At 39.2% G+C, this 144179-nt stretch overlaps 1 protein-coding gene and 1 pseudogene across 2 annotated transcripts; one reads left to right on the forward strand and one right to left on the reverse strand.

Moving 5' to 3' along the window:
• Positions 1 to 5136: 5136 nt before the first annotated feature.
• On the reverse strand, positions 5137 to 114009 carry Slc12a2 (solute carrier family 12 member 2). 2 transcript variants are annotated; one of them, XM_045133571.1, is made up of 27 exons: positions 113233 to 114009; positions 89376 to 89495; positions 88606 to 88681; positions 88222 to 88317; positions 78708 to 78847; positions 72166 to 72276; positions 70737 to 70845; positions 65048 to 65175; positions 64856 to 64940; positions 60273 to 60424; positions 44446 to 44553; positions 42823 to 42946; positions 41700 to 41801; positions 39821 to 39976; positions 37884 to 37983; positions 30583 to 30694; positions 29862 to 30002; positions 21619 to 21725; positions 18870 to 18949; positions 18127 to 18252; positions 15788 to 15835; positions 14303 to 14425; positions 12442 to 12553; positions 11744 to 11830; positions 10776 to 10911; positions 10342 to 10409; positions 5137 to 7959 (listed from the first exon to the last, which is right to left on the reverse strand). In XM_045133571.1, the coding sequence occupies exons 1-27, from the start codon at positions 114007 to 114009 to the stop codon at positions 7824 to 7826; spliced, it is 3660 nt and encodes a 1219-aa protein (XP_044989506.1). In that variant the 3' UTR covers positions 5137 to 7823. The 2 variants fall into 2 exon arrangements, with proteins under 2 accessions (XP_044989506.1, XP_044989507.1); XM_045133572.1 differs by lacking the exon at positions 15788 to 15835.
• LOC105944971 lies at positions 74531 to 75536 on the forward strand (annotated as a pseudogene).
• Positions 114010 to 144179: the final 30170 nt, after the last annotated feature.

Here is a 144179-nt window from a genome sequence, read left to right on the forward strand (position 1 = left end):
GAGAGATGGCTTAGCGGTTAAGTGCTTGCCTGTGAAGCCTAAGGACCCCAGTTCGAGGCTCGGTTCCCCAGGTCCCACGTTAGCCAGATGCACAAGGGGGCGCACGCGTCTGGAGTTCGTTTGCAGAGGCTGGAAGCCCTGGCGCGCCCGTTCTCTCTCTCTCCCTCTATCTGTCTTTCTCTCTGTGTCTGTCGCTCTCAAATAAATAAATAATAATTAAAAAATTTAAAAAATATATCTTTAAAAAAAAACAAAACGAGTGTGAGCCGGGCATGGTGGCGCACACCTTTAATCCCAGGGAGACAGAGGTAGGAGGATCACTGTGAGTTTGAGGCCACCTTGAGATTCCATAGTGAATTGCAGGTCAGTTTGGGCTAGAGTGAGACCCTAAGTCTGAAATAAAACAAAACAACAACAAAAAACACAATAGTGAGTATATCTGGAAAAGTGTGCTTAATTCAAATAGTATCTACACGTGCTTACGTTTACAGTAACTATTAACTCTAGATAAGAGGGAGGCAGAAAAAGGACACGTTTTCAGCGTCAGCCAGTACAAATGCAGACAGCTGCAAGCAGTAGGGACCAGCACCTATGCTGCCGTTTAGCTTTTGTATTAGTGGACAGAAGCAGGGTGCTAGAAACCTTCCTGCCCCCCAGAGCGTGGAGTAGAGCAGATGCGGCTGCTGAGGGCTCTTCCATTCGCTGAGGGCAGTCATGGGTGAGGCTGAACTGGCCTAATTTATTAGTTGCTGCTTAAAACTGTACAATTAGTGAAGGATCGGGCTTATGGTGGAGTATATGGATCGTTAGAAATTATTCTCACAGATATGAACATGTTCAAGTCCAGCTATAAGCCAGGTATGGTGGCACATACCTGTAATCCCAGCACTGAGGAGGCTGAGGCAAGAGTGAATTCCAGGTTAGCTTGGGGATGTAGTGAGACCCCTTCCCAGCAACATACACAAGACCATGCTGTGTTGATAAGCCCAGAATCTCCAAGGTGGGTAGGTCAACTGCTCGAAGAGCTGCAGCATTTGCATGCCACGTTATGACCAACTGATGAGCAATGTTGTACCTTCTCCTTCACCTAAAGGTAAAGTGTGCAGGCAGGAAGCAGAATGAGCACAGTAATAAGGGATATAGCTAATGAATCAGTTAATACCTGGGTCAGAGCACACGGATTACAGAAAACCATGTATGACAAGGTGCTACTGGCACAATTACTTTCGAAAGCTAATCTAACGTAAAACAAAGAGTTAGGGGGCTGGAGGGATGGCACAGTGGTTAAGGAATTATCTTGCAAAGCCTAAGTAGTACCCAGGTTCAATTCCCCAGGACCCACATTAGCCAAATGCACAAGACATGCACTTGGAGTTCCTTTGCAGTGGCTGGAGGCCCTGGTGCGCCCACTCTCTCTCTCTCTGTTTTTCTCTATTAAAAAAAAAATATTCTTTTTATTAAAAAAAGAGAATTTGATGGTTATTCACTGTCAGAAATAATTGTTTCATGGCCTGAATAACTTGTAGGCTGGAATTAAGTTAAAGATAAAAGCGTTATATGGAAGGTTTTATTTAATGACAGTAACCAGTATGTTTATAAGTTACTAATGGTTATGATGGGCATTGTTAGAATAAATGACATGACAGAAGAAAATACATGTATTATTTATTTGAAGTTGCATCAAAGTTTTGATTCCTATGACCAGTGGATTGTTTTTATCCTTTAAAAGAAAAAAAAAAGCCCCCCCCCCCACAGTAGTTGGCAATATACTCTCAGTAAATAATTTAAACTACACTTACACTATATGGGTCATGAAATAACATTTGGATTGACGTGAGGGCAGATGTATGTTTCATGTATAGGACAGATCAATATTGTTATGTAAAATTTCCTCAGTTGTGTTTGAATTAGTATATGAAATGAATAGGTCTATAATAAGTATGTTAAATCCTAGTAGGATAATGGTAGCATTTGGACCAGGGATTAAACTTCCAAAGTTCCAAAGTTAGCATCTGGCTTACGTGGGTCTTGGGCAATCAAACCTGGATCCTTTGGCTTTGCAGGCAAATGCCTTAACTGCTAAGCCGTCCCCTAAGGTCCCAACTTTTTTTTTTTTTTTCTGTTTTATTTATTTATTTGAGAGGGACAGACAGAGAATGAGGCTGATAGAGAGAGAGACTGAGAATGGGCACACCAGGGCCTCCAGCCACTGCAAACGAACTCCAGAGACGTGCACCCCCTTGTGCATCTGGCTAACGTGGGTCCTGGGGAGTTGAGCCTTGAACCAGGGTCCTTAGGCTTCACAGGTAAGCGCTTAACCGCTAAGCCATCTCTCCAGCCCCGGTCCTAACTCTTTTAAGTTAGATTTGTTTTCGAAAGTAATTGTGCCAGTAGCACCTTGTCATACATGGTTTTCTGTAATCCGTGTGCTCTGACCCAGGTATTAACTGATTCATTAGCTATATCCCTTATTACTGTGCTCATTCTGCTTCCTGCCTGCACACTTTACCTTTGGTGAAGGAGAAGGTACAACATTGCTTCATCAGTTGGTCATAACGTGGCATGCAAATGCTGCAGCTCTTCCAGCAGTTGACCTACCCACCTTGGAGATACTGGGCTTATCAACACAGCATGGTCTTGTGTATGTTGCTGGGAGGGGGGTCTCACTACACCCCCAACTTTGGAGTTCCAAAGCTGGATTCGTCCTACACTATCCCAAGTCATGGGGGGCCTAGTAGAGGATATTGCTTACCAGACAAAACCAGCCACAGCGCAAGATTCTGGGATGTCCTTAGAGCAGTCCTTAGACAGGGAGCCCTCCCAGGAGCATCCAGTATGAATGCCTGGAGGGAGACTCCTTTCTTCACACAGCCATGGGAGACAATGGAGAGTGGCAGAATCCTTCCAGTAACAACCACAGTGAGATCCATGTCAACAATAGTAAATACCCAGGCATATGTAAAGTAAACAAAGGATTATCTTTACTGCTAGAAAAACCAGAGACATAGACTTACTTCCAGCTCTGAGACTGGAACCATCATAGTTAACAGAAGATACTGAGACAACAGATTTCTTAAAATTCTGGGAAAATGACTCCCATCCTTCACAACTGACTGTATTCCAAAAGGAAATGCGATTGTGAGATTTTTTTTTTTAATGATAAACAGGCAACTCTTTCATAACCCATGAAGCTTTAAGTATAACTTTCAATGCCACAGCCACTCATTCCCTTCCCCACTGTTTTTTTTTCAGCTTGAGGATGGCTTAATGAGTAGCATGTCTCGAGTCTAAGCAGAACTGCTGTAGACTTAATCTGTGGCCTTCCAGTTATTCAGAGAAGCCTTTATTGATTGTTCCTTTTCGAACTGACTACCGCCCTTAAAATGGGCTTACTCAGTAAAACGTATAGCTGTTTTATGTGGCTCTATAAATCCTAAATATAAATACTGCCATCTTGTTTTAAAATTTTATTTATTTGAGAGAGAGAGAGGGAGGGAGAGAAAGAGCAGAGAGCAAAAAGAGAATGTGTCTGCCTGGGCCTTCAGCCAGTGCAAATGAACTACAGATGCAAGTGCCACCTTGTGCATCTGGCTTACATGGAATCTGTTGAATCAAACCTGGGTTCTTTGGCTTTGTGCTTAACTGCTACACCATCCCTCCAGCCCTAAATGTGTCATTTTGATGTATTTGGATATATCTGCTTTAGTGAAACAAACTTATCCTATAGACTGCCTCTCTTCTTGAGACTGTCTTCATGGCAAATCCTTTCCAACTCTCTATACCAAGCTTCAGGAGTATTCCAATGCAATTCTGCTGGGAATTGAATCAGGTTTTTGATCCATGGATATTGGATCAGTCTCTCATTTAATGGATCAAAAAAGTAAGTTTATTTTAATTTTAGTTGCAGCTAGAAAATACTGGAAGGTTTTAATCATATACATTGGGACAGAGAATGTGTGTTGATTTAACAGTACCATTTTCAAATGCATTTTCCCTAAAATAATGGCTCTAATTCTTACTTTGACCAGCACAAGAGCCAATGTTATGACATGGTGCAGGAAGGGGCAAAAGTTCTAACACCTCCACCTAAGGGTCTCTCTGAGATACCTGTCACACACATGAAGCATCAACTGTTACTGCCACATCTATAAAAATGAGAGGCAGCTACCTGAATACTCTTCCTCTCAAACACATTGGTTAACTTTGGTTAATCCGCCGACACACTCTGAGTTTTTATCTGAACTAAATGAAATTACTTTCTACCAATAGCATTCTAGGGAATGGAGCATCTTTATACCCAAACAGTTAAACATTACCATCTGTTTCCTCTAACCTTAACACTACCTATTGGTACACATAGCCAGAGACATATCAAATGCATTTATTTTTTTTCCTTCTTGCTGAATGAATAGCACCACCTATTACATGTGTGTTTAAATTGGGAAACTTTATTTTATGTCACCTATGAATTCTCTATTAAATCACCAAAGAAGTGAGCAAAGTGGTGTGAATAGTAGCTTGAAAATAAAGACCAAGATCATACATTTCTGATCCACAGAGGCCTGTATGGATTTGCAGCTGTACTTTGGGTTACCTGAGCACACACCTACTGGCAAAAAGCAAGCAAGTGTGCAAGAGCTGCACTATCAGAACCCTCTTCTCTTGCTTACAGGTCCAGCCAGGAGCAGGCACAGAGGAGAACTCCTGGGCTTGAGGCTAGAAAACCCCCTCCCCCACCACCAGAAGCACTCTAATTTGTTTTTTTTTTTTTTTTCATGTAACTGCCCTGAATGTGTAACACACCTACTGAAGAGAGTCCAAATGGGAAAGAAAAATGCTCTGCCAAACTGTAAATCAGCTTAAGAAAAAAAATACTAGAAAGGAAAGTAACAGATTAAATTCAGGAATATGATTTTCTTCTGAGCTTCCTCCTAAGAAGTTTGGGCCCCAAATTGAGAATTAGAAAAGCTTAGTTTTATAAAAACAAATAAACATACTGATCTGTACTTTGCATGGTTTAGTCAGTTAGCATCAGCTGGATTACCCCAAAGGCTACGGTTGGGAACTATTCAAACAACTTTACAAGGCCTTTGAACACTTCAGACAGAACTATTACTTCAATGAGATACAATCACATCAAATTAACAGTAGATTTTAATAGTTTTCATGAATCCACTTCCTTTATTGCAGTAACCTCTGTACAAAGCAGCAACTGCAATCCTCAGTGTTAAAACATTAGAAAAGCATTTGTGTGACAGTTATAGTACAATATTATCAAAATAGTACATTTTCAAACTTTGTAGATGACCATCCACCAGAGCTCAAATCTTTAAATTATTTCCAAAGTCTTAAAAAACATGTAATGTTGGAAAGAAGTATAAAAAGAATGTAAAAGGAAACCTAAATTACAAAGCTAACTATGCAACAAATAAATATTTGATTTAATTAACTATTAATAATCAACTGAACACCAACATTCTCTTTGAACTCACCAAATTCTTTATCTATAAAACAATGAACTCAAATACCATTGCAGAATTATTTCCATGTTATCACAATGATTAGGACTAAAATAACTTGGCATTGAAATCATCAAAATTCAGCAAAAATGAAGTAAAAATAGCTTTAATACTAATTAGCATCTCTAAGAATTGCTGAGTTTGTGTTTTAGAATATTACAACCTTGAAAAAAATTTTAGCCTTGTGTCTAGTGTTAAGTAATGGATTTTTGAAACTGAAAAGCTTCTTACAATTATTTCAGACAAATTACCCTCCTCATTATGCATATTTAAATATATTTTATATACACATATTTGATGTATGACATTTGGTTCCTGTAGTACAACCCACAATGTTTTCTTGAATGAGGAAAAACTAAAAACCTTGAAGAAAAAAAAAAACAAGAAGCAAGTGTACCTGTGCACATCTCAAGGTAGCAGCACTCAATCCATACCCCATTATCCACTTAGAAAGTTCACACACTCTATTGTTTCCTGAACATGACATTTCTGTCTCCCAACCTTAAATGCTATGAAGCCTGCAATAAATGGAACGATGCTATATGTAGGAAAATCTTTTAGAAAATCAGTTACTCCATTTTCTTAAAATTCTGAATTAAAATGATCTCCAACCTCAATGAATTTAGTACATAGGTATGCAGTAAACAATACTGCATCACTGAAAATAACTGTATGCATTTTGGTTAAGATGTATGAACACCTGTATACATTCTCCACAACTGAAACTGAGTCTATTGTACTGTATTTTACATGAAGTACTCTAATTTTCTAACTGGATAACTTATGAAGTTATACTATGCCTCTCAATTCATCCTTGTCACCCATGAAAACTATAATCTATTGATCTAATTTGGAATATTTTACTACAACAAAATATTTAATCTAATGAATCCTAATCACTTTAAAATGCAGAATGCCAGCAACATAAATTGCATTACATATGCACCTGTGTATGAACATACATACACACATAGAGACATGTAGACATAAATCCCTTGAAATGTTTTTAGGAAATCCTTCCTTGAGAACTTCACATTAGTTGTTTATAAAGCTTTCAGGAACAGTCCTTATATACTGGTAGCATTTACACACTGTCAGGACTGCATAGTAGACCATGATGTCAAAACAGACTTTTCAAACATACAAACTGGCAGTTTTTCTTAACACAAAAGTTTTAAGGTATTAAGAATGGATTAAATTTCAATGCTCAGAATAATCTGTTCAAACCTGAGTGCATTAAGACTAAGTGTACTTGATCATTGAGTGAATTAATCCTAAAAACATTTCACTAAGAAACCAGTGGTCCACTTAACCATTTGGTGAAACGTTTCAATGATTTATAAAGGATGGGGGGTAGTATAGTGAAATCCCATGTAGTGTTTATTGAAATAGTCTATCAAACAACATTGCTTTGTCTAAATTTCTTCCAAAAAATACGGTAATATTTCTTAAAAGTCCCTCAAATTTGAGGGAAATCCTAAATTAGGACAAAAATCTCTTTAAATAAATGCAGATGATTTTGAGAATTTTTTTCAAAATATGACTGATTTTCACTATGGCATACAGAAGTACTGAGTACATCTTCACCCTTCCCTAATATTTCAAAGAATAAAGAAAGAACAGCCAACTAGAAATTTAAAAGGTATTTTGGGCCTCTTTTTCCTAGCTCTATATTAAGATAAACTCCTGTAAACTTAACCTTCAAGTTCACTTTTTGTTATTTCTTTCCACCATTTTTACTAGCTTGTCCTAATTCTCATCTTTAATCTCTAACAGGTACTTTTATTTTGTTTACAAAAGTAATAGAAAACATACAGTATTTCAACACTAACTGGTCAATGGAAGATGAAAAGCAGTGTCCATTTTGTTTTAAGGTAGAAGAGATTAGAAACAAAAATAATATCTGAAGGCAAAGTTTGACATTCTATAAATTTATAAAAGAGGATATGGATGAAATTTGGTTAATTTCAGAAGGCACCTCTAGGCTAAAGGCTTTTTGTACTCCTTTTATCAGTCAAAAATAACACACTTATTGCTATTCAAGTAGCAAAGGAAAACTTTACTCTCATGAACTTCAGTCCAACAATAAAAAGCACTGTTCACTAGGATTGAGATATGGAACTAAAGCTGAGGTCTCCATCACATCTATCAATGCAGCAACTTTCCCGTGTGCTTTCAAATTAATGAAATAGTGAAAGAAAAGTCACAGTTTGCCATTGTGATGCTAAGGTGTCACTGACGATTTCAGTCACTTCACTAGGCACTGAAGTACCATTCTGGAGGGTAGTCCACTGTGTGCAACAATTAAGAATAGAACGTAAGCACACTCTGGTGATTTCCACGAACTAGGAGAATTGGCGGCAGATCCTTAGATAGAACTTCTAACCACGCCATGTACAGAGCGCTAGACACAGCACCTTTTCGTGCAACTGGGAGACTCCTGGAATCAGACAGGGAAAGACAGTGAGTAGTGCCTTTGAGAAGGAACTAAGAAAAATTATCAATTAAGTCATACAACTAGTATGTACAGATAACTATGAGTAAAATACTGATGAATGCAGGCCAACTTCTGCATATACAATGGTAACTACTATTATCTCATAACAGTACTCTTCTATTTTCAGGTTCAACAAGTGTTACTAATTTTTTTTTTTTTTCTTTTTGATAGTGGGTGTCACGTAGCCCGGGCTGAGCTCTAACTCTCTATGTAGTTGAAGGTAACTGTAAACTTCTGGATTCTCCTGCTTCTATCTTACAAGTGCTGGGATTACAGGCCTGTGTCCCCACTCATGTTTTTAAGCAGTACTAGTGACTGAACTCAAAGCATGTTAGGAAGCAATCTAACCTACTGAGCTACATTCCAGCTCAACATTAGATTTTCAAACATGTGTTTGTAAGGACAGCAATAAAATCCTGGTGTGGTGGTACACACCTTTAGTCCAACACTTGGGAGGCAGAGGTAGGAGAACTGCTGAGTTCAAGGGTAGCCTGGACTAGAGTGAGATCCTCCTTAAAAAAAAAAAAAAAACCAAACAACCAAACAACAACAACAAAAAAACAGCATCCAGGGGCTGGAGAAATGGCTTAGCAGTTAGGACGCTTGCTGCAAGGCAAAAGGACCCAGGTTTGATTCTCCACGTAACCAGATGCACATGGTGGCGCATACGTCTGAAGTTTGTTTGCAGTGGCCAGAGGACCTGGCACAACCATTCTCTGTCTCTAACAAATAAAATAAAACTTAAAAAATATTCTGTAGGGCCGAAGAGATGGCTTAGCAGTTAAGCGCTTGCCTGTGAAGCCTAAGGGCCTTGGTTCGAGGCTCGATTCCCCAGTACCCACGTTAGCCAGATGCACAAGGGGGCACATGCTTTTGGAGTTCATTTACAGTGGATGGAGGTCGTGGTGCGCCCATTCTCTCTCTCTGTCTGCCTCTTTCTTTCACTGTCCCTCTCAAATAAATAAATAAACAAAAAGAAAAATATTGTATTAAAAAAACAGCAACCAATGTTTCTATAAAGTGTAGTTCTTACTTAGCACTGTGTCATTTCCTCTTCAATAAGGATACAATTCTTTAGGAGAATTTCTTTCTGTCAGATCTCAAGACAACAGAAGCTATGGGTGGGTAAATGAAACCCAAACAATTAATTCTACGTATTAATTTTGCCTCCTGTTTTAGTTTCTACTTATAGATCATGGTAAGAGTGACCTTTTCAAGTATAAGGATTCCTTCTCTAGATATTTTAATATCTTTCATTTTAAGAATATGGTCATTAGCAACTGAAAATGTTGTGTGCGTTGTTATCAAACTATCCGTTGATGTTACTTCATTTCATCATGTGTCACGTCATGACTTCTGGACGCTTGCACTCTTCCTATCTGTTTAAGATTACAGGATTCAGGACTGAAAATGTTTGGGTTCAAGTAATATCTAACTAACATAGTTCAGTAGAGGAAAAGCTAAAGTAGACATCTAACACAAAGACTGTGGGAAATATGGGGGTGAGGATTTAGATAGGAAATACTATTTTAATTTAAGCCTCTAAATGTTTTAAGGTTATTTTATGAAGAAATTGTCTAGGATTCAAATTTGACTGTGGGATCCACCTATACCACATGTCTAATGGCCAAGGAATTCTGAAAAGGTGAGAAGGCAGATAAGGAAAAAATAGATCAGAGTTATTTACAGTAAGAAATAGACTTATACAAACTAAATATTTAGTTTGCCTTTTCTTCAAATATAAATAATATTGACATATACTTAAGGCAAGGGTTATTAAAAATTGTTTGCTTTTTCTTCTTTTTTTTTTTTTTTGAGGTAGGATTTCACTCTAACCCAGGCTGACCTACAATTCACTATTTAGTCTCAGGGCGGCCTTGAACTCACAGCGATCCTCCTACCTCTGCCTCCTGAGTGCTGGGATGAAAGGCGTGTGCCACCATACCTGGCTTGGTTTTCCTTTTTTATAGATAAGTACTTAAGAGTAATAATTAATTAAAGCATATTACCAACCAACCAGATCTGGCAGTGCAGGCCTGAAACACAGTACTTGGATGTAAAGGCAGAAAAATCACTGCAAACTCAAGGCCAGCCTACACTACATAATGCAACCCTGTGAGAAAACAACAAAATGGTATGTCCTCAAGTAGGTGTAATGGTGCATGCCTATACTCCCAGTCCTCAGAAGACTAAGTGGGGAAGATAGCAAGGTACAGGGCTGCCCATGTTACCAGAATCCTATCTCAAAGCATCAAAAAAAAAAAAAAAAAAAAAAAGGAAATGTCATAAAATGGGCAAAGAAATTTTAACACAAACAGTACTTACATGACAATAATATTGGCTGTGTTTGAATGCTCCTTTAATAATTCATTTAGCCTGATCTGCCGGTATGTCTGAAATGAAACCAGACAATATCATTCCTAGACCATGTGAAAATTAGAAGCTGACAGTTTAGGGATAAGGCTATATTCAGAGTGTACTTAGCCCTCATGAGGCCAGGGGCTAAATCCACAGCGGGCACAAAAAGTACAAATAAAGAATTTAGTATACTTCATTAGACAGTAAGACAAAAACAAATATAACATTATTAAGAAAAAAGACCGATGCAGCTCACTGTTCATAAATGTTAAGGTTTAATTCACACAACTAGTTTCTCCCTTATCAAATTCCAGCACTTGCTGTTTATATCATCAGTATTAAAACACACACACACACACACAAGATGAAGACTGATGAAAAGGAAACAAAACTAAGAATACCTTAGTTTTATACAGCTCAAGCTCATTATCTGTTATTCGCCACGGTTCATCTTCTTTCATTTTATCTGCAATATCTTGTTCCTTATCATCTTCATGAAGTCTGTATGGCTCAATCATTTCGTCAAAAGCTACAATACTTAAAAGAACAGAATAGTGGAAACCTTACTTTAAATTATAAAACAGAAAGATATTAAGCAGTACATTAAAATTTGTTACAAACTAATAAAGTTATGCTGCCTTTCATACAACTATAATAATTATCTTAATAAATTAGAAAATAGTAATTTCTATTATCCCAAACTGGTAAGAATTTTGGGATTACATAATTACTAATAATTGGAGCTAATGATGACCTGTGTCTGTATGTAAACATCCTTTAACCTAAAAAAATTCCATCACATTAACCAAAATGATTCCTTTAAGTGATAAGTTAAATATTTAGAACTTTACTCAGAATATCACAGGCCTTTCTAAGTCAACTTTAAAATTAAATAACAATACCAAGTCCATTATATATTCAACATTTATGTAAGAATAACTGTAAATTTATTTGGTAAAATAAATGCAAACATAAGTAAAACAATCTGTCTATGCCATTTTCTGTAGACCATCCCAAGAGTAGAAATTCTCTGAATAAGGAGAACCTTTAATGAAACTATTGTTGGCAAATTCTTAAGATTCTCTTACCTTCACATACAAAAAAAAAAAAGAAAGTAGAAAATTGTTAATGATGAAATGTTGGGAGTGAATAGTTACATAGTGTGGACAGGATTATAACTGGAATTAAAGAATCAGCTGAAATTTCTGTGGTCTAACAAGTTTCTGAACATGTGTAAAAGAATACTGAACATCTCTTTAAGATTTACCTCACCATCTACTGCAAACAGGTCAAAAGCAGGTAATTATTTTAAGTAAAGTATTCATAAAAAGATTAGAGGTTTACACAGAGAACTTATCCTGTAACTTACTTTTCTTTCTTTGGTTTGGTATTGATATCTCCTAGGACCATGATGTCAGAGAAGTCTATTCGGAACTTGCTAAGTAAAGCAGCCATCCTACAATAAAAATAAATAGCATTCAGACATGTGAAGGATGTTACAAATTATTTTTCTTCAGGTACTAAAAGTGTATCTGAATTGTAATCTAAATCACCTGAGACTACTGTTACATTCTTTTCCCTTCTCTCCTTAGCACTTATCGTGGTCAATCACAAGTCACACTGTAAACCTGACTGGATCTGGAGAAGCACATGTAGTACCCCAGAGTCAAGGACTAGAACATGCAAGACAGACGGTGGAGCCAGGGATGGGCTTGAGCCACTACCCTCAGTGCTGCTGACTCTATGCCCACGTGCCTCCACATGGAAAATACACAATTGCAGGGCACTTTTACTCAAGACAAAAGAGCCGTTTTATATCTTGATGCTGTCAGTATTTTAAGGTCTTTGAAAAATGACAATCTGTCACAAACATCAAATAAAATTACGTATGCATAGCCTAGCTATGGAGGCCAACTTGAAGAAGATGGTTTTATTTAATTAGGTTTATGAGCTTCAGTATATGACAGAACAACATGGGTGATATTTTCTGGTTTATGTGGATTTTATCTATCAAATACTTATGGTATTTCAATTTGATCAATATTCTCCAGTAGAAGTCAAACTTACGCTCTCCGGTCATGGTCTATTCTGTTTATTTTTCCACCAATGAACACTCTAATCTTACAATCTTTCCATTTTTTCTTGGTAGTCAGAAGATAAGGTATCAACAAGGTCAAACCTGAGTTTTTAAAAAAGTAACAGAATCATTTATTAAATGCTATTATTTCAAAAACAAGAACTTTTCTTTTCAGCTTAGTGTCTAACAGCATATACAATATACTTTAATGGAAAGCAATTTTTTCTCTTTCCTTCTCTGATAATTCAGTCAAAATGCCAATATAGAGGCCTGAGTACAGAAGGAGGTCCACTGTCAGTGCTCTCCAAAAGGCAAGCAAATGGAACAATAACCTGATAAAAAATTAGTCACACATGGAAGGATAAACAGTGAACACATTCACTGACCCTTCTGGGAGTCAAATTTCACAATGAGAAATATGAAAAGTGAGAAGCTAGATGGAGTTAGCTTTCAATTCTGCATCTACAGGTCCCTCGACACACATACATGTAAACGCTGAAGTGTGTTCCTCAGCTCTGACCAAAGAGAAGGTCTGGCAGCAGTAACATTAAGGACAAAGTGGGCTGCAGAGATGGTTTAGCAGTTAAGGCACTTGCCTGTGAAACCTAAGGACCCAGCCTCAATTCCCCAGTACCAACATAAGCCAGATGCACAAGGTGGTACAAGTATCTGGAGTTCATTTGAGGTGGCTGGAGACCCTGGCATGCCCATTCTGTCTTTCTCTCTTAAAGTAAATAATCAAATATTAAAAAGAAGCAGCAGCAGCAGCAGCCACAAGCACACCTAATGGTCTGGTTTCTGTTTCCAAGTAACATTTTCCACTAAAAGGAAGTAGGATTCCTTGATAAAAGGTTCCTTCTATGCCTGGTGTAGGGAAAAAGTTCAAAACTGCAAACTAAGAGTAGAATAACATTTCAAACAGCAGCTCCAAGAGAGAGTGGAGAATGACAAATGAACACAGAAGTCAGCTAAGGAAGACCTTTTCTGGCTAAATGTTGACAATCTGACCATCAAAACACATGATGGGAGGAATGAATTCTATCCCACCAAATGAAACAGGAATCAACAAGTCAACATAACAAAAATGAAAAGAGAAAAGCTTTTCATTCCAGTAAAATGGCACCTAATCAATGAGGAAGATGTGATGGGAATGGAAAAACCATCACTTGACCACCACAACACATCAGGGGATGCTGAAGACAGTGCTAAGGACTGTGGGAAGCATGCTGTATTTACAAAGCAGTCCTTCCCTTCCCACCCCAAGGCCACATCTATGGTATAACAACAAGGGAGCGGTAGGAACGAGGCGGTGGCACAGTGGTGAAGAGCAGTGCTTGCAGGGAAAGCATGAGGGCCTGAAGCTGCCCAAGCTTGACTTCCCAGCAGAGACTTGAGAATTGCTGAGGCTTGTTGACTTTAAAAATGGCAAAGATTGGGTTGGAAGGATGGCTTAGCGGTTAAGGCGCTTGTCTGCAAAGGATCCCGGTTCGATTCTCCAGGACCCACGTAAGTCAGATGCACACGGGAGCGCATGCATCTGGAGTTCGTTTGCAGTGGCTGAGGCCCTGGCGTGCCCATTCTCTCCCTACCTTTCTCCGTCAAATAAATAAATTAAATTTTAAAAAACAGCATTACAAACTGAGTGAAACTATGAAATGGCCTATACTGAACCACAGAATGGCATAGGCATGAAGTTCCAGAGATACTAAACCATTTCCTCATGAGGGATACTGAAAGTCATGACCACTATGCCCTGCCAACCCTGAATGGGCTGTATAGTGAAAAAGTATGCCATTTCTTATACCACTATTAAACTTCAAATTATTTTAAAAAGTACATTAATGACCTTACCTCCATCATCAAAAAGCCACCAGACATCAATAGTATTTTTTCCTTGTTTTTTCTGAAACTGTGTACTAGCTTCTAGAAGCTTTTGGTCAGCTACATTTAAAGGTGCAATAGGGCCTTTGGATTCTAAAGGATTAAGCAAAAATAACATGTAAGAGAAATAAATGTTCAAGTACCTCAAGTTTCTACCATGTCCTAGCTTTTGAAAACTGACATACACTTATAATGCAGGTAGCCATTAATGACACAAGTCATAAGTCTGCAGTAGTTTTAAAATTAAAAAGTGATTACAGAAAAACTCTTTCTTATAATAGCTACCCTCATCTAAAATCATCTTATATGAGTTCTGCTGGCATTACTAAACATGCTGATGAATTAAGGGACTGCTAAGTACCAATCAAAGAATGCAGACCTGGCTGCTAAATTTTGCTGATTCTAAAAAGCTGATTTAGGCTAACTAGGCAGATAAAATTTACACCTGTCCTATTCAATAAGTTAATGCTCAGTTTTCCTTAACATTAAAACATTTCTATCTGTGATGTAAAGGACAAAACGGTGTTGAAGACAAACCAACACAACCTTCCAATTATCAGTGAAACCTTCCTGTGAGGGAGGAACCCCCCTTCATCTTTATCTGTCTTTTGTTCTCTCAATATATGATGCCCAATTGTTAAGCCATATAATCACATCTTTTTCTGAACCACAGAAAGACAGTGGGGACTCCTTGCTGCAGGTCTGAAAGGAGTTCCCATCGACATATGCAAGAATTGAAAGAAAAAAAAAAAGTCAGCACTGACTCTATGAACAAGCACATGACTATCATGAAACTCTTAATACTAAAAATTAAAGTGCAGACATCCTCAGGAAAATTAGATTACTTTTTCAGAATGTCTACAATTCACTTTCATGCTGCCATGATGTACATAAACATGACAAATGATTTTGCATGATGGAATAATATGGCTACCAAACCACACTGCTCCGTAACTCTCACCTCTATCTCCTTCTCATAAAATTCATGTACGTTGACATGAGTGTGTATCTCCCAAACGCAGCACAACTGTGAGAAATATTGTAATTTTTGAAATGAAAAATATATTAGTATCAAAATTGTGGAATTGCCTGGGTACAACTGATGGTAAAGAATCCAAGCGACACTGTAAATAAACCTTGTTCAGTGTCTCTACTCATCATCTAAACCATGCAGTTTAAATTAAGAAAGAAAAAACAAAAAACAAAAGACACCGACTTTCTGGATCTGAATATTCCAGAAATGCTATGATGATTTAAAAGGCCTTGTGATATGACATCTTGTCCTGGTAAGGTTTAATTCTTTAGTTGAATAATAATTTTGCTAATCTGCATTTAATAGATAACTGTAACATCACCTCACCATGGAAATAAAAACTAAAATTAAAACAAAAAAAAAACAAGGTTGGAGTTAATAGTATGAAAAGAGATTAAAATAAAATGATGAAAAATGCCTGCCTTTTTTCAACAGTGGTTGAGTTGGAGTCTTGCCATCCTCTTCCTCATCTAGATTATGTTTAAAAAACACAAAATATTCGGTTAATTGCCTTTATAGTCATAAAGTAGTGAAAATGCAAATAGAGAACATTTATAAACAAAACAGTATGAAGCAAAAGTCGATGAAAGATGACTAAAACTGAAAAATAGTATTTTCTATACTGAAATGAAGATTTTTAAAAAACAAATATATCTTAGTCCCTAGTGTTACTGATTTAACACTCATCCTAAACTTTTATTTCTGCAAAATTATCCAAAAAGAGCCAGCAAATGTTGTAAACTTTTAAGCTTTTTACCCTTGGAAACAATTGAGAAGATGTCAAGCTACAGCTTATGGAGTCGAAATATGACACTAAAATTATCTTCTTGGATAATACGTAAGCTCTAAACATACCACTGCAACATGGTAAATGACTGAAGAGCAATGGCAGGGATGATGAAGATCTGCTATTTGTAAAGCCAATCAGCACTTGAAATATATCAAGGAATTTGATCACAGAAGTCTCCTATTTTATACAAATGTCAAGTTATAGAGGAATGATTTTCTTCAAATAAAATTTATATGTGTATCCATATGCATAAATTCACCCATTTGAAAATTTACCTTTTTCTAGGGTTAAGTTTTTCTGATGTAGATTTCCTTATTTGTTTAAGACAAACAAAACCTCACATTTAGACAAGTAAGAGCATTATGCAGTAGGCTCTTGAGTTAGTCTCCCACAATTCCTGCTGTTCACTAACTCCTCACTGTCTCAACTATAGAAAGTTAGTACACCTACCTGCCATACTGCAGGCATCATATACCCAAGTAACCAGGGCACACAACCCAAATATTGTGAGACTATGTAATTACCCTAGAATGTTCCTACTTCGGAAGACTTTTCACAAAGTATAAACTTCTCTGCAAATCTATGCTGATTTTGAGAAATCACCAAATAGAAAACAAGCATAAATTTAACCTATACTCTAGAATGCTACTTTTTATGCATGTTGTGAAAAAGGAACCAAATATTACACTAAATTTTAAACATTACCGTTCTTATAAAGCAAAGGTTTATTAGTATCTGTCTTTGTTAATTAAAAAATATAAATGTAGGCATTCTGTGTTCATTTAAGGGCTCAGAAATGTCAATTATTTCCTTGACATTTCAAAATGATTTAAATTAAGGCTAGAAGGCATCTAGAGTTTTACAAGGCAAAAATAAGCACAGAAGAACTGACCTAGTTTTCTATTCCTTCAAAATGATAAATTCATGAAATTGTGACACATTAGTAAGTTAATGCACGTGTAACATCTACTAAAAGTGTGGTTATACAGAGCAGCTGTTTTAGTTCTCTAAATATAATTTCATGCATTAATTTACTAACCGAATATACAGAAAGGGTCTATTTCAGGAAATAAAAATTGGAAGGAATAGGAAAAAAGAACATATATTGAAATTAAAATGAATGTAAAATCATATCAACAATGGTCAGGATCAGCTTATGTCATTTTAAGAGAAAAGAGAAAAGAATTATAATCAAGGCAGCCAAGAACTGAGCAGAGAAATGTGTCAACTACAGCCTTTGCTATTCTAAGCAAACAAGGTGCATAAGAATGGAAAGAATAAAAAAAAAAAAAAACATTAATGCTCTCAATTAAAATAAAAGTACACCGCAGAGACATGATTTGTCCAGAGTTCTAAATCTCAGAAGGGGGATAGCTATCTTAGAGAAAACAAAAGTATGCTATGGTTTGATGATTTACAGTGCAGATTTCTTTTGTGTTACCTATTAGTTGGGAACAGGACAGATGGAGATACAAGTCTGAGCAGAGGTAGGAGTGAGGGTGGAGAGTAAGATTTGGAAGTCATCCCTTTTCTCACAAGCATGACACACAGTCTTGTGGATGAAGTTATCTGAAAGCTTCATGAACAAAAATTACATGTTCTTTCCAAGTTGACAGTATTGCATTTAAGGCAAACATAAAGAAAAACCACAAGACCATGTTAGTAAGTAATTGGCATGGCTTCTGTTTTGTGGTCTGCTTTTAACATCTTAAAACAGTTATCATTTTGAATTCATTTTGACAGTCATACATTTTCTACGACCAACTAAAAATGAACAGCATCTAATCTGAGAACAGTGACTTATAATGTACATTATAAAAGTCATTTCTTCCCAAAACAAAACATGACCATTTACAAAATCTCATTTGATGAGTTCAAGGCCACCCTGAGACTATATAATGAATTCTAGGTCAGCCTAAGCTACAGCAAGATCCTACTTTTAAAAAAAACACTCATTTGAATGAAAATTACCTTTATGTGGAACAGATCTTTCACCAGATGGCTTGGAAGTATCTGGATCTGATTTCTTACTGTAATCCACATTTACTACCACATCCTTGGAACCAGGTGATTTTTCTTGTGATGACAGTAACTCTTCTGTAGACATAGAGTATTTAAAATAATGTCTAAAATCATATTTTAGCTCTTCAAGAAGGTATATTTAATAATTATAAGATAATCAACACTTGTTCTGAAATACTTTGTGATGATTTTGTTATTGAAACAATGTTTGAAACTACAACCCACTTAAATATGTCATAGCTAAGCAGCTGTGATACTCAAGTGATAGGGAATAATAATTGAAATTCAGATAAGGTAGGATTTGATAGTAAAGAGGATGATACACACTACACAAATCAACTCTTAGTGACAATTAAAACATGTAAACAAATTCTAATGTGTTAATGGACAAATATTCACATGCATACAAGGGGACAATACCACTAGAAGTTTATCCTTAACTAGAAAGCCAAGACCAGGAGAATCTTCCTGAATTCATATTTAAAATACTCTTCATTTTAAAGCGATTTGGTTTTCAAGGAATTAGTGAATATTTAGCTTCTACGCTAAAACTGATCATACAGGCTTAGATGATATGAACTGGCAACATGGCCATAATCTCCATCACTTATCTTTGTAAACTGAGAGAAATGAGAGAGGCTATGGAAGCCAGGCACCAGCATGTAACACTGCGAAACAGAAACAATACTTACCTTGTCCTTGAAGGTGAGATATGTCCAGCCCTTCTTTTAGGCGGATGACCACTACTCCATATTGTATGTCAAAGGCATCACTATAATGGGGGCACAGAAAAAGCAGGAGATTTCTGTTACAAGATGAAAGCAATCACAGATGAACTCAAAAATTACTTTCAATTTAAAATGTCCACTTTAATATGCTTTAAATATTAGTTGGTTAAAGATGAGACTGTAAGACTCAGATCCCACACCTTTGCTGTCCTTTCTTCTAGAGGCCCCTGAAAATATAAGTGCATACTTCTGAGTGGTCATGCACAGCAGACCACCTCTGTGACCACATAAGCCATTAATCTTAGTCTGCAACAGAATCCCTAAAAACCCATTTCACTCCATGTGGGCCCATCATTCGGCAGTATACAACTGTGCTGGCAGTAGCTTTATCAGCACTAACAAGGTTCATCTGACGGAATATTATAGAAAACAACTTTAATAGTCCTACCACATATATTTAGGCTTATATCCTTAAACCTAAGAAAAAAATATATATCTAATACTTGAATAAAAAAGATTATCCTAAGAATGAGAACACTGTCATTTCTAAAAGTATTTTCAAATGTTTTATTTGTACAAAAATTTATTTGTTCAAAAATAAAATCCCACCATGCATGGTGGTGCATGCCTTTTAATCCCAGTACTCAGGAGGCAGAGGCAGGAGGATTGCTGTGAGTTCGAGACCACCCTGAGATTACACAGTGAATTCCAGGTCAGCCTGGGCTAGAGTGAGACCCTACCTTTAAAAAAACCAAAATAAATAAAATAAAATAAAATCCCAACATTTCAAATCAAATCATTTCAAATCAAAATCTTAACAACAGCTCAAAAACCCCTCAAATTCTGAAAACATCTTTGGACCATTTTGACTCAAGTTTTCTTTCAGATGTATTGAAAGAAATTCAGATTTCAAACTTCTGTCAGGAGACTTAAGCAAGAGAATCATGAGTTCAATACCAGCCTAGGCTAAAATCTCAGACCAATCTCAAAAGACTCAGAAGTTTACATTGTTCTCAAAGATAAGAAATGGACTTAACTTTTGTCTTTGACTGAAAAAAATAAACTCAATATCAATTTTTTTTAGAGAAAAGGCAGGAAACATAATTCTTATAATAAGTGTGGAATATAACATCTCGGTATTTTGCTACAAGTGGTAGAAATTGATTTGTTGTTGCAGACAAACCTATAAACTGCAAAGATAAACAACAAAATAAAAAGAATCCAAAGCCGGGTGTGGTGGTGCACACCTTTAATCCCAGTACTCAGGAGGCAAAGGTAGGAAGATCACCGTGTGTTTGAGACTACATAGTGAATCCTACGTCAGCCTGGGCTAGAGTGAGACCCTACCTTGAGAAACCCAAAAAAAAAAAGGAATCTACTACACAATCCATGACATGGAAAATAAAGTCATAAAAAGCCAAAGTATACTGCATGATAAACACAGCTGCAACTACTATGCAAACAAGCATTGTGTAACTCAGAACTTAACACCTCCAGCAGGGAGAAAAAGCAAGTAAGTGCATTAAAAAACAAACAAACAAACAAAAAACATATGTACCAAAGGAAAATGAAACTAAACCCCTGAGGCTCTTTGGTGTGAGACATAATGATTACCTCAGAAAGGGATGGGTCTGACCGTCATTTGCAAGCTCTCATCAGTAGGGATAGGAAAAAGTGTACTAACTTGAAGAGGAAGCCAGAGACAGCATGTTTCATGAGACAAAAATCAAAATATTAGTATATAAGAGCTGGAGAGATGGTACAGCAGTTATGGACACTTCCAAGGCCAGATGTCTCAGGCTCGATTTCCTAGTATGCACATCAAGCCAGATGCACAGACTGGTGCATGCATCTGGGGTTCATTTGCAGTGGTCTGAGGACCTGGTGCACCCATTTCTCACTCTTTCTGCTTGCAAATAAATAATGAATAGAAACATTTTTAAAAATAAATTAAAATTTTAAAAAAATGTATTTCTACAAGCTTCTTTGTATGCCTTTGTGGTGGTTGGATTCAGGTGTCTCCTATAAACTTAGGTGTTCTGAATGCTAGATTCCCAGCTGATAGAAATTTGGGAATTAATGCATCCTGGAGGCAGTGTATTGTTGGGGGTGGGCTTATGGGTGTTTTAGCCAGTTTCCCCTTGCCAGTGTTTGGCACAATCTGATGTTGGCCAGGGTGTGATGTCCACCCTCTGCTCATGCCATCATTTTCCCTGCCATCATGGAGCTTCCCCCTCGAGTCTATAAGCCAAAATATACCTCTTTTTCCCCACAAGCTGCACCTGATTAAGTGATTTCTATCAGCAATGTGAACCTGACTGCAACAGCCCACATACATAATTTCTATGTACATGTATAATTGTGTATGTTTTGTGTAAAAAGAGATAGATAAATTGAACTGTGATTGATAGACCACCAAATTAAAATCCAGACATTGGCCAGGCATGGTGGTGCATGCTTTTAATCTCAGCACCCAGGAGGTAATGGTCGGAGGATCGCCATGAGTTCAAGGCTAGCCCAAGACTATATGGTGAATTCCAGGTCAGTCAGAGCTGTAGTGAGATCCTACCTCAAAAAACAAAGAAACAAAAAATCTAGGCATTGAGGAATTTTTTTTATTCTTATGCTATTAAAAGAGAATATGTGAGAAACAGAATTTAAAATCTACAACAAAGCTTTTAAAATTAAAATGCTAAATTAAAAAGATACTTACTGAAATAAGTTTATATATATATCGACATCCCTCATGTCTGCTTGTAACCAGTCTTTCTTAAATCCAAGGACAAGTGTGTTTGGTTTCATACGACCAAGACCAGCCGCCTAAAATAAATAATAAATATAACTTCAAAACTATCTTATTGAAGGTACTGGTTTTTAAAGAGATAAAACACTTCCAACTGGCAGTAAAATTTCATTAGCATCCAATATATAGATATTCTTAATTCATATACTAAATTGATCACATATTATTGATAGTTAAGCATTAAAAAACAGAAGTTACAATGGAATACTTGTGAAGGTCAAAAATATGTATTTTTGACTGGAGAGATGGCTTAGCACTTAAGGCACTTGCCTGTAAAGTCCAATGACCCAGATTTGATTCACCGGTACCCACGTAAAGCCAGATGCACAAAGTACACATGCATCTGGAGTTCATTTGCAGTGGCAGGCAGCCCTGGTGCACCCTCTCTCACAAATAAAAATAAAAATAAAAAATGCCATTTTTAAGGTTATAGCCAAGTTTTCATACTTTTACAAACAGATATCACACAATATACTTCAATTGCATTCACCATCATATATTTGGTAATGCCATTAAGGCAGAGAAGCAAAAGTCAAAATGGCTGCAATTCTCAATCATGTCAATGTAAACTTTGAATTATCAACTATGATGAACCTGTTCCTAAAAATCTGCTGACTTTCATTTCTCAACTTTATAATCTCAGCAGGAGTTGCAATTCAGGGTAAGCATGGATACACAATTCCACAATTCTTTTTTTGGTTTTTTTGAGGTAGGGTCTCACTCTAGCCCAGACTGACCTGGAATTCACTATGTAGTTTCAGGGTGGCCTCAAACTCACAGCGATCCTCCTACCTCTGCCTCCGAGTGCTGGGATTAAAGGCGTGCGCCGCCACGCCCGGCAATTCCACAATTCTGTCACCCCAGCATCTCAGGAGGCTGAAGCAGGAAGACTGCCATGAGCTCTAAGCCAGCCTGGTCTATAGTTAGCGCCATGTACTAGTAGGCAAGCCAGAGCTATTATGGAAAGACCCTATCTAAAAACAAAACAAAAATTTAAAAAATGAAAGTTATGATTCAAGTATGTCCCAAAGTCTAATAAAATCTGCTGTAAGATTTTCTTAAAGCGCAATGGGAAACTGTATTTCTTAGACTACACAAACTTAGATTTACGAGGCTTTAAAAAAATGGGGTTAAAAAAATTGGCAAATTTTTGTTATATTTAGTGATACAGATGAAATTCACAAAGTTTTATACAATATGACTATCTTATTTTCAAAAATTTCAATCACCCTGATTAGAAATTCTGCAACCACTAATATCTATCCATTCTCTTCAACCTTTTACTAACAGATGACACAATATGCATAACATTTTTTAAAACTCATATTACAATTATACCACATAGCCCTCGTTATATCCAATGTAGTTCTGTTTCTATTAAATTCACCTATTCTAGTTATTTCAGATGAGTGACATTACAGAACTAGTCCTTTGGTTTCTAGCTCACTTCACTTAGTTGACTGTCTTTCAGGTTAATATAAGATGTAACTAACTCCATCTCTTTCTGTAGCTGAATGTTTCACACTATAAACACACACATACAGGGGGAGAGAGAGAGAGAGAGGGCACAACAGCACTTATTCATTTATCTGTTGGGTTCCTGGGTTCCACATTTTGGCTACTGTGCATAATGCGACAGAGAACATTGGCATAACAAATAGACAACTTTCGATTTTGGGGGTACATATCAATCAGTATAATAGGTCATCTTAAGTTTAGCTTTGTAATGAACCACAGAAATATTTTTCGAACATTTATATAATTCTACATTCACAACCAGCAATGCCCAGGTCCTCATTTCTCTACACTCTCAACACTTATTGTCCATTAAAAAAAAAAAAAGTTTGTTTATTTGAGAGAGAAAGAGGCAGAGAGAGAGAGAGACAGAGAGAGAGACAGAGAGAGAAAGAGGGGGGGGGGAGAGAGGGAGGGAGAGAGAAAGGGCCCGCCAGGCCTCCAGCCACTGCAAATGAATTCCAGATGCGTACGCCCCTTTGTGCATCTGGCTAACTGGGTCCTGGGGAATCGAGTCTCGAAACCGGGGTCCTTAGGCTTCACAGGCAAGCGCTTAACTGCTAAACCATCTCCCTTATTGTCCATTTTTTAAGGTATAGCTCTTAATGGACTGAAGCTTTCTCTGGTTCTGATCTGCACTTTCAGGATGATAAATGGTGCTAAGAACGTTCCAATGGCTATGTACTTAGGGTGTGTATCTAGAAATGAAAAACTCTACTCACCCTTTTGATTACTTTTATGTAAGGTTTCTCTTTATTGTTTTTTAGAAGTTTTATATATCAAACCCTTATCAGATTAATGCTTCAAATATTCCCTAAGTTGTCATTTCATTTTCTTTGTAATGTCCTGTGCACATTTTTTAAAAAATTTCCAAAGATATCTAATTTATTTTTCTTTTAACACTAATGCTTTTGTTGTTGTATGCATAGAAGTAGGTCTTGAATTTAACCATTGTATTTAAGTCCTATGGTTTTAGTTCTCATATTTATATTGCTCATTCTGAGTTGTACTATTCTGAGTTACATCCTTAAGTCATTTTTGTAAAACATTAAATTTATTCAAGTATTTAGCAAAAGCCTGACCAAGTTATTAAGGGGTACAGCTTACATTCACCTTGAAAATGTTGTCATGCACCCAATTTCTTTCAAGAGAAAAGGTGTTTTTTTTTTTTGTTTGTTTGTTTGTTTTTCCCCCCAGTCTTACTCAGTATATAAAACAACTTCTTGGGCTGGAAAGATGACTCAGCGTTTGCTTGTAAAGCCTGACTGCCCAGGGTCGATTCCCTAGTACCAGGTAAAGCCAGATAAACAAAAGTAGTGCATGTGTATGTATTACATTTGTAGTGGCAGAAGGCCCTGGTGTGCCCATTCTCTTTCTCAAATTATTTATATACATACATACATACATACATACATACATACATACATACATATATATATATATATATATATATATATATATATATATATAATCTGCCTGCCTTCAAAGGGAAAAGATAGAAATATTTCTTAGAAAAAAAACAAAAACATCCCAGATGCATATGCCACCTTATGCATCTGGCTTATGCTGGTCTCCTGGGGAACTGAACCTGGATCCTTTGGCTTTGCAGACAAGTATCTTAACTGCTAAGACATTTCTCTAGCCCTCCATTTCTTTTAAATTAAGACTATATTTTAGGTAGCCTAACGACGTGTTTTGACAATTTGTAGGGGAGAGCTAGGGGTGTAAAAGTACAAGTATTATTTTTAGGTAGGATAGTTCTTGAAAGAGCCAAGTTAGGCACATTTCATGATGGTACAAAATATTGTGAAAGTCATGGTCCTTCTCATTAAATATTTGCCATAATCCTACCCTAACTATATTTACTTTTGTGCTGGGGAATGAACTCAGGGTCTTTGAACATGTCAGTCATACATTTTACCATTTAGCCCCCAAAGGCTTTACTTTTATAAAATTAATAACAACATCTTATTGTATATTTGCATGTATGCTTTCAAACTTCATTATTCCAAAAACTTCCCTAGATTTACTTATTTTTTTTTAATTTCACATGTATCTTGCTCATTTTTATTTATAAATCTTACTTAGAGTAGCTATTAAGGTATAAGGAAACATTTTTAATTTCTATAAAATATTATGTATTTAAGAAAATAGCTTACTATTGGAAATTCATCTTTTCCATAACCCGTTTTCTTAGTGTTTGACAGAAAATTAGTTCTTCATAGGTTCCATACTGAAGCTAATGTATCAAAACTGCAGTAATCTGATATCTATTACAAGACAGCACTAGCTTCTAAATATTCATACCCACAAAGTTATTTCTTCAAACTTGTAGCAATATTCTCAATGCATCTTGCATTAGAATTCACTGACAAAAATGCTTTAGTTTGTCATAATTTTCCATGTGTCATTGCAAACATTTTTACCACATCAAGATTTGTTTCCTCAATGCTATATATAGTTTTCATTTTTGTTTTTCGCTATTCATAAAAATTACTTCCAAATATGATGGTTAACTACTTAAATTTAGTGGTCTATTTGAGATCATTGAGAATAGAAGCACAGATGGTTAGTTTTGAAAAATTTAGCTAATGGTGATAACCTTCACATTATCATTAGGTAATACATCATGATACAATCAATACTTAAACCTCAATTGCAGAATTTGGAAACAAATACATTTCAGATAATTCCAGACACTGTGGTTCATACCTGTTCACCCAAGGCTAGCCTGGTCTTCACAGTGAGTTCCAAGTCAGCCAGGGCTACAGTGAGACCTTATCTCAAAAATAACAACTAAAGGGCTGGAGAAATGGCTTAGCAGTTAAGGCATTTGCCTGGAAAGCCGAAGGACCAAGGTTCAATTCCCAAGACCCACAAAGACAGAGGCACAAGATGGCACATGTGTCTGGAGTTTGTATGCAGCGATTAGGGGCCTGGCATGCCTGTTCTCTCTCTCTCTCTCAAATATATAATTTTTTTAAAAAAAGTATTTTAAAACACCAATTAAAACCTCCTTGACTGAACATGTCACTGACTGACAAAGTACTGTTAGGAACAATTAGCATATACCACAGATGATAATTCTAAATTGTTTTATTCAGGGAAAGAGTCAAGCCTATATTGAAATCTTGAATGGATTAAATGGATTTAATTTATGAAGCAGCTGTGATGTAATATGGATTTCTTATGTCATTTTGCTATTTAAAATAAAAATTGACTACTGCCTTAAGAAAAAGCGACTGGAGAGATGCTTTAGCAGTTAAGGCACATGCCTGTGAAACCTAATGTCCCAGTTCAATTCTCCAGGTCTCACATAAGCCAGATGCACATGGTGGTGCACGTGTCTGGAGTTTGTTTGCAGTGGCTAGAGGTACTGGCATGCCCATTCTCGCTCTCTCTCTCTTTCTCTGTCTCAAATAAAAATAAATCTTCAGCATTCAGGAGGCCAAAGTAGGAGGATCACTGTTGAGTTCAAGGTCAGCCTGGACTAGAGTGAGCCCCTACCTGGGAGAAAAAAGAGGGCAGGAGAGATGTAAACTGCTGGTCACATAAAAGAAGACTTGAACTCAGATGCCCAGCACCCACACAGAAGCTGGCATTGGCAGTGTATGCCTGGAAGCCTGGTACTGGGGAGATGGGGACAGAGGGATCCCTAGGGTTTGCTGGCTAGGTAATCTTGCCAAATTGGTGCACTTGAGGTTTAGTGAGAGAAGCTCAAAAAATAAGGTGAGTGGCTGAGGAAGGCACCCAACGTCAAAATCTCCACACTTATGCACTCACACACATACAGGCACACCGCACACATATGCATTCAATAAACATCACTAAACCAGAGAAATATTTGGACAAACCAATTAAGATCAGTTGTGCTAATGTTTCACTATCAACAGCTCTTTAAGCTGGTGGTAGAGTTCTTAGTGAAGACACTATCTAGAGTTTATATGAGCACGGTGTGGTGGCACACACTTTTAATCACTTGGGAGGCAGGGGTTGGAGAACTGATGTGAGTTCAAGGCCAGCCTGATACTACGGAATGAGTAACAGGTCAGCCTGGGCTACCTTATAAAAAAGAGTTGTTGATTTTCTCTTTTCTTGTGTATTTAGAAACACAGTAAGAAAATTTAGATACTTTTGGCCAGACCTGCTATGATTTTTCAAGTGCAGCTCCGTTACCATGCCTATGATACAGTTTCATTCCCACCTTCCCCTATTCCATCCTCCCAAAGTCATTCAGTGAAAAAGATGATATCCTCATATTCACTTTGGGGAAATGGGGGGAGGGTATTCCTCTGCCCCAGGGAATTTCTTTTTAATCATAAGTTGTTGACCTTTGACATAAAACCTTGGGCAAAAATTTCTTAGCCAGCCAGACAAGTAACATGCTTATGCATGTTTTTTGGTTGGCTTTGGTTTGATTTTGGAAACAGGGCCTCACTATATAACCCAGGCTGACCTGGAACTTGGAATCTACCTGCATCAGCATCATGGGCACTGGGGATTACAGGCATGTACCTCCACAGCTGGGCTGCATGGTTCCCAGTGTGGTATGTTTTCTATTTCATTCTCCCACCACCCTCTGATTATTTAATGAACATTTTTAGTGGGGTTGAAACTCCATGCCTTATTTGCTTGCTCGTTTTTCCTTTTTGGCTCTCATTGAGCTACTGTCTAAGTGTTCAGACTGTGGCAAATGCTGGCAAGAACTGTCAAGAATGCTGAAATATTGGGTTAATAATAAATGATGATTATAATTAGCAACTAGGCAGAAGAAATGGAGAAGAGTGCAAGGTCTACTAATATATCATCAGCTAAAAACAGCATCTCTAGAATATAAGACATTGAAGAATTAATATTCTTTAAACACTGTCCAACAAAGATTACAAAACCACAAATAACAAGTTTCCACCAGATAGACAGGAAAAAGAAACACTTTGTCACAACTTTTACTGTAATTTCCATTATAGTTTCAGAGGAAATTGCACCCTGAGTTAGGACATTTCATACAGCTGCTCAGACAGCAAGCTCTGCCACTTAGATAAAGTTGCTCACTCAATCGCATAAAGTGTTGCATTTTCCAACTTAAGGTTTTTAATATTCTAGGATTATTATGCTCCCTTGGTCTCTGGATTTGTTGCTCATTTTCATGTTTCCTTTAGAAGCTCAAGTTTTAAAATTTTAAAAATTATTGACATTCTTTACAGCTCAATTTTCTGTGTCTTACTTAAAAAGTCTATCATAGGGCTGGAGAGATGACTCAGCAGTGAATAGTACTTCCTTGAAAAGTCTGCTAGCCTGGGTTCAACTCCCCAGTGTTCATGTAAAACCAGATGCACAAAGTGGTATATGTATCTGGAATTCATTTACAGCACACTGTTATTACAGGTCCCTACCACAAGGCTAGCTTTGTTGTGGGTGCTGGGGACCAAACCTATTTTAGTAGGATCTTGGGACTAGCAGTATGAGCACTTTGCCAATTTAGCCATGTCCCCAGCAAGACATGGTTGTGGGATGGAGAAATGGCTTAGCAGTTAAGCATTTGCCTGTGAAGCCAAAGGACCTTGGTTCAATTCCCCAGGACCCAGATGCACAAGAGTGCACACGTGGAGTTCATTTGCAGTGGCTGGAGGCCCTGGTGAGCCAATTCTCTCTCTCTCTCTCTGCAATTAAAGTAAATAAAAATAAACAATTTTTTTTTTAAAAGACATGGTCTTGATAAATAACTACCTAGCCCAGAACTCAACATACAAACCAAATTGGTCGTAAAATCATGGCAATTCTCTTTCCCCCAAGGATGAAACTGCAAGTTATGCAAACACCATGTCCAGCTTTAAAAATGATTTCTGCACAGTCTTTTTAAGAAACTGGTTCCTGGGCTGGAGAGATGGCTTAGCGGTTAAGGCACTTGCTTGCAAAATCAAAGGATCCTGGCTTAATTCTCTAGACCCACATAAGCCAGACGCATAAGGGAGTGCATACATCTGGAGTTTGTTTGCAGTGGATGGTGGTCCTGGTGTACCCATTCTCTCTCTCTCCCTCAGATAAATAATATATTTAAAACAACAACAATAGAATCTGGTTCTTTTTTTTTCCTACTTATATGATTAATCCTATCAATGTTATTTCTGCCTCAGAGTAAACTTCCTGTACGAATAGTTTCTATTTCCTAATGTTCTCTACCATTCATTTAATTGAATATCATAGCTTCTCTACCATAGTGTCTTAATCATTTAGCAACCTCAATCCCACCCCTTATTCTTCCTGAAGAGTGCCAGGTTATTCTTATCCAACTTCTAAGAAACACATAACAGGAAGGGCTTAGAGCACAGTACTGAGTCTTCCACTGCTACTTTAATGCATAGCTCCACAATTACACAGACACATGCGCCCACTTGTGCAGCTGGCTAACATGGGTCCTGGGGAATCGAGCCTCAAACTGGGGTCCTTAAGCTTCACAGGCAAGCACTTAACTGCTAAGCTATCTCTCCAGCTCAGCACCTGTATTTCTAATCTTTCTACTTCTAAACTTAAAAAATCTTAAGTCATTGTAGATACTAAAAAAAGAAAAAAAATACCATTCAAGTATATAGAATGAGAGGTGTGAAAAGCTTAGGCACCTGGAAGGCTAACTCACCGACCTGCATTAGATACTGAGCACCTTCTCTCAGGTCATCAGCATGCACCGGGGCATAGAAAGCCTTCATCTTGTTCTTAATGAGCCAGCGTTGATACTTGGCTTGATCGATGGACATCTCTTTCATGGCTTGTCTCCGAGGGCCCTGTAATTAAGCAAGATGAGACCCTTTTTATTTGAAAGGATTTCTATTTCACAAATATAAAAAAAAAAAAAATCCATCATATCACACGAGATATGATCAAAGAAGGTATTTAAATGTTGATATGGGGGGAGTATAATAGCATTCTGCTCATGTTTGTGAATTCATTCATGAATATTAATACTTAATATTACAAAGAGGTAAAGCTGATTGAAATGAAGGTCCAGGTTATGTTACAAGAGGAAAAGGTAGAACACTTGAATTCTAATCAGTGAGAGAGAATTCTAAACTAGTGATACTATAGAAAATGAAAGAGATTGCACAGGACAAAACACAACACTCTATCTAGTGAATGTTTACTATTATTTTAAATTATTTTATTCTTCCCAGGTAAAACATTTCAAAAATGTCAAAACCTCTTTTTAAATGCTACCTAAGTATTTAAAGACAAATAGTATTTTGAAGAAGACAACTACCTTAAAAAACAAAGCCAAGCATATATTTTATATTATTTCCAATCTTGACAAGCCTATGAATTACAAATTACGTAGAGTAGAAGGGAGAAAGCAACATTGATAGTTACCATATGTACGTGGCCACAGATCATCAAACCAACATTTTTTGTGAAGTCATGAACAAGATGAAGCAAAGCTGGACGAGAGTTTGGAGAACCTGTCATAACAAGACACTGTGGCCTAATTTAAGATGAAGACAACAAAATTAGAAAATTTGATTTTGGCAAGAAGAACATGATTTTTAAATTGGATCTTTAAGAATAAAACGTTATGGAAGAATCAGTTAGGATTCATCTTTTAAACATAAGCCACAAGATTCTGGTAAGCTGATTGTTTAACCATAGCCTCTTGGTATATGAGAAATGAAAAGCCAAAACTTTCTTGTAACAAACATCATTTACAACATCCCTCTAAACATCAGGTGCAACATTATAATATATATAATAATACCTATATTTTGGTTAATCTTCAGAAGTCACCATACTAGTTAAAATTTTCTTAACAATTTTTCATCCTTCAAAAGGTCATAAATATTCCATAGAACCTATAGAACTTCAGTGGTATGCCTTATTCCCGTAACACCAAACAGGCAATGTGTTCTAGCTCATCATAAATAGTGCTACTTCATGCTAACAACCCTGTGTAATGCAGATTAATTTTAATGACTATTGTGCCATATATAAAACCAAGTATGGAAATTTCAACTAAAAGTTCTACTTTTTAATTCTAATTAATAGTGAAGGCTACAATTGAACTCAGTTGCTTTGCAACCATGACACATTGACATGAGTTTTAGATATTAAACATTTTTTAATTTTCACTGACCAAAAATTAATCTTGTTTAATTAAGTACTCAAGTATCCATTTTATATCAAAACATATTAGCAAAAGTTAACTATTCTTCAACCAAAAAACTTGAGCAGAAGACAAAGAATAGACTAAAACTTCTAAACATTAACCTTCTGAGAAATTCCTAAAATAAGTATGAAAATCTGGAACAAAGACTTAAAAACCCTAGTTTATTTAGAATTTGAGCAAAATAAAATCAGTTCTACCTATTAGAGCTGCTTTGGGGCAATCAAATGCAGCATCATGTTTCATGGCCCAGTAGGTTACTGCCCTCTTTCTGACTACCTAGTCTCCTTCCCGAATGTTACACAGCACTCCGACTGTATTTCCTGACCTGCCTAGGAAAAGAGTTAGTTACTATGAGTACCCTACAACCCATAAGATGTTCCTGTTTCCAGGTCAGGCCATTTAAAAGAAAGCTGGTTTCCATACTTTTTTCCTATAAGCCAGATCATGGGTGTGGAGATGAAAATATGTGTTAGGGAATGGCAGGCTGACAAAATGTAAGGAATATGGATTTCATATGATAAATTGCAGCACATCTACTTATTTACCACAAACCACCCATCCACTTCTAAACATCTACCAATGTCTTCCTTGTTTAGAATTGATATATATATATATATAAGGTTTTGCTCTAGCCCAGGCTGACCTGAATTTTACTATGTAGTCTCAGGGTAGCCTCAAACTCATGGTGATCTTCCTACCTCTGCCTCCCAAGTGCTGAGATTAAAAGTGTGTGCCACCATGCCAAGCTTGAAACTGCTATTCTTTTTCAAAGTATTTGTGGTACCAATTTAGTCTATACTCTTATTTTTTTTTTTGGTTTTTTGAGGTAGGGTCTCACTCTAGCTCAGGCTGACCTGGTACTCACTATGTAGTCTCAGGGTGGCCTTGAACTCATGTTGATCCTCCTGCCTCTGCCTCCTGAGTACTGGGATTAAAGGCGTGCACTACCACATCCAGCAGTCTATATACTCTTATATAACTTATTATTGGGGAAGAATGCCCACCCTTACCTCTACTAAATGGATACACAAACACAATACAATGGCATATGCTATAACTTATTAGGAACCACTGAGTAGCAATGGTAGAGTACATATTTGCCTTTGTTTCAATGCCTCCAATCAAAAGCTCCATGGGGGCTGGAGAGATGCCTTAGCAGATAGGCGCTTGCCTGTGGCCCGGTTCTTTCGTGGCTCAGGGAACATTGCAGAAGAGGGTTTGAAAAGACTGTAAGAGCCACAGAGTTGGTAGGAATAGTCGGATGCACAGAGCCCCTACCCACTCCATACCCCACAAGGACTGACTGAGGCCTTTATGACCCCACAATGAATACCATAACCCAACTGAGGAGGGTCCACGGGGTATTGGGAACAAGAGGATTAAAGGGTATAACCGGTTGTAATATACATAAAATAAAATAAAATGTTCCACAGTATGCTGCTGATTTTTTAAGGACAAAATGACAGGAATGAGAGGCAAAACAGCAATAGAATATTGAATGCTAGAATGCAAATAGAAGAAAAGTAGAGGGCTGGAGAGATGGCTTAGCCTAAGGACCCCGGTTTGAGGCTCCATTCTCCAGGACCCACGTTAGCCAGATGAACAAGGGGGCGCATGCATCTGGAGTTCATTTGCAGTGGCTGGAAGCCCTGGCATGCCCATTTTCTCTCTCTCTCTCTCTCTCTCTCTCTGCCTCTTTCTCTCTCTGCCTGTCACTCTCAAATAAATAAATAAAAATACCCCCCACACACACACCAAAAAAAAGAAAAGTAGACTGGACGATCCAGGAAAAGAAAAACTATGAAGCTACCTGATCTTTCAACTCAAAATCACACAAATACCAGAGCTGGAAGTGGTAGCAACAAAGTATTAGACAGTCTCAAAGAAGATTGGTTTAAAGTCTCATAAGAATCAACTAGACTGAGCCCAGTGGTCCATTACTCTGATGGGCAACTGGCCTTGCTCTCCAGATACTCTTTGCCTTACAGATATAGGACAGGGAAAGCTCAGAGCAGGAGTCATTATCTCAACTAGGGGAGTGTGGAGAATGCTTGTATCAAGAACTATGGCTCCATCAAATTCGATCTTAGAATACTACTCAAGGATTGAACACACAAGCAGATTAAATGGCTCATTTCTGAGAAATATAATCAGATCAAAAGAAAGCCTTTAAGGCGACTTAATTCCTTAAAGAATGACCAAATCTGCACTAATCTACATTGAGGACTTAAGTGACAAGGCTTCACTCACCAATGTAGAACCTTCTTTGCCAAGGATTACAAATACTTCACTTCAGACAAGGCTACATTCAAGAACCCAAATTAAAGAAACAGGAAACTGTGACAGAGACTTTTAAGTAAACAGAAACTAAACCTTTAGCATGTTTGGTTGAGGGAGAAAGTTAAACATCTCTTTCTGGTTTTTCTACTCCCCATACACATACCCACCTACCTCCCCTCTTTTCTTCTCTGTCCCTTCTTTTCTACCCTGCCCTCTCCCACCCCAATGCATGCGCTCACCCATACCAGTAGTTTAATTTCAAGAAAAAAAATGTTAAAAAAAGATTTTTTAATTTTAATAAAAATAAGACAACAAAAATAGGGTAATGATGCTGGGCGTGGTGGCACACGCCTTTAAACCCAGCACTTGGGAGGCAGAGAGAGGTAGGAGGATCATCACAAGTTCAAGGCCACCCTAACACTACATAGTGAATTCCAGGTCAGTCTGGGCTAGAGTGAGACCCTACCTCGAAAAACAAAAAAAAACAAAAAAAAAAAAAAAAAATAGGGTCATGAAACAGGGTTTATAATATACTGTATGACTTAGCTATTCACCATGTTTTAAGTCTCAGAAATATAAATTCCCCAAATGAGCTAATCCAGATAACACAAAAACATATTGAGAGGTATGAAAAGTGTTCATGTATATGTTGGGCTCAAGTAGGTCAACAATACCCACAAATAATGGTTAAAAATTAAAAATCAGGAAGGACAAGCATGGCACTTATGAAGTAAATACAAAACAACAACAATAAAAGCACACACACACACAAGTCAGCTAAGAGTTGAAAGGGACTGCTGATGGTATAAGAAAAAAGGGATACAAACATCCTCCTTGTTATACTGTGTTCATTAAAATTCTCCATCAAGAGCTGGAGAGGTGGCTTAGCGGTTAAGCTCTTGCCTTTGAAGCCTAAGGACCCCGGTTCGAGGCTCGGTTCCCCAGGTCCCACGTTAGCCAGATGCACAAGGGGGCGCACGCGTCTGGAGTTCGTTTGCAGAGGCTGGAAGCCCTGGCGCGCCCATTCTCTCTCTCTCCCTCTATCTGTCTTTCTCTCTGTGTCTGTCGCTCTCAAATAAATAAATAATTAATTAAAAAAAAAATTCTCCATCAAGTCCCAGAGAGCACATCTATAATCCCAACTCCCAGAAAGCAGAAGCAGGACCATCTCCTTCCCAGTCAGCTGGGCTACAAAGGGAGTCCTTCTCTTAACAAATAGATGAATACATTTAAAACACAAGATTCAAAAAGGCTTTGCAATTTTTCAATTATAAAAGTAAATCCAAGGAGCAGGCTTTATTGGTTTCAAATCAGCTGAGATTATTTTTCATATCTTGTTATGAGATACAACTTACAAAAGAATTATTTTTAACTTGTTAATTTTTTATTTATTTAGTTGCAAGCAGAGAAAGGGAGAGAGGAGAGAGAGAAAGAGAATATGGGGGCAACCCCTTGTGCATCTGGCTTACATGGGTACTAGGGAATAAAGCCTGGGTCCTTTGGGTTCACAGGCAAGCACCTAACCACTAAGACATCTCTCCAGCCCCAAAAGAATTATTTTTATGTGGCATAACTCATAAAAGAATCATTCTTATTTTCTGTCATACATGAGCCAACTATTCAAAATATGCTAAAATAAGTTTCCATCCAGGCTTCTCATGTCTTCACTCAAAGCTGTAATCAGTGGGAACTTTTCATTCTTGAATGAATAAGCAGGTGTCAAAAAAAAAAGCAGAATACATACAAGAGCTTTTATTGGGTTGAGCCAATTATTTTCTGGTGTTTATCTTATCCTTAAAGATTTATTTACCATCCTACAGAGACTGGGAATAGAAGGAACATATCTCAATATAATAAAGGCCATTTATGACAAGCCTACAGCCAACATATTACTAAATGGGGAAAAACTGGAAGCTTTTCCACTAAAATCAGGAACAAGACAAGGGTGTCCACTGTCTCCACTTCTATTTAATATAGTTTTGGAAGTCTTAGCCATAGCAATAAGGCAAGAGACACACATAAAAGGGATACAAATTGGAAAGGAAGAAATCAAGTTATCATTATTTGCAGATGACATGATTCTATACATAAAGGACCCTAAAGACTCTACTAGCAAGCTGTTAGAGCTGATCAAAACCTACAGCAATGTAGCAGGATACAAAATAAATACACAGAAATCAGTAGCCTTCGTATATGCTAACAACAAACACACAGAGGATGAAATCAGAGAATCACTCCCATTCACAATTGCATCAAAAAAAATAAAATACCTTGGAATAAACCTAACCAAGGAAGTAAAGAATCTATACAATGAGAACTTTAAAACACTCAAGCGAGAAATTGCAGAAGACACTAGAAAGTGGAGAAACATCCCTTGTTCCTGGCTTGGAAGAATCAATATCGTGAAAATGGCAATCTTACCAAAAGCAATCTACACATTTAATGCAATCCCTATCAAAATTCCAAAGGCTTTCTTCATGGAAATAGAAAAAACAATCCAAAAATTCATTTGGAATCACAAAAAACCTCGAATATCTAAAATAATACTGAGCAACAAAAAAGAGGCTGGTGGTATCACCATACCTGATTTTAACCTATACTACAGAGCCATAGTAACAAAAACAGCATGGTACTGGCACAAAAACAGACATGTAGATCAGTGGAACAGAATAGAGGACCCAGATGTAAGCCCAAGTAGCTATAGCCACCTGATATTCGATAAAAATGCCAAAAATACTCATTGGAGAAGAGACAGCCTCTTCAGCAAATGGTGTTTTGAAAACTGGATAAATATCTGCAGAAGGATGAAAATAGATTCTTCTCTCTCGCCATGCACAAGAATTAAGTCCAAATGGATTAAAGACCTTAACATCAGACCGGAAACTTTGAAACTGCTAGAGGAAAAAGTAGGGGAAACCCTTCAACATATTGGTCTTGGCAAAGACTTTCTGAATACAACCCCAATTGCTCAGGCAATAAAACCACAGATTAACCACTGGGACCTAATGAAATTACAAAGATTTTGCACCGCAAAGGACACAGTGAAAAAAGCAAAGAGGCAACCTACAGAATGGGAAAAAATCTTCGCCAGCTATATATCTGATAGAGGATTAATATCTAGGATATACAAAGAACTCAAAAAGTTAAATAATAAGGAATCAAACAAGCCAATCAAAAAATGGGCTAAGGAGCTAAATAGAGAGTTCTCAAAGGAAGAAATACGAATGGCATATAAGCACCTAAAAAAATGTTCTACGTCACTAGTCTTCAGGGAAATGCAGATTAAAACTACATTGAGATTCCATCTCACTCCTGTCAGATTGGCCACCATCATGAAAACAAATGATCATAAATGTTGGCGGGGATGTGGAAAAAAAGGAACCCTTCTGCACTGCTGGTGGGAATGCAATCTGGTCCAGCCATTGTGGAAAACAGTGTGGAGGTTCCTAAAGCAGCTAGAGATTGATCTACCATATGACCCAGCTATAGCACTCCTAGGCATATATCCAAAGGACTCATCTCATTTCCTTAGAAGTACATGCTCAACCATGTTTATTGCTGCTCAATTTATAATAGCTGGGAAATGGAACCAGCCTAGATGTCCCTCAACAGATGAGTGGATAATGAAGATGTGGTACATTTATACAATGGAGTTCTACTCAGCGGTAAAGAAAAATGAAGTTATGAAATTTGCAGAAAAATGGATGGACCTGGAAAGTATTATACTAAGTCAGGTAACCCAGGCCCAGAAAGCCAAGCGCCACATGTTCTCCCTCATATGGGGATCCTAGCTACAGATGACTGGGCTTCTGTGTGAGAATGAAAATACTTAGTAGCAGAGGCCAGTAAGTTGAAAAGGAGACATAAAGGGTGGAGAAAGGAAGGGAGGAGGATACTTAATAGGTTGATATTGTATATATGTAATTACAATGATTGTAATGGGGAGATAATATGATTGAGAATGGAATTTCAAACGGGAAAGTGTGGGGGTGGGGAGGGAGGGAATTACCATGGGATATATTTTATAATCATGGAAAATGTTAATAAAAATTAAAAAAAAAAAAAAAAGATTTATTTCCCCACACTAGGAGTGAATTCATACCTGGTACTGAAAACCTAGTCAAAAACCTATTAGAGAACTTTTCATGAAATATCAACATATGAAAATGTTATTGAACAATGACTTAAGAACTGACTGACCATCCAAAAGAAAATGCTTCCAGGAACCTACCTAAAGTTCTTCACATGATCTTCTACGCCAGAAAGACGGATGGAATGCTGCAGTGCACTCAGGTACGTCAGGGCCTGTGTAGAGGATCCCCAGTTCACATCTACAGGAAAACAACACAACACCAACGACAACAAACTGATTACCAATTTGGAATTCACAGAGAAAGAAAACAGTCCTTTCATATTTAAAAAGTCAATTTGTAAAATAAACTATGCTTGTAATGCTCAACAGTTTAAGTACACAGCATGACATTAAGACCAAGGTCATCTCAACTACAACTGCATTTTGTTTTAAAAAAAAAAAAAGGTAAATTTAAAAAGCTCAGATAAGGGCTGAAGAGATGGGTTAGCAGTTAGCGTTTGTCTGCAAAGCCTTAAGACACAAGTTTGATTCACCATTACCCATAGAAGCCAGATGCACAAGATAGCACATGCATCTGGAATGACTTTGCAATGGCTAGAGGCCCTGGCACCACACCCATTCTCTCTCTCTCCCCTACACACACACACACACACACACACACACACACACACACACACACAATTTTTTTAAAGCTCAGATAAACTGGGCATGATGGCACATGCCTTTAATCCCAGCACTCAGGAGGCAGAGGTAGGAGGGTCACTGTGAGTTCAAAACCACCCTGAGACTACATAGTAAATTCCAGGTCAGCCAAGGCTAGAGTGTGACCTCATCTCACACAAAAAAAAAAAAAAAAAAAAAAGCCCCAGGCATGGTGGTGCAAGCCTTTAATCCCAGGCCTTGGGAGGCAGAAGTAGGAGGACTGCTGGAAGTTCGAGGCCACCCTGAGATTCCATAGTGAATTCCAGGTCAGCCTGGGCTAGAGTGAGAACCTACCTTGAAACCACCTCCCTGCCCCCCCCCAAAAAACACTCAGATGATAACACTGAAAACATACTGTCACACAACTCAAAAGAATTTTTAAAAGCAAAACTTTTTTTCAAAAGTATTGCTTATATAACCAAAAGTCTAAAAGAAAGGAAGCAGATCTTAAATACAACAAATAGTTTCAAGTTATTTGAACGCAAAAATGTCCTTTAATATTGAACAAACAAGTTGGGTTTCAAATGATGATTTTAAACATGTCATAGACTTCTAAAATAGTTAAGACATAGTTCATTTGTTTTATTTCTAGAACCACTATTCTACTATAGAAATTCATTATTTTATATCTACATTAAAATATTTCATCACTGTTCAAAATGATTACCACCACTTTCATAATCTCCTGCTAATAAATTCCATTCAGTGTAAATTTTCCAAGCCTTTTTGGTCAAATCTTTTTTGTATACTTTGAACCAATCACTTTACATGGGCATATCCATACACATTACCAATATGGCACATGGGTAATCAAAATAATGATTTCCTGTTTGGGGAAGGATACTATGTTTTCTAGTATCCTGTGAATTCCATGCTACTAATTTCTGTCCTAAGAATTTAGCAGATAATATGCATGTATACTAACAGCTACCACAATACTGAAAATTGGAAATCTCCAAGGAATACTTTTAAGATGTATTGTAACAAAAAATTATATTCACTTATTCTTTTTCTAAAAATAGGATAAATCATATTTAATTCAGGGTAACAATGAAATTCCATAGCAATAAGGCTTAAGATAGTTGTTTATTGAAGCAACATCTGAAAAACAACAAAAACTATATATAATTGCAAAGTATTTTAACTTTTATTTACATAAGGAATTCTTCAAAGGTACAAAACAGATAGAGGCTGGGAAGACTGGTCAATAGTTAAAGGCAGCTATTTGCAAAAGCCTGACAGCCTGGCATTCATTCACAGGGACAAGGTCCTGGAGCGCGCATATACACACACACACACAAACAACAAATGATGTTTAACTATGGAAATCACATTTTCTAGCCTGAAATACTAAAATAGAAAAGGCTACTGACCTGGTTTTTTGTAGGTAACATAAATATACAGGCCAAGTACTATCACATAGGTTAGCAATGCAGCCCACCAGTTAATGACAAACATCACGATGCAACACAGAATTGCTCCAATCAGTGAAATCCACATGTTGTAGTACTTGAATGCAGGACGCCATCCTAGCAACAATGATTTGAAAGTCACTCAGATTCATCATCACCTTTAGACAGTGGTACACATTAAGTACAAAAAGCTGTCTTAATGTCTTTCACAGTGACAAAATCAAAATCGTTTGTATATTTATGGTTACTAACTTATTATAAAGATATAAAGCCATTTGTAGAGGAAAGTATAATACAAATTCTCTTTAAACTAAGGTGTAGACATCCTACACAGAAGTAGGAAGGACAATGCTACTATCTAATAAGGCCAGACTGTTCCTGATCACACCTCAACTTTATGGTTATGAAGATAATGTGTTCACATTATTCATCAATATGCACTTAAAAATGTACATCAATGCACCACACTCAATGCTCAGATCAGAGAAGATATAAAAAGAAGATAGTTATCAAACTAAGTCATAAGTAATGCAGCTTTATGCTATAATTTTAGCATGAGACATAAGTATATATAAGAATATTTATATAATGATATATATATTTATATATAACTATTTTCAAAACACATTAAAAATGTTTCAACATAACAGAAAAGGATGACTACAGAAACACATACCTTCCAATTTAATATTTTGAATTAAAATTACTCATAAAGTATTTGAAAATTTGCTGATTTATAGCATCACAGTCAAAGATATCTTAAAACTGGGTGCGATAATCCCAGCACTTGGGAGGGAGAGGCTGGAGGATCGCCATGAGTTCTAGGCCACCCTGAGACTACATAGTGAAATCCAGGTAAGCTTGGGCTACAGTGAGTCCCTACTTCAAAAAACCAAAATTTTATGCTGGGCATAGTGGCACATGCCTTTAATCCCAGCACTCAGGAGGAGTGCTACTCAGGTAGGAGGATCACTGTGAGTTCAAGGCTACCCTGAGATTGCATAGTGAATTCCAGGTCAGCCTGAGCTAGAGTGAAACCCTACCTCAAAAAACCAAAAAAAAAAAAAAAAAAAAAAAATATTAGGGAGCCAGGTGTGGTGGCGCATGCCTTTAGTCCCAGCACTTGGGAGGCAGTTAGTTAGGAGAATTCCTGTGAGTTCGAGGCTATCCTGAGACTACATAAGAGAATTTCAGGTCTGCCTGGGCTAGAACGAGACCCTACTTCAAAAAGGCCAACCCCCGCCCCCAAAAAACTGGGAACTGGGTGCAGTGGGTCATGCCTTTAATCCTAACACTTGGGTGGCAGAAGTAGGAAGATCGCCAAGAGTTTGAGGACACCCTGAGACTACATAGTGAATTCCAGGTCAGCCTGAGCTAATGTGGGACTCTTACCTCAGAAAAAAAAAAGGGGGGGGGAACCTGGGCAGATAACAATGATATTCAGGAGTACCATGTGTGCTTAAGCATGTATGAAGAGGCCCTGAGATCCATCCTTAGCGCCAAACTGAAAATCAAACATGGAAAATTTAATAATATGATCATAATAATGGTCTTAAAAATGAAATAAAATCAGGTAAATAGATAGTAAAAATAGTTTTAAAAAACTGAATAAACCTTTAACTTGATTAATAATACTATTTTAAATGCTTTGAAGACAAAAAATATATTATCAGTGTTCTTCATGATAAAGAGCTTTGAAAAATGAATCTAACTTAAAGGAAAACAGCATTAATGAGCTAATTCCACACATACTAACTTAAAGGATGGATAAAATTTCATTTTTCTCTGGAATCAAAGACATTTATGCATTTACAAAAGATTTATAAAAATGTATAATCACCTGGAGATTTTGCAAGTGATGCATGGAATACAGAAAAATTGATCAATGCATATGATGCAAGAAAGAAATTGGAGATAATCGGAGCAATAACATTCAGTTCAGCTGTTAAAAAAAGAGAGTTATATGTATCAACATCTAAAAACTAAATTCTGAATATATAATTTTTTAAATGGCATAATTAGCATCGTCAGGCCTACCATCTAGATTGAATCTATATTTAAATTTTGCCATAAATGCATTGTATGCTTTACTTAGAGAGATCAAACATAAACCATTTATAGCATGATTCCACATTCCAAATATTACTTCATATATGTGCATGTGTGTGTACAGTTTTGCCACACAGATGAAAGAGTGAGATGTAAAAGTTACATAATACTTCATGGCATTCTTCAATTTGAACTTTTTACATTTATTGCATCTCAATTTCTTTTACAAAGATACATGAAAACCAAGCTTGCTCATGTTACTCTATAATTTCATTCTTCTGTTAATTTAGTTTACACTATTGCTTTAATAATAGTAGAAATATACATACATATGTATAAAACAACCGAACTTTATAAAGGCAAGTTTTCCTAAAGTACATTATCTAGTAAACCATAGAAAACTTTACAAGATACTGCCAACCTATTCTGCAGAAGAAATTAAACTAAATACACACTTATCAGCATTATATGAGTTTCCATACTGCACCACAATTAATGGCACCATCAGACTTCTAAAGTCAACTAATCTGAGGGGGGCAGAGAAAATTCTTCACACACTTGTGTCCTCTAAGTATCCTCTTTAGCAGTGGAAACCCAAGGTTCACTTATGATCATAGACCAAAATGCATGTCAACATGGGCATAACTTTCCTGAGGCACACTTGCATGTTTTCCATACACTATCATCATCACATTTCTTTTAGGAACAAGCATGCAGGAGTTCCCTCTCTGGCCCTACTAGTGACTTAGTATTGAACAGCAGTGAATGGTAACTATAATTTGCAGATTCTTTCATCTGATTAGAAATTTATAATACCAAGCAAAGTCACATTTTATTAAGAGTTTAGAATTCCATGTTTACAGTTAATTCTATAAATGTACATTTTACATTAACATGTTATTTATATAACTAACCGATTAAGATGAATCCAAGTGCAATTAAGAATGTTAATATGTAACCTCGAAGTGGTTCATTATTTTTTCCATAACCTTTAGCAAACATCTGGAAAGCTGGGTAGATGTTGTCCTTACATAAAGCCTAATGAAAAAATGCAAACAATGGGATGAAATGCACCAAAATTAAGATATACAAATCAACTAACAATTACACTAGGTAATCCAGAATGGAAAACACATTTCTCATTTCAGATTTTTTTCTTTCCCATCTCACTGTGTAAAAGACCTACACCCTCCTCGTAAAGGACATTTGAACAGTTCAAACATCAGAAGGGTAGATGGTCTAGAATACTGCTTTTTCTGTATTAGCCATGCCATGTTGAAATTCTTTTATGAAGAAAACAAATCAGAGAAGCAGGCATGAAAATTCAAGTATAATAGGAACCAAATTGACAGAATGTTCAGTATCACACAGGTATATCGTATGGCTTAAGAAAACCAAGTAGAGGCTGGAAAGATGGCTCAGTGATTAAAGAGACTTGGTTGCAAAAACTCCTGGCCTGGGATTCAATTCCCAAGGTATACATGTAAACCAGAAGCAAAATGTGACACCTAGAAATTAAACCAAGTCCAGATCTGAAGCATAAAGCAGATGAAAATCCTGGTTATAAAACTTAAACACTTTTGGGCTGGAGAGATGGCTTAGCAGGCAAAAAAGTCCAGGTTTGATACCCCAGGACCCATGTAAGCCAGATGCATCAGGTGGCACATGTATTTGGAGCTTGTTTGCAGCAGCCCATTCTCTGTATCTGCCTTTCTCTCTCTCTCTCTCTCTCAAATAAGTAAATAAAGATAACAAAATTTTTTTTAATTTAACCATTTTTCTAGAAACACTACTTGACATTGTTTTAAAAATTACGCTCTAACTACATAGTGAATTCCAGGTCAGCATGGGTTAGAATGAGACCCTATCTTGAAAAAACAAAAATAAATAGATAAATAAATAAGTAAAAATTACACTCTACATCAGGTTTTTTATTGTTCTGTTTTGTTTTAATGTTCCCTTAAATAAAGCACTGCATGATTTCCAACTTGCAAAGAAAAATTATACTCTATTACTATTCTTACTGGCTTATTGTAACTACTATATTAAAAAGAAAACAAAAAAACAGCTTCCATTATTCAGTTTAGTAATAAAAATTATTTCCTAATCGGCATCAGATGTTTAATAATCACTAAACAGATAACGTTCATCTTATTTATTATTACACTCATAATAAATTAATGCAATGTGAAACACATTAGGCGTTAAAGTAACTGTAAAATAAAACACCTGGATTCACATCATGTTAACTAATAGGGTTGATTTATGGCTTGACTTATGCCCTTGGACTGTACTCCTACTATCTGACAAGAATTTATACTCATGATCAAAAGTCATCATTTTTAAGAAAGAGAATACCTTGACAGTAAGAAAATGCACAAATACATAAAATTTGTACCAATCTTGACATATGTACATTTCTTACACAAATCAGTTGACAGATGTAGTCAACTTGAAAACATGAAAAGTTTAAAATTTTAAAATATTACTTTACCATCCTCTTTCTTTAATAATGGTTGTATCATGAAAATACTTACTTGAAATATTTTTGGAGCACTCACAAGAGATGCTAATGCTGAAGAAAGTGTGGCTGAAAAGATACCTGCAGAAATTAAGGGAGCAAATCCTGACACCATGCTCATCACCTTAAATAAAAGATACAAAAATGGAAAATAAGTTGGATAACTTGAGAAGAACAAAGTATTACATACTCACAAGCTGATAATTCTAATAAAGGAAATTAATACCGAATAAGATTAATAACATGGTAAATAATGGCAATGGTAAATAAACCACAAATTTCTGAAACAGATTTACCACTAGCCTTTAAGAAAATCTTATTTTGTAAAATTTCAAATACACAGGGATGAACCACCAACTATCCATCACCTATTTTCAACCTGGGGCCAATCCATACATTATTTTGAAAAATGTCTCATATTTAAAGAATAAATGTTTAGCATGTATCTAGCAGGTAAAAGACTTGCAAACTGTCACCACACGATACTCCCACATGAAAGACCTATCACTCCTTCAGAGTATGTACAGTCAGCATTTAAATGACTTCACTTGCCCATCTTTTGTCATTTTTTAATTTGTTCAAATTAGCTCCAAAAAGCCCTAGATATTGGTTGATATGCCTTTTCAATATTTTCAATTTACATGTACGTCTTTCTTTAACTTAGTATTTCTATGCCATTCTCCAGAGATCCTATACTTTTGAGTATGTTAACTATGTCTCTATCAGTAACCCGACTTCTCTCATGCCTACTTCTAGTAAATTGTGGTTAGATGTATATGGTGCATCAGAAGTGAAGTATGGGCACAAGTCTGGCCAAGACACATACGCCTGATTTCTTGTGTTTAAAACACCTAGCTTTACTTAAAATACTTTGCCCTATGTCTTCTAGTGTATTTAAATATGATAAATTTATATCTAAAGGTCTTGAAGAAACAGCACTTATTTCTCTAAAAAGCTTGAAAAGATAAAACTTAAAAAATGCTTTTGTGGGGCTGGAGAGATGGCTTAGCGGTTAAGCGCTTGCCTGTGAAGCCTAAGGACCCCGGTTCAAGGCTCGGTTCCCCAGGTCCCACGTTAGCCAGATGTACAAGGGGGCGCAGGCGTCTGGAGTTCGTTTGCAGAGGCTGGAAGCCCTGGCGCGCCCATTCTCTCTCCCCCTCTATCTGTCTTTCTCTCTGTTTCTGTTAAAAAAAATTTTTAAAAAAATGCTTTTGTGTTCAGCTCTCCAGTAACAATTTAAATTTCACATATGCCATCCACTTTGCAAAACCATTATTTTTTCACAGTAATTAAAACAAGATTGCTTCTTCACTGCTTTTCAGCAAGCATCAAGATGTATGAGGTGCATAAGCCAGTTAAGACTACCATTGAGAAGCAGTGGGAGCTGTTGCTAATCACCTTGGATCAGCTCCAGCCAGCTGCCATGGAGGAGTGCTTCTGCTCACTCACAAGCAGCAGCAAGAACCTTGGAAACTACAGGGAATGGCTTATGCTCATGCATACCAACTGTACAATTAGAAGAACCTGAAGGACAGAATGTAGTAGACTAGAACTAGGCAGCCCAGGAACACCTCCACACAGCATTCCACAACCTGCCCTCCCCATTCGTGAGCACCAGAAACACTACAGATTACAGGAAGCCAAGGACCACTCCCCCCCACACTTCCTCCCTCCCCTGTCTCAATGTAGATAGGATGATCAGAACCACTGCCCAACCTAGACAGCTGAGACAAGCCAATAATTCAGCAAGGAGAGAACAGGTTTCAAAACTCAACAAAGTTGAGACAAAAACTCATCCTAAACATTAACTGGGCTGATTTACTTTGGGGCAATACATAGCCCAAAGCTGGGTATACAGATTTGAACAGAAGTGCTAATCACACCTCTCATGTGGAAGGCAGGTTGCTAGAGAAACAGCATAGGGAGGGAAGGAATTCAAAACTAATGCAGACATGCCGACTTGTTAGCTATGAATCACATTAATGTACTTTGTCTTTGAAAAAATCATTTGTGTGTTAGGGTTAAGTTCTGTCATCTTTCATATTTTATCTTTTCATCCACCCCTCCCCATAAATGTTGTTAGCAATGTAGCAGGATACAAAATTAACACAGAAATCAGTACCCTTCCTATATAACAATAACAAATTGCTAAGGATGAAATCAGGGAAAGACTCCTGTTCAATTACCTCAAAAACATGAATAACCTTAACCAAGGAAGTGAAAGACCTGCACAATAAAAGCTTTAGAATCAAAAGAGACACTAATTATTAAACACTAGGAAATGGAGAGGCTTCCTGTTACTTGATAAGAATCAATATTTTAAAAATGGCTATCTTATCAAAAGTAGTCTCTAAATTTAATATAATTTATATCAAATTCAAATGTTTTTCATTGAAATAAAAAAATTGACTAGGAAGCACAAAAGACCTAAGATAGACAAAGCAATTCTAGAGCAGCAATTATGAAAATCAGTGTGAAGGTTTCTCAAACTGTTAAAAATAGATCTAACACATGACCCAGCTATATAACACATCTAGGGAGATACTCTAAGAACTCCAATTTTGAGGTATTTGTTCATTTATGTTTATTTCTACTCTATTCACAATAGGGAGGAAATGGAACCAGCCTAGATACCCATCATTGACGATGAATGAAGAAGATGCTGTACATATATACAATGGAGTTTTAGTCACTTGTGAAGAAAAATGAAATTATAAAATTTTCAGGAAAATAGATGGCACTGGAAAAATATTTCACTATGTAGGGTAACCCAGGCTCAGAAAGACAAATGGCACATGTCATTTCTCACATATAAATGCTATCTTTGAATTACTTGATTTTTATGTAAACTGGAATAAGAGTAGTAGAGGCCAGGAAGCTACAAACGGGACCCAGGAGGAAACGGGAAGTAGGGCTTAATGGTAGGAAAGAATAGATTTTTATGTAGAAGGTATGAATACTGGGGTAGAAAGATCCAAGTAAGGTCATGGGAGTGGGGTGGAGGAGAAGAGAGCGTATGGGAAGGATTAGACAAACTAAAAAGGTTAGGAATACCATATGGAAAACTATTTGCTAGTTAATTAAAAGTATGTAACTCATAAAAGAAAGTTTGGGCAGAATTACGCTGTGGCAGAGGATAATGCTGCAACCAGAAGCTGTAAGTTGTTATAAGAAAATCACAGTTACCAGGAGTGGTAACTCCTGATTTGATGGTCTGGAAGGTTCTGGAGGCTCCCAAATTGATATAGGCTATTGCCAATGTTCTTGACTGTGCACCAGAATATGGTAAGGCCATATTGATGAAGACACTATATGGTTTAGTTGCAGAGCACAGAGAAACGAAAGCCTCCTCTACTGCACAGCTGTCATAGTACTGTTAGATGTTAAGCAGGTTGCTGGGGGAGAAAAGTCATCAACAGTCTTAACCAGCAGCTAACTTTTTTTTTTTTTTTTTCTTTGGTTTTTCAAGGTAGGTTCTCACTCTAGCTCAGGCTAACCTGGAATTCACTATGTAGCCTCAGGGTGGCCTCGAATTCATGGTGATCCTCCTGCCTCTGCCTCCTGAATGCTGGGATTAAAGGCGTGTGCCACCACGCCTGGCTAGCAGCTAATATTTTTAGTGGCAATGGTTGAGTCAAAAGCTTCAGAGGACATTAAGATGTAGAAATATAGTTAAGAAATTACATAAAACTCAAAATTAAAGCCCAATAAGCTATCCCCAAATCACTTAATTCCCTTAAATATGAAATAAATTAAATGTTAAGTAGCATTATAAAGTGGGTCTTCAGCTATAGCACTCCTAGGCATATATCCTAAGGACTCATTTCCTTAGAAGTACATGCTCAACCATGTTTATTGCTGTTCAATTTATAATAGCTGGGAAATGGAACCAGCCTAGATGTCCCTCAACTGATGAGTGGATAATGAAGATGTGGCACATTTATACAATGGAGTTCTACTCAGCGGTAAAGAAAAATGAAGCTATGAAATTTGCAGAAAAATGGACCTGGAAAGGATTATACTAAGTGAGGTAACCCAGGCCCAGAAAGCCAAGTGCCACATGTTCTCCCTCATATGTGGATCCTAGCTGCAGGTGACTGGGCTTATGCGTGAGAATGAAAATACTTAGTAGCAGAGGCCAGTAAGTTAAAAAGGAGACATAAAGGGAAGAGAAAGGAAGGGAGGAGGGTACTTAATAGGTTGATATTGTATATATTTAAGTACAATGATTGTTATGGCAAGGTAATATGATGGAGAATGGAATTTCAAAGGAGAAAGTGTGGGGCGGGAGGGAGGGAATTACCATGGGATATTTTTTTTATAATCATGGAAAACGTTAATAAAAATTTAAAAAATAAAAATAAAATAAAATAAAGTGGGTCTTATAATTTATAATAGTGATACGAAGTTCTATTCTGCTTAGTCATGTTCTACTGACTAGGCTTCATTCTTCAAATAGCAAATGACTGACATTATTACAGGATTTACCCCACCATTTTATATTCATTTATGCAGCGGTAAAAATTTTGTAAAACATAAAAAAATAAAATTTTGCTTACTTAAATTAAAAAAGGGGCTTCACTTGAATGCGTCTGTAACAGAGTTGATAAAGACAACATAGTTCTGTTATTTCTAGACAACAAGAGAACTCTGACTGGCATTTGCAGTCACTGGGCAGAGACCAATGTTTGTGCCTTTCATACACAATATCACTATCAGAACTGGCCTCAATCATTAGCTCAACATGAATACTTTCTTTCATTCCTACAATTCTGCCTAATCTCGTGATTAGAAAACACAAACTTCTATTACATAATACAGTCCCAATAATTAAAATGACCAAAGGCAGTCAATTGCCTGAGGATATACCAGAGGAAATAAAATGTTATAAAACTTTTAGTTTAAAATTTATAAGAAGTACAATATTATATACAGTACCAAGTTCTGAAAATATTCAGATTCTCAATTGTTCTGTTATGTTTGTTTTACTGGAAAAACTTTTTCACTTGGAATAAGCATAACCCTATATTCTATAAGTTTGCCAAAACATTTTGTATCAATCTCCTGCATTTACATCTTTGTAGTCTTTCTACTATATCAGTAGAAAACAACTATCAGAATTCCCTCATATAGTCTTTTCCTGGTTTCTAAAAGCTTTCAAATTCAACTGACTAAAAATTCTTTTCATTTTCAATATCTCAATAGAGATCAATAACAAGTAGCAAAAGAACTGGTATATCCAGAAATTTGACTAACAGTAACCTTAAGTACTTTTTTAAGCATACACTCAGAATTAAATTCTATGGTTTGGTACAGCATGACTTAATGGGGCACTGTCTAGTTAAATAGCATTACTATTAAAACTTTTTAGCATTGTTTCATTTACTTTCTCGTCATTTTAAACAGTATTTGCATCATGTGCAAGCACAGAGAAATACAGAAAACAGAGGCAGAGAGAACGGGTGCACCAGGCCCTCCAGCCACTACAAATGAACTCCAGATGCATGTGTCCCTTTGTGCACACGGCTTTATGTGGGTACTGGGGAATCAAGTCCAGATTATTTGGCTTTGCAGGCAAGCATCTCAACTACTGATCAATCTCTCCAGCCCTCTCCTCTGTTTTTTTGAGCCAAGTCTCACTCTTATACTCTACTAGACTGGCCAGAAACTTGCTATGTAAACAGGATGGTCTTGAGCTCAGCAATACACTTGGATCAGGCTCTAAATGGGCTGAAGAGATGGTTTAGCAATTAAGGTGATTGCCTGCAAAGCCTAAGGACCCAGGTTCGACTCCCCAGTACCAATATAAGCCAGATGTATCTCACAGAACATGCATCTCGAGTTCATATGCAGTGGCTAAAGTCCATTCTGTCTAATAAATAAATTAATTCAATTAAAATATGTAAAAAAGAACATTTACATAAAGCAACTTTGGGAACATCACTGATTACAAAGAACCTAAAACACAAAGACATATCCTGAAAAAGGATAATGTAATAGTATTCTGATATGTAAAAGAATTAATTTGATGACTTCCGGGTAAGATAGTAGCCATGCAAGGCAGCCTAGGGAGAGAAAAAAAAGCAAAGAAACAGAAAAATACACTATTCTACCAAAAAGTGAAGGTGTATAAATTATTATCAACCACAGCAGAGAAGTAGGAGCAACTCAGATCTTCCAGAAAGGAGGAAACCAGCCAGAATCACACCAAGGCGCCAGCAGCCCAGGTCCACTTGCCTGCCCACTCATGCGCCCAGCACCGAGCTGCAGGAGCAGAAATGAGGCGGAAGGGCTTTCCACTCATATCAGCCTCCTCCCAAAGTCAAGAAACCTGAAGGTGAAGGTGGCAGGGACCAGCTGAGTACCTGCTGATGGAGATCACAAATGGGACCAGCTGAAGGTTCCAGCACAACTCTGGGCGTCCTACAGTCTCCCATGCCCCAACTGCCAGTGCCAAGGCGAAACCACCAGAGAACTCACTTATCCACCGCACCCCCCACCCCCACCCAGGGCCTCCAGCTCAGAGGATCAGAACAAATACAGCACAACAGAGAAGGATCCAGGTAGGCACTCAGCACTGGTGAGATTGGAAGTCATAGCAAAAGGTAAAGGGGCCTACTTACACAAAGGCAGGTACACACACCTGCACTGGAAGTGCTAATCTCTCTTTCCATGTCAGGGCAGGTTATGTGTTACATATTCTTGATAGGCTTTACCATTCTCAAATAAGCTGGACACTGGTGTTGACTATTGTTGCCTTAGATGCTTCCAGACTTATAGGGCCTTTGTCTTTTTCTTCTGTCATTATTGGGGGCAGGGTCTGACTCAGCCCCAAGTTGACCTGGAAACCAGCAGACCAGAAATCTCAATGCCCCAGCTGACAGGATTAAGGGTGTGGAGCAACACACACCCTCACATATTTTGGCTTTATTAGATTATCTGTTTTATTCCTCACTCTTGCATACTCTATGCAGGTTTCAATTAAACGTGTATATTGCTCGGTAGAATTTTAGAATTTGCCAGTAAATTGCCCCACCCAGTCTACTAGAACACTTGAATAGCAGGCAAACTCAACAATTAGGGTCACTTCTGCCATTTCTCTTATAAGAGCTACACATGGCACCCTGAAGATATAAAAAGTTGGATTTACACAGCTAAGAACACTGCAGATAATTAAATCACCCAGGCATCAATTTAACTCAAGATACAAAATTCTCTACATTACAATACAATAAACACAAAAATATCAAAACAATACAATCCCAACAAAATTATAAATCCACCAGAAGTGGCATCCACTGAGGGTTTTAGATAAAATGCCTGACAAAGATTTAAAAAAAAAACAACAACTCTATCCATCCTCAAAGAAATCAAAGGAACCAAAGAAGAAAACAAACACCTGAAGGAATCCTAAGAGAACATAGGAAATTAACTTAATGAAATAAGGAGATCAATACAAACATGAATAAGGAAATGGAAACAATGAAAAGATACCAGTAAGAACCTTTAAAAATGAAAAACAGATTAAGTCAAATAGAAAACTCTGTAAAAAGTTTCACCAGTAGAATGGATCAGGGAAAAGAGAGAATATCTAAACCAGAAGACCAGAAAGCAGATCTAATACAGTCCAACACAGAGAAAACAAGTTAATAGGAAGGCATGAATGGGCATTTCTAGACATTTGGGACACTATGAAGAGATCAAACAAGAATTCAGGGCATAGTAGAAGGAGAAGAATTTCACTCCAAAGGCACAGCAGGTATTTTCAACAAAATCATAGAAAACTTATCCCAAACAGGGCAAGTGATGCTACAGATTTAAGAATCCTATAAAACACCAAACAGACAGTATCAGGAAGGAACCTCTCACTGTCATATTATAGGGAAACTATGAAACACACAAATGAAATATACTGAAAGCAGTTAGAGAGAAAAATCAAGTCACATACAAAGGTAAACCCATCAGAGTAACAGGAGGTTAGTCAACAGAAACTTTAAAAGCCAGAAAGGCTTGGAATGGTGTATTACAAGTTCTGAAAGATAACAACTGTCAACCAAGATTAAATTATCCTGAAAAACTATCCATTCAAATAGATGGAGAAATAAGGACATTCTACAACAAAAACAAGCTAAAGAAATATATAACCATCTCCACATAAAATGCTTGAAAGGGCCATCTACGCTGAAAAGAAAGAGAAGTATACACATAAGGGAAGAGGAAAAAAATAAACCATACTCAAATAACAAGTAATACCAAAGAGTAAAGGAAAAACCAGAAGAACTATATAAAACAAGAAGAATGGCAAGAATAAATACATAGCTTTCAATAATAACTAAGTATCAATGGCCTCAATATCTCAACCAAAAGACACAGGTTTGCAGATTGGGTTAAAAAGCAGGATCCTATGATTTGTTGCCTCTAAGAAATCACTTTTCCCTAAAAGACTGACACTATTTTAGGGTGAAAGGCTAGAAAACAGTGTTTCAAGAAAATGGGCCTAGGAAACAATCAAGTGTCACTATCCTAATACCTGACAGGGTAGACTTAAAAAACAAACATTAGCTAGGAAATTCTTCTTTGGTCAGTTCATATTGATTAAAGGCACACTCCAAAAGAAAGACATTACAATCCTAAACATATATGTACTTAACATGGGGGCTCCCTACAAAGACTATTAGAGTTAAGGACACCAAACACAGTTGTAGTGGGTGATTTCAATACCTGACACTCATCAATTGACAGCTCATCCTGGCAAAAAATAAACAGACATCTGGATTAAAGGAGGTCACAGAACAAATGGACCTAACAGGTATCTATAGAACATTTCATCCAAATGCTACAGAATATACATTGTTTTCACATGGAACATTCTCTAAAATAGACCATGCATTAGGACACAAAGCAAACCTTAACAAATACAGAAAGACTGAATTAATGACCACAATGGAATTAAACTACAAAGTATCATGGAAACTAAACAATACACAACAAAATGATGAATGGGTCAATAAAGAAATCAAGAAGGAAATCAAAATATTCATAGAATCAAATGATAATGAGAACACACATACCAAAACTTTTGGGACACAATGAAAACATTCCAGAAAAGAAAATTTATTCCTTTAAGTTCCTATATTAAGAAATTCATCAAGCCCTTGGAGGGAACACCTGAATCACAAAGCCCTGGAGAGGGTATGATGAAGACTAACCTTATTCTTCTCTCCTGTTTTTTTTTTTTTCTCTCTCTCCCTATTCTATCTCTTTTACATTAATTATCTTTTTCTTCCTTATATTAGGTACTGGCCTGTAACTCCCAGTACTAGCATGTGGCTAACATCCACAGTGAGCTGTTGATCAGAGAGACTTAACAAGGTTTCTCGAAAGAAGATAGATTTCTGTCAGAATACTCGATGACCTACCAAAGGGTACTAGTAAGACCCTACTGCCTAAAACACCATATTCTGTTGGTAGGGAACATGGAGTGACCTGGCTGGAATCTGTAAGAGAGTCAGTCCCCAAACAGTTAGCTCATCTAGTGCAGAAAGTGCTACAGGAGCGAATGAAGGAAAATGACCAACATCTGTCCAAGCAACTCATGGTCTAAACTACTCAGCAGCAAACAACCTGACGTTGTGCTCACCCAAGTACAATAATGGTGCATAGCCATGCTGGGAAACCAACTGTTCCTGATTTGGCTAACTGATCTACTCAGTGGAACAGAACCCACAGGTGGAGCTGGGAATCAAGTCAGAACCATATCAAAAAATGAGCCTGTTCTCTATTATCAAGCTCCCACCAATTGTGGGCTACAAGAGGGCCTACACCTATTAAATTCTCTCTAAAATAATAATGTCTACCACATTTATCTGGCACTAACTTCACTCTATAAAACTAAGAGTAACTGGGGAAATGAGCAAGAGTGCTGATTTCTTGGTGAACCTGGTACCAGCACAAGGGTGAAAGAGACACAGAGAACACAGAACTCCTACCAAACCAGATAGCCAGAGACACAGAGGCTCCAAAGACCTCATTACTGAAGCAACCTAAAATGAACCCAACATGGCTCAGGGGAAATTCACGAAAGAATGCAATAGCCACATGTGGGGTCATTATGCACAAAGACATTGCTTCTTTCCCATAACTGATGGCTACTCTCACAATGCATGACCCACATTCCATAATGCAGAGGGGAGGAAGACAGGGAAAAGGATAACAATGGTACCAACATGACTGTATACTCTGTGTACATAACTAATAAAAAAATTAGAAAGTCACAAGTAAACTACTTAATGCTTCACCTTAAGGCCTTGGAAAAAGAAGAACAAGGCAAACCAAAAATCATTACACAGGAACAAATAAAGATTAGGGCAGAATTTCATGAAATACAAACCAAAAAAAATAATCCAAAGAATCAATGAAACAAAGAGTTGGTTCTTTGAAAAGATAAACAAGATTGATAAACCATTAGCAAATCTGACCAAAAGAAAAAGACACAAATCAATAAAATTAAGAGATGAAAAGGGCACCAGTACAACAGATTATGCCGAAGAAATTCAGAAAATCATAAAGACATACTTTAAGGACATATACTCCACTAAGTTTAAAAATATGAAATAAATAAATAAATAAAAATCTGAAAGAAATCAGTTGATTTCCTTGATTTATATGACCTAGCAAAGTTAAATCAAGAGATTAACTACTTATCTAGGTGAGACCCTATTAACAGTATATATATATATATACTGTTTTATATATATATATATATATATATATATATATATATATATATATAAAAACTCCCAATTAAAGTAGGTCCAGGTGCAGATAGATTCACTGGTGAATTTTACCATACCTTAACAGAAGAACTAAAAGCAATGCTTCTCAAACTTTTCCATAAAATAGAAAAGAAATTCTACCAAACTCTTTCTACAAAGCCAACATTACCTTGATACTAAAACTAGACAAAGACAGATCAAAAAAGGAAAATTACAGGCCAATCTCCCTCATGAACATAGACACATAGACAAAAGTTCTCAACAAAATACTGACAAACAGAATACATCAGAAGGATCATTCACCCCAATCAAGTAGGCTTTATCCCAGAGATACAGGGATGGTTCAACATATGCAAATCGGTAATACACTATATAAATGGGCTGAAGGACAAAAATCACATGATCACCTCAATAGACGCAGAAAAGGCATTTGACAAATCCAACATTCTTTCATTATAAAAGTCCTACAGGGGAACTGGGAACAGAAGGAACATATCTCAACATAACAAAGGCTATTTATGACAAACCTACAGCCAACATAATGCTGAATGGGGAAAAACTTTAAACTTTTCCACTAAAATCAGAAGTAAGACAATGGTGTCCACTATCTCCAACTTTTTTTTAATATAGTACTGGAGGTCTTAGCTATAGCAATAAAGGAAGAGACAGACATAAAAGAGATACAATGGGAAAGAAAGAGATGAAATTATCATATTTGCATAAGATATGATTCCTTACAAAAAGAACCCTGAAGACTCTACCAGCAAACTGTTAGAGCTGATAAACACATTTAGCACTGTAGCAGGATACAAAATAAACACACAGAAATCAGTAGCCTTCCTATATATTAACAACAAAAATGCTGAGGATAAAATCAGGGAATCACCACTCCCATTCACAATTGCCCCCCCCCCCCAAAAAAAACCTAGGAAACTGGGGAATAGAAAGACATCCCTCGTTTTTGGATTGGAGAATCAATATTGTGACAATGTCGATCTCATCAAAACCAATCTACACATTTAATGCAATCCCCATTACAATTTCAATGGCATTTTTCAAAGAAATACAAAAACAATCCTAAAATTCATTTGGAAGCACAAAAAACCTCTAATAACCAAAACAAATTTAAGCAAAAAAATAAAAAGCAGGGGGGCTGGTGGTATCACCATACCTAATTTTAACCTGTATTACAGATCCACAGTAACAAAAACAGCATGGTACTGGCACAAAAGCAAACATGCTCCCCCCAGACACAAAATGGCCTGGATATCCATGACCTCACAGTGCTTGACACTACCTACACAAGGCCATCATAATAGGAGGGAAAGATCATGACAACAAATAAGAGAGAGACTGATTAAGATGGGGAAAGTGGGAGGAGGGAGGGCATTACTAGGGGATATTTTTTATAATCATGGAAACTGTTAATAAAAAATAAATTAAGCTGGGTGTGGTGGTGCACGCCTTTAATCCCAGCACTCGGGAGGCAGAGGTACGATCGCTGTGAGTTTGAGGCCACCCTGAGAATCCATAGTGAATTCCAGGTCAGCCTGGGATACAGTGAGACCCTACCTCGAAAAAACAACAAACAAACAAAAAATATTTTAAAAAAGGAAAAAAAGAACAGACATGCAGATCAATGGAACAGAATAGAGGACCCAGATGTAAGTCCAGGTAGCTATAGCCACCTGATCCTCAGGGGGAGTGGAGGGAGACAAAAATACTCATTGGAGAAAAGACAGCCTCTTCAACATCTGGTGCTGGGAAAAATGAGTATCTATACATAGAAGGATGAAAACAGTTCCTTATTTATCTCCCTGCACCAGAATTAGGTCCAAATGCATCAAAGAACTTAATATCAGACCTGAAACTCTGAAACTGCTAGAGGAAAAAGTAGGGGGAACCCTTCAACATCTTGGCGTAGGCAATGACTTTCTGAATATAACCCTGTCTTTCCAGGAAATGAAACCACTAATCAACCACTGGGACCCCATGAAATTACAAAGATTTGTACAGCAAAAGACACTGTGGGTAGAGCAAAGAGACAAACCTACAGAATGGGAGAAAATCGTTGCCTGCTCTACATCTGAGAAAGGACTAATATCTAGGATATACATAGGACTCAAAACACCAAATAATAAGAATTCAAACAACCCAATTAAAAAATGGGCTATGGAACTAAATAGAGAGTTCCCAAAGAAGAAATACAGATGGCCTATAAACATATCCTTAGTCATGAGGGAAATTCAAGTTAAAACTACTTTGAGATTCTATATTACTCTGTCAGAATGGCTGTTATCAATGAAACAAATGACAGAAGCTGGCAAGGAAGTGAAAAAAGAGGAACCCTTCTACACTGTTGGTGGGAATGTAATCTGGTACAGCCACTGTAGAAATCTGTGTGAAGGTTCCTGAGACAGCTGAAAATAGATTTAACATATCACCAAGCTATACCACTCCTAGCCATATATCCTAAGGACTCCTTGTAGTACCTAAGAGATACTTGCACATCCATGTTTATTGCTGATCTATTCATACAGGTAGGAAATGTAACCAGCCTAGATGTTCCTCAACTAATGAGTGGATAATAAAAATGTGATAACATTTATATTAAATGAAGTTCTATTCAGTGGTAAAGAAAAAATAAATTATGGACTTTGCAGGGAAATGGATAGACCTGGAAACAATTATACTTACTGAGGTTACCGAGGCCCAAAGAGCCAAGTACCACCCACATGTTCTCTCTCATATATGGATCTTAGCTACAAATGTTTGGACTTGTGAGTTGGAATAAAATCAGTAGCAGAGGCCAGTAAGCTAGAAAGGGGCTATGAGAGAGGGAGGAGAGGGGAGAACTTAAGGGGATGATATTGTATATATGTAAGCAGATGAACAGATTATTGGAATTATTGGGGGTGCAAAGGCCTAAGGGAGGCCAGGAGAAGAGATTGAGTAAAGTAAGAATGGGGGGAGAATTAATCAAAATCTAAGAGGGTATGAATAACTCATATTTTTTTGGGCAATGGAGCACCAAAATCCTTATCTTATTACTAGAAAATCTTCAGTGTCAGGGGTGGGATACCTTCCAGTAAATTGTTTGCCCAGGGAAATCCCTGATGCTCCCAAAAACATTACAGGCCATTTCTGAATCACCAGGAAGAGATGACAAGAAATAACTGCTGAAGACTCTACATGCTTGGGCTGTTAAGTTCACTGAGAAATCTTGCTGGAGCTGAGCTGAAAACCTCCTTCATGTAGGACAGCTGACAGAAAGCTGGAAAAAGCTACACTGTATACAGCTCCATGGGTGTGATAGTTAAGGTGTTGTCAACTTGATCTGTTTAGTAATCCACAGGCTGCTTCTAGGAAGGATCAACTAAAGGAGGAGGTCTTTCTCCCAGGGTGAGCCCTTCCCCCAGAGTGGGCGGTCCCGCTCAGAGAGGGACTTGATATAAGGAAGCTCTGGGTAGAAGAGTTTCCTTTTTTTTTCCTTCCTTCCTTCCTTCCACTTGGCTGCCGGAGCTGCTCCCTACCTTCTAGCGTGGATTGAAGACCAGTGCGGACTAAAGACCAACATCAACTGAAGACCCACGTGGATCGAAACCCAGCGGCTCCTCAGGAAGCCTCCAGGCTTTCCAGCTCCTCAGGAGGCCTCCAGGTTTTCCGGCACCATCTGCAGTGCCGGTCGGGACTGCTGAGGCATCTGGCCACATGGACTGAGCAGCTACCAGGTTCGGTGATTCTCAGGCCTGCAACTGCTATTGGACTACTGTAAGCTAATCCAATAAATTCCCTTTATAAAATAATTCATTCTAGTAATTCTGTTCCTCTAGAGAACCCTGACTGATACAATGGGAGAGACAGAAATCATCAGGGCAAATAAATAACAGTGGACACTGCCAAGCCTTAAGTTTGGCCAAATGAGCCAATGGGTGCAATAGTGGCATGTCTGTTATGGTGGAAACCAACTGCTCTCTAATTGGACTGGAGGCCTGCTCCATGTGAGGGAATACAGGCCTGATACTAAAAAAAAAAAAAAAAAAAAAAAAAACTATGATGGGGTAAGTCATGAGCCCTAGGGGTGTAATGCCTGATAGTGTCTGGCTAAATACATATATTATGTTCACCAAACTGCTGGGTAAGCATTTCCCTTAATGTTCATATCCATATAGTAATGCTATTCTCACTTTTTTGTTAGAGAAGCTTTTCTTTTTGCATGGTGATGACCTCAGGGATGACTCAAAAGGTAATATAGTGCTGAGAAGAAGTGACAGAGGAGTGCTCAGCACTGAAACATCTCTATCACACTTCCCAAAGCTCAGGGTCCATTGTGGAAGTGGTAGTGGGAAGAATGTAAAAGCCAATGGAAGGGTAGGACTCCTTACAACATGCTCCTCCAGACACAAAATGACCTGGATATCCATGACCTCACAGTGTCTGACACTACCTACACAAGACCATCATAAGAGGAGGAAAAGATGATGACAACAAAATAAAAGACTGATGGAAAGGAGGAGGAGATATGATGGAGAGTGGCGTTTTGAAGAAAAAATGGGGAAGGAGGGAATTATCATGGTTTATTTCTAGAATTGTGGATGTTGTCAATAATAAAAAAGTAAAAACAAAAGAACTAATTTCCAAAAAAAGGAATTAATTTACCTGACTTTAAGAGTTATTACATAATTATATTAGTCAAGACTGTGTGAGATTGATGAGCAAACAGACCAGAAGTTCAATGAAACAGAATCCAGAAAGAGGTGATAAAAATAAGATTTGTGTGAGTTTCTTGTCTCCTTTCTGAAAGAGTATACTAACATGTCACAGTATAAATTATACTCTACTATAAAAAGGTAACCATGGAGAGCTGTTTTTGCTTATAAACAGTCTCTGAGTTTACCCTTTTGTATTCGTCTGTTTGCCCAGTTAGTTATATAAAGTATGGAGTGCACGGCATCAAGTAACAACTGTCTCCTCCTCTGTTTTGTAGCTATATTCTGAATAGTTAGACTGGACAGCAATCTAACCCACAGACAAGACAGAATCAATCCATTATAAATTCAATGCTCACCTGAAAGTTGTTCATTAGGCCATAAGAGCAAGGATTGGTTTCACAATATGAAAAGTCAAAGTTTAATTTGCAGGCTGCAGATGTACAGTTTGTTAGCTCTGTTACAATGGTGTCATTAACATTTCCAGTGGCATCTCGAACAACACAAGAACCTGAAGCACAAGTAACAATGAGATAACACAGCTAACTTCTACATTCCTTTAGAATTATGCATCCATTCAAATAAGTATTGATAATATAACCCTAATAGTATACATTGCATTTAAACTGAATATATATTTACTTTGAACAGAACACATGTTAAGTATCATCTCCAGTATTTAAGAATGAACTGAAACTTCTATGAAAAATACTATTTGAACATACACACCTAAAAGCCTAATTGTAGCTGTGGAACAGTATACTAGTAAAAACTATTTCAGTCTACTTGGTTAAGATAGCCTCATGTTGCCAGGTGTGGTGGCGCATGCCTTTAACCCCAGCACTCAGGAGGTGAGTTGGAGACCACCCTGAGACTACATAGTGAATTCCAGGTTAGCCTGGGCTACAGCGAGACCCTACCTCGAAAAACCAAAAAAAAAAAAAAAAAAAAAAAAAAAGCCTCATGCGCATGTAAAAACACATGCTCAAAGAGTTTTAAATAATAGAAATGTTCTTCTATACATAAAGTATTTTATATTTGGGACATAGAAGAGACATTGAGTAATTGTGACTTTATGTATGAAAACAATTTGAATATTAATTAAGTAATTCTATTTAAAACTTTAACTCAGCCGGGGTGGTGTTGCCTGCCTTTAATCCCAGCACTTGGGAGGCAGAGGTAGGAGGATCGCGGTGAGTTCAAGGCTACCCTGAGACTCCACAGTGAATTCTAGGTCATCTGGGCTAGAGTGAGACCCCCCCCTCAAAACATCAAAAAACAAAAACAAAAAAAAAACCCTTTAACTCAAATATGATTATCTCATAAAAAATTAAATGGTATCTGAGATTTGCTTTAACAAAATCCAAAGGGTGGGGGATACAGCTCAGTAATACAGTGTTGCCTAGCATATACAAGGCCCTAGATTTGATTTTACAGAACAGCACAAAAGCCAAGGTGAGCTGAAGAGATGGATTAACAGTTAAGACACTTACTTGCCTGTGAGGCCTAAGGACTCAGGTTCCATTACCCAGTACCCATGTAAGCCAGGTGATATATACATCTGGAGTTCATTTTCAGTGGCTAGAGGCCCTAGCATGCCCATATTCATTCCCTCTCTCTCTCTCTCTCTCTCATATTCTCTTATTTCTCTGCCTCTTTCTCAAACAAATTAATACAAATAAAATAATTTTTTTTCAAAGCCATAGGACACACAGTAAATGGGTACTGATGAGATTAGCAATGCACTAAATTTAGCTAGCTTTCCTGAAGTGGAATGATAATTACTGTAGCCTCACTAGAAAATATTCTGTACTTTAGTGTAGAATTGGGAACTTCCATAGTAAAATATTCAGCTACCCCGAAACAAGCACTTCAAAATACAGTAACAAATGTGTGTGGGGGGGGGGGAAGACAGAGAGAGAAAAAAATATTTAACAGTAATACAAATCAAATCTCTATTAAGATTTCATCTCATTCCACTCGGAAGAAAACAAACAACAGTAGCTGGTGAAAATGTAGGAATCTAAGTCAGTACACAAGAGATATCTGCACATCCTCCATATTTATTGTGGCATCACTTATAAGAGCTAATTTGTGAAACCAGCTTAGATGTCCATCAACGAATGGATTCAGAAACGTGTGTGTGTGTGTGTGTGTGTGTGTGTGTGTATGCAATGGAAGTTTGTTGTACTATAAAGAACAAAATTATGTCATTTGTAGGAAAATGGAAAGTGCTGAAATTCATGTTAAGCATAATTTGCCAAATTCAGAAAGTTAAATACTACTGTTTTTTCTTATATACAAGATTTAGATTTATACATATTCAGACATGTGTACACACACACACACAAATCGAGAGAGAGAGAGAGAGAGAGAAGGAGGAGGAGGAGGACGACGAGGAGGAGACATATTTGGTGAGAGGAAGAGGAATAAAAAGAGGAACAGGACAGTAATGGGGCAGGGAAGACAAAACTCACATTTTCTCTCATGCATCATCTAGACACACACACGTATGACTTGAAAGCTAAAAAGTAGGGGACTGTGTTTTGGGGAGACAGAAAGACACAAGAGAAGGTAATGGGGGGGTTAATATAAACCAAAGTACAAAGATAATACATGCATTCAATATCGCTATGACACTCATTTTATATGCTAAGTAAAGAAATTATGTAAAATGAGAAGCAAGCACTTCAATATTTGCAGTGAACATATACAGTTAATGGTACTTAACATTCCTTAGACTCTAAAGTTATAGCTTCTTAAATGCTTCAGCCAAAACTATAAAAATTATATGCATTAAACAGGAAGTAGATAACATGTAGAAAGCTAGCTGTTGAGATGAAAAATATTTTAATGACTAGAGGGACCATAAAGATTTTTATTCATGAATTTATTCCTCTACCTTTCAATGGTACTGACAAAAAGCACATGTCCCTCTAACTATGTATCTGACACCATAGGGGATGGAGAGTAGGTGAGAACACAGCTCTGTGACTCCAACAGGCCTCAAATATTTCTTCTTTTCTTCTCTTTATTTTTTTAAGACAAGGTTACACTGTAATTTTGTAGCCCAGGCTAGGCTTAACCTCCTGACTTTCATCCTGTGACAGCCTCTCAAGTCATGGGATGTACAGCTCTGTGCTGCTACACATCTATCCCTGGTCTTTGGGGAGTGGAAAAAGTTCTGCCTCATTGAACTAGTTCCACAATCACTCCTGTAGACATTCTTCCCTGGTGCCGATCCTGAACATCAGGAAAAGGGGAAACTTTCTTTGCTTTATTAGTGAATATGTAAAGCACGGAATGAACATGAGGTCAGAGACCAAAATAGAAAACATTTATCTATAGCAACAAATTATGTTAAAAGTTGAAGTATAATAAATTATATCATTCTTTAAATTAAAATTGTATTTGGCTAGCCTATATATAAAAGTAGATAAGCTTACTAAGAAATTTAAAAAGCATCACACACAAATTTTCCTAAGTTTGTGTAAATATTTATTTGCTTTTTCAAATGAATTTCAGACATAAGAATTCTTAATGACAAATGAATCGAATATTTTTGTTTGTTTGTTTTGGTTTTTCAAGGTAGGGTTTCTGTCAATCCCAGGCTGATGTGGAATTTACTATGTTGTCTCAGGGCGGCCTAAAGTCATAGAGATCTTCGTACCTCTGCTGCCCAGGTGCTACCTCAACAGGCCCAAAATTCTTTTAAAATGCTAATTCAGCCTGTCATGATATGTTAGCATTTCTAATGTCTGTTCAGTGGAATTTCCAAATTATACTGACAGATGTGAATGGCCTCTGTCATCATTGCCTGAAGAGTCAGTGAGGCTGACAAAACTAAATAAAAATGTCCCACCATGAAATTAATGATTCTCTTTTTATCTTTTTGGTCCAGGCAATTGGAACCTATGGCCTCATACATGTTAATCCTGAGTTTGTGATTATTTAAAGTAAGATTTAATTTTCTGTTATGTTTAAGGATTTAACACTAATACTTGTCTTTTAGAGTTTAGATAAAAAAATAATGCTTACATTTCAAGAACACCTATTTTACAGGTAAGGTACACAATTTTATAAAAAGCATAACAAATAGAATTTCTTTTTTTCTATCCTCACTGTTTTTGAATTGTAGGTTAATCAATAGCAATTTACCTACAGAGTTTTCTGAGCTGGAATGTGTCAGGAAATTTAAAGGACCAACATTATAAACAACCTTTAATTATTTAACTTATGATAATACCCCAAAAAGCCATGAATAATTTTTTATTAAAGAAAGTGTCATTATCTTGGGTAGCAAGTCTCTGAGCTTCAACTTCCCCATCTCTAAGTAGGGGTTAAGACTGGTTCATCATATTGTTTTTAGTTCTAAAATGCTATGATACCATGAATGTGATAAACCAAGTTTCAGAATAATTTACATTCAGTTTAATAAGACTTTGGTAAGATTGTCCACTGAATTTAATACTTCCTTTTCCTCAAAAACAGAGTTTTTGAAATAAAACATGGCAGGTACTGATGAACAATATCAATAATAATTTCATTACATGAAGATGGAAATAACCACCACTAAAAAAAATGCTTGGGAATTTGTAAATACCCAAGCGTAGATTTAATTTATTTCTATATGAGCATAGTATATTGTAGAAATATAGATGAGTAAAATTTAAGAGGTAATGAAATGATTCTATATCTCTTTCAATCTAGCACAGTAAATAAATCTTGGAGAATAAACACTTAAGTATTTGGTGGTTTAATGTCTACAAAGTCCCTCCTACTACTTTTCCTTAAAACTATTTTTGGATTACAATAAGAAACTCTATTCCTTTCTACTAAAATATTTTGGAAATTAAGAGTTAGAAATGGTAAGAAAATAATTATCTATGCTATGAACATGATGAAATTTCTGAAACACATAGAGAAATGGAAGGCTATTTACCTACAGATACTGCAATTCCTATGTAAACCACCGTAGTAATTAAAATGGCTAAGAGTGTTCCTTTGGGTATGGCTGACTGAGGATCCTAGAAGACAAGAAGATTTTTTTAAGTCTATCTTTAAATATAAATATATATACTTATGTCTACCACTTTTAATATAAATAACTAATACAGTACTTTATAATACTTACTGCAAGATCACCTGAGATATTTGCTCCAGCTAGAATACCAGTCGCAGCAGGGAAAAAGATGGCAAATACAGAAAAGAATGTCTCTTCTTCTCGAAAATCTGGTCCAAAGTTCTCACTGAATATTTCAGCTGGAGAGAACGAAATATTTTGTGTAACTTTTGAATATCAAATAAGACCATAATAATTAAGGTAAAGAGTAATTGTAAAATGCTATTTCTACCTTTTCTTCAGTTCAAATAGCTGGTAAATTTTTACCTATTTCCTAATGTAAGTATTAGCGTTTCTATTTTCTGGTCTGAGGACATGGTTTATAATAAAATGATCTTACTTGATTATCATTAGTCCAAATGTTTATTATCCCATCCCCCAAATCACAAAAGTCAAAGGCACATAAAAGGAGGTAGGGCTTAACACTAATTCTGGAATCAAGCCCTAACCCTAACTGCTGACTTTCATTACCATCTATGCAGATTTTGCTCCATAACTATCTCTATTTCTCAGCTGACCACATGATTTTAGCTAAGGATGCTCTAAGAAGAAATGCTTTCCATTTCAACAATGTTAGTTAGTCCTACTGTTTTAGTATGTCATGTATTAAATACTAAACTAGTGCTACTCAGTATTTCAAATCTCTCAAAGACACATTATGAATTAGCTGAACACAATACCTACCCTTCATGAAATAGTAGGGCAAAAGAAACACTCAAACAGCATGATGGGATTAATGTTAAATGGATGCAATGTGGGCAACAGAATGAAGAGTCAACACATGGGGCTAGAGAGATGGCTTAGCTTGTTAAGGAGCTTGACTGTGAACCTAAGGATCCAGGTTCGATTCCCCAGTACCCAAGTAAGCCAGACATACAAATTGGCGCATACATATGGGGTTTGTTTGCAGTGGCTGGGGGCCTTTGCATACACATTCTTTCTCTTTCTGTCTGCTTCTCTCTCTCAACACATGAAGCAGAGATCAATCAGGGGGCTGTTGTAATGGTTCAATGTATAAATGAGAATATGTTGTACCAATAACAGAAGGGTTAGAAATTAAGGTAGGTCAGTAGGAATCAGGAATCACTGTGATGATGGTTTCTTCCAACTGCTAAGATAAGAAAATAACCCAGAAAAGGAGGAAGTAGAAAAGAATCAAATAAGCAAGTAGTTTTATGTGGTTAAAAAAAAATAAAACCCCAGTATTTGAAAGAAAAGACTCAATGCCAAAAAAAAAAAAAACAACAGATTCCCAAACTTAGAAAGACAAATGTCACATTCTCTTTCATATACAGACCCTAGATTTAAAATATTTATATATGTGTATATTTATGTATGTGTGTAGATCATTACATTAGAAAGTACATCATGAGAGAGAACAGATCTAAAGGACGGTGGGCAAAAGAGGACAACAGAATTCAAGTGATAAGAAAGCCGAAGTTGGAAGTGAATTGAGGAATAAAAGAAACCATCTGCAGGGAAGGAACACTGACAAGGGAACAATGAGAACAAGTATAATGACATAATATGTATAAAGATACCATGGTGAAACCCGCTACTTGGTATGGTAACAGAAAATTCATTTAAAATATTTATTTAGCCAGGTGTGCTGACTGACTGACTGATAGGTATCAGCACTGGGAAGGTTGAGGCAGAAATATCATCATGAGTTTGAGGATAGTCTGTGCTACAGAGTGAGCTCCAGGGTCAATCTGTGATAGAGTGAAATTTAGTCTCAAAAGACCAAAAATAAGTAAAATAAAATAAAATAAAATGAAAACTAGAATCATGTCAGTCTCCTGATAGCTATTTCAGTTTTGAGAACAGATAACACCACAAAGAAAGAATACAATTATCAACTCTGCATTTAAAGGGTAGGAAGAAGAGAAAGGTTGATAGGAGCAATAGACATAGTGATTACTAAGTCAGGCAAGAACATCAAGTGTACCCAATAAGAGTATTCCAAAATGAAGGGACAACTAATTAAGAGGAATGCACCTGAGGCAGAGGACAAAAAATGCACACTGTACCATGTCACTGTGACTTTGACAGAAGCCTATGAGAAGGACTCAGAAGAAAACCATTTGGTTAAATGAAGTATAATGAGGAATAGGAAACTTATTGTCTCAAAGTACCCCTCTATAGATCTCATATTAATTATAACAGCATGGAAACTTCACAGTAGAAAAGCCTCCCAGGTACCACCCTGACAAAGTAATCAAAATTCACAACACCAGAAATGGGAAAAACTGCAATCATTGGGTTTTCCTACTTTAGGCACCTAAGGACACACTGTTCACTTTCTGATCTGGCCATGTGAATAACCACCAGGAAAAACCAACAACTAAAGAAAACTAACAAGGGCTGGAGAGATGGCTTAGCGGTTAAGCGCTTGCCTGTGAAGCCTAAGGACCCCGGTTCGAGGCTTGCTTCCCCAGGTCCCACGTTAGCCAGATGCACAAGGGGGCGCACGCGTCTGGAGTTCGTTTACAGAGGCTGGAAGCCCTGGCGCGCCCATTCTCTCTCTCTCTCCCTCTATCTGTCTTTCTGTCTGTCGCTCTCCAATAAAAAATTTAAAAAAAAAAAAAAAAAAAGAAACTAACAAAAACCCAAAGGTCAGGCTGGAGAGATGGCTTAGTGGTTAAGATGCTTGTTGTGTGCAAAGCCTAAGGACCCATGAATGACTCTCCTGATTCCATGTAACCAGACACACACAGGTGAGGCAAGTGCAAGGCTGCACATGCCCACTAGGCAGTGCAAGTGTCTGGAGTTCGACTGCAGTGGCTGAGGCCCTGGAGCCTCCCTATCTCCCTAAAATAAAATAAAATAATACAATAATAAAATAAAATAATACAATACTCCTGAAAACTGTTAACAATAGAAAAGGGAAGAAAAATTAGACTAAGGAGACTGAAGACTTTGTAGAGAAATGTTTTTGTTTTAAAGGAAAGTAAAGAGAGTGAAGAACTAAACACAACTGATCCTGAAGTAGAAAACCACAGCTGCCGTTAGGATCCTCAGAGATGGGGAAAATACTGCATATGAAGCACAGGTCAGGTAAGACTAGTATTATGTCAGAGAGAATCCCTGAATTGCTCTTTTCTTTAGTGGATCTAAGTTAAAGTATTTAGAGAGGGAAAGTCTTATTTTTCACAACTTCACCCATATGATTTAGGAACCACATTAATAGCAAGCAGTTAACTACATATATAACAAAGAAAGAGGCTGCTTTTGCTAAAACCTCTGTGTATGTAAATGTCCAATGGAAACTGAAACCCGGATAAAAACTTGCCATCTCTGCCTGCATTTTGCAACTATCTCCTTTGTCATTTTCTTCTGCATTCATCTTGAATCCTAGAAACAACAGTTCTATGAGAAAACAACATCTTATCTTAAGGTTAGAATCTACTCCCTACACCCTAAACAGCAATGACTTTCTCATGTCAACAAGATCCAACCTGACCAATCCTAAGATAATAATCAACTAGACCACAGTTAGGTCAACACTGATGAACTACATGTGCTTCTTGCCTCCACTGTATTCCTTCCCTGTACAATCTGGAGGCTCATGTTAGTACTCTGAAGACAGAGCTAAGGACCTACAACTTCTTGGAATAGCCATACTGATTAAAGTTCTTTACCTGTTCTCCACCATTATATTTTTCCATTTGGTGTTTGGTGAGGGGCCAGATGATATGATTCTAGTAATAGATATATGTGGAGTCATAAAAAAAAGGCAAGAAGATAAAAGTGTAAGATGAGCATGATGTCGCATGTCTATAATCCAAGCACTTGGGAGGTGGCAGGAGTGTTAAAAGTTTTCTAAGTACAACATGTGTCTCACGGATGCAAAGAAAGACAAGCACAGACGAAAGGACAGTAAGCAAGGTTTGGTAAATACTCCCTGCAGCACAGAAGGGCACTGGAAAGGGGGCTGCCAATATAGCTCTCTGGACCATGGCTTTTGTGCACTCAAGAATCCTTATCTGGGACGAACTAAACTGGTTATGTTTAAATGTAGTGGTGGATGTTGATTGGTTGGTGGGTCATGGAGAAGAGGGAAAAGTCAAGAAGAGCCCACTAGCAGAAAACAAGCCTGCCAGCAGTCCAACCAGGAGGAAGAAGCACAAAGTAAAGACAAAAGGCTGGTGGTCCAGCTGACAACTCTATGAGTCCGAGCTCTTTGTATTTTAGCTCCCAAACTTGAGTTTACTTCTGGTCTTCTTGGGTCCCTTGAAACTATGACCCTAACAGCTACTTAAGAATGAGCAACCTTGGGCTGGAGAGATGGCTTAGCGGTTAAGCGCTTGCCTGTGAAGCCTAAGGACCCCGGTTCGAGGCTCGGTTCCCCAGGTCCCCCGTTAGCCAGATGCACAAGGGGGCGCATGCGTCTGGAGTTTGTTTGCAGAGGCTGGAAGCCCTGGCGCACCCATTCTCTCTCTCCCCCTCTATCTGTCTTTCTCTCTGTGTCTGTCGCTCTCAAATAAATAAATAAAAAATTAAAAAAAAAAAAAAAAAGAATGAGCAACCTTGCTCCCATCTCTATTAGCCTAAGCTACATAAGACACGGTCTCAAAACAAGTGTTCATCACAGTAAGTGAAGGACATAAATATTTGTTGAGGTATTTTTGCAAGTGTTCTAAAGGTTTGGCTTTTCTCTAGTAATAGGAGTAAATGGTTGATAAATACTTGAAAAGTTGCCCTTGATTTCCCAGCTGCCATGAGGTGAGCAGCTTTGTTCCACCCTATGTTTTCTGCCACACTCAAGTCCTAAAATAACGTGACTTAGGGACTATGGTGCATGCATTCAATCCCAGCCTTCAGGAAGCCAAGGCAGTAATATTACAAATTAAGAGATTAGCCTGAGCTAGAAAGCAGGACTGTTTCAAGCAGTAACAACACATAAGTGTGGGTTTTAGCTTGTTGAAGAGAAGCCTCTAAGATCCTACAGCAAAATGTTTTCCTACTTCCATTTACCTGAGAGGTAAGTCCAATGTTGCTCAATTACATGGGAGAGGATAAGATACTGATAAAACATTTCCATAAATAAGTGACAAGTACATTATACCAGTAATAAAAATTAGATGCAAATAAAGTTTTAGAAGATTAAAAATAGGAAAATCTCACATAATATAAACTGCACAAAAATTTCACATTGTAACTACATCAATATACTAAAGTTCTGGTTGCTTTCACTATCTTAAGCATTTTATAACTGTTGTTTAAATGTCATGAATCAAATATTTTGGGCAGCATATCTAATGGTGGTTCGGTAAGATTATATTGCCTAATAACATCATAGACATCTAAGCTTATGTAAATATTCCTGTGATATTTTACACGACAGTGAAATTACCTAGACACATTTCTTACAGTGAGTTTCTATCACTAAAGAACATATCAAATAAAGTCATTAGAACAAGTTTTAAGCTCAGTTAAATTCAGTTACAAAAGCATAATTTCTCAGTAGCACTGATTTTTCTATCACTTTTTGTTGTTAATACTGAAAAATAAGATGAATATAAGTAATTTTCCCTCTAATTGTAAAGACAATATAAAGAGGTTAAAAACTGAATTGTAAGTTAGTGTGAATCATCAGACCAAACTTAATTACAATACAAAAATACACAAAATGTACTAAACAGTTAATCATATAAAACTAATATGTGCCTTTAAAAAAGTCTCTGATCTTTTCACTTACATTTATAACCAAAGAAACCTTTGGGTTTCTTGCTCTCCATTGAGATAAATGTTCCTATGACAAAATCTGCAATGGCCAGAAGTAGAATCACCAGCAGAACAATCTGAGCCTGGAATTTTAAACATGAAAAGTCAAACTCCATATACTATGTCTCTACTTTTACTAGAACTAAGGAAAGGATTCTTGTCTTATTTCACCAATTTCCACAGTGCCACACATTAGTAAGTGCTCAGTAACTTTTCTGTTAATAAACAATTCTGTAGAGAATAATACTCTTGGGTTGGGAAGGTGGCTCAGTGGTAAAGACACTTGTTTGCACAAAGCCTGACAGTCAGGGTTTGATTCCCCAGCCCCAGTAAAGCCAGAGGTACAAAGTGGTACATGTATATGGAGTTCATTTGCAGTGGCAAGAAGCCCTAACATGGCCTTATAAATGATCTCTCTCTCATCTCTCACTATCCTCTTCTCTTCTCCCTTTCCTTTGACATGCTGGGGATCAAACCCAAGTCCTTAACCACGGCAGGATATATTCTACCACTGAATCACAGCCCTATACTTTTATAACTACACTCTTGACAGATAGAACTCATTTATCACAAACACAAATTTAATACTAGGTCTAAAGACAACATTCTAACTGTGACTCCCATAGGGAAAGAAAAAGAAGTTTTCAATGTGCATGAATGGATCTCAAGAGTAATCATTACAAGGGAAAAAAATCTGAGAACTATCATTTTTTTTTCCAGTTTTTTACAAATAAGGTTATAGACAACCTCCACCAATATTCACAATGTGCTCTGAACCCCCTTCTTTTCTCCAGGTTTAACCAGAGCAGGTAAGTCATGAAAATCTATGACAACTGTAGCAAACAATAACCTCTTATATGCTAATTGTGCCCTAAACAAAATAAGATTCTGTTTTTTTTCAATAGTCAATCTGTTCAGTGTGTAAGCCAATAAGGGACTGAAGTAGAGGTCCACGGTAGATATGCCAAAGGCCCTGGGCTAATTTCCCACTACTGCCAAACAAACAAAAACCAGGGCTGGAGAGATGACTCATCGTTTAAGACACATGCCTGCAAAGCTAATGACTCAAGTTCAATTCACCGGTACCTACATAAAGCCAGATGCACTAAGTGGCACATGAATCTGGAGCTGATTTGCAGTGGCAGGACATCCTGGCACACCATATTCACTCTGTAACTACATCTTTCTCCCTCTCTTCTCTCTTATATAAATAATTAAATTAAATAAAAAAGAAAATGTTTAACTAAAATCTAAAACTGATTATTTTCAAATATTCCCCATTTTAAATGGTAAATAACCATTTATAACAAAAACTTCTACTACCACCACATTTTAGAGTGTTTCCAAAACATAACCTTTAAGTGCTGTGCATTAAATATTTATAGAAGCTGTTGATAACTTACCTTTGCCTCCCATTCCATTCCAGCTACTGAGATGCCTAATAAAATCACCACTGTAATGGCTCCAATAATTCGGATATCATTGATTTCATCAATCATAAGAATAGAATGTTCCTAGAAAATAAAAATGCAACGAGTAACAAACAGCTCCTTACATGTAGATGATGAGTAAATGCTTATTAACAGAATGAATGGAAGCCACATACAGTGGTGCAGGCCGAGGCAGAGACATGAAGATGCTCAAAGTTCACAGTTAGCCTGGTCCACACAGAACATTCTAAACTAGCCATATATACAATGCAGTACCCAACTCAACAAGCCAAAACAAACAAAAAAAAAAAAAAGAAATTAATTACTATGGCTACATATGAATATCACTTCTCAATTAAATAATAAATATTACAGTAAGTTTCAACACACAGAACTGAGGCAATGGCTTGTCAGGTAAAGTGTATTCCATGCAAGTATGAGGACCAAGTTCGGCCTACCAGCAGCCATGTCACTTCCAGGTGGATGTGGTAAACCACAGTACTTCTGGAATTTGGGAGGTGGGGATCCCTGGGTCAGGCTAGTTAGCTAGAGTAGACAAATAGGCCAGCTATGGGTTCTGCTCAAGATACTAGACATCAACCTCTGGCCTTCATAATGCGCACACATGCGTGCAAACACACACACATTGGTAATGCAGGATGACTAAAGTACAGCTGAGTAAAGCTAAAAGATTGCAACCATGTTATGAAGTTACTTCTCTCATTTTAAAAAAACCCTTAATTATGCTTTTTATAATTATTCTTTCAGAAAATTCAACTCAAAGGAGGAAAAATTTTCCTGAAGTTTTCCTGAATTCCAGATTAATGAACTGAATACCAAGATTAGAGAGAAAACCATTCCAAATCCAAAGCCACTTGCAAAAAGGCAAAGAAAGTATTATCATCTGATCAGTGTAATGTACAAATTCAAAGTATGCTACATTGTAGTGATAGACATACAAGCCTAACATGACATGGCCCTCAACACTGCAAAACAAATGAAAACAAATACAGCCATTTCTCTGCATTTTTGGATTTCATGTATCTCATCTGCTTTCGTAAAACTGTATGCTAATTGGTTCTCTGCAGTATTTACATCATTACACCTGAGAATGACAGAAAATACACAGTAAATATATACCTAGTGATCGCTTGTTAAATTCATGTCCCCTGACTACAATTATATTTCAGTGTTTTTATATATAAAACGTAGCTTTTAAATTTTTGTTTCAAATTTACTTAGATCTCTCTAAAGCTACATTTCTATGAAACCTTTAAGTGATTTTAAACAATACCAAGGTCATAAGTATTAATGTCTTATACCTTCATTTACTTCATGTCTCAATCAAGTAAAACATAACTCTTCAAACATTCATCAACTCTTTGGGGTAACTTTGAGAATCCTTTCATTGTTTTTGCTGTATGTAATGATCCATTCACCGTTCGTTGTGAGCAAGCTTATCTTCCACAATTGCTTCTTCCTATCTAACTTAAATGAGGCAGAAACATTTCTAAGCCCTAAATACTTATATAATGAGTTCATAGTAAAGCCTTAAACTTCTGAATGTCAAATAACAACTTAAAAGTGCATTAAGAAAACTATTCTCTATGCCTTTGGTCTGTATAGGTAGATGTCAGAGCCACTGTAGTTATTAGTCCTTGTCAGACCGTTCCATAAGTATATATAGTACCATAAGCTACTATAAAAGAATGGTTACAACCTGGCCTGGAGAGATGGATCAGTGATTAAAGGTGCTTGCTTACAAAGCCTGACCACCCAGGCTAGATTCCTCAGTACCCATGAAAAGCCAGGCACAAACTAGCACGTGAATCTGGAGTTTGTTTACAATGGCAAGAGGTTATGATTTTCATTTTTCTTTCTCTCTCCATGTCTCTCCATCTCTCTCAACCCTCCCCCTTTACAAATACTAGAAGTATTTTTAAAAAAGAATAACATCAGGTAGTGGAGGCACCACGGCATTTTCCTACTGAGAACCCAACATTAGTATAAATTCCACCCAGAATCACCAGCCCTGGGATGGTGCTCTCTCAGAGAGGAGGACTTTGGACCTGGGAGCCTTTAAGTGGGAGACACAGTGCCAGGCGGGGGAACCAAGTAGAGGGCAGCCCAGTATGCAGCAGGCGGGAGAGGTGGTGATGCACTGGAGTTGGAAAAGGAGTGTACTGGAAGCCAGACAAGACACCCGTTAATTACTGCACATTCAAATCACCTGGAAAAGTTCCAGGCTGGCGGTACTAGGTCAAATGGTCTCTGAAAAACAAGTGTTGGTGCCAGAGCTTCCAGTAGGTTCCAAGGCTGTCTTCTCAGACTCAGGTCCATGGACACCACATGGATTGTCGTTGTTGGAACAGGTGTGGTCGGGATGTCCACTGCCACATCCATATCTACCGTGGTCCCCCGATGCTGTTACTGTCATTTCAGACAAGTTCACTCCCAATACCACCAGCGACGTGGCAGCTGGGATGCTCATTCCCCAGGTTTATCCAGATACACCCATTCACACGGTGAAGCGGTGGTTCAGTTCAGGGAGACCTTTGACCACCTGTCTGCCATCGCCAGGTCTGCAGATGCTATGGATGCCAGTGTTCACTGGTGTCTGGTTGGCAGATATTTCAGAGCATGCCCTCCGAAGAAGTGCCATTCTGGGCTGCCGTGGTTCTGGGATTTCGAAAGATGACAGAGGCTGAGTTGACGAGGTTCCCACAACATGTGTTTGGCCACGCTTTTAGAACCCTGAAGTGAGAGACTTCTGCCTACCTCCCCTGGCTGGAGAGAAGGGCAAGAGGAACTGGGAACCTGCTGCTCTCCAGGCAAATAGAAGACCTATGGGAGCTTCAGCCCTCCTTCGACATTGTGGTCAACTGCTCAGGCCTGGGAAGCCAGCAGCTTACTGGAGACTCCGTGGTCTCCCCTATAAGAGGTCAAGTGCTTCAAGTGCAGGCCCCCTGGCTGAGGCATTTTATCCGTGATGTGAGTGGGCTGACGTATATTTACCTGGGTGCCTCCGGTGTGACTCTGGGTGGAACTAAGCAAAAAGGAGACTGGAATCTGTCCCCAGATGCCGATTTCAGCAGAGGGATCTTTTCCCGATGTTGTACTCTGGAGCCATCAAGGAGAAAGTGGGCTTGAGGCCCAGCAGGCTAGGCGTGTGCCTGCAGAAAGAGATCATGTCCCAAGGGGGCCAGAGGCTATTTGTGGTCCACAACTATGGTCATGGGAGTGGGGGCATCTCAGTGCACTGGGGCTCTGCCATGGAGGCCACTAGTCTGGTGAATGAATGTATTCAGGATCTCAGGGCCTCGGATACCACATCAAAGCTGTAGATCTATCCAATGACACCAACAACCCCAGAAACTATTTTTTTAAACTTTTATTTTATTTTATTTGTTAGAGAGAGAGTGGGTGTGCCAGGGCCTCTGGCCACTGCAAACAAACTCCAGACGCATATGCCAATGAACTCCAGATACATGCCACCTTGTGTTTCTGGCTTATGTGGGTCCTGGGGAATCGAACCTGGGTCCTTTGACTTTTCAGGCAAGCACCTTAACTGCTAAGCCATCTCTCCAGCCCGCCTCCAGAGACTATTAATCAAAGCATAATCTAAGGTTCAGATTAACTTTCCCTTTCCAGTACATGAAATTTTATTTAGGTATTCTTTATTTTCAAATTAGAATTATACAACATGAATTAAGAGATTTAGGAAGTTTGTTCCTAATGGCATCGGGTATAAAACTCCACTTTTTGTTTAAAAAAGAACTGTTATTCAGTAGCAGAGGCCAGTAAGATTGAAAGGAAGTGGGGGGGGGGACTTAATAGGATGGTATCATATATGTGTAAGTAGAACAACAAATTAACAGGAGTGAAAAGGCCTAAGTGAGGTCAGGGGAAGAGACTGAGTAGGGAAAGGTGGAGGGAGGGCTAATCAAAATCTAAGAGGATATAAATAAATCATATGGAAACCTACTTTTTTGGACAATTGAACACTCAGGAGCCATAGATTGTTACTAGAAAATAGTCAGTGCCAGGGATGGGATACCATCCAGGGAGTTGTTGGCCAGGGAGGTCCCTGATGTCCCCAAAACATTATAGGCCATTGCCAAGGCCCTTGGTTTCCAATCAGGAATAGATGGTAAAATTCTATTGCTGAAGATTCCATATACTTGGGCTGCAAAGTCACTGAGAAATCCTGCTGGAGCTGAGCTGAAAACCTCCTCCATGTAGAACAGCTGACAGAAAGCTGGAAAAAGCCACACTGTATGCAGCTCAATGGGAGAGAGAGAAATCACCAGTGAAGATACTCCACAGTGGACACTGCAAGCCTTATATGTGGTCAACCAGGCCAAATGAACCAATGGGTTCAATAGTGGTACATCTGTTATAGGGGAAACCAACTGCCCTCTAATCTGACTAGAGTCCTGCCCCATGGGAGGGAATACATCCCTGATGCTGAAAACCTACAACAGGGGTAGTCATGAGCCCTAGGAGTGTAACTGCTGTCTGGCAACATGTATATACTATGCTTATCAAACTGCCAAGTAAGCACTTCTCTTAATGTTCATACCCATATATTAATGCTATTCTCACTTTTGGTTAGAAAACATTCTCTTAAGGGCTGGAGAGATGGCTTGGCGGTTAAGCGCTTGCCTATGAAGCCTAAGGACCCCGGTTCGAGGCTCGGTTCCCCAGGTCCCACGTTAGCCAGATGCACAAGGGGGCGCACGCGTCTGGCGTTTGTTTGCAGAGGCTGGAAGCCCTGGCACGCCCATTCTCTCTCTCTCCCTCTATTTGTCTTTCTCTCTGTGTCTGTCGCTCTCAAATAAATAAATAAAAAATTTAAAAAAAAGAAAACATTCTCTTTTCAGATGGCAGTGACCCTAGGATGACTCAGAAGACACCATGGTGCTAAAAAAAAGTGACCTAAAAAAAAGTGACCGAGGAGTGCTCAGAACTGCAGTATCTCTATCACACCTTCCAAGGCTCAGGGTCCATTGTGGAAGACGTGGTGGAAAGAATGTAAGAGCCAAAGGAAGGGTAGGACTTCCTCAATGTGTTCCTCTAGTCACAAAATAGCCTGGATATTGACGATCTCACAATGCCTGATACTACCTACACAAGGCCATCATAATAGGAGGAAAAGATGATAGCATCAAAATAAAAGAGGGACTGACGGAGAGGGGGAGGAGATGATGGAGAGTGGAGTTTCAAAGGGGAAAGTGAGGGGAGGGAGGGAATTACCATGGGATGGTGTTTACAATTATGGAAGTTGTTAATTATAAAAAGTAAAAATAAATATAATAAACCTGTTAAAAAAAAAAGAATAGTATCAGGCTGGTGAGATGGCTTAGCATTTAAGGTACTTGTCTATGGAGCCTAAGGACCCAGGTTTGGTTCCCCATTACCCATGTAAGCCAAATGTAAAAAGTGGTGCATGCATTTGGAGTTCATCTGCAGTGGCTAGAGGCCCTGTTGTGCCCATTCTCTTTTTCTCTCACTCTCAAATAATAAATAAATAAAATTAGAATGGATCATGAACTATAGGTATCACTTTAAATTTTTCCCACTTAGTAATCTGAAGGAGTCCCATTTCACTTTTACTTAACTGTACATATCCCAGTGACTCTTCAAACAACTTAGTTTTTGAGCCCCAGAACACTATTTTCAATTGCCTTCTACAGCCCTAAACTGTACTGTGGTAGTACAGGACTGTACTAAACCATCCTGTATTCTGTCTCACAATGAATGTGAGACAGTCTCTATCTTCCAGTGTGAAATCTACAGAAACCTGAAATCTCCCTTTCTCTGATCTCCCACATGCCGTTATCATTAAGCCTCCACACATAGCTTCATTAAAATATCTCAAGTTCATCCACATCTCTCCAACCCAGCCAGTCATGATTTTAATATAAGCTACTCAATCTCTGCTCCATAACTTTTCAAATTGTTTCTCTCTACGGTTCTTCAAATCCATGCTCTATACTATGGTCATACATTCCTCAAACACAGTCATTTATACCCCAGTCCAATCAATCTAAGGCCCAAAATGAACTGCAAATAAGACAGTTCAGGACTTTTTACATTCTCTATGATTGTCTTTGCAGTTTTGTGCTCTAAACACAATGAAATATTTGTAATTGTCTTAATCTACCACACCTTTCCCAGGTCTGTGCTTCCATTTCTTCTCTGTTCCTCTTTTCATATCATACTTTTCCTATTTGTCTGCTAACACTGGCTCTCGTCTTTGGAGAATTCTTCCTGAACACACTCCTGTTGTTCTCCATTCCTACAGGGCAATTTAAAGTTCTCCACATGTCTCTTCTGGATGTGTGGCCAAGGCATCCTCCAGTAATCCTCTGCTAGCCTTCTACAGCAATGTTCTTCTTTGTCTACTTCCTAGGCTGGACCTGTTAAGGGAAGACTTTCTTGACCATCATATCACTGCTTTCCTAACCTGTCCAATAAAGATTCAGTAAAAGAATGACAAAAAGGTCAATCACCTTAAGCAACTCCACCACAGTTTCCGCAAACCCAACAACATACATGGCAACTGCAACGGCGTTGGCAAAAGCAAAGATCAGGCCGATTGCACCACCGAATTCAGGCCCCAGACTTCTAGATATTAAATAATATGCTCCTCCTGAAGAAAAAAGAATAAAAAAGAAGTTAGAATTTTAACTGCCAAACACATCGTTAATTATACAAAAGAATTTACAAAGCAAGTTTAGGCAAACAGTAAAGAAACAGAATTTTCCAGGCATGCACTAGGGAGGCAGAGGTGGGAGGATCGCTGTGAGTTCAAGACCACCCTCGGACTACATAGTGAATTCCAGGTCAGCCTGAGCTAGAGTGAGACCCTACCTCCGAAAACAAAAAGAAAAGGAAAGGAAGAAAGAAAGAATTACTTACAATCATTTCATTCTAACATTCCACAAACCACAGAAACTTCTGGGCTAGCAAACAAAATGAATCCTATTTGTGAGGCTGGGGAGATTGCTCAATGGTTGAAGAGCTCACTTGCAAAGCCTGCTGACCCAAGTTTAAAACCCCAGCACACACATAAAGCCAAATGCAAAGAGATGCATACATCTGGAATTCCTTTGTAGAGTGTGGTGGTTAGACTGTGAAATGTCCTCCATAGCCTTCTGTGTGTTGAATATTTTGTCCCTAGCTGGTAACAATTTGTGAAAATTATGGACTCTCACTGGAAAAAGTATGTTGCTAGGAGCAGATGTTCATTAGTTCAGCCCTAATGAGTGTTAGTGACTTTAGTTTACTCTCCTGATGCTTCCTCCAGCAGATATGTGACAATATAAGCCAGTTTCCGGCTCCTGCCAAGCTTTCCATACTATGATGATGCTTCCCCTTGAAACAAACCCTTTCCGCTCAGCAGCTGCTTTTGGTCAGAACTTCTGTGCCAATAATGGAAAGGTAACTGCTGCAAGTGTGAGGAAACACTGGTGAGCACATACCTACCTACCTACACAGTCATACACACACAAACACACACACATAAATGAATAAATAAAACTTAAATATCATCTTGAGTCCCCTTTAAAGCTTAGGTTAAAATGCGTCATAGCCTCCTCACATTTGTTTATATCAAGGTGACTTTCCAAAATATTTAACCATAACCTTTAACATCATGGCATGATTTCAGTTACTTAAAACATTATGACAATTCCTGGTAATATGAATAACAGGGCAAATCAGAACAAAAATGTCTCCTCTCCACAAACTGCAAAGAACAGTATATAATGGCATCCTAAAGGGATGCAATTTGTACTCCAGAAGTTCCTGCCTCAATGAGAGCAATCAAAGATAGCAAGCATTTTTCTAAATTAAAGCAAGTTAAGTAGTAAATTCTGAAGTTAATGTAATGATCTTCTAAAGTCTCTAAAAACTCTTCTAAAATTCTCACTTAAATCTGGTCCTTAGGTCATAGCCAAAACTTTTTAAGTTTTAGCAATACTAAAGCTAGAGTTACATACAACTATGAAAGGTTTATTATAAGTGTGTGTGCGCCAAGCACGCGTGTGGAGGTGAGAGGAGACCGTCAGGTGCTTTCTCCATCACTTACCTCCATGTTTCCTTGAAACAAAGTCACTTATTGAACCTGGCTGGAGCTGCTGTTTTTGGTCAGCGACTGGCCAGCAAGCCCTAGCACTTCTCCCAGCCTCTGTTCCCCACCAGACTGGAGTTGTGGGTGGGTGTGGCCACACCCAACTGTCTATGTGGTGCTAAGGAATAGAACTCAAAGGCAATCAGGACTTCTTACATGTTCGGCAAGTGTTCTTACCCACTGAGCCATTTCTCTAGTCCTGAACTGTAATTCTTAAGATCATGTAAGCACACAAGAGTGACTTCATTAACATAAATAAGGCTAGATGTGGTGGGCCACACCTTTCAATCGAGGGCTCAGGAGGCTGATGATCACTATACCTGTGGACTCAAGGCCAGCCTGGGCTACATAGTGAGTTCCAAGTCAGCCTGGACCAGAGTGAGACTCTATCTACCTACCTACCTATCAATCAATCAATCAATGTATATAGTCAATCGTACATAAAGTCAAGCACATGTATACAAAGAATATATAACCGACTCTTTTTAACTCAGTAAGAAGCCTCAACAGTGTCTCTCTAAAACTAAACATATACTTACACATCTGGCCCAGCAATTGTTCCTACAGGTATGTAGCTGAGTAATATAAACACTTAAATTCATATGACTGCTTCTGTAGTAACAGCTTTATCTGTCATAGACCAAAAGGAAAATGACCTACCATAACTCCCTTAGTGTGGCAATTAAAAAATAAAAAAATGTGTCTCCAAAATGGGATATTCATCAGTAAGAATAATCTAGCAATGTTCACAGCGGGTGGCTAAGGCTCAAGTGTATTCTGCTGGGTGAAAAATGCAGGCTTACACGACTACAGATCACATCATGCCATCTGTACAGCACTCTGGGCATGGTGGCTCATGCCTATAATCCTACCTCCTACCACTGAAGAGGATGAGAAGGGAGGTGGTCAGCAGGGCCACATCACAAGATATTGTCTCGAGGAAGAAAAAAATAAGCAAAACGACAAAAGTAGAGAACAAATGGATGTTTGAGGATCTGAAGGTAAGGAAAGGAAGTAAGTACAGAGAGACAAGGGGTGTGCTCAATGGTGAAAAGTTGGTCTGATTATGATAATGTTACATTATTATGTTATGTGCCAAAACTTGCAGAATTGTACATTAAAAATCATTTTATCTAATTTATACTGTAAAGCTGGAAAAACTGCTAGACAAATTAATAAAAGTAGCTTAAGTTGTTTTTTAAGGGCAGAAGTGCTTAGGGTTTTTTAACACTTTAAAAGCTTATGCTTTTTTAATTTAATTTTTCACACTATACATGTATTATGTGTATAATCCCACAAAAAATTTAAATACTGGGAGCTTAAAATCTACCCAAAACCTGGAAAATGCCAATTTATTCCAGATATCCTTTATTTCCTTAGGAGGAAATGATCCATAAACATAAAAACTACCTATACATTCTAAGGTATCTATACAAAACTGTATCAAAATAAGGTCTGGCACTTTAAAGCAGAAATCAAAGGTAAAGCTATAAAAATGTAATAAACTTGGGCTGGAGAGATGGCTCATCAGTTAAAGTGCTAGCCTGCAAAGCCTAAGGACTTGAGTTCAATACCCCAGTACCCACGTAAAGCCAGATGCACAAGGTGGCACATGTGTCTGGAGTTCGTTTGCAGTGGCTGGAGAACCTGGCACACCCACTTTCTCTGTCTGCATGCCTCTCTCAAATAAATAAACAAACAAAACATTGAGAATGTTTCAAAAGGATAAAACAATGTTACCATAAAACTTATTAAATAGTTTAAGCATATCCTTAGGAGAAAAAAAAAACATAGCCCCCCAAAAAATTTATACACACATAGTCACATCACATTTTTTAATAATAAATTTATTAATAAGAAAAATTACTTAGAAATTTCTATTTCCATTTACTTTAATTAGCAAATATGGGCACAATGTTCTATCAGAGAGAGAAGGGTCTATTTTGCTCTTTCTACATGACTCCTCCAAAAGCATCTATGTGGGAACACAACAGACTTCCAATGGTCCTAAGACTCATTTTGGACCATTCTTCTAGGAAATATGTTCCAATATTCTGGCTTACAAATACAGACTAAGTTTGTTATTATATGAAATAAAGATCAGATAACAAATATGAAATCATTAGGCCACCATAAATTGAGTGTTATCTATCATTGTGACCCCACCAGAATTCACTAAACTTTAAGTTGCAGCAACAAACACACATAGTCCTAATTCTGCTGCAATTTTGGAACCAAATTAAAATATATTCGATCATTAAAGAAAAAAATCCATGTCAAAAATTATTAATCATTTGCCAGATCTGAATTACTTATGGTTTACAAATGTTTTACTGAATTGAAAATGTGATACACTTATGATATGATAAATGATATATTTTTATGATATATAAAACGTGATATATTTTTATTATTTATCTGAGAGAAAGTGAAAGAGAGAGAGGGAGGGAGGAAGAGATTATGAGCACACCAGGGCCTGTAGCCACTGCAAATGAACTCCAGACACATGCACCAACTTATGCATCTGCCTTATGTGGGCACTGGGGAAGTGAACTTGGGTCCTTAGACTTTGCAGGAAAGCACACCTTAACTGCTAAGCTATCTCTCCAGCCCCAAAATATGATATTTTTAAATCTAATAAAACATGTGTAACTGCCTTTTGTAGCTTCTAGAAAATTTCACTGATTTGAAGTTACAATTTGAAAGAATGTGCCTATAATATGAAAGAACTATGTGGCTTTTTGCCTGGTGATAGTTAAAACAAAAGATAAAACAAAAAACTTAATGACAATCTCATTTTAACAATATACACAGCACTTTTTATTAGTGTGGAAAATACTAAATTTTCCTGACGTCCATTGACTTGGCTTTGGCTATATACAAAAATGAGGAGGCTTTCAATTATTTCAGAAAAGATTGACAATTGAAACTAGCAGATTTTGCCAAGTTTGAATCTGCTGTAAAATAATGTAACTGCTTTATTTATAAGCTCATTATCCATACAAGTAATAAATGTGACACAGCAATGCCACAAGGTTGGTGTTATGCTCAGCTGTCCATTAGTTCTCAAAAACAGCTACTATTGTAATCTAAGAAAATATCTTGCCCACACAGATATAATAAACTCATTGTCAAATATTTTTTCAATTAATTCTGATTAAAGTATAAATGAAATAAACTTCACCCAAGTCATGGAATAGGCAGGTTCATATTAATTTTCGATTGTTAGAACTGTCTGAAATTTGATGTTAAGTATTTTCTTGAAAGGGCACTGGCCTGGTTTTAGCTGTCATTTAAATGGGTCCTCCTTCCTTCTCATAAAAGTAGTTAACAAATATTTTCCTTTTATTACTGCTCATCTCAAGGTACAATGTGACTCACACTGGAACTGATACAGGATCTGTCTCATGAAAGACTGCCGCTGGCTACTGTATATCCATTCTACCATGCTGCAGTCCAGTGTAGGAAGCACAGGTGTGAATGAAGGCAGCTGAGAGCCAGCACCATCTAAACTATGAAACTATGGCAGGACTCAGGTGAAGTCTGTAAAGTACAAGCTATCAGGGACATAGAGGTGAGGTGCAGCCATTTAAAAAGCATGGATAGAAAAAAAATTAAAAAATAAAAAAAAAAGCATGGATATGTCTTTTAGACAGGGCCTATACCAAAGATGATGCCAAACTCAGTTAATTATCACTACTATTATTAGCCTATGGAAGGCCCAGACTTGAGGGACTTTTCCAGTTTATAGCCAGCAACTTCATTACTGAAATCTAACCAGGTTTTTTGTAAGTTTTGATTACTTTCCCTAGAAATCTTATGTTTCCATACTAATTCATCTTAGACTTCATAATTAAGACATTTATTTACAGTTGGCAGTGATTTTAAAGAAACAATTATTACATTTCTAGACTGACATTTGTTTTATTTCTAAAATGTGCTGTTACAGCCTATGTTAAAATTAATTAGAAAACAAAAAGATTTTAGCCAGGTCTAGTGGCACATGCCTTTTATCTCTGCATTCAGAACAGAGTAGGAGGATTACTATTCATTTGAGGCCTGCCTGGGACTATATAGATTTTTTTCAATGCTACAGTGAGACCCTACCTTGTGTGTGTGGGGGGGGGGGGGGGGAGAACAGTAACAAAAACCAAACATTGGGATGGAAATGGCTACGTGGTTAAGGAGCTTGCCTGCAAAACCTAAGAACTTAGGATTGATGTTCCAGATCCCACCATGTAAGCCAGATGCACAAGATGGCATGTGTCTAGAGTTCATTTGCAGTGGCTAGAAGCCCTGGTACACCCTTTCTCTCTTTAATAAATAATTTTTTTTAATTGACTAGGGTCTTGAACGTGGCTCAGTGCTAGAGTTCACGCTTATCATGCATGAGGCCTTGGTTCCTATTTCCATCACTAAATAATAAATCTAAAAATCTTAAATCTCTCCTGCTGCAAAAAGCACACAACACTAGGAAAAGTGTACTTTTTTGATGTAAGTTCACTAAATTAGAAACAAATCCTTCACAATGAGAACAAATATTACTCAATATTACTAAAAGAGGAGTTACGGGGCTGGAGAGATGGCTTAGCACTTAAGCACTTGCCTGTGAAGCCTAAGGACCCCGGTTCAAGGCTCGATTCCCCAGGACCCACATTAGCCAGATGCACAAGAGGGTACAAGTGTCTGGAGTTTGTTTGCAGTGGCTGGGGAACCTGGTGCATCCATATTCTCTCTCTCTCTGCCTCTTTCTCTCTCAAATAAACAAATAAAAATTTAAAAAGAGGAGTTATGGACACATATAATTCAGTTATGAATCAAGAAACATAAAACAACCTCAAAACAGACCTCCAAATTAACAAGTAAGGTAACTCTAAGGATCAACTATAATAGTCTCTCCAAATTATATTGTAAACAGAGTACCAGTGCTCTCCATCATTGAATAGTATTTTAGGCAAAATATTCTCTGGTTAACTACCTTAAAAAACAACTTCCAGGGCTGGAGGAATGGCTTAGCGGTTAAGGAGTTTGCCTACAAAGCCAAAAGACCCATGTTCAATTCCCCATGACCCATGTTAGGCAGATGCACAAGGGTGTGAACACGTCTGGAGCTCATTTGCAGTGGCTGGAGGCCCTGACACACCCATTCTATCTCTCTCCCTCTTTCTCTGTCAAATAAATGAATAAAGTATTTAAAAAAAGAAAAAAGAAAAATAAATAAACAAAAACAACTTCCAGGGGCTGGAGGGATGGCTTAGCAATTAAGGCCACTAAGGACACAGGTTTGGTTCCCCAGTACCCACATAAGCCAGATGCGCAAAGTAGTGCATGATCAGGGGTTCCTTTGCAGTGGCTGGGAGACCCTGGAATGCCCATTGTCTTTCTCTATAACTTAAACAACAACAACAAAAAAAACCCTTCCAGTCTGTGGAAAGTTTAGGGGGTGGCTTCCCAAGCCACCATGTGGATGGCATGCCCCAGTTTTACCTCTAACACCCTGATTCTTAGGAAGCTATAGGTCTATCACTGTGAATTCTAGGTAGCCATTATAAAATAAGAAATCCAAGTAAAATTCTTAGTGGTGGGGCTGTGGGCAAACCACTCCCAACACTCCTGATCTCACAGTACAACAGTGACTATAATTAAGCCAGTCATGGAGGGGCCTACTTGTGATTTCAACACTAGGGAGGTGGAAGCAGGAACATCACGGGTTCAGGGCCAGCCTGCACTACATGAGACCCTACATCAAACCACCACCACCACCACAAAACAAACAAGAAAGCAAACAACACTAACAGCTATATATTGAGTTTCATCAGTCTTTAACTTTTTTTCATCATTTTTGCTCTTTGAAACTCTGGTAAATAAGAATTCCTTGTTCCATACAGACTTCCAGTGTGGAATTTGCTGTCCATGCCAAATAGTATACTTTAGCTCCTCTTGCATATTCTTTAAAAAATGATTCATGGGCTGGAGAGATGGCTTAGCAGCTAAGCACTTGCCTGTGAAGCCTAAGAACCCCGGCTCAAGGCTCGATTTCCCAGGACCCACATTAGCCAGATGCACAAGGGGGCGCACACATCTGGAATTCGTTTGCAATGGCTGGAGAGGCCCTGGCATGCCCATTCTCTCTCCCTCTCTCTATCTGCCTCTTTCTCTCTCTGTCTGTTGCTCTCAAATAAATAAGAATAACAAAATAATTTAAAAAGATGATTCATAAAGCTCCAGGCATGGTGTGATTCAGATTCAGCTTGCTAAGCAACAATACTTCACAGATACTAGTGCCAAGTAAAGAGTTTGCTAAGTTGAAATATTCTTAGTCCTTTCTTCCTAATTATTGTAGAATCTGAAAAACTGATCTCTCATAGATTTCTTGGGTACTCTAAGTCCAGATAAAGAAACTTTCATTTAGGAAAACTTCATTCAACACTAGATTCTTTGTCAATGTTAATAATCAATGGCTCCCCAGAATTCTGCACAGGTAAGACATGCATTTTATGTTTTATTTTGAATGTAAAGATTTTATCATGTCTTTCCCCAGTGGATTATCACCACTATTGCTGCTGTTTAAATTATCCTAAGCCCAGACCAGTGAAGCCTTTTTAAAAAGTTGGCTCCTGATTCCTTCTGACATAATCAGTAGCCTTTGTTATCTTTGTGATTTTCAGGAATGAAAAGACAACTAAGCATATTAGATGCCAAATTCTATTTAATACAATCACTTCAAGGTTCCTTGGATCTTCTGAGTGTAAATTAACAATGTAGGTACCAAATAGAACTTATATATGCCATTAGACCACAGGGAAGGTCCTCTACCTCAGTTTCTCTCAACAGGGCAGACAGAGGGTTATACCTACACAGTGACAACCAAAAATGACAAGGTGCATTCTATTGACCCAAGGGCCACAAATGGTGAAGAAGCAACAAAGTGCAACCAAGCAGACAAAGTAGGAGCTCCATTTTGTTTACTCAAATATGTTCAACACTTCAGCTACTTTAAATTGTAGTGTGGTGACTTGAATGTAATGTCCCCATAGCATTACGTATTTCTGATTAAGATTAACCTTCTTATTTTATTATTTATTTGACAGAGAAAGAGGGGGGGAGAGAGAGAGAATGAGAATGAATGGGAGTGCCAGGGCCTCCAGCCACTGATGATAAACTGCAGACACATGAGCCCCCTTGCATACCTGGCTAACATGGGTCCTGGGGAATCAAACGTCAGTCCTTTTTTTGGCTTTGCAAGCAAGTGCCTTAACTGCTAAGCCATCCCTCCAGCCCTAACCTTCCTACTTATCTTTAGCAGGCACAGCCCTGCTGGAGGAAGTGTGTCACTGGGGGCGGACCCTGAATCCAGCCCTGCTAGGTGTGTTTAGAGTTAGCTTGTGTTTGCTGGGGTTGGCTTTTTCTCTTTCTGCTGTGGATATATGAGGAAGTGAGTCAACTTTTTGGCCATGATAAAAAGTTTCCCCTAGAATCTGGAAGCCTGAAATAAACCCTTTCCTCTCATAAACAAGAAGCTAACTGCAACAGGTAGGTAGTATATGAATGTAGGTTTAAAAAGGATTTAGGGGCTGGAGGGATGGCTCAGCAGTTAAGTAGCTTGGCTACAAAGCCAAAGAACCAGCTTCAATTCCCCAGGACCCATGTAAGCCAGATGCACAAGGTGGCACACATTTCTCGAGTTCGTTTGCAGTGGCTAAAGGCCCTGGCAGACCCATTCTATCTCTACCTACCCCTCTCTCTCTCAACAGTTTGAAAATGCTCAGCAGAACCTGTCTGAACAGATGTGACATGCTTTTTTCTATGAAGGCAAAAAATAATAGAAATAACATTTAAATTTCAATGTAGTTACTAGAAGCAGTATGATGAAGTGAAATAACTGAACTTACCTCCTCTTACAAATCCATTAGTAGCTATTGCAGAAGTAGACAATCCTGTGATAGTTGTCACAACAGTGGCCATTGCTATTACAAGTACTGACAGACCTTTAGGAAGAAAGAAAAGCAAATGAGAATATGGAAACTCTTAAACTTGCCATTAATTAGAATTGTTGATTTATACATTGAGTTTACATCATAGGTAATAAATTATCTAATTATCATCTTGTTCTTGATTCAAGTCAACGTTCTAGGAAAGTAAATTATAGTAACAATCTAAGTAAACAAAGAAAATATAGATTAGTTTCCAACAGGTCAAGTCTTCTGAAATTAGAAGCTCAGAAAGAAGTTCAGTTGTTCTGCTTACTTACTCCACACAAATCAAGCAGCACTCACCTATTCCAGCTTGACCTACAATCCAGGACAATCTAATAAAGAGCATCACGCCCCAGATGTTTAACATGCAACGTACCTAAGAGAAAGGAGGGCCACATCACAAATTATTTTAATGAAACACTAACCAAGCCAAAAGATAACATGTATTTGAAACTATACAAGATATGTAGCTTTACAATATTTTCTTTACCAGTTTTTCAAAAGGGTTTCATGAGAGCTTACTGCTGATAAGGTAAGTGTAATGTACTCTAAATGTTTGGTTATACATAAATGTGCTCATCAAAAGGGCCAGAAACACCACAACTAAGTATTCAAAAGGCTTCAACTCTTAAAGTTCAAATCCTTCTTTATCACAATTTTTGCTTAATTTTATAACATCAGTGTTTCATGAGTATCTCACAGATTTAAGGATTACATATGTCAACATGAAGGGTCAATTGATTGTATAACATTCTCCACAATTTGGATATGTATTAAATTTTTTGTGCTGATTTTCCTGTTTGCATGTTGTTGCACCTAAAAAAAAGTCCAGTGTGTGGGAGGCAGAGGCAGGAGGACCTCCACAAGTTTGTTTGAGCCTGGTCTGCTAACAAGACTATCTCAAAATTTAAAACTACATTTATTAAAGTTTGCCCCTTTATCAAATTACTAATTTGGTCTTCCACATTACTCAGAAAATGAAACACAGAAAAGTAATTCTCTTGAGAATACTAGCTAGGTGATATATTCAACAGAAATATAACTATCAAAATAAGTCTATGTATACATACTAGTACGCCCTTGATCCAGCCAAACTTCACAACTCCTTTACTTTCGGCAGTATATGTGACCACAGCATCTCGAGTTGGAGTACTTTCTTCCCCATTTGCAAAGCCATCCTCAAAAGGTTCCTAAATTATTAAAACAAAACGTTAATTTTGCTTGTTGCAGTCAGGTTTGCAATGCTGGTAGAAATCACCCATACAAGAGCAGCTTGTGGGGAAAGAGAGGTTTATTTTGGCTTACAAGCTCAAAGGGACAGCTTCAGGATGGCAGGGAAAACAATGGCATGAGCAGAGAGGATGGACATCACCCCCTGGCCAACATTAGGTGGACAACAGGGACAGGAGAGTGTGACAAACACTAGTATGGGGAAACTGGCTGCAACACCCATAAGCCCGCCCCCAACAATACATGGCCTCCAGGCAGCTTTAATTTCCAATTGCCATCAGCTGGGGAACCTTGCATCCAGAACACCTAAGTTTATGGGGGACACCTGACTCAAACCACCACAATAGTTAAAGATTTGTGAAAATCATTTGACAAAAACTAAATATACTTAACCATATTTAGGATGATATAATACAAACTTCTTGAACCAAATGAAGGGTGGGTGGTGGTACTGGGAGATGTGGACTTTAACAACAAAGGGTGTGGTATGAGGTCCAATCACTTAGCAAAGCCATTCTGGGACAGGAATATGAGTCGCCTGGAGTGAGGTCTACACAAGTGCTATAAAAGTCCAAGACTGGGGCCCTATTGGGGAATCACACTCACACTTGCCTCTGAAATTCACCATGAGGTGACAGTTAAGGGGATGTGCTTGAACTTTTGGCATCAAAAACTGTGAGCTAAATAAATAAACTTTTCTTCCTAAGTAGCCTGCCTCAAGTATTTCAATAAGGCAAAGAAAACCTATTACATAGGTTTCTGAGTTTTACCTGAGGAAAATATAAAGAGATAAAATAGAAGAAATCCTTAATTACTGAGATTTCTTAAAATGTAAATGGTTACTTATGATAGTACACCCACTTTAATAATTCTACTTTTTAAGCTAACATAGTGGTGCATGCTTATAGTTTGAACATTAAGGAAGTGGAGTCAGGATGTTTACTTTAGTTCAGCCTGAGCAACATGTCTTAAATAATAAAACTGATGAAAAAATAATCATAATTCCGAGTTTTACTGTGGCGCTATCTGGAGTGCACAGTGAATGCTATCTGCCAAGAATAAGCTAGACAGGTCAGTAAATTCAGACCTTAAGCTGGGCATGGTAGTACATGAATAAGCCCAACACTCAAGAAGCTTAATTTGGAGACTTAGAGCTCAAAGCCAGGTTAGGCTTCATACCAACTTCCAAGGCCAACTTGGGCAACACAGCAAGACCTTGTCTCAAAAATAAATAATTAAAATTTCAGATCTTGTCTCTTTAGGTGCAAATTTCTATCACCCAGCTGTCACCTCTTTCCCAAACTTAAATATCAACATTAATGGTTTAGGATTCTTCAACACAAATTAATACAGCAGGTTTCCCACAGATTCCATGATTCATTCATAAACCCATCCCTTTACTCACTCCTTAAGGGCATCCAGTCTTGGCATTCAAGCGTGAATTGGTTGACACATTTCATTCTCACTACTAGTGCTTCTGTCTCAGGTAAAGATTCCTGCCTAATTCTACAACTTTTACTTTTTTTGTTTTTGTTGTTTTGTTTAGTTTTCTGCTCTCTCCCTTAATGGTTCTCAATTTTTAATCTGTCTCAGGATACACAGGGCATATGATGCATTTCCAAACCAGTAACACAGAGACTTATGCAAATAATGAAGAGGAAAAGGTCTGGGAGATAGACATGGTTATGTCCTGAACAGTATCACCCACGTTCTTTCTCCACCTGTATTCTTAACATCAGGAAACACAATATGCCTATATTTTGAACATTGTTTCTTCAATCATAAAATGGTCATATTTATTTTAAAAAATGACTTTACTGCTTCATAGTATTTACATGGTTCTGAATGTAATATTTTTATTTATTTATTTGAGAGAGTTGCAGAAATAGGCAGATTTTCTTCTGCATGATTCATATCATGTGTTATCTTTAGAAAACTTCATACTGTATGAATAAGAAAATAAAATATTTGAAACTTGAAAAAAAAGATCCAAAGCAACTTCTGATGCTCTTCTACTATTTGAAGATTCTGCATATACTAGAACTCTATCTTTTCATTCATTAAACAAATAATCAACCTATTTTATCAAGCATCATGCTAGGCAATTTCTAGCCCTCTTAAAGTTGCTACTTTTTCAGTAGCAGCTAGAAATGAAAGACAAGTCTTCTACCATACACTGGGGCCATTCCCATTAACAATACAACCTCTATTCAATGCTTCTCCCTGGCAAAGGAAGGCTGGTGTTTTTTTCACAATACCATGCTTCACTTTGGAAGGTACAGTCCTTCTGAGGACTGATTTCCTCCTCTAAAATTGGAGAAATTCTCTGTCCACCAATATCACTCCCTTGGGAGTACAGGCTCTCTCAATAAAGACCAGTTTGTGGTAAAACAGCCATCTATACAAATTGAGCCTTCTAGATCTTGGCTATTAAACTAACTGATACACCATGATTATAAGACCACAATTTAAAAGTCAGTGTCACATTTGAGAGTATGAGTTATTTATAGCTATGAATTTCAGAAGAAATGTTTAAAATCAGAACAATTAGTGGGAAAGTTGTTCTTATGTGGCCTGACTTTCCTGGCCAGTCTTCAGAAAGTTATTCACCAGCCAGCACTTGGGAGCTAGGGTACCAGCTTTCGTGGGACTGCACTGGCCCAAGCCAATTCTGCTCTGGCTATACCTGACAGTATGGGAGGAGTAAAGGCAGGGCGTGAGCATACCTAATCCCTCTTATAAACAGAAATCTCCTTCATTAGTATCTCAGCTGAAACACACACAACAGCAAATCACTAATCCTTTCCTGGGGTTAAGCTTTAAATTCTATCACAAATTAAAACACCTGCACTAAATAAAAATTAAGATGGAAAAGTCACAGTTTTGAGAAACAAGCTGCCTCCCTACTTGATTCTGAGACACCCAACACCCCTTAGTACTGGTGAGAACTACACAAGTACATGAAAAACACAATGATGATGGGTAAGGCCCTCCCCCATAGCTCAGACTCAAGAAGTTCAATTCTAGGGCTGGAGAGATGGCTTAGTGAGAAGCCTAAGGACCCAGGTTTGGCTCCCCAGAACCCACGTAGGCCAGATGCACAAGATAGCATATGCATCTATAGTTCAATCACAGTGGTCAATTCTCTCTCTCTCTCTCTCTCTCATAAATCAAATAATTTTTAAAAAGTTCAATTCTGAATAAAAGCTTATTTCTAGGTTGGGGAATAACTTGGCTTTTCAAATTTGGGACAAGGGATCCTGGCAGAGAACCCAATCCAAATCAATTATTTTTATTGTGATACAATCAGATTCTTCTATGCTAAGTAACACAGCAAAATGCAGTGTTATTTTCTTGTGTGCTTGTACTTTCAAGAAATAAGACTTTTACCAAATACAGTAGACATAATCTAGGTAGTTACACATGGAAATCAGAATTCCTCGCATGTAAAAACCCTACAAACTAGCTGGCTTACCTAATAGCCACTATGTACTGAACCTACCATGTTTCAGACATCCCAGTACTGAAGTGGCACATCCTTGAGAGAGAGATGACACACTCTCACTTCACACATACAGAAATAATATTCTGAGAGGTTAGATTACATTAAAATCGTGAAGCTATGTGGCAAACCAGTTACTCTTCCACAAATTCTAGTGAGCCGAGCCAAGCCAATGTATTAACTTTGGGCAAAGTGACAAAATGCAGCCAAGCTAAACAACCCGGAAAAATGTCTTGCTCAAATTTCCTAATTCCCAGCTTTTTGCTCCTCACCTTGATTCCTTCATCTTCCCTGCATGGTCACCCACAAAGCCTTCATACAGAAGATAACAGGTCTACACTGGAAAGCACCATGGGAGGTTATTTTCAACTTTACTCCCAGGATATAAAATTTATGAAATCTTTTGTCCTACACAATGGTCACAGACAGCTGCATCAGGCAAGAATTGTTATTGTAACCAGACATAAATCCAGCTGGGCGGGCACAAAACGCTTAGTATGAAAGTTAGGTGAATTATCTCACTTTCGAAGTTTTATTTGGAGGTTATGATAAAGAGAGTAGATCAAGGGCTTAGCAGTTAAGGCACTTGCCTGCTAAGCCTAAGGACACAGGTTCAATTCACCATTAGGCACATAAGCCAGATGTACAAGGTAGCACATGCACCTGGAGTTTGCAGTTTCTATAGGCTCTGGCACGCCCATTGTCTCTCTCTGTGTTAAATCAATAAAAATACATCTAAAAAAAAGTTTCAAAGTTGACCTGGATACAGTGACTAATGCAAACCTAGCACTCAAGAGGCTGAGGTAGGAAGTGTATAAATTTGAGGCCAGCTTGAGCTATGTTACAAACTCAAGGTTGGTTTGGTTATATAGTGAAGTCATCTTTTTTTTTTTTTTTTTGGTTTGTTTTTCTAGGTAGTGTCTCACTCTAGCCCAGGCTGCCCTAGAATTTACTATGGAGTTTCAGAGTGGCCTCAAACTTACAGCAATCCTCCTACCTCTGCCTCCCGAGTTCTAGGATTAAAGGCGTGCGCCACCACGGCCGGCTTTTTTTTTTTTTTTTAAATAGCATAGTGAGGGCTGGGAAGATGGTTCAGCAGTTAAAGGTGCTTGCTGGCAAAGCCTGCTGGACTGGGTTTGATTCTCCACTGCCCATGTAAGGCCAGTTGCACAGAGTGACACATACATCTGGAGTTTCTTTGCAGTGGCTGGAGGCCTTGGTCTTCTCTCCCCTCACAAATAAATAATAAACATATTTTTGATCTATTTTTATTAGATAAAGACATGCAACACATGTTGGTACCACCCTTTCTCTCCTCCCTGCCCCTTTTCTGAAGAGGCCTTCCTCGTTGGGGGTGCAGGTCAACCCCATGGGGATTTGGGTGGTGCATTATGGGGGAGAGGCAATGTCTCTGTGTCTCTAACAATCCTTCTACTCCCTCTTCTGCAAAATCGCCTGAGCCATGTTGGGTGCATTTTAAGTCTACTTCAGTGATGGCAATTAGGAGTCTCTGGTTCTCTTCTTTGGTAGGCGTTGAGTGTCCTTAGTGTCTGTCCCCTTCACCCTTGTGCTAATATCAGGTTCACTAAGAAAGCAACACTCTTGCTCATTTCCCCAGTTCCGCTATGGTTTCAGCTGGGGCCGGGGTGAGGTGTGCTGGGTTGTCTTTCTCCTCAGTTCCCACTCCCATTGGAAAAAGAGAAGCAGATTCTCTCCGTGGCGCCCACCTGCACACAGTCCATGCAGGGAACCCAGACCTGGGTACTCTAATAAACATATTTTAAAAAATAAAGAATTGGGCTGGAAAGATGGCTTAGCAGTTAAGGTGTTTGCCTGCAAAGCCAAAGGACCTCGGTTAGATTCCCCAGGACCCATGTTAGCCAGATGCAGACAGAAGTGTATACATCTGGGGTTCGTTTGCAGTGGCTGGAGGCCCTGGCGGGCCCCCCTTCTCTTTCTCTATCTCTCTCTCTCTCTCTCTCTCTCTCTCTCTGTCTCCCCCTCTTTCTCTGACAAATAAATAAATATTAAAAGAGAGAGAGAGTAGATCAATTAGGACAATCATTCAGTTTCTAAGTTATCTATAATATTTTTCTCAATTTATAAGCCCCATTAGTTGCTCAAGCTAGCATCTCCTTTTAAGAAAGACTAGTTCACCCTAGCTTTGTTTCTTCTCTTACATACATTCACACTGCAAGCTCTGGACACCTGAGCCCAGCCATGTATATGGATGTGCCTTTTCATGACGGTGGGAAAAATACAACACAGGACTCTGGATTTGTCGACAGTGTTTTGAGTGAACAGTAAGATCTGACATGACTAAAGACAAACATGAACAAAATGAAGTTCCCACATTTTCCCAACCACTTACCACTTTCCTATTCCCGTCAGTATTCTTTACAACTCTTCCCCTACTTCAAATTCCTGTGTTTTAAATTAGAAAATCAGCAAGAATTCATATAAAAGCATTTATAATTTTACCCTTTTACTAAAATGCTAGTTTTAAACTAGTTTTTCCTGAAGGACTTTTTGCTTTTTACTCTACCTGCAATGTACCTTGAAGGGACCTTCCCATGCTTTTAAAATTAATACAAGCTAGCACTGCTGCCCTGACTAACCCAACACAAACCTTCTTATTAACTGCTTTCAGTTCCTTCACGGCACACAGAATACTCTTTAATTATATTTTTATTTACAGGACTCAGGATTTTATAAGCTACACAATTACCTCCACTCTTCCAAGAAGTAATAAAATGGAAGGTGTGAAACAGAATAACGCTTCTCTGTCATATTTATCAAAAAATACATTAAAATGAACATTGAGCTTTTACAGATAATTTGTTTTCTAAATAGTGTCAAGAACTGGACTGGAGAGATGGCTTAGTAGCTAAGGCACTTGCCTGCAAAGCCTAAAGACCCAGTTTTAATATCCCAGTGCCCATGTTAGCCAGCTGTATATGGTGGCAATGTATCTGGGTTTGTTTACAGTTGCTAGGGGCCCTGGCATGCCCATATTCATTCACTCATAATCTCTAGTAAATAAATAAAAATTTAAAAATTAATCTTTCCTGGAGTTATGCAGAATTAAACCTTAGCTTCCAAGTGAGATCTAGGTTCAAACCCCAGCTCTGCTACTCATTAGCTATGTAATTTAACTCCTAAAACCCTCAGTTTCCACATCTGTGAAATTGAGATATTACCTACCATATACTGTTTGAGATGACAAAGTGAGAACATACGATTATATAGAGCAAAAAACAAAAATAACAAAAAAACCCTTCATGCACTGCTAGTGGGAATATGAGCTGGTAAAAAAATAATTTTGAGGAAAAAAAAACTGGGCATTATTTTCAAGTTGCAAAGACAAGGTGGGTGATGCATGCCTATAATCATAGCACTAAAGGAGGATATGGGAGGAGGATCTAGAGTTCCAGGCCAGCCTGGGCTTCCCTGCAAATTTCAAGCCAGCAAAGACCTAGTAGCAAAATTTTGTCTCAACAAACAAGTACAAATGATACATAAACTTTAGCCCACCAATTCTACTCCTAGCATTTAGCCATAAAAGTACTTTTAAAAATGCACATGTGCATGTGTACAGGGGAGGGCAGGCATGTGTATGTGTGCACGTCAGAAGACAACTTTGGGCGCCATCATCTGTAATAGCATCCACTTCATTTGAGACAGGTTCTCACACTGGCCAAGATCTCGCCAATTAGGCTCAACTAGCTTGCCAGAAATCTCCAAGAATCCTCCTATCTCTCTCTACTGGGATTAAAGGTGCATGTGCTTAACACCATACCCAGTTTGTTTAAAGGGGTACTAGAGATCAAACTTCAGTCCTCACACTTGTAAGGCAAACACTTTATGGACATAGCTATTTCTCCAGCTGAGACATACTTCTAGGAAGCAAGACTTGCGTCAGTAATTTTTAAAAATTGTCCAAAACTAGGAACAATCTAAACTCCCATATCTGTAAAATGAGAAAACACATTGTAAGTTTATACTTACACAATGAAAAACAAATAGCAATAAAATAATGAATTAAGCCGGGCGTGGTGGCGCATGCCTTTAATCCTAGCACTCGGGAGGCAGAGGTAGGAGGATCGCTGTGAGTTCGAGGCCACCCTGAGACTACATAGTGAATTCCAGGTCAGCCTGAGCCAGAGTGAGACCCTACCTTGAAAAACCAAAAAAAAAAAAAAAAAAAAAATAATGAATTATAAATATAGCATAAATGAATGTCATGTACTTAGTACATGATAAACACCTAACTGATATCATCTATGAGTTTAAAACTAGACGGTGAATAAATAAAAATAAATAAACCAAAACATCATTTATCTAAGTTCTGTAACATAGCATGTTATAATTCAAGACTGGCAGAGTTTAGAAACTACCTCTCTAAGGGGAAAAAAGGAGAGAAAAGGCTGGGATGGTGGCACAAGCTTGTAATCAGGAGGCTGAGAACAGGAGAATCCAGAATGAGGCCAGCCTGGTCTACACAGGGAGGTCCTGTTTCAAAAAAGTAGAAAACAAAAATACCTCTGTAAGAATAAGACAAAACCACTGACCTTCCCAAACCATGAAGTCAGTCACCATCCTGCATGGTGGTAATAAAAGGACCTGCCACTCACACAGCAGCTGTTGGCCACAGGGAGCAGTGCAAAAATATACCTCTACAGACAAACTGACCACACTGCCAGAAATACCTTCAAACCTTTATGGCCCTAAAAATTGACTTAATAAATGAGAAATGCTTTCCTCATTTTGCTTAGTGGAAAATAACATGCACTTTACAGCAGGCCCACCTATGTTCATCCTAGATTGCATGTTTGAACATCGAAGCAAAACTTCTTGGTAAAGGAATATTGGATTACGTTAGGTAATAGTTGTTTATGGTGAACAGAGTGGAAAGCTTAATTTCAGAATGTTGTTAAGAGACAACAATGTGATATTTTGTTTGCAAACAGTTAATTATTGACTTTATTTTTCTTGAGATATGGTCTTACTACGAAAGTCCAGGCTGACGTGGACCTCAATTATCCTGCCTCAGCTTCCCAAGTGTTAAGTTATTATTCATCTAAATAAATAAATAATTATACATCAAAAATGTTAGCAGCTGAAGAGATGTTTGAGGGCGTAAAGTGCTTACTTCCAAGCCTGACAGTTCAGGTTCCAATCCCCAGTGCACAAGTAAAGCCAGATAGATGCACAAAGTGGCACATGCATCTGCAGTTTATATGCAATGGCAAGAGGCCCTGGCAAACCTATTCATATGCGCTCTTTTCTTTCTCTTCCTCCCACCCCTGTTTGCAAATAATAATTTTAAAAAATCATTAAAAACACATTAAATTTCTACCAAAAAGCTATTTGTATACTAAACATAAACATTTATCTTATTGATAAAGATGTTTAAAAATCAAAATTTCTCACGCCACATATCATCATCTGCTTAATACTAAAGTAAGCCAAATGTATTAATATCATAAAATATATGCATAAAATACAAAAGCACAAATAAAAAATATATGTGCAGATTTAGATATCAAAGTGATTAGCTTATTCTAATCATCGTTCTCAAGTTTTCTTTTTTTTTTTAAATCAAGTACTAGCCAATTATATCATTCCAAAGCTACCAACACTTCCTATCCGTGCTATCGGTGATTGGTGTATTCAGTGTCATGTTCCCCATACAGACTACACTTTCAAAGCAAAGTATTGTTTTATAGGAATCTAATTTGCTCCGGGTAACAATGCTCTATTAATATCCAGTGGCATTAATGCAAAGCTCCAAACTCAAGTGCCACAGATAAAAGTGGACGTTGTGTCTTTACAATGAACAAGGGAAAACTGCTGAACGAAGGCAAAGAATTCAGTTCTCTCCCTAGCTAGCCACACTCTACCAGCCCTTCAAGACTGAGTGACAACAAATGATAATACAACTTATGCATTGCTTCAAATCCCATACAGCTTGCTAGTGCCAGCAAACTCAAAGCCTGAAACATTTTAATGCAAGCTCTCCAGAAAATTTATAGCTTTCATTATCAAATAATACTCTGCGTGATTTACATTTCAAATTGCTTCACAATAAGAACCCAAAGTGGAAAAAGGTAGAGAATAATGTGACAAACAGCATCAGTAGTGGGTAAACAGTAGAAAGGCAGTGCACATGGAAATCCACGTGATAATAAAAATTACATTTAGTACATACCAGATTCATGATGCAGCTGGCATTTCATGTGATTCTCACAACTAATAACGTCTCACTATGAATATTGAGAATATACTTTCTATATGTCTACCTATATTCTGAGACTGTAAGTTTACTATGTTTTAACTGACAGCCTTCCCAAACACATGCATGCACCATGTGTGTTCTCTCTCTCTGTGTCTGTAAGCCTTACAAGCTTAAAATAGAGAACAGAAAACAAAGAACTGAGTCCAGATTCAGCAGAGAAACTGGAAAGTGTGAATTCCTAGAAAATAGAATGATAGCAAGGACAGGTCTACAAATCTCGGCTGCCCCCTCAAATACATAAATATAGGAAAGATGCCCAACCCAGGCCAAAATAGAGCAGCAGCTGGAACAAACAGATACAGCACAGAGGGGTGTCAGCTAATGCATGAGGGATATGGAACAATTTTACAGTCTGAGTGGAGGTAAGTTAAATAGTTAGGCAAAAGGGCACACACTTGTAATCCCAGCCTGAGCTACAATGGGACTATCTCAAAAACAAAAGCAACAATGCATCTCAAAATAATATTAAACAAACAAAGAAAAAAAGAACCCTCAAAATGGCTACAATGGGGCTGGGGAGATGGCTCAGTAGATAAATCTTGACCCACAAGTGTGAGTGGCTCACTTCAGACCCTAGACCCCATAGTAAGCTAAACACGCAGTAGGCACCTATAATCCCGGGATGCCTACGACAAGATGGAAGCAGAGACTACCGATTCCCAGAAGCTCCTGACAAAGTCCGCCCAGTGAAAGCAGCGGTGACTGAGGCTCTGCTTCAAACAAGGTGGAGAGGGAGGATTGACACCTGGGGCTGCCCTCGGACTCCTTCTCATGCTGCGGCTCGCACGCATCCACACTCACATACAGAGACGCACAGAATCACGATTATCTATTATTTAAACATCCAGTTTCTACCTCCTAACCTCCTCCAAAATTAGACAAACAAATCAATAAGAAAATGTACCCCCAAGCCCGGCGTGGTGGCGCACGCCTTTAATCCCAGCACTTGGGAGGCAGAGGTAGGAGGATCGCTGTGAGTTCGAGGCACCCTGAGACTACATAGTGAATTCCAGGTCAGCCTGGGCTAGAGTGAGACCCTACCTCAAAAAACCAAAAAAAAAAAAAAAAAAAAAAAAGAAAATGTACCTCCAACTCAGGAATAAAAGCAGTCATTGGGAATTAAATCCAAATAGGCCTTCATATTCTATTTAAGAGACAAAGATTTCTGGGGCTGGAGAGATGGCTTAGTGGTTAAGGCACTTGCCTGCAAAGCCTAAAGACTCAGGTTCTATCCCCAGTACCAATGTAAGCCAGATGCACAAGGTGGCACATGCATCTGGAGTTTGTTTTCAGTGGCTGGAGGTCCTATCATGCCCATTCTATCTGCCTCTTCCTCTCTTTCTCCCTCTTTCTCTCAAATAAACAAATATTTTAAAAAGAGCCAAAGGTTTTGTAAAATATCTATAACAAATATGTTCAAAAGTCAAAGGGGCCAGGTGTGGTGGCACACACCTTTAATCCCAGCACTCAGAAGGCAGAGGTAGGAGAATCACTGGGAGTTCGAGGCCACCCTGAAACAACACACTGAATTCCAGGTCAATCTGGGGTACAGCAAGACCCTACCTCAAAAAACAACAACAAAAAAAAGTCAAAGGTAAGTAGGATCAGAAAAATGAAAACTGTATTTTAAAGATAAGATTAGAAACTCTAGAATGCAGTATGTTTTTAAGGAAAATCACAGTATTTGAAATGATAAAGTCACTGAATGGACATGAGAGCAGAATGAAATGACAAATAATAGAAGCCACTGAAAAGCACTATAGATGCATACAAGAAACAAAAAAAAAGGGCTGGAGAGATGGCTTAGTGGTTAAGCACTTGCCTGTGAAGCCTGAGGACCCCGGTTCAAGGCTCAATTCCCCAGGACCCACGTTAGCCAGATGCATAAGGGGTCGCATGCATCTGGAGTCCATTTGCAGTGGCTGGAGGCCCTGGCATGCCCATTCTCTCTCTCTGCCTCTTTCTCTGTCAGTCTGTCTGTCGCTTTCAAATAAATAAATAAAAATGAACAAAAACAAATTTAAAAAAAAGAGAGAAAAAGGAGGAGGACAAGGAACAGGGCGTGGTATCACATATCTTTAATCCAAGCACTCAATAGGCAGAAGTAAAAGGATTACCATGAGTTCAAGGCCACCCTGAGACTCTGAATTCCAGGTCAGTCTAGGCTAGAATGAGACCCTACCTCAAAAAAAAAAAAAAAAAAAAAAAGAAAAAAAAGAAAAGAGAAAGGAAGGAAGGAAGGAAGTTTTAAGAAAAGGACCCACTAAGAAACATATCTGTAGGTACCAATTGCAGAGACGCAAAAGGGATGAGAAAATCTTTAGTCAGAGAAAATACACCCTCTACAATTGAGTGACTTCTTACCACACAAACAATGGAGGCCAGAAGACACTGGAATAACATACTTAATGGGGTAAGAGACCTCTGTTAACTCAAAAAGTTATATCCAGTGAAACTATCTTTGAAAAGTGAAATATGGAGCAATTCAAAGAAACAAAAATGTTTTGTGCCTGACCTCCACTACAAAAAAGTTTCAAGGAAGGAAAGGCACATTACATGGAAACACATCCTAAAAATTAACTCTTGCCCTTTGTTTTTATAAAGGAGTATGTCTGCTGGAAACAAAGGGAATAGCAATCTATTAATAGGCTTGCCATATTTATGACAATGGCAAAGATGCTTAAAAGAAAATAAAACATTGTTTTAAGATTCCTGTACTTTACTGAATAAGGCCAATGTTCTCCCGGTAGAGAAAGTACCACTCGCAAGGTGTGGTGGCACATGCCTGAGTCTTGGCATGGGCAACGGTGAGCGTAAGCTAAGCAGGAAGACTCAAAAACAGCTACAACCCAAGACTGTTTTCCTATGATTAAGCTCTAGCTAGCAAGCCAGGAGCTGCAAGTTTTACACATGCTGGCCCCATTGCAGAACTAATTTGGAGAACCAAAACCCAACTGAATCTACATTCTAACCCCATTCTGCCCAGTCTTCCTGCTGGTTGTGGTTTGAATGTGAAATGTCTCCTACAGGTTCATGTGTTTGAATACTTGGAACCCAGCTGCTGGCACTGTTTGGGAAGGTTGTAGAATCTTTTTTAAGAGGTACAACCTTGCTGGAAGACGAGTTTCACTGGGGGTAGGCTTGCAGTTTTACAGTACAGCCCCACTTCCTGTCCACCCTCTACTTCTTAAACGTGGATATACTGTGACCAGCCAGCCTACTGCCACCATGCCTTCCTCACCATGATGGACTGTATCGGCTGAAGTAAACCCTTTCCTTCCTAATGCTGCTTCGCACTTGGGCATTCAGTCACAAGAACAAGTAAAGTAACTGACACGCTGGTCATCCCTATCTCTATAAAAAGCAACTCCATTCAAAACAGAAAAGTTAAAGAAGCTTCTCTTTTCAGATGGTGGTGACCACTGGGATAACCCTGAAAGCACCACAGTGCTGAGAAGTGTCAGTGTAGTATTCTGCACTGAAATCTCTCTATCACACCTTCCAAGGCGGAGGGTCAATTGTGTAAGAGGTGGTGGAAAGAATCTAAGCGCCAAAGGAAAGGTAGGACTGCTCACAATGCAGTTGTTCAAAAAGAAATTGGCCTCAATTTCCATGACCTCATAGGGTCTAGCACTGCCTTCACAAGACCCTCATAATAGGATGAAAAAATGACGACTTCAAAATAAAAGACTAATGGAGAGAGTGGGTATGATGGAGAGTGCATTTGTAAAGAGGAAAGTGGGAGAGGGGAAGGAATTATCATGGTTTATTATCTGTAGTTATGGAAGATGTCAATAAAAAAAGTTTAAAATAGGGAGAAAAAAACCATATCATCATTCTTTCCACACATTTCTCATCCAAACCATCAAAAAATCTCAGCAATTCTACCTCTGAAATACTTTAGTATCTAAGCACCTCTCTTCTACCAACCACCACACCTTAAAAAAATGACCCTCTGGATTAGCATTGAGAGTATACAGAGAACTCAAAAAAAAAAAAAAAATCAAAAAACCTAATTAAAAAAAATGGTGTAAGCAACTGGAATAGATATCTCAAAAGAAGAAATACAAATGGACAATTTTTTTAAAAATGTTCAACATCTTGGACTATCAAAAAAATACAAATTAATACTACTTTGAGGGCTGAAGAAATGGCTCAGCAGTTAAAGGGATTGCTTGCAAAGCCTAATGCCTTGGGTTTGATTCCCCACTACCCATGTAAAAGACAAATGCACAGTGGCACATACATCTGGAGTTCATCTGAAGCAGCTAGACGCCCTAGCATTCATTCTCTTTCTCTCTCTTTGATTGCAAATAAATAAATTAAAAAATGTTTTAAAACTACTGAGAATCCATTTCACTTTGGTCAGAAAGGGTATCACAAGAAATCAAATAACAAATGATAGGGCATGGGAAAAGAGGAACCATTTTTCACTGCTGTTGGGAGTAGAAGCTGGAAATAAGTGTGGAAGTTTCTTAAAAAGCTAAAAATAAATCTAACATAGGATTTAGGTATGTCACTCCAGGGCATATACCATAAGGACTCTGTTATTTACTTTAGAGGTACTTGCTCATCAATATTTATTGCTGCTCTGCTCAAGTAGGTAGGAAAATGAATCGGCCTAGATGCCCACTGTAGCAGACAGCTTCAGGTTCCTGGGATGAATTTCCAAACTAGGCAGTTAAGGAAGGAAGGGAATTTAATTGAATCTTACAGATTCAGGGGAGGTTCCAAAATGGCAGAAGAAGCTGGGTCCCCTTTCACAAGCCCACATGCAGAGAAAAAAACACCATCACAAGCAAGCAACCACTGTTCAGCAGCTCCAGGTAAAGCTCAAGCAGTCTGCATATCTTTAGACTTCAATTTCAGATCCATCCCCCCAACCTAGTACCCTAGGGGTGGACGCTAGGATCCGTCTACAATGGCACCTCTTCCAGCCTAGCAGCTTGAGATCTAAAGGTTTACTAAAACTGAATCTATTGGTGGACATTCATTCAAGCCATCACACCCACCAACTGATGGAGAAAGATGATGTGGTATATATGCACAATGGGGTTTTATTCATCTGTAGAGAAAAATGAAAATCACACGGAGATAGATGGATTTGGAAAAGATTATGAAGTAACCCAGGGCCAGAAAGACAAGTGCCACATGTTCTCTCATATGCACATCCCAGCTTTGACTATTTAGATTTATGTGTAAGTGGGAGTAAAAGTCAGTAGAGGCCAGGAAACTAGAAAGTGGTCATGACAGAGGTAAAAAGAAGGAGGTCCTCTCCCTCTCCTCTGTTTCAAATAAAAATAATTTTAAAAAAATTTAAAGGGGGCTGGAGAGATGGTTTAGCGGTTAAGGTGCTTGCCTATGAAGCCTAAGGACCCAGGTTTGATTCTCCGGGTCCAAAGCAAGCCATATGCACAAGGTGGCACATGTGTCTGAAGTTCATTTGCAGTGGCTACAGGCCCTGGCATGCCCATTCTCTCTTTCTCTCTCCCCCTGTCTGCCTCAAATAAAAATAAATTAAATTTTAATTTTAAAAAAGTCTTTATGCAAAGAATAGCAGCAGATATGTAAGTAAGGGGTAAAAAGGTTCAAGGGAAAAAAAGGTTTACTGGGGTAAAAAGGTTCAAGGGAGGTCAGGGAAAGAGGAAAGGAGGAGAGGATGGAGGGGAGGGTTAACCAAAACTAAAGATGTTATGAGAAAGGCATTATGTAAACCTATGTTTTTGCTAGCCAATTAAATGTACTTTTTAAAAAGAGAATTTGGGCAGAAGCATCCTGCAGAAGTGGACAATTCTGTGCCCAAAAGCCATAGGTTATTACAAGAAAATTCCACAGTAGGGGATGGGATCCCTCTCAGTGACTTATTGGTTAGGGAGGCTCCTGAGCCACCCAAAACAATACAGGTTATTGGCAAGGGTTTTAGTTGCCCACCAAAATTAGATGGCAAAATGCTATTGCTGAAAACATCATACACTTCTGCTGCAGGACAGCGTAAGACCAAACTAGAACCTAGTTGTCATAGTACTATTAGATGCTCTACAGGCTGCCGAGTGTGAAAAATCAACAGTCTTAACCAGCAGTAACCTCTGCAAGCTACACAAAACTAACCAGGCCAGGCAGGATGTGCCCACTGGTATAATTATGGGGACAGCCAACTGCTCTGATTGGATTTGAGACTGCTTCACAGAAGGGAATCCATGTCAGCACTGAACACCTAGTCAAAGGTCTACAGTTAGGAAGGTCATTGGCCCTAAGATGAAAGCTACTACTATTTGACTAAATGATATGTTGTGCCTATCAGATTTCCCCTTTAAATATTTGGCCACCTTTGGTCATAAGCTTTTTTGCAGACGGTGATAACTACTAGAGAGACTCAAAACTCATCAAAGGGCTGAGAATAAGTGACTGTTGAGTGCTCAGCACCACATGAGACATATCAATCACACCCTACATGGCTCAGGGAACACTGCAGAAGAGGGAGCAGAAAGAACATAAGAGTCAAAGGATGGGGAGGAATGTTTTGGAACACTGCCTTCTGAACAGGAAGCGGCACTGCATTCATTAACTTAACAGTTGTTGCCTTCAAAAGAACTATAAAGCATTGGGCCAACCAACTTTCTGTCACATAAGATAGAGGATTAAAAAATGACAATAAAAAAGATAATCCAAAAAGATGAGGTAGGACTAGCCAGAAATAAAAATGGTTTCGGTGGAAGGATAGGGGAGGGAGGACAAAGAAGATTATGGGGGAAAATTATGGTGAAATGCATTATACATGTACATATATGAAAACTGTCAATAAAAAAGTTAAAAGCATCTTCAGCTTCTAACTAGCTTTCACTCTTGCCCACTTAGTCTGCAATCTATGTGGCAATCAGTGATATTCAAATCTCATCTAATCTGTGCTCAAAACCTCCCAATGCTTTCTCCATGTTGCTTGGAGCAAAACCCTACATCTTTATCCTGATCTGCCACTACCCTCACTGACCTCTCTAACTTCTGTCACTCTTATTTATTTACTTATTTGACAGAGAAAGAGAAAGAGAATGGGTGCACCAGGACCTCCAGCCACTGCAAATTAACTCCAAACACATGTGCCCCTTTGTGAATCTGGCTAACGTGGGTCCTGGGGAATCTAACCCGGGTCCTTTGGCTTTGCAGGCAAACATCTTCACCACTGCGCCATCCCTCCAGTCCTGTCACTCTTTCTTATCACATCAGTCTTGACTGAAGTTGGTCTACACCAAGCATGCACTAAACACGGTTATAAGTTCAATGTCTTGGGTATCTGCACTTTCTAGATCTTTGTTCTTGATACTTGCCTGGTGAGCCCTCACTTCCTGCCAGTGTTTGCTCCAATACCATGAACCTCCATCCCAACTACTCTAATACAGCCCCTAGCCACTATTCATCTGGCTGTAGTTTCCTCACAGTACTGCATCTGACCTATTTGCTTATTGTCTCCTACAACTAGAATGAAAGCCCTGTGACAGTGTTTTGTTCACTACTATACCCTATACCCCCACACTTAGAACAGTGCTGTTGTTGATGCTGATGCTAAGAATTTGATAAAGTCACATTCATCTCACTCAGAAGGAACCAACTTGATTAGTATTATTGACTTCTGAAACACATACATAAAAAATACAACTTAAAATCATTGACAGCAAACATACTTGCATCTAAGAACCAGGGAATTCAACTTTGGTCAAGTTCTATTTTCAAAGGACTGTGGGTATGAACATAAATATACAGAAGAGACACCAATTATGATTAATAATCTACAGAGTTTTTGCCACATTTTACATTCCCAAACTTATCCTTCTTTTTACTCAGGCAGTCAGTTGCTATCTAATATTTGGCGGATAAAAAAAGTAAATGAAAGCTAGTGGCATGGATTTAGCAGGGTAGACCACCCTAGCAAAACTGAAATAGGACAAATTTGGTTTTTCCACATGTAAGTATGTTTATCAGAATTCTACCTTTACTCAGTTCTGGAAACTTCTCCCAGACAACACCCAAGATGGGACCCCACTCCTGTTCATCCATGGTCACTTTCCAGAAATCAAGCTCTAATGAGATATTAGTATGATATGGAACAATCTTGTCTAGGAGGAAACACTAGCCACTCAGAGAAGCAGCTCAGTATTACAGAAGACACTACAATTGCTTAGTGTCTTAATCAAAGTCCCTGTTAAGTGACAGAAAATTGCCAGCCTTCATACATTCAATGAATAAACCTTGATTAAGTGCATATCTCTGTATGGAATTAATGAGATACAAGCTTAGACTCTTGCGAAGTGAGTCAAAATAATTCATCATTGCATCATCATCACAAGTATTCCTGCTCCTCCTCATCCTGCTTGTCATTCACCTCTCAGGAGATCAGTGGTGAGGTGTCGGTGATCATCATCACCATCCCTGTAATCTTAGAGCAGAACCACAGAAAGAGGAACCTGTGATTGAAAGGGGGGAAAAAACCTAGACAAAGAATGTTCTAGCATTTGCCCAAAATAAACAAGAATATCCTAGTTCTATTTTCACTGAAAGTGGCCATTAAACATTTTATATTTTCCATAAGACCTTTATTATTTGTAAAATATGTAATAAATAAATAAATAAAAACAAAATAAAAACAGCAAACTCAGTGCACTGATATGCAATAGAGTTGCCCCCTTTAACTCTTCCTTTATTAATGAGAAAGGTAAAAACAGGCCATGTACATCAGCAAAGCCTTGGTCTATGGACAACACAAAGACAATGTTACACCCTTTGTGATGGTTTGGATTCAGGTGTCTCCCATAAAATTATGTGTTCTGAATGCTAGGTCCCCAGCTGGTGGCAATTTGGGAAATGAAGTCTCCTGGAGGCAGACTTATGGGTAATATGGCCAGCTTCCCCTTGCCAATGTTTGGCACACTGCCCAGCTGCTGTTATCTACTTGATACTGCCAAGAGGGGATGTCCACTCTCTGCTCATGCCATCATGGAGTTTCCCCTCAAGCCTGCAAGTGAAAATAAACCCTTCCCTCCCATCAGCTGATTTTGGGGACTTTGTGTCAACAATGTGAAGCTGACTGTAACACCATTTAAAAGAAAAAACTTTTGGGTTGGGGAGATGGCTTAGCAGTTAAGACACTTGCCTGTGAAGCCTAAGGACCCAGATTTGATTCCCCAGTACCCATGTAAGCCAGATGCCCAAGGTGGTGTATGCATTTGGAGTTCATGTGTAGTGGCTGGAAGCCCTGGTGTGCCCATTCTCTTTATCTGCCTGCCTCTCCTCTCTCAAATAAACAAAACATTTAAAAAAATAAAGTAAAATAAACTTTTGATAATGTTTTAGGAATGGGGTATAGCACTTTCCCAGTATGTTAGAAATGCTGGGTTCTAACCTCAGTACCAAAATATAATAACGATGTTTTAAGTCCAACAAGGAGCTAGTATGGACTGGTCTCTACTCCACATTTGATAAGCCTACTTCCCATCATACATGTTAAAGTTATATAGTTTAATATTTTCTTCTTTGGTATCCCTCACTTTCTATTTCTTCTTTAAAAAGAAATCACTACTGATTTTCTCGCAACAACTTTTTAAAAATAAATTCCTAGCATCAGCCTCTTAAAGAGTTTGTGCCCTTTTTGAGACAGACATTTGTGACATAGTCCAGGCTAGGCTACAACTACACACAACCGAATGAGGTCCTTCTGCCTCAGCCTCCCAGGACTGCAGACAGGTGCCGCCATGCACTGCTTAGTTTCTGCTTCTGTACCACTTTTTTCTCTCTTCTTCTGAGACAGTGGTTTTGGGGCTACTACCAGTTTGGCAGCTCAATCTCCAACACACCTTTAGGCCTAAACCTAGACCCTGTTTTCTATTTTCTCATCTGGTCACTCTTCTATCCATAACTAAACCATAATCCTTTTGTTTTGTGGGTTTTTGTTTTTTTTTTTTTGTTTTTCGAGATAGGGTCTCACTCTAGCCCAGGCTGACCTGGAATTCACTATGTCGTCTCAGGGTGGCCTCAAACTCAAAGTGATTCTCCTACCTCTGCCTCCCCAAGTGCTGGGATTAAAGATGTGTGCCACCACGCCTGGCTCATATATAGCTTTTTTATGCCATACTCATTGACTTAGGCTGAGATGTCTTACAAGGTAAACAAACAAGCCTTTCTCTTCAATACAACCCCCAAACCCAAATCTTCAATCTTTCCCAACTCAGACAACAGAATCACCATATGTTCAGTTAATCAAATCCAAAACCTCGAAATCAGGTTCCCACAACTAATCCAAATACATCTATCTCTGACCCAGACGGGTGTGATAGCTTGAGACTCTGCTTCCACTCTCATTACAATCCATTCTCCACTCAGTGAAAACTGGTCAAACAAAATGGATCGTGTCGTCCTGTCACACAAATCCTTCAAAAGCTTCCCACTATATCTATAATAAAATGGCCTGTTCTTTGGAAATACATGCAATTAAAATTAGGTCCTTGGGCTGTAGAGCTGGCTTAGTGGTTAAGACACTTCTCTGCAAAGCCAAAGGACCCAAGTTCGATTTCCTAGGACTCACATAAGCCAGATGCACAGGGTAGCACATGCATCTGGAGTTCATTTGCTATAGCTGGAGGCCCTGTCATGCTCATTCTCCTTCTCTCTCTCAAATAAATAATAAAAATAAAATACTAAAAAATAAAATTAGGCCCTATTATATCCTCACTACAAAGTTTTCTTTCATAGCACTGAAAAAACAACTGTTACCTGTTCAATCATTTGGTTGCTGTCTGCCTAAGAAGCTGCAGTACATGACTTGCTACTCACAGCATCCATCACCCATCAGCCTACAGTTCCACAGCCATGTAGTCAACATCTAAGACACTACTTCCCTGGCAAATGCTTCCCAAGTTGAGAACTCATCAGCCTTCTTCCTAGAATGACTACATAAAACAGCCAGAGGTACCAAGGATGTATTTTGCCCCCACAATTTGACTTTTTAAATTGTCAGTAATGAGCAATGGAAGGAAGTGGAGTGGAGTGGAAGGAAGTACACAGGTCCTTGAGAACTTGTCTTTCACGCCTTTGCTCTTCAGTTACCAAAGCCACCTTAGACCCATCGTGGACACTAATGCACTTAAGTTACCAAAGTTGAGTTCATGACAATCAAATACTAGGGCTGAACGTTAGTTATCGAAATTCCTATTATTATTATTCACCAAGAACTAGAAACATCAGAGAAACTTTTGTCAATCTACGCAGCATGAAACAAATTATGCAACATCGTGTAGCTATGTTATCATACCTCCCTTGCCCACCCCTCCAATACTGATCCAGTCTCATTTAAATGTACTACTTAAGATCATGGCTACTTAAGCCATTTGCCAAAATTCTAAGTAAAATTACCTTCTATATATGCTTATTAATTAAGCCAGTCAACTTCTTCTGATAGCTACAAAGAGATTGAGTGGAGGTTGAGGGTACAACTCCAGGACAGAGCACTCACCTAACAAGTACTATACAAGGTTTAAAAAAACAAAGCTCATGTGAGAGTTGGATTCTTAGGGACTGAAGAATGAAGGAAAACTGTCTTCTGAACCAAAAAAAAAAAAAGGAGCAGCAGCAGCAGAAGAAATTATACTTTTTTAAAAACAGAGGAATGGGCTAGAGAGATGGCTTATCGGTTAAGTGCTTGCCTGTGAAGCCTAAGGACCCCAGTTCAAGGCTCCATTCCTCAGGACCCAAGTTAGCCAGATGCACAAGGGGGCGCATGTCTGGAGTTTGTTTGCAGTGGCTGGAGGCCCTGGTGCGCCCATTCTCCTTCTCCCTCTCTCCCTTCCCCTCTCCCCGTCGCTCTCAAATAAATAAATAAATAAATTTTAGGAGAAAAAAAACGAGGAATTTCTTACACTACCTGTTGCACAAGTGAAACTGAGTTTGGCACCTCATAAACTACATTCATTGAATATTCTAAGGGAATTTAAAGAGAAATCTAGAGTTTAACCTAGATTTAAGAGCAAAATAGGATCTATTCTAACAATTATTTTCCAGACACTGAACAAGCCCATGAGGTTTATGGCACTTTTCCCCTAATCTTCATACACACAAATCTTCACAGAAGCTGAAGCTCATAGGTGACTTCTTCAATTGTTGTACAGCTAACAATTCAAGTTCTCTGGTGTTTAGATGCTCCAAAATGAACAAAAATGTCAACAGCAAAACCACAAATAAAAACACATTTTTAAAAAGCTTGAAATATTAGGGAACTTGAAGTGCTTCATCATGGACAAAATTTAATTCAATATAAAAAACCTTCAAGGTCAATATATACAATACATATTCTGCAACTTAAATTTTGCAATTTGTGGGTTTACTGATAACCTACTTGGGTAGTTTTCTTTCTTTTTTTGAGGGGTGGGGGGAATCTGAAATACATTGGCATAACATTCCCAATGGTAAAAATACTTCAAGAAAATGGAACTGTTTTAGAATTTTGTTTCTGAAATGATCAAAAGAAAAAAACTCCCACAATGGAACGGTAGCAGTAGTATGAGAAGCTCAATGGTCAATGTTCTCACATGATCGATAAGCTTTAAGAGTGGGGACCTGTCATTATTTCAAACTCGAAATGTCACTTGATCAAACGTTGGGACAAGTGCAGTCTTGTAGGAAATGATGTATGAGATCTAACTGTCATAATCAGAACAAATCACATGGGAGATTTTAGCTTTTTCACACCATGATCATTCCAACTTATTTGGCACCAACTCTGAAGTCACAAAATTCCATAAGACACTTGTAAAGGCAGATGTTAAGTAATTCTGACTCATAAAAGTTAAATATTAATCAAGTCTCAAAATCATCAATGTAATCTCCAAATAATGAATTTGAACCCTGAAGAAATAAAAGTTTTCTGCCGCTATTAAAAAACACAAGTAGAGCCAGGCGTGGTAGCGCACACCTTTAGTGTCAGCACTCGGGAGGCAGAGACAGACAGGTGGATCCCCGTGAGTTCGAGGCCACCCTGAGTGCATTCCAGGTCAGTCTGGGGTAGAGAGCAAGATCCTACCTTGGAAAACAAACAAACAAACAAACAAGATTAGTAAAGGCAGAGTGTACAGGGATGGCTTTCTGTTTACAAAGTGCTTGTGTGAATAAGTCTCCAGAAGGTCTTTGTGGTTATCCTCCAAAGAAAAACTAATTTTTTTTTTCATTTTTAAAAACTTATCTGTTTCAATTTTTATATTGCCCTCTTTCAAAAGGTTTACATTACATAAAGTGGATTTATGCCCTTATCAGAACAGCTTGTCCCAAGATTTAAGATTTCTATAATCCGTTGCATATTCAAGGTTGCAAAGAATTAAGCTTTAATAATTCATAGACTACAAACACACCCTATTAAGATTTTTCCTTCAAACACTAACCTTGGGGGGGGGGGGGCGGGCTAATGGGTGTCCATGAGCCATTCGCTCACTCTAAGGAGGACACAGATGTTAGGTGTAACCTGAGAGAGGCCCTCACCTAAACCTCTCCCATACTCCCTCCTCAGGGGCCATAAACACCAGGGCAACTCAAGAGAGGTGCTATATTGTCAAGACTGGGTGAAAAAGACAAGTGTCCACGAGAGACACAGAGGCGGATGGGGATGGACTGCTAAATGCCGCCTCTCTCCAGTATCACGTAACCAGCCAGAGCCGCTGCAAACTTTGGAGAGCTTAAGTTACATTCCGCTGCAATTCCACCCTTGACAGCTGGATCCACAGATGCAAGCGAGTCCACTTAAGCGCGCGGCTGCTGCCACCTCACGGAGGGGGATTGGGGGGGGGGGTCCTCGGTGGCCACATCCAGTGACCAAGCACGCACCAGGGGAGGGGGACCCAACCTTTCCGGGGAGGGGCGAGCTCACCTTTTCCAGCTCGTCGTGCAGTTCGGCCAGGCTGGGCCGGAGCAGCTTCTCCCCGAGCTGAGCGGCCGTGTGCCGGTAGTGGTCGATCCTGGGCACGGCGTCCATGGTGTTGTGGCCGAAGGTGCGCAGGTAGTAGGTGTTGGTGTGCGTGTCGTAGTAGTAGTGCGGGTGGTGGCCGCTGCTGCCGCCGCCGCCCGAGTGCAGACTGCTGCCCTCGCTCAGCACCGTGTCGCCGCCGTTCTGGAAGCTCACGTTGGGCCCGTCGCCGCCGACCCCGGCCGCATCCGACAGGCTGTCGTCCGCCGACGAGGACGCAGCCGGGTCCACGAAGTTCACGCGGAAGCGGCCCTTGGCTTCCTCGCTAGCCTTGGCCGCGCCGTTCTCGCCGCTGGCTTTCCCGCCCGCGGGGGTCTCCTTGCCCCCAGCCCCAGCTCCAGCTCCAGCTCCAGCTCCAGCCGCCGCCGCAGCTGCTGCTGCCGCCGCCGCCGCCGCCGCGGCCCGCCCGGCGTTCTCGGAAACCGGGTCCACCTGGAAGCGGCTCTGACTCGGCGTGGGCCCCAGGGGTCTGCCCAGCCCGTCGCCGGCGGCCGCCGCGCCCTCGCCTCGGATCCCGCCGCTCCCGCGGCTCGTCGCTGCAGCATCCTCCCGCGCCGAGGGCACAGCCGTGCCGGGCAGCTCCACCCCGGCGGCGGCGGCGGCGGCGGCGGCCGGTGGTGTCTCCCGGTCCCCGGCAAGCCTCGGAGCGCCGGTGGAGGGCGCCGTGGGCCCCGGCTCCATCACCGCCCCGACTCTCGGACCTGCAGAGCCAGCCGGGCGGGCGGACGTGGCGGCGGCAGAGCGCGCTCCGGGCAGTCCTCGCTCCAGACCCCCCCCACCCCGCCCCACTCCACTCCACTCCACTCCACCCCCGGGTGAGCGGCGGCCGGCGCGGCTCTGCAGAGAGCCCGGTGACCGAGCCCGCGGTCCTGGCCGCGGCCGGCGGCAGAGCGAGCCTCCGGCAAGCCGCCGAGTCGCGCGCGAGTGCCGCGGCCGCGGGGCGGGTCCGCTGCTTTAAAGGCTCGGCGGCCGCCGCGGCCGCTCCGGGGCTCGCCGCACGCGGGAGGCGGAGCTCGCGGCGCGCCCGCCCCCGGCCCGCCCACACCCGCGGCCCCGCAGCGCCGCCCGCGCGGCGCACGCTCCCTGGGGCCCCCCGGGCTCCGCGACGCAGCGGCCGGGAGAACGGTCCGCCGCCGCCGCCTCCTCCTCCTCTTCTTCCTCGGTCGCCCACCGCTCCCCAGCTCCAGCGCGCTCGGCGGCCAGGAGAAGCGGGCCGGCCTCCTCCCGCGCTCGCCCCCTTCCCTTCCCGGAGAAGGCGTGGTGGCCGTACACCCGCCGCGCCCCCGGGCCGCCGCCGAAAGCTCCGACGCTCGGGGCGACGCTTACTCGCCGCTTTAAGTTCTGAACTCGCAGGGCTCAGGATGGGCCGGCGAGATCTCGCGAGATGCTGCCCGCGCGGCGGCCGGGCCTCTTCCCTGCAGGCGCGTGGTACCCGAGGCCGCGGCCCCCCGGCGCTGTCGCTTGCCCGTGATGCTGGGCATTTTCCTGTGGAGCCCGCGGGCGCTTCCGGATGCGCTGGCGGCCTGGGCGAGCTCCCGGGCCAGGCCTGCTCGGGCCTCTCACCCGCTTGCTATGCCCTGAAGCTCTTGGCTCTGGGGCGGCAGGCTTCCCTTCCCGAACCCCGTGCTACCTGCGAGCGGTCTACCCCACCCTCCAGTTATATTGGAAAGGTTATTCTTTTTGGTGATGCGGTGGATGGGTGGGGGTGACACCTTTAATTTAGAGGCTGGTGTTTGGAGGTGAGAAGGGAGCTTACTTGTGATGTTGCAAGACAGTTTTTTTTTAACTTCAGTGATAGGAAGCCCAGTTTTCTGAATACAGTGACTTGCAGCAACCAATCCTGGAATTACATGGAGTCTTCTTGGTTGGGGCTGTGAAGAAGTCCTGTTTTAACACAGAAAGGTATTCCTGCTTTGCTTTGCTTGTTGTCTGTGAAAATGTAGGGAAGCACTTGTTTTCCCAACTTAACATCATAGTCCATTTCAGCCTCTCCAAAGCCCTGAGTAAAAACAGTGAATGGCGTGTGTGTGTGTGTGTGTGTGTGTGTGTGTGTGTGTGTTTTATGAAAGGATAAACCGCTTTTGCAGAACCCTTGCTGAAAATAAAAGTAACCAGCTAGCTTTTTTTAATTTGTCAGTAGCCATGGTCTTATTTGACCTTAACAATGTTATCGGTTCATTTTACTTTAAAGATGGAGATGGAATATGTAGCTCTTGGACCATGTAGCCAGAGCTTCTATAGCCCAACTTAAGCTTTAAGATTAACACAAAACTAGAAGGCAGAAAAATCACGTGATCCTTTAAGCAATGCAGTTTTCTACTAAGAATTTGATGTGTTAATAACATCTCACATATCATTACTTCCTGCTTAATAATTGTCACAGTTACTTTCAAGTTTCCGGAACAGAACACCTGACCAAAAGCAGCTGATAAGAGGAAAGGGTTTATTTTGGTTTATAGTCACAAGGGGAAGTTTCATGATGTCAGGAAAAATACGGCCCTAGAAAAGAATCTGGACAACACTCCTTGCAACAACAGGTGGAAGATAGCAAGAGAGTGAACTAAGCTCATGCAAGGGGGAGCTGGCTCTTGCACCCTGAAAGCCTACCCCCAACAACACACCTCCTTCAGCAAGGCTCCACCTCCCAAACTGCCATCAGCTGGGGATCAAGCATGCAAAATACAGTGTTTTATGGGGGACAATGCAAACTACTGCAATAACGTTTCAGGAAGGTGGTCCCATAAGATCATAATGGGACTGAAAAATGGCTATCTGACTTTTGTACTGTACTTTTCAATGTTTGCATACAGAGACACCACTGTGTTAAAAGTGCTTATGGCATTCAGTAGCATTCTGTATAGCCTTGTTGCCTTGCAGCAATTGGCTATGCCTTATATAGGTTATAACCCACCTATGGGATAGGCTGTACTATGTAGATTTTTGAGTAAGTACTGATGATCACACCAGATAGTGCTGCCTAACAACATGATTGTAAAGAATTGAAGCCATGTGTGGTGGCTCACGCCTTTAATTCCAGCACTCGGGAGGCAGAGGTAGGAGGATTGCCATGAGTTGGAGGCCACCCTGAGACTACGTAGTGAATTCCAGATCAGCCTGGACTGGAGTGAGACTCCACCTCAAAAACCTAAAAAAAAAAAAAATCAGCATAATGGCCATATCATAAATAGAAGTAAATTGCAGGGACAAAGAAAGAAGCAATTGTGTTAAGAGGTACTGCTGCAATAATCCCGAAAGTAAGTGTGTCCTTGACCACAATGGGTAGTAGTGGAAAGGGAGTGAGGTAAGTGGTTGAATTCTGGGGAGATGATAGAACTTGCTGATAGATAAGGAGTGTGAAAAAAAGAAAAGAATCCAAGGGTTTGGACCTGAGCAACTGAAAAAAGGTGTTAATCGTTTTCTGAAATGTAGTAGAAAGTGCCAGAACTGATTGGGTAGATAAATAACAGGAGCTTAGATGTCTTGGGGAGGAAACACAAATATATAGGAATGATAAATAGGGGGCTAGAGATAGGGCTCAGCAGTTAAAGTGTTTGCTTGCAAAGCCTAACCGCCTGGGCTCAGTTCACCCATGTAAATCAGATGCTCAAAGTGGCACATGCATCTGGAATTTGTAGCAGCAAGGAGCCCGGGCATGCTCTTCTCATTCATTCTCATTCTCTCTCCCTCCAATTTTTTTTTAATATTATTTATTTATTTATTTGAGAGCAACAGACACAGAGAGAAAGACAGATAGAGGGAGAGAGAGAATGGGCGCGCCAGGGCTTCCAGCCTCTGCAAACGAACTCCAGATGCGTGCGCCCCCTTGTGCATCTGGCTAACGTGGGACCTGGGGAACCGAGCCTCGAACCGGGGTCCTTAGGCTTCACAGGCAAGCGCTTAACTGCTAAGCCATCTCTCCAGGCCTCTCCCTGCAATTTTTTAAATAAAAATATTTTAGAAAATTAAGACTGATAGTCACTCATATAAACTTATAATTGGAAACAGAAATTCTAGGACAGAGAAACCTAGTACCATGAGAATGCAAAGGCACCAGACTTGGGAAGAAGTGACTTGTCAGCTAGTCTGAGGAATACACCTAGAAGGAAACTAACTTGTAGTGAGTTTCAAACAAGAAAGTGGGCAAAGCACCTGTGAGTGAACATAGCCTATGGAGACTGAAGTCAGTTGGGGTTTATCGTAGGAAGCAATAGGCACTAGTGGTAAGAAGGAGACTGCCTGCATTCTAAAAGCCCAGTGAAAATATGAGTGAATTTCCAGGGAGATAGAGGGGTACACATGACCATAGTCACACTTATTAAAACTCTAGTGAGGGCTGGGGAGATGGTTTAGCAGTGAAGATGCTTGCTGGCAAAGCCTAAGGACTCAGGCTTAATTCCCCAGTGCTCACGCAAACCCAGATGCAGAAAGTGGTGCATGCATGTGGAGTTTGTTTGCAGTGGCTAGAGGCCATAGTGTGTCCTTTCTCTCTTTCTAATAAATAAAATATTTTAAAAAAATTTAAAGAGACTCTGGTGATAATTGGGGGCTGAAGAATGGAGGAGAAAGAGTCTGTAAGGGAATGGGAACAAGTTTACAGATGAAAGTAATTATAGCTACTATTTGAGAGGAATATATATATATTTATATATGTACATATCTCCTGGATATTGAACTATACTTCATACTTATAGCCTTAATGATCACACTATTATGAGGCAAACAGAATTACCTACTTTTATTTTGCAGTGGAAAAGCTTGGTTAAGTAGAAAAGTAAGTAATTCTAACATTTAATGACTAAAGACCCAAAAGTCAGGTGGAAGGAATCCCTAAAAGATGAGAAGAAAACCAAAAGAAGGCCTTTGGAAACAGGATCAGTGTAGGAAATTGAACCAAGATACAGAGAAAGATGAACTGAGTAGTTATATTTGTATTAACTAACATATATTAGCCACCAAAATGAGCATAGAGGTAGAATGAAGTACTCAAAACTGCACATGTAAAACTTGTACTAACACTATCAGGAGTTATGAATGTTAGCAATCATTTAGCTGTCAGATTTACCAGGTGGCAGTTAAGAGACTAAGCAGAGGACCAGCTCCTTGTCAGTATCGGGAAGGGGGGCTCATACTTTGTTCATTTTTCCAGTGCCAAAGGTCAGCCTTGGACAATGCAGCTTAGCAGTGTGTATCAGATGTACTTAGTTTTTAGGGCTGAGGTTCATATTTTAAACGTCTCACTTCACAAAAGCTGTGATACTCTAAAACACATAAATTGTGTTATGATCTACTACAACTCCTTTATCTGCAATGTTAGAATATGTAAATAGGGTGCAAAACCATGTAGAACTTTTTCTTTGAGACAGTGTCTTACTGTATGTAATTCAGACTGTATAGCAGGCTGATTTGCTGATTTACAAATTTAACTTATAAATTTACAGCAATCCTCCCACCTTAGCCTTCTAAATGCTACAATTATAAGGCATGAGCTGCCACGTTTGGCTGTATGTAAAACATAAATCAAGTGCCCCCCTTTATACTAAATTTTGTTTAGACATACTGTGCTAACATTCTATCTGGTTGTGTTTTGCATTTTCACTAGCAGGTATCTAGCACACAGATTAAGTCAATGGTGTTTCCCTTGAGAAATAATGTGATTATCCTACCATGGAAAAAAAAAAAAAAAAAAACAAAACTGTTACCCAAGAGAAGCTTGTTTATGTTGCAAAATAGAATGATTTCATTTTCTTACATAAGTCTCAATCACAGTTTTTTAAAAATATTATAAAGATTTAAAAATCATAGTATTAAATTTTAATGAAAACTTTACTATCCCTTCTCACAACACCGTATTTTAATTCATGAATTCAAGTTTGTAAATTTTGTCTTTCAAAAGAGACAGTCCAAGATTTTATAATTTAACTTTTTTTGTTTTGCTTATCCAAATTATAAGTGCATAACAAATGTTTGGATTTTTTTGTGGCTGTTATTGATTATTGTTTTGTTTTGCTTTTGGAGATGGTGTCTCCTTTAGCCTGGCCTGGACCTCTGTATGTAGACAAGGATAACTTTGAATTTATTATCCTCCTGCCTCCACCTCCTGAGGGCTAGAATTATAGGTGTGTTCCACCTCATCCAGTTCATAAGGTGCTAAAGTTTGAACCCAGGGTCTCATGCATACTAGGCAAACACTCTACAAACTGAGCCACATCTCATCCTGAAAAATGCGTTTAAAATAAACATCAATGTCACCCTCTCCTCATTCCCCAATTCCACCTATACAGGTATTATCAAAAAGTCAGGGAATTCTCTTCCAATGTAAATCCTGCATTTGGAAAGTTATTTCCTACTATATTGATTGATTTGTATACTTAAAATTCCAAAGACAGAACATTTGTAGATGTCAAAGTTTAAAATGATTAACTATTAATATAAAAAGCACTTTTACTTAAGAGCTTAATGGTCATAGTCATAGACTCCAGCGCCATACTGCCGAGAGTTGAATTTCAGCTTTGCTGTTTACATAACACAATTTATGTGTTTTAGAGTATCACAGTTTTTGTGCAAGTGCGTTTGAACTTTTGTGATTTCTGTAACTCCGTTTCCTCAGTTGTAAAGTAGAGGATAGCCATGGTAGCTGCCTTGTACAGGTATAAAGATTGTACGAATTATCATCCATAATACTGTTAGAGTTGTGACTCACAGAGGCTAAAGCCCACTGTTTTCTACATTAAATCGGTTCTGGTGGTGCACACCTTTCATCCCAGAACATGGGAAGCAGAGATAGAAGTATTGCTGTGAGTTTGAGGTCATCCTGGAACTACAGAGTGAGTTCCAGGCCAGCCTGGGCTAGGGTGGGACCCTACCTTGAAAAGCAAAAATCAATAATAATAATAAAGTTAATATTTTTTAGAAAAGAAATATCCAGAAGGCAAACATTTTAAGTAGGGTATCTTGTTTTATTTGGGTCCTGGTGAGTTTTATACATTTTCTGTTTGCTTTTGAAGGGTATAAGTTACTTTTTTCTGTGTTACAGATGTATTAAAGTAGTTGTTTGTTTCTACCTCTGATTTGGAAGATGGATCAACAGCCTCAATTGGATGATTCCATATTATTTATTTTTAAACAATTTTTTTAAAATACCACTGGGCCCTTTATAACTAATGGTTACGTACTTCTAAGACTGGGGCAGGAGGATTGTGAGTTCAAGGACAGCATGGGCAATATAGGGATGCCTCTGCTCAAAGCAAAGCAGGTACCACTGTGTTGTAGGACCATGTGAACTGCAGTGACTCAACTGCACTGCACTTTCAGAAAAGAGATTCCTACCACATACGTGACACTTGTAAAACATGGAGACACACACCTCTCTCTAAATGACTGTTCACTCTTCCTCTCTCATACTTGGTGGGATAAAATAGTATAAAACATCCCCTAACGAAACTTTGTATTTTCTTCACTAATGAAAAAAAATCTTAACTTTTTACCTTCTATTATATTCCTTAATGCTTAATTTGTATTCTTCACTTCCAAGAAGCCATAAGTACAGTTTATATATTCGCATGCATATTTGTGGTATGTGTGTATATGCGTATGCTTGCTTGTGAGTGTAGGCATGTGTGTATACAGGTGTGCATGCACATGTGTACAGACCTGCAGAGGCCAGAGGCCAGTGAGTTCCTTAGTTACTTTCCACCGTACTTATTGAAGCTAAAACCAGAGCTCACCAATTCTGCTGGTCCAGCTAGCCAGCTTGCCTGGGATCCACATGTTTCCACGTCCCAACTGCTGGAATTATATGTGCGTGTCACACACTTAGCATTTACATTCTGGGGATTGGAACTCACCTCCTCATGCTTATAAGGCAATCACCTTACTGTCTGAACCATCTCACAGTCCCATATACTCATTTTTATAATTGTTCTGTGATGCCTAAAATTCAAAAGGCCATAAATACAAGATTTAAATTTTTTTTTCATTTATTTATTTGAGAGAGAGAGAGAGAACATGGGCACATCAGGGCCTTTTGCCACTGCATGTGAACTCCAGATGCATGTGCCACTTTGCACATCTGGTTCTGTGTGGGAACTGTGGACTTGAACCCGGGCCATCAGGCTTGCAAGCAAATGCCTTTAACTGCTGAGCCACCTCTCCAGCCCAAGATTTTTTTTTTTTTTTGCAATGTTGTATAGTAAGCAAGATTTCTGCCACTGTGTTTTACCCTGTCCCTTGGAAAGGATCTTAAATGGTTACGTAGTAAGCACCTGTTCTAAAGAGTAAAGAACAAGTATTCATACCTGGGGCGATAGCGCAGTTAGTGAAGTGCTGGCTTCGCAAGCATAGAGGACCTGCGTTCAGACCCCAGTATCATTGTGCACTTCGGCACTGACGGTTCTGGCCTCTAATCTGAGCTCTAGGGAGACAGTGTATAGTGTAGGTAACTGTTTTCATTTAAAACTGTGTTACTAAATTGAATATATAACTTAATGATAGAGGGCTTGCCCTGAGTTCAGTTACTCATCATGGGATTAAGTAGACTTTAAATAAAAGTGAGCTATCAGCTAACTTGAAACAAGTCCCTGAGTACCACCTCTTATTCAAAAATTTTTTTTTTTAATTTTTAAATTTTTATTAACATTTTCCATGATTATAAAAAAATATCCCATGGTAATTCCCTCCCTCCCCACCCCCACACTTTCCCCTTTGAAATTCCACTCTCCATCATATTACCTCCCCATTATAATCATTGTACTTACATATATACAATATCAACCTATTAAGTATCCTCCTCCCAAAAAATGTTTTTTATAAGCTGCCTATGAAGGCTCACATCTGTAATTCCAGTACTTGTGAGCCAGGAGGATCTCATATTTGAGGCCAGTTTGAGCTACACGTGAAGTTCAAGTTAAGCCTGACCTATAGAGCAATATCCTACCTCAACAAAACAGAAATAATTTTTTGTCATTTAAAAAGATATTAGCCAGGCATGGTGGCACATGCCTTTAATCCCAGCACTTGGAAGGTACAGGTAGGAAGGATCACTGTGAGTTTGAGGCCACTCTGAGACTACATAGTGAACTCCAGGTCAGCCTAGACTAAAGCAAGACACTACCTCAAGAAAACTATACATACATAAAATATCTCTACCTCCAAAGCTTCTGTTTACCCCATGTATAACCTTGGCAGCACTTGAGAGACTGGGGCAGGAGGATTGCTCTGAGTTCCAGGCAAACCTGGGCTGTATAGTTCCAGAGCAGAGTGGGCATAATATGGGCTGTGTTGGAACACACCTAAGCTTTCCTGAAGACTGAAGCAGAAGAATTGCAGGTTCTAGACAAGCCTGGGACATAATGATGTGTCCCTCCCTGAAAGAAGAAATAAAAGTCCACTTCTGTTGTGACCAGTTGTTTAAAACCTGGGATTCTAGAATATAATTCCCTCTATTGTCCCTTGCCCTGTCTCCCCATGTTTGCGGGATGGTCTCCAACTCCAGAGCTCAAATGGGCCTGCTGAGTCTCCAGACTTGCAGGTGTGCTCCACGCCCCTCCCCTCTGAGTGCTCTTACTGGCTTTCTTCTTGATTGATTTTTCCTCATAATAAATTTCGAGAAGTAAACTTGCATGATGTATATGTTTTTAAAACTGGACACACAGTGATTTTCAGAAAGGTTCTGCTCTGTTGGCATTACGTTTGAGGGCTTGTCTTCTGTACCTTTACACCTTATGAAGCTGGCGCTCCTTGATCTTTGACAGCCCGATCAGCAGAAGATAATTTAATGTTCATCAGATCTTGAACTGGCGAGGGTGTATTTTCAAGTTTACTCTCCCTCAGAGTGGTGCATACTGTGTTCCCAGCTCCTCTGAAGAGTGGGGAAAAGGCAGCCAGGACCGTATGTGAGGCCTAGCCTCAGCAACACTCTGCAGGAAAAACCTTCAGCAAATTTTGTACGTAGCTTCATGTCTGAACTGCTTGTTGACGCATATAGTAGTCATTGGCTATGCCTGGCTTCCATCCTGTGTTGGTATAAACATAAAAATATCTTTTGTTGTTCTCATTTATTTTTACATATTTAGTAGGGTGGAGTAATGCCTCTCTGTAGTTTTGGAAGGACAAAATTGGCAGGCCTCACCACTCTGCCCAAGTTGTGAGCACTTAACTAAAATGTGCCAGTGTGGCTCTTCCAGGTGGCATGATGCAAAATAAGAAAACAAGGCAATTTGCCGTGACTGTTAGTCCTTCATACAATGGTGTAACCTCGCGGGGGAATTGCCTTGGCTGCGGAGCTCAGCGCCAGGAACTGACTGGTGGAGGGCAAGTACCCAGAGTTGAACCCCACTCGTGGCAGTTCTGAAAACACTCCCCAGGAAGCCTTGTCCATAGCCTGCCAGCATCAGTCTGTTCCAGGGACTGTCCGTCTAGTTTTGGTGACAGCACTCTGAAGTCAATATAGAGAAGGCCACTCTGAAACTACTTCCCTTGTCCTTTCTACAGCTGGTGTCCCCCTCCCTTTTCCCAGTTCACCCTGTTGTAGGTAAACAGTTGACTTGTATGGCATCCAACCAAGAATCAGCATTGACAGTAGTTTTTTACTGTTTTTATGTATTACAGATATACACCTTAAACTTAATTTGTTTTCTCTAGTTTGTTAGTTGCATTCCAGTTTTATATATTTATTTATTTGAGAGAAAAAAGAGAGAGAGAATGGAGATGCCAGGGCCTCCAACCACTGCAAACGATCTCCAGATGCATGTGCTCCTTTTTGCATCTGGCTTATGTGGGTCCTGGAGTGTCAAACCAGGATCATTTGGCTTTGCAGGCAAATGCCTTAACCTCTAAGCCATCTCTTCAGCCCGTGTTGGAGTTTTTGTTCATCGTAGCATTAGCATTCAGTTAGTTAACAAATGCAGTGGAGCATCTTGGTGTTTTTCTTTGTAATTCTTAGCTTTGATAGAATGTTTCGAGAATCCTGTTATTGCAAATCAGATAAATGAATAAATCACGAGATCATAGATATGAAAATTAGCATGTATATGTTTTAAGGTTTTATTTTTATCCCCTAATTATTTTGTGTGTGTGTGTGATATGCATGCATGTGTAAATATGTGTTCATAAACATAAGCATGCATATGTGGATGTGCATACATTTTGTGCATGCACGTGCCAATGCCGAAGGTCAACATCAGGTGTCTTCCTCAGTCACTCTCCACCTTAGTTGTTGAGACAGAATCTGTCACTCTTACCTGGAGCTCACTGATGTGGCTAAATTAGGTGGTCAGCATGCCCCAGAGATCCCCTACCTCCACCTTTCCAGCATGGGATTACAGGTGCCTGCTTATGTATGGGTGATGGGAACTCAAACTTGGGCCTTCATGCTTGTGCAGCAAGCAGTTTTCATAGCAAGCCATTTCCCAATCTTTTTATCCCCTAATTTTATAATTTTTATTTTGGTATATGGCAATGATTTAACAATTCACAGCAAATACTTTAAATATTTAAATTTTTATGTTAAAATTTGCAATAACAATTGCCTCAAATCTCATTCCTTAAATAAAGTATACATATTTTACTAAGACAGCAATCCAGAAGTGATGTGCCTGGAGCTGGCCAGGAAGCGTGACTCCTGACCATCTCTGTTAGAAACAGAATACTTCATTTGTTGCTGTTTTCCAATCAGTGGGAAGGGGGAACTAGAGAGTAGAAAAAATAATCATTCTCTCTCTGTCTCTCCTCTCTCTCTCTCTCTCTCTCTCTCTCTCTCTCTCTCTCTCTCTCTCTCACACACACACACACACACACACACACACACACAACGGCACACTATTTTCATTTTATAAGCTGAGAACTAGACACTTTATGTAGCACATTGGGAAATAACATGAGAGGGTTTTTGTTATTGTTGAAGTGTTTGTTTTTGAGTGTTTGTGCACTGGGATTAAATCCAGGGATTTGGTCAGGAAAGTAAGCTTTTTGCCTCCAGCCAAAACCCATAGAGTTCCGGGATCTTCCATGGTGAACCCTAGCAGTAGGTAAAACCTGTGTTTCAATGGATTATAAAACATTTAAGGAGTTTGGAAAGATGGCTCAGGGTGATTAAAAGTGCTTGCCTGCAAAGCCTGACAGCCTGAGTTGGATTCCCCAGTAACCATGTAAAACCAGGTGCACAAAGTGGCCCATGTGTCTGAAGTTTGTTTGCAGTGACCAGAGGCCTTGGAGCACCCATATTCACTCTCTCTTAAATAAATAAATAACATCTTGTAAAATGTTTATTTATTTATTTGTAAGCATAAAGAGTTGAGAGAGAGAGAGAGAATGGGCCCACCAGGGCCTCTAGCCACTGCAAATGAACTCCAGGTGCATGTGCCACTTTGTACATCTGGCTTTACATGGATGGTAGGGAATCAAACCCCAATCATCAGACTTTGAAGGGAAGCGCCTTAAGTGCTAAACCATCCCTCCAACGCCCTCCCCCAAAATATTAACATCATAACTGTGTTGAACATGGAAGTAAAAATGTACCTACAACTGTAAAGTGAAAGTTAACATATGGCTAATATTTTGCAGGGATTCTGCCCTTATAAAATGTGTTTCTGTGTGTGTCTGTGTTCCATAACAGTTCTCAACACTCTTTCTTCTCCTACCAGCAATGCTAAATGTTGGGATGCAGAGCCTGGGAGTGAAGAAGCCTTGTTTTCATATGGCTTTACGTGTCTTGACATGCTTACACTTTTCCCCTTTTTGCTCAACTAGTAGAGATTGCTTCTAGAGCTTCATGTATGCTAGGAAAGTACTCTATCCAAGGCTACATCCCTGTCCCCAATCCTTTTTGTTTTCCTTTTTATTTTGAGTCAAGATCTTCCTAAGTTTTCTTGACTAGTCTTGAACTTAATATGTAGCACAGGCAGGCCTTGAACTTGGGATTTTCCTGCCTTAGTCTCTTAAGTAGCTGGGATTATAGGCCAGCATTTACCAGACCCAGCTGAGTATATTGTTTATATCTCAGATCATTTAAGTAGCTGGGATTATAGGCCAGCATTTACCAGACCCAGCTGAGTATATTGTTTATATCTCAGATCATTTCCATATAGCAAACTATAGAATATATTAGTATGATTGTTTATGAGCTCTGGCAGTTTATGAAATAAACTTATCATGGAATGCAATACCTTTGGAAGTGATGTTTCATATTTATTTACAAGTAGGGTCTCACTCTATCCCAGGTTGACCTCAAACTCACTCTGTAATCCCAGGCTGGCCTCAAACTCAAAGTGATTCTTCTATCTTGGCCTCCTGTGGTTAAAGTCCTATGCCATCACACCTAGCAGGGATGTTTTTTGTTTGTTTTTCCTGAGACATGCACCTTTATTATGAAAATTTGGACACAGTTACATATTTGGCTTCTCTATAACTTGTTTTTGCATTATGTGTGCCTAACCTCTAGAATCCGTTTTGCAAACGTAGGGTTGACTTCTTGAAAACAGCGTAAGAGTTCCCTTAGCATTGCAAAACAAGAGTTTGTATGAGCCACTGGCTTAGTGCATAATGGAGTAGGGTGTTTGGGGATGGGGTTGAGGTGGGGGGGATGTTGTAAGTTTTTGTTCCTACTTGTGTTTGTTTTGTGGTGCTTAGGATTGAACCCAAGGCCTTAGATATGCTAGGCACATATTCTGCCATTGAACCATAATCTCTGTTTGTTTTGTTGTTGCCTTGGGTTTTTTGTTTTTTGTTTTTTATTGAGATAGGTTTTCACTGTGTAGCCCAGACTAACCTCTAACACGAGACTCTCTTGCCTCAGCCTCCCTAGTGTTGGGATTACAGGCATGTGTCACCATGCTATGCTATTTTTATGTTGTTATTATAACACATAGCATATATGCAGAAGAGCATTTAGAACAGATTGTGTGTGTGTGTGTATGTGTGTGTGAGTGAGAATTATAAAGTAAACATCTATGTAAGTCATTATTCAGGTCTTGAAACAACATTGCAAGGTCACAAGAGACCCTCAAGTATGCCCTTCCAGATCATACCTTCCCTTCTCTCCAAGACAGATCACCATCCTACTGGTTTCACTATCTACATACTGATCCTAAAACACAACACAAATAAATGGATCTATACTGTATACTTCTTGTTTCTTCTCCCTATTTGTTAAAACACTTAACTCATCTTGTGTTTGTGGTATTCATTTATTTCTCTCCTAGTAGCAATACCTTGTAAGACTATATCTTGATTAACATAACCATTGTCCTATAATGAATTCCAAATCAGCTCTTGCATGTTTGTCTGTGGTGCTAGGGGTCAAAATTTAGCACCTCATCTTCTACCCCTGAGCTACACTCTCACTCTCCTCCCCCCCCCCCCCACTGCTGCCGTGAGCACTTTTGTACAGGTGCCACAATGAGTATGTTCCTATAGGATTTGCATTTGGGAAGGATTGCTCTACTGCTAGTTCTGAGGATGGATATATACATACATTGCGTGTATTCACTTTCAACACCTAATTTTCTGTCTTAGTCTCTGTAAACACTCTTCCACCTATAGTGCCGTGGGTAAACCACCTAGCTTGTTCTACTTCCAGACATAAAATGACTCCTTATTACTAACTCAGCGCACTACGGAATGTCTGAGTGCTTCAGTTTCTTCTCTAACATATGTATCTGACTCCGGAGGCAAGGTAGGTGGATCACTGTAAATTCAAGGCCACCTTGAGACTACATAGTGAATTCCAAATCAGCCTGGGCTAGAGAGTGAGACCCTACCTCAATATGTGTGTGTGTGTACATATACATCTGTCATTACATTCTGAGATAACTTTAAAACTAGCATTTGGGCTTTAGTATTAAAATCGCCTGGAGCAGCAGGGTCTAGTGGTACACACCTTTAATCCCAACACCTAGGAGGCAGAGGTAAGAGGGTTGCAGTAAGTTTGAGGCCACCCTGAGACTACATAGTGAATTGCTAGAGTGAAGGAAAACACACACACACACATTGCCTAGAGCACAGTACAGTGTCATACCTCCACTAGAGAACATGTAGAAGTCAGGTCGCGGGTTAGTTAGAAGAGTACTGTACAGTAAGCCACCATTTTCATAGATTTTACCATACATACATCCTACTGAATGCCATTACTTTCAAAATAGCTGAAGAGTAGTATTTCTTTTACACAATTTTTAAAACTTGTCAAAAACTCTAGTGTGCTATAACTATTGTGTCCTCTACAGTTTAAAAGAAGGCTGAAAATAATACTATCGGGTCACAGATAAAGCTTGGAATGAAGTAACTGTCATAACAAGCTGGAGGTAGAACCTTAGGTCACATTTGCAATAACTGGCTGCTTTCTTCATCTCTCCACGTGTTTCTGTTTGTCTTGAAATCAGAGGCATCGACCGATACAGACCATCTCTTCTTGAGTGTATAGCAAAAAGCCCTAGAATGTTGAGATAATGTCTCCCTGCTAGCAAAAAGCAGGTTCGTATGATGCCATTATAAAAGATTGCAGCTCTCTGAGCTCCGGATTCCTATCAACAACCTCTCACTTGGTTCTCTGCATATTGCCCTGTGGGGAAAGGGATATGAGCAACTAGGTGTAAATGACAGCTCTTGCTTTCAGCTAGACACTTTAATTTCTGATCCTGAAGAGTGGTCTCCTACCAACAGTTTGCAAGTAAAGTCTCATAATTTTCATTCTGATTCTGACTAAATCTCAAAGAGCAAGCATTGAACCTTTTCTGTAAAACTGATAAATGGTCCCTTTGTCATACGGGTCTCTGATTACTGTCCTTGAAATCCTTTAGCTTGTAGCCCATAGAAAGGCAGTCCTTGGTTTCCATCTAGCCCATGGCCTCTTAATGTAGATCACGTGATTAAATGGCTCTTCTGTTCCTCCTGCAACATCCCTTTTCTCCCCCAGTCCCAACTTCCCTCAAAGCCACAGCCCTGCTTTGCAACACAACTACAATTAAATTGAGGTTGTATGGCTAGGCTGTCTGTTGGTCTGCTTGAAGTGGAGTGACTTCCAGCCTGCAGTATGGTTGCCACACAGAGAGTCTAGGGTTCATCAGTCAGGGATCATGATGAGTTACTTGTCTGACATGACAGGGTTACAGCACAGAAGAAAAGGAGACTCCATGAGGAGATAAGCATTTTCAGAGACTGCCATCCAGGTTCAAATCTTCCTAGTATCTGTGACTATTTTGGGGTGATCCTGGATTACTAGAACACCCCAAATTCAAATTAATTACAAATACCCTCTTGAAGAAGATAATTGCACCAGACATGGTAGTGCACACTTTTAATCCCAACACTTGGGAGGCAGAGGAAGGAGGATCGCAGTGAGTTCAAGGCCAGCCTGAGACTACATAGTGAATTCCAGGTCTGCCTGGGTTATAGCGAGACCCTACCTTGAAAAACAAAAAGCATAAACAAAGAAAAAGATAATAGTGCCATAGGCCTCAAATTCTTCTTATTATCATCATATTTTTGTTTTGTGATTCTGGGGACCTAATCTGGAACAGGTCTGCTTAGGTAAGTGCTCTAAATCTGAGCTACATCTCTGGCCGCTGTTCACTTTTGAATAGGGTACTTTGGTTGTTTATCGAGACAGGGTCACCTCTATAACCGAGGCTGGCCCTGGACTCACTATGAAACCCAGTCTCACCTCAAATTCATGAACATTCTGCTTCAGCCACACAAGCGCTGAGATTATAGTCATGTGACCACACCTGGCTTTGTTTTCACTTGAGTCGTATAATAATGCTATTATGAACAGTGATGTATGTATATGTATCTGTTTGAATCACTGTTTTCAGTCAGTTCTTAACTACCTAACAGTAATTGCTGGGTCATAAGTTAACTTTGTTTATCTTTTACTGCCAAACTGCTTTCCAAGAACTTACTACTTAATAAAAATAAGTAAACCAACAAAGGAATGCCATCTTCAAAACGTTGCAAGACTGGGGAGTTTGGGCTCATGTGAAAGCACTTCCTATTACATGTGAGGCACAGAGGGGAGGCAGAAGGCAGGGAGGAAGACCAGGGTGTAGTGGCAGTGTATGTATGTAAACCCAGCACTCGGGACCAAGCCAAAGAGGAGGTCACAGCATGAGTGAGACACTGTCTCAAAAAAAAAAAAAAAAAAAGTAGCCAGGCTTAGTGGGTACATGCCTTTAATTCCAGCACTTGGGAGGCAGAGATAGGAGGATCACTATGAGTTCAAGGCCACCCTGACACTACATAATGAATTCCAGGTCAGCCTAGGCTAGAACAAGACCCTGTCTCAAAAAACAAACAAACAAACAATAAATAAAAGGGCTGGAGAGATGGCTTAGCAGTTAAGGTGCTGCCCTGAAAAGCCTAATGACCCAGGTTTGATTTCCCAAGACACACGTAAGCCAGACGCACAAAGTGGTTCATGCGTCCGGAGCTTCTTTGCAGCAGCTAGAGGCCCTGGCGCACCCATTCTCTCTAAAATAAATAAAAATATTTTTTAAAGTCGAATTATATATCCTTCAGACAAATAAAAATGGAGAGCCTTGAGCTGGAGAGATGGCTTAGTGGTTAATGTGCTTGCCTGCAAAGCCAAAGGACCAAGTTTTGATTCCCCAGGACCCATGTGAGCCAGATGCACAAGGTGGCGCATGTGTCTGGAATTCTTTTGCAGCTGCCCTGAACCCATTTTCTCTCTCTCTCTCTCTTTCAAATAAACAAAAATAAAGTATTAATCCCAGCACTCAGAAGGCCAAGGTAGGAGGATCACTGTGAGTTTGAGACGGAGTGAATTCCAGATCAGCCTGGAGTAGAGTAAGACACTACTTCAAAAAGCCAAAAACAAAAAATGAGACAAATAGAAAGTAACAGTATAAGCAATAATGTTTTGAGATTAAATACAGTGATAATCAAAATACCTGGTAGAATGGCATGTACATCAGGAGGTTGTTAAAAGAGTTTCTTAAGGATCTTGACATGTCTGGGAAGAAAGTAAATCTATGAATACCAGACTTTGATAAGTCAAAGATAAGTGTTGTAATCTTTCAGAAAACTAAAGTATATATAACCTCCATAATAATGCATAGGGTAAAAGGCAATAACAATTGTAATTGAAAAGATGGCAAGAGCAGAGATATACCTTGGGGGAAGCTAAACAGAAAAGACCTCATAAAAATGATAGGTTTAAACATAAGTAGAATCAATAATTACATTTAAAGGAAAAAAGTAATTAAACAACAGAATCAATGTTATATCATTAATAAACATGAATTTATTTTGGAAATGTTGGAGATTAAACTGAGGACCTCCAGCATACCCAGCCCTTATTGTACTTTACCTTGTACGTAAGGTATTTAGATTGTGAAGATGCAAAAAGACAGACAAACATCTAAACACTAACCAAAGAGGTGATAAATTAGTTATATTTGTATCAGATAATGTGAACTTTGAGATAAAATTAAAGAAATAAGACTTATGCCTCTTGATAATTCAAGTGTTCACTCACTATGAAAGTAGAAAATGTTTATGCATATATTGTAGGAACCAAGAGACCTTCCCACTGCCCTGTTCAGGTTCACTGTGAGGGTGTGAACACATGAATAGAAAATGTGTGTATATTGTAGGAACCAAGGGAAACCTCCCACTGTCCTCTTAATGTTCACTGTGAGGGTGTGAATACATGCCTTTAATCCCAGCACCCACTTGGGAGGAAGGGGTAGGAGGATCACTGAGAGTTCAAGAACACCCTGAGAATCCATCGTGAATTCCAGGTCAGCCTGGGCTAGAGTGAGACCCTACCTTGAAAAACCTAAATAAATAAATAAATAAAAGTAGTTCGCTGTAACAAGCGTGCTACCCTACAGCACTGCCTGGGTGACCTAGCTGAATTTCTACTTCACCTTGCTCTTGTTTGCTTTGAGGATGAACACCTGTAAGTCAGAAGTTCCCCTTCAAGTAGGCTAGCCCAAACTGATTGGAGATACCATATGACCCAGCTCTGTCACTCCTGACCATTTTCCCAAAAGACTCCATATCCTGCCATAGAGATCTAGATTATGGCACAACTGTGTTTGTTGCTGCTGTATTCATAATAGTGAGGGAATGGAATCAGCTTAGATGCCCATCAACTGATGAATGGATAATAAAGATACGGTACATATACACAAGGGAATTTCATTCAGTTATAAAGAAAAATGACATTTGCAGGAAAACAGATGGAACTGGAAAAGATTATATTAAGCAATGTAACCCAGTTACAGAAAGATAAACACTGTGTCTTCCATCTCACATGCAGATCTTAGCATATATTCTACATATATATATATATAATATATTACATATGCATATGTATGTGTGTGTGTGCATAAACATGGGTAAACACCTAAAAAACTAAAAAGGAGATCAAAAAAGGTTAAAAATGATTCTGAGGAAACAGGCAGAGCAAAAGCACACAAGAAAAACAACTTTTAAAAACCATTTGGATCTATGATGGCTGCCAGAGTGACCACCAAAAACCTCTGACTTCATTATAATCGCATCTGCATGCTAAGTGACCTTCCAGTCCCAAGGCAGTTGACTACTGACATGGTGGCGACTGGAAAGAACCAAGAAAGAACCCTCCCTTGCATGAGTGTGCTCCTCTCCTTACTCTGTGTCTATAATCTCCTGACACTTGAGGGCTGAGGAGTTATTTGTGAACTTCTCTCTCACATTTCCTGTTCGTGGCCAAGAATAAAAGTCCTTCATGGCTCAACTGATATGTGGCCTTGTTATTGGTTCTACAAACTCAAGAGGGGAAAATAATCTAATTTCCCGAGTGGTAGGGTTGTGTATGATATGTCCCTGGCAGGCTCATGTTTTGGACACTTGGTTCCAGCGGGTGGCGCTATTTAGGGAAGTTGTGGACACTTGAGGAAGTGGAGCCAAGATGTCAGAAGTAGGTCAATGGGGATTCGTGGGGGACATACTGTCTCTGGCTCCTTCCTGCCTCACTCTCCATTTTCTGTCCAACAAGAAATGGACAGCCTCTCCTGCACGCTCTCAGTGCCATGATGAGCTTCTCAAGCTTACGAGGCCAGACGACCATGGACTGAACTTGGAGATCATGACTAATACCACCTCCTTTAAGTTTTAAGTCAGACATTTCATGACAGCAATACAAAAGTCAATCATACTTTCATCCAGGGGTTAGGGAGAACTGGGAGCAAACTGGTAGAGTCAACAGGAGAAAGGGTGTACAGGATTTCCTTTGTTGTTTATATTTTTCTTAAACAAGGATTATAGGTGTGTGCTGTGACCTCTGGAGGGTCGAAACATTTATTGATGTACAAGAGGTGGGCAAGGGAATGGAAAGTAAAATCACAGAGGTGTAATTACCCACTAGCCAGCGCCACTCAGAATCTGATATATCTCATTATCCCCATTATCCCTCTCTTTCTTTCTGCTTTTCTTTTTCTTTGTTTTCTTCTCTCTCTCCCTTTCTCTGTCTTTCTTTCTTTTCTTTTGTTTGTTTGTTTGTTTGTTTTTCAAGGTAGGGTCTCACTCTGACCCAGGCTGACCTGGAATTCACTATGTAGTCTCAGGGTGGCCTCGAACTCATGGTGATCCTCCAACCTCTACCTCGCAAGTGCTGGGATTAAAGGCGTGCACCACCATGCCTGGCAATCTCTTTATTTTTTTAGCATAAACTGGCCAAGAATTCACTCCATAGTCCAGGCTGGCCTTGAACTCAGGGTGATCCTCCTACCTTAGCCTTGGAGTACTGTTTATAGGTTTGAAATACCACACCTGTCTTATGCACCTCTTTTTCTTTTTTTTAAATTTAATTTGTTTATTTTTATTGACAGTTTCTATAATTGTAGACAATAACCCATAGTAATTCCCTCCCGCTCCCCACTTTCCCCTTTGAAATTCCACTCTCCATCACATCCCCTCCCCCTCTCAATCAGTCTCTCTTTTATTTTGATGTCATCATCTTTTCATCCTATTATGATAGTCTTGTGTAGGTAGTGTCAGGCACTGTGAGGTCATGGATATCTAGGCCATTTTGTGTCTGGAAGAGTGCATTCTAAGGTAGTCCTATCCTTTCTTTGGCTCTTACATTCTTTTGGCTACCTCTTCTGCAATGGACCCTGGGCCTTAGAAGGTGTTATAAAGATGTTTAAGTGCTGAGCACTCCTCTGTCATTTCTTTTCAGCACTATGGTGCCTTTTGAGTCATCCCATAGGTCACGGCCATCTGAAAAGAGAAGCTTCTCTAACCAAAAGTGAGACTGTCATTAATATATAGATATGAACATTAAGAGAAGTGTATACCGGGCAGTTTGGTGAGCATAGTATATACATTTAGCCAGACAGCAACAGATGTTACACCCCTAGGGCTCATGACTATCCCTGTCATAGGTTTTCAGTATCAGGGATGTATTCTCTCCCATGGAGCTGGCCTCCAGTTCAATTATAAAGCAGTTGGTTTTCCCCATAACAGGCATGCCACCATTTGCACCTATTGGCTGATTTGGCCTGGCTGGCTAAATTTAAGGCTTGCAGTGTCCACTGTTGAGTATCTCCACTGGTGATTTCTCTCTCTCCCATAGAACTGCATGCAGTGTAGCTTTTTCCAGCTGTCTGTCAGCTGGTCTACATGGAGAAGGTTTTTAGCTCAGCTCCAGCAGGATTTCTCAGTGACCTTACAGCCTAAGTATGTGGAGTCTTCAGCAATCGGGTCTTATGTAACATCTATTCCTTGTGGGAAACCGAGAGCCTTGGCAATGGCCTGTAATGTTTTGGGGGTTATACACCTATTTTCCTATAGGAAGTGAGGTAAGTGGGACATGTATGTCATTTTGAGGGGTTATGAATGATTGATGGGAATAAGGCAGATTAATATGTAAAAGGAGCTACTTTGGAATCTGAGCCCAAGAGAGATTTTTATCTTGCCAGGGAAGTCAGTTCAGGTGTAGTTACATTCCTCAGGTTTTTCTGCTGTAGATAATGAGATTTCTGGTGGGGATGGGAAGCAGTTTTGTGCCCTCTGCAATCCGGACTTCATGCAGATAATGGACTTGCAGAGTGTGTTCCTCTCCTTTTGCATCAAATTACTCATAAGCCTCAAATACCACATTTTAGGGACTATCATTCTGAGCCCCAACTGCATTTGCTTATATAGCATCAAAATACAGAAAAAGTAAATTTGCATAACTCCAAGAAGAACCAAAGAAATACAAAAAACAGAATTTTATCATTCCATTCATCAACAGAACTCAAAAATGTTTTTAATAAATAAGGATTGAGAATTAAAGAAAATTTGGGAAATACAGTAGTTCAGACAGAACTGTCCTATGCCTTTGGATAAGTGAATTTGCAAAGCGCTACAGCCATTTCTGGTCAGGAGACAGATGTAAACATTGTGCTCACCCAACATGCCTCATGATCACCCGGTGTAAGCCAGCCACACAAATGGTCATCCTCTTTTTTTAATTTTGTTTATTTGAGAGCCACAGAGACAGAAAGAGGCAGATAGAGACAGACAGAATGGGTGCACCAGGGCCTCCAGCCACTGCAAACGTACTCCAGACACATGTGGCCCCCTGGGCATCTGGCTAATGTGGGTCCTGGGGAATTGAGCCTCGAACTGGGGTCCTTAGGCTTCACAGGCAAGCACTTAATCACTAAGCCATCTCTCCAGCCCCATCCTCTTTTTTTTTTTCTTTTTTTAATCAGCAAAACTGTCCTTTAGGTAAGTAGTACATGAACACAACTGATAAATCAATTGCAAGTATCTAATCATTGCTTTTCATCATGCCATACTATAATGGGATGGGGGGAGGAATTCTGGAAAAGTCCTTGAACTCCAAACCCTGAGTTTGTATCTTTTTTAAACAAAGAAATAGAATAAAACAGAATAAGGAATAATTATTAAACTATTACATTTATTAGGGGCTGGAGAGAAGGCCCAGCAGTTAAGGTGCTTGCCTGCAAAGCCTAACAACCAGGGTTCAGTTTCCCAGAACCACACAAAGCCAGATGCACAAAGTGGCACATGCGTCTGGAGTTCATTTGCAATGTTAAGAGGCCCTGGAGTACCCATTCTCATTTTCATTCCCTTTCTCTCTTTCTCTCTCTCTCTTTTTCTCTCTCCTTAAATGAAAATATATTTAAACAATTTAAAAATACTAGGGAAACATTCAGGGAAATAAGGGAAAATCTGAGAACCAAGGAGAGAGGAATGAATACACCCACGTGGTCTGGGGGTGGGGGAGAGAATGTGAAAAGGGATTTTCTAAAAGGCTTGTCCTTTTTTTATTTTTTAAATTTTTATTTACTTATTAGATACAGAGGGGGAGAAAGCAACAGAATGGACATGCCAAGGCCTCCATCTACTGCAAAGAACTCCAGACTCATGTGCTCCTTTGTGCATCTGGCTTACGTGGGACCTGGAGAATCAAACCTAGGTCCTTAGGCTTTGCAGGCAAACGCCTTAACTGTTAAGCCACCCCTCCAGCCCAAGGCTTGCCCTTTAAGGGGGACAAAAAAGGCCTTAGGACTAGTAAAGGGGAATTTCCTTTTCCACTCTGGCATCCGGAAGGATATGGTCTTACTGGCCTTGGGATCCCCAAGACTCACGCGTGAAGATATGAACAGCCAAGGAACTGAAAAAATGTCTACCGCCTGTGGCCGGAGGAAGTGTTCACGGGGGTCAGGGGGCTGTCTCAGGAAGAGGTTGGGGACCCGGGTACAGTATGAGAGCTGATTGGCCTGGGCTCAGAGAAGGGGCTCCACCCACACGCACGTGGGCTGGCTGTAGAGGAGGGGGCAAGAGAGCTGATTGGACGAACCTGGGCAGGTGCTGAATTCCAGTTCTGCGGCGGCGGCAGGGTGGCTGAAGGGTGACTGTGTGGCCTGAGGTTTCTCTTTTGAAAGCCCGCCAAATAAAGCTATCTGACTAGTTCCCTTTCTCTGCTACTACTGAACAAAACGTATAAGACATCCACAGGCCGGGCTAGAGAGATGGCTTAGCACTCAAGGCATTTGTCTGCAAGGCCAAAAGACCCAGATTCCATTCCGCAAGACCCAAATAAGCCAGATGCACAAGGTGGCCGATGTATCTAAAGTTCGTTTGCAGGGACTAGAGGCCCTGGTGCACCCATTCTCTGATTGTCTGTCTCCCTCTCTTGTAAATAAATTTTCAAAAAGACATCCATAGGTACCTGTATCAGATCCTTTCTCATTACTAGAACAAAGTATATGACCAGAAAGTGTGTATTTTCAGTTTATAATTTCAAGGCTAGTATATCATGGTGGGGTTGGGGGCGCCACAGGAGCCTGAAGCTGAAGTCACATTGTCACAGCAGTATGGAGGCAGTAGAGAGAAAAATACTGACTGCTCAGCTAGCTTTCATCTTATGCTGCAGTCCAGAAACCTAAACCCATGGGATGGTGTGGGCCCTCCCTCCGCGATTCACTTAATCCAGGAAATCCCTCATAGCCATTAGCAGTGATTGGGTTCCATGGTGGTTCTAAATCCCGCCAAGTTAACAACCAGGAACTAAACCATCACAGTACCCTTGGGAAACATATACCATTCTGTGAATTTTTAAAAACAAGGATGGTTAACTTGTCGCACATTATTATAGATCTCTATTATTCTTTTTTTTTTTTTCTTTAAAATATCCTTGAAAGGTATTCATGCCAGTCTATCTGCTTGCTCTCTCTGGAGGGAGGCAGTAACATTTATCCTGGCTCCTTTTACATGGTTCACTCATGATGATCCTGCTCTGGCGCTTCTCAGGCTGCTGGCTTTCCTGTAAGGACAACTTTCTTTCTTTTTTTTTTTTTAAAAAATTTTATTTATTTATTTATTTGAGAGCGACACAGAGAGAAAGACAGATAGAGGGAGAGAGAGAGAATGGGCACGCCAGGGCTTCCAGCCTCTGCAAACGAACTCCAGACGCGTGTGCCCCCTTGTGCATCTGGCTAACATGGGACCTGGGGAACCGAGCCTCGAACCGGGGTCCTTAGGCTTCACAGGCAAGTGCTTAACCGCTAAGCCATCTCTCCAGCCCAGGACAACTTTCTTGTACTCTTGTCTCGCTCCCTTTGCATTTTAGCCCCCACGACTTTTCTCCTTTAGCCTCCTTCCTCTGCCGAAGTTGATTTTCAGTGAGGCTGGCTAGCTTCCTTCCTTGGGGTTAGTAGTGGTTATTTACAGCCTGATCTACCATGGTGCAAAATTGGAGCCTGTCTCGGGTTCCTGGGAGGCACTGTTGTTCCCAGTTGGTCTATGTCCTGCGTGTTGTATACTAAACTTCCTCATTACTGACTTGTGACAAACTGCACATCATCTTACTCATGCTGAATTCTTTCACTTTGAGTCAGTTTTCAATTATATGTAAAGAATTTTTCCAAATAATTAAACATAACAACCCTAGAAACCGGTTTGGGAAGGAAGTAAAATGAAGTTAAATTCTTCATTTATCTTTGCTTTTTTCTTAACCAAATAATTTGGTGAACCTTGCAGTTACCCAATGTCCCTCCTTAATAAAACCAAGACATTCCCAACTGAGCTCTTGATGGCATATAAGAAGAAGCAGTTTTTTTTTTTTAATTTGGGTTTTTAATTTTGTTGTTTATTTTATTTTTATTTTTTATAGGCTATTGGTGGGCCACACCCTCAGCCCATAAAAATGCTTTCAGAGATCTCCCAGTTTGGGGCTGGGAGTGAACCTCAGTAGAAAAATACTTGCCCAACATACCTGAGGCCTTGGGTTTATCCCCAACACAAAGGAATATATATGAATGTTTGCATAGACTACAAAAGCCTCCAGAACTAATATGAACAATTATCGAAATAATACTAATATAGACTCTGGGGCAGAGCATAATGCATTTGGGTCCTCAGTCAGGTTCACTGAACTTGGGAAAAGTTTCCTAACCTTCTTGTGTCTATAATGAAGACTGGATTACTTACTTCATAGAGTGTGTGATGGAGAACACCTCTACCCCCTTAGGAGTTGTGATTCATACAGAGGAAAGACAGGCTGGCAAGAGAAAAGGTAGATTTGCTTTGGGAGCTTTGTTTTGCCTTTTGTTTAGCATATAGGAAAACAGATGAAAACGATGTGACTCTCTGGATAGCTAAAGATGTATTTTCATACACCTAACTTAACCAGGAAGAGGGAGGAGAGAACAAACGAGTGCCTAGGAGAACAAGGGAGAAGCGAAGTTCGTGATGGTGCTCCGTTTTGCACGTGTCAGTGGTCATCTTTGCCTTCTGGCTCCTAAGACTCCTTCCAAGGAGATTTATGGGAGCCTCTTTCCCAAGAATTTCTGTCCTTAGTAAGATAAGAGAGCTCTTAAAAAACTATTATTTTTCTGCATCTGTTGAATTTCAAATGTCTTTAAAATGATCTGCACCCCAATCTTGGGTGCTACAAGAAACCAGACAGGTTGCCATGAGAACAGTAAAGGTAATCTGGCTGCATTCTTTTTTTTTTTTAATTTTTAATTAATTAATTTATTTATTTATTTGAGAGCAACAGACACACAGAGAAAGACAGATAGAGGGAGAGAGAGAGAATGGGCCCGCCAGGGCTTCCAGCCACTGCAAATGAACTCCAGACTTGTGTGCCCCCTTGTGCGTCTGGCTAACGTGGGACCTGGGGAACCGAGCCTCGAACCGGGGTCCTTAGGCTTCACAGGCAAGCGCTTAACTGCTAAGCCATCTCCTGGCTGCATTCTTAGTACAGTACTCCATTCACTTTTTTAAAAAATTAATTAATTTATTTATTTAGCAGAGAGAGAGAGGGAGAGAGAGAGAATGGACACACCAACGCCTCCAACCACTGTAAACATGCATGTGCCCCCTACTAACGTGGGTCCTGGGGAATCAAAGCTGGGTCCTTTGGCTTTGCAGGCAAATGCCTTAACCACTAAACCATCCCTCCAGCCCCCCATTCACTTTTATTATTGGTATCTGAATCATCAGCCTTTCTACTTTGACATATCTGCAATCATTAGTTTTTTTTAAATATTTGATTTATTTATTTGAGAGAGAGAATGAGGGAGAGGGAGTGGCCTCTAGCCACTGCAAATGAACTCCCGATGCATATGGATACTGGGGAATGAAACCTGGGTCCTTAAGCTTTGTTTGTATATAAGCACCTGAACCCATCTCTCCAGCCCCAGCAATTGTTAGTTTTTGGGTTTTTTTTTTTTTGTTTTTTTCGAGGTACGCTCTCACTCTGTCTCAGGCTGACCTGGAATTCACTATGTAGTCTCAGGGTGGCCTGGAACTCTTGGTGATCCTCCTACCTCTGCCTCCTGAGTGCTGGGATTAAAGGTGTGCGCCACCACGCCCGGCTCAATTGTTAGTTTTAACATGGACCCATATACCAGATCTCATCCAGCTGGTATCATTCTTATGTCCGCACTTCCCAGGTAGCTCTTCGGTTGCTAGTGCATCACTTTTTGCTCATATTCAATGAATCCCTGTGGTGGTTTGAATGTGAAATGCCCCCCATGTGTTTGTGATTAAGCCTTCTACTTGACCCCCACCTGGTGGAGCCTTTGGGTGGCAGAGTTTTGCTGGAGAAGGTGTTTTGCTGGGGGGCAGGCCAATGGGTTGCATAATCCAGCCTCCTTGCCAGTGCTAGTCCAGTTTACTCTCTACTACCTTCCTGCTGATTTGTGGTGAGGGGACCCAGCTTTTTCCTCATGCTATGTTTTCCCCACCAAATCTCCTGGGTCCTGGGAAACAATGAGACTCAAGACCAAGGCAAAAGTTAACTAAAAGCACCAGTGTAGGTACCTAAGGGTAATGTTGCATTTTGTTAAGACAGGTGTCAATTAGCAACACAGAACTCTTTAAAAAAATATTTTATTTATTTATGAGAGAGAGAGAGATGCATATAGAGAGAATAGGTGCACCAGGGTCTCAAGCCATTGCAAACTCCAGACGCATGTGTCACCTTGTGCCCCTGACTTTCATGGGTACTTGGGAATCGAACCTAGGCCCATAGTCTTTGCGGGCAAGTGCCTTAACCACTAAGCCCTCTCTCCAGCTCCAAACAGAACTGTTGCACCTTTAGCATCCATTGCTTCTCTGCTTTCTTCATCTCAATAAAAGATAGTCTCCTCTTTGACCCTTGCATGAGCTACACTTTGTGCCTCTCTGAGAAAAACTTGATAAAAACAACTTGAGGGGAGGAAAGGTTTCAGAGAGTTCAGTTCATGGTTGTTTAGCTGCCATGTGTTTGGGCAGAGCATCATGTCAGCAGGAGCCCATGAGAGAGTAGCTTCCTCAACCCGTGATGGACAGGAAGCAGAGACCAGAGATCTTGTAGAATGAAGCCAGGGCACATCTCCACTGACCCACTTCCTTCAGTTAGATTGCCCCTCCTGCTCTTTACACCTATCACCAGTGCCAGCATATCATGACTCCATCAAAGGATTCATCCATTAATTAGGTCAGAGCCCTGGGATCCAATCACATCCCAAAGCCTACCATCTGGCAATCAAGCCGCCAATGTATGAGGGTATGGGGAACAATTCATATTCAAACCATAATATTCCTAGGCCCCTCATACCAGATGTATTCTCTATTAGCCAACTCAAAAGATCTGCTCTCTTCTTCAGTAAAACAAAACAAAACAAAACAAAAAAAACCCTTGTTTTCATATTAAAACTGTAGCAAAAATTACTGCAACCTAAATGCTGATTTTTTAAAAAAATTGAATTTATTTATTTGCAAGGAGAGAGAGAGGAAGAATAAGAATGAGAACTCCAGGGCCTAGGACCAGTGCAAATGAATTCCAAACACATGCGCAACTTTGTGCATTTGGCTTTATGTGGGTACTGGGAAATTGAACCCAAGACATTAGGCTTTGCAAGAAAATCCTTTTAATTGCTGAGCCATCTCCCCAGCCCTGGGTTTGTTTCCTTAATCACAAAAGAATTTAGTTTTACAAACATAGTGCCAATCCCACACTCTGAAAAGAATTGAAAATATTTCTTTTCTATCCTGAGGATACAAAGATGAGAAGGTGAAACATTACTCTTCCTTATATGTTTATTAGAACCTAGCTTTAAAAAATATTTATTCATTTATTTGCCAGTAGAGAGACAGAAAGAGAAAGAGAGAATGGGCATGCCAGTGCCTCTAGCCACTGCAAACAAACTCCAAATTCATGTGCCACTTTGTGCTTCTTGCTCTATGTGGGCAGTAGAGAATTGAACCATTGAACCTGGATTGTTAGGCTTTGCAGGCACATGTCTTAAGTGCTGGGCAATTTCTCCAGCCCTCGGTACCTAGCTTTTAATACTACAAAGACAATGGATGTAATATATATTAAAATTGGCTAATTATTCATATCAAAAAGTTACTACTGAAGAACATTTCAAAAACTTTTTTTTTTTTTTTTTTTTTTTTTGCAAGGAGAAAGAAAGAGAGAGAGAGATATTGAGTGAGGGAGAGAACAACAATGGGTGCACCACGGCCTCTTGCCAGTGCAAAGGAACTTCAGAAGCATGCACCACTATTCATATCTGGCTTTATATGCATACTGGGGAATTGAACACCAGCCGTCAGGCTTTGCTAGCAAGCACCTTTAACCACTGTGCCATCTCCTCCAGCCCTCCATAACATTTTTTTCTGAAGGAAAGTACTGTGAAATTCTCAACCCCTGCAAAAAAAAAAAAAAAAAAAAGAAGAAGAAGAAGAAAGAAAGAAAAGAAAAAAGAATAGGCTTTATTTACTTTTTAATATTTGCTTATTAATTTTGTTAATTACTTGATTGAAATTATATCAGTATCATCACCTTTTTTCACACAGAAAAAATGGCTCACTGACACAGTAAGCCAATATTTTCTTTACTTCTTTGGTTGGCATTACTAAACAAAATTATAGGAGGCCATCATTTTGGACTAAGACCTGCTGGGGTCTAAGTTTTGCAACTAGACCCAAGGAGACTTGACTAAAAGTCAAACTGAAGTTACTCTCTCTAAAGCCCCAACAAACTGAAAGTAAGATGTTCATTTCGCCCAAAGAAATCAGGATCCGGGAAGATTGTCGTGTCTGAATTTCCAAACAGTCCAGTTTCAGTTTGCATTATCATGAAGTTCCCCTCACCTTGATGTTAACAGCCAGTTATTTTCCTATGGTTCTGACTCTCCGTAGTACCAACCACCTTCCCTGAGAAGTGGGTTTAAATATTTTATTTATTTGTCTATTTATTTGAGAAAGGGAGAGACAGAGGCTGAGAGAGAGCTAGAGACAGAAAATGGGTGTGCCAAGGTCTCTAGCCGCTGCCAACAAACCCCAGACACATGTGCCACCTTGTGCATCTGGCTTGATGTGGGTACTGGGGAATCAAACCTGGGTCTTTTGGCTTGTTGGGCAAGTGCCTTAATAATTATGCCATTTCTCCAGCTCCTAAAAAACTTAATTTTAGAATGACCTATCCTTTTTGTTACTGTTGTTGTTTATGCCTTCTTTCTTTCCCCCTCTCTCTGTGTGAGGGAGGGGACACATGAACCTGTGTGAATGTAGAGGACAGAGGCTGGCAGCAAGTGTCTTCCTCCACTGCACCTCTTCTTATTTAACGGGGCAGGATCTCTTACACCAGAGCTCACCAGTACAGCTAGTGTAGCTGGCCAGTTTACCCCGAGGATCCTCTGTCTCCAACTCCCCATCACTGGGATTACAGGCAGCTCACTTTATCCATTGAACCACTTCCCTAGCCCTCTCTCTCTGTTCTTCAAACCAATCTTCTCAGTTGCTAGGGCCATCAGGAATAATCATTGCATATGAAAACAAAGCCAACTAAGATCTTAACTAAATTGTAAACTTGTCATTTGACAACACGCAACAAAGAAGTG

This window comes from Jaculus jaculus, chromosome 14, assembly GCF_020740685.1.
Source record: "Jaculus jaculus isolate mJacJac1 chromosome 14, mJacJac1.mat.Y.cur, whole genome shotgun sequence".
NCBI classification, from domain to species: domain Eukaryota; kingdom Metazoa; phylum Chordata; class Mammalia; order Rodentia; family Dipodidae; genus Jaculus; species Jaculus jaculus.

Bases quoted from the DNA above. Each gene is read 5' to 3' on its own strand.
- Slc12a2 (XM_045133571.1), bottom strand. From the start codon at position 114,009: ATGGAGCCGGGGCCCACGGCGCCCTCCACCGGCGCTCCGAGGCTTGCC. The intron at 78,848-88,221 runs GTAAGTTCAGTT...TTTTTTCTTCAG, and splicing joins TAATGGATTTGTAAGAGGAG to GAGGAGCATATTATTTAATA. The intron at 12,554-14,302 runs GTAAGGTCATTA...TTAAAAACTCAG, and splicing joins GTGGCTTTTTGATGATGGAG to GTTTGACCTTGTTGATACCT.